The sequence below is a fragment of the Podarcis cretensis genome, assembly GCF_951804945.1.
Source record: "Podarcis cretensis genome assembly, chromosome: 17".
Lineage (NCBI taxonomy): Eukaryota > Metazoa > Chordata > Lepidosauria > Squamata > Lacertidae > Podarcis > Podarcis cretensis.
The window spans coordinates 31,886,968-32,028,558 of NC_137187.1; the positions used below are offsets into that span (position 1 = coordinate 31,886,968).

The 141,591-nt window shown below is 44.2% G+C and overlaps 6 protein-coding genes across 18 annotated transcripts in view; 2 read left to right on the plus strand and 4 right to left on the minus strand.

The window, feature by feature from the left end:
• Positions 1–985: 985 nt before the first annotated feature.
• On the minus strand, positions 986–3,951 carry TIMM29 (translocase of inner mitochondrial membrane 29). The gene is made up of 2 exons (XM_079959785.1): positions 3,797–3,951; positions 986–1,774 (listed from the first exon to the last, which is right to left on the minus strand). Exons 1-2 carry the CDS (start codon positions 3,858–3,860, stop codon positions 1,146–1,148), a joined length of 693 nt encoding a protein of 230 aa, XP_079815911.1. The 5' UTR covers positions 3,861–3,951; the 3' UTR covers positions 986–1,145.
• Positions 3,952–4,512: 561 nt separating this feature from the next.
• Positions 4,513–18,874, plus strand: YIPF2 (Yip1 domain family member 2). Of its 2 annotated transcripts, none has more exons than XM_079959739.1 (10): positions 4,513–4,609; positions 6,122–6,169; positions 8,106–8,251; positions 9,312–9,392; positions 10,126–10,213; positions 11,429–11,527; positions 12,238–12,404; positions 13,510–13,692; positions 17,953–18,073; positions 18,302–18,874. In XM_079959739.1, exons 2-9 carry the CDS (start codon positions 6,139–6,141, stop codon positions 18,061–18,063), a joined length of 906 nt encoding a protein of 301 aa, XP_079815865.1. In that variant the 5' UTR covers positions 4,513–4,609; positions 6,122–6,138; the 3' UTR covers positions 18,064–18,073; positions 18,302–18,874. The 2 variants fall into 2 exon arrangements, with proteins under 2 accessions (XP_079815865.1, XP_079815864.1); XM_079959738.1 differs by having other exon boundaries at positions 4,558–4,715.
• A 921-nt stretch (positions 18,875–19,795) lies between these two features.
• CARM1 (coactivator associated arginine methyltransferase 1) lies at positions 19,796–61,139 on the minus strand. 2 transcript variants are annotated; one of them, XM_079959497.1, is made up of 17 exons: positions 60,806–61,139; positions 45,298–45,423; positions 44,761–44,867; positions 43,961–44,065; positions 43,214–43,324; positions 39,283–39,460; positions 35,094–35,184; positions 34,687–34,768; positions 33,415–33,500; positions 31,199–31,288; positions 29,803–29,940; positions 27,998–28,087; positions 26,123–26,235; positions 24,283–24,360; positions 22,054–22,122; positions 21,286–21,353; positions 20,665–20,806 (listed from the first exon to the last, which is right to left on the minus strand). In XM_079959497.1, exons 1-16 carry the CDS (start codon positions 60,957–60,959, stop codon positions 21,295–21,297), a joined length of 1,677 nt encoding a protein of 558 aa, XP_079815623.1. In that variant the 5' UTR covers positions 60,960–61,139; the 3' UTR covers positions 20,665–20,806; positions 21,286–21,294. The 2 variants fall into 2 exon arrangements, with proteins under 2 accessions (XP_079815622.1, XP_079815623.1); XM_079959496.1 differs by lacking the exon at positions 21,286–21,353 and having other exon boundaries at positions 19,796–20,806; positions 60,806–61,004.
• A 2,212-nt stretch (positions 61,140–63,351) lies between these two features.
• LOC307206483 (protein HIDE1) lies at positions 63,352–78,734 on the minus strand. Of its 4 annotated transcripts, none has more exons than XM_079959803.1 (8): positions 78,099–78,733; positions 74,257–74,580; positions 72,232–72,285; positions 71,909–72,001; positions 69,322–69,346; positions 68,090–68,144; positions 66,779–66,816; positions 63,352–64,460 (listed from the first exon to the last, which is right to left on the minus strand). In XM_079959803.1, the coding sequence occupies exons 1-8, from the start codon at positions 78,145–78,147 to the stop codon at positions 64,454–64,456; spliced, it is 645 nt and encodes a 214-aa protein (XP_079815929.1). In that variant the 5' UTR covers positions 78,148–78,733; the 3' UTR covers positions 63,352–64,453. The 4 variants fall into 4 exon arrangements, with proteins under 4 accessions (XP_079815929.1, XP_079815928.1, XP_079815927.1 ...); XM_079959802.1 differs by having other exon boundaries at positions 68,101–68,144; positions 78,099–78,731; XM_079959801.1 differs by lacking the exon at positions 63,352–64,460 and adding an exon at positions 66,004–66,494 and having other exon boundaries at positions 68,101–68,144; positions 78,099–78,734.
• A 1,621-nt stretch (positions 78,735–80,355) lies between these two features.
• Positions 80,356–86,919, plus strand: TMED1 (transmembrane p24 trafficking protein 1). Its single transcript, XM_079958622.1, has 4 exons — positions 80,356–80,574; positions 82,673–82,770; positions 83,190–83,373; positions 85,055–86,919. The coding sequence occupies exons 1-4, from the start codon at positions 80,371–80,373 to the stop codon at positions 85,271–85,273; spliced, it is 705 nt and encodes a 234-aa protein (XP_079814748.1). The 5' UTR covers positions 80,356–80,370; the 3' UTR covers positions 85,274–86,919.
• A 3,106-nt stretch (positions 86,920–90,025) lies between these two features.
• DNM2 (dynamin 2) overlaps positions 90,026–141,591 on the minus strand; it is a 60,229-nt gene continuing 8,663 nt past the window's right edge. The window contains exons 2-21 of one of the 8 annotated variants that reach the window (XM_079959314.1): positions 133,942–134,015; positions 132,300–132,449; positions 131,707–131,910; positions 131,063–131,161; positions 129,714–129,874; positions 128,573–128,715; positions 127,302–127,437; positions 125,473–125,540; positions 124,173–124,311; positions 120,728–120,814; positions 120,339–120,409; positions 115,709–115,772; positions 108,898–109,011; positions 101,527–101,636; positions 99,435–99,546; positions 98,456–98,620; positions 97,284–97,519; positions 96,594–96,848; positions 93,961–94,031; positions 90,026–92,205 (exon numbers count right to left, since the gene is read on the minus strand). In XM_079959314.1, the coding sequence (XP_079815440.1) occupies positions 93,998–94,031; positions 96,594–96,848; positions 97,284–97,519; positions 98,456–98,620; positions 99,435–99,546; positions 101,527–101,636; positions 108,898–109,011; positions 115,709–115,772; positions 120,339–120,409; positions 120,728–120,814; positions 124,173–124,311; positions 125,473–125,540; positions 127,302–127,437; positions 128,573–128,715; positions 129,714–129,874; positions 131,063–131,161; positions 131,707–131,910; positions 132,300–132,449; positions 133,942–134,015 (2,422 nt within the window). In that variant the 3' untranslated portion in view covers positions 90,026–92,205; positions 93,961–93,997. Of the gene's footprint in view, positions 92,209–93,960; positions 94,032–96,593; positions 96,849–97,283; positions 97,520–98,455; positions 98,621–99,434; positions 99,547–101,526; positions 101,637–108,897; positions 109,012–115,043; positions 115,056–115,708; positions 115,773–120,338; positions 120,410–120,727; positions 120,815–121,731; positions 121,871–124,172; positions 124,312–125,472; positions 125,541–127,301; positions 127,438–128,572; positions 128,716–129,713; positions 129,875–131,062; positions 131,162–131,706; positions 131,911–132,299; positions 132,450–133,941; positions 134,016–141,591 lie in introns of all 8 variants that reach the window. The other 7 variants (XM_079959313.1, XM_079959308.1, XM_079959312.1 and 4 more) reach the window with 7 other exon arrangements.

The window sequence follows — 141,591 nt, forward strand, 5'->3', positions numbered from 1 at the left end:
ACTTAATAATGCAATTGCACCAGCTCTTTTGTTCTTTGCTGCTGTCAATGGACTGCCCCCTGCTTACAGGAGCTCATGAAAATGCAAAGATGAACACAAATTTAAAAAACCATCCTAACACATCTGACTAGTAGTGGAACACACTGGACATAAATTGGCATGTTCCAGGGCTGTGCTAGTGGCACCACTGTGGCTTGTGGAAAAAAAAACATTTCAAAGTCAGAGAAAGTAAAGGACAAGGTGACTGAGGGTTCTCCCATTCTGCTTCTGATGTTTTCCGTTTGACCCTCTGCCCCCAAAATCCCACAGCAAAATTGAAGACTGTAACCCTATACAAAGGTAAAGGTAAAGGGACCCCTGACATTAGGTCCAGTCGCAGACGACTCTGGGGTTGCGGCACTCGTCTCAGTGGGGCTTACTTCTGAACAGACACACATGGGAATATGCTATGAGCTATTTTTCACCTCAGATGGAAGATTTCCACGAGATATTAAACTAGGCAGCACTGTAATAACTCAAGATCTCCCAGCTTCTCACTAACAGTATTACAAAATACTTATTCAAGCACACATACTGTAGGAAAGGGGAGGCTTGGGGAAAAGTCAAGAGAATAACAAACCCTATACAGTGGTACCTTGGGTTACATACACTTCAGGTTACATATGCTTCAGGTTACACACTCCACTAAGCCAGAAACAGTGCTTCAGGTTAAGAACTTTGCTTCAGGATAAGAACAGAAATTGGGCTCTGGCGGCACGGCGGCAGCAGGAGGCCCCATTAGCTAAAGTGGTGCTTCAGGTTAAGAACAGTTTCAGGTTAAGAACGGACCTTCAGAACGGATTAAGTACTTAGCCTGAGGTACCACTTTACATCTTCAGAATAAGTTTTGGACAGAGCTCCTGTGGAGGTACAGCTCCTGAAAAATTAAATGTGAAGAACTGAAAGGGAGAGGGAATCAAATAAAATTTCATGACAAGGGGTGCTGCTTCTTTTTACTCATTTATTCACCATGCCTGGCTGAGTCTACATGAACAATACAGGGAAAATCAGGATCCTAGAAGAAAACAGACCATGTTCCTAACAGATCTTTTTCTTTGTTCCACCATCTCCAAAGGGAGATGATAAACTACAGCCACCAAGGTACATCAATGATGTCGATTTCCTTGACTCTCCCTTTCTGTTTGCTGGATCTGCTCCTCTGTCAGGACAACAGGCTTGTATTTCTCGTCAAAAAGTTTCTCGTTGGCTTCCGAATGGAGGTTATGGAAAGAAATTGTCCTGAGATGCTCTGGCAGGTGTTGAAACTCCTCCTCGTTAATGTCCGGATCCCGCATTTTGGAGTGCAGAACCCACCAGCGCCCCCAGAAGCCCACATCGAGGACTTGGCTGGGAACCTCCATCCAGCGTGGCTTCAGGTACTTGCAGTGCGCCTGGTAGAGATCTGCTCCCGCGTCAAAAGGAGCCTCGTAGACGAGAGAGAAGAAAAGCAGGCTCTGGAACCGCAACTGGCCCCGGTTCCGCAGCTTCGTCAGTCGCTGGACGTGCCCTTCCGAGCTGCTGCTGCGGGTCCAGGGCGAGAGCAGGAGGAGGGTGCCCGAGGCTTCCAGGAGGCTGGCCTCGAAGGAGGACTCACAGGGGCTGCGGAGGCTGCAGCCCACTGCTCCGGCCAGCAGTGAGAGGTAGAGCCCAGCTTTCCCCGGCCGCTGCTTGACACCCAGGGCAACCTCTTTGCAGGCTTCGGCATAGTCATGCAGGAGGCTCTTGCACCACAAAGCTGGGGGGGGGGGGTAGGCGGGAAAGAAGAAAATAGAGATGGTAAGAACAGAAGAAGAGCCTGCTGGATCAGGCCAATGGCTCAACTAGTCCTGCATCTGGTCTCACAGTGGCTAAACCAGGTGCCTCTTGTGGGAAACCAGTGACTAGGATTTGAGCACAAGAACAATTATCCCCATGCCAAGGTTTCCAGCTGTGGAGGTACAGCACAGCCATCATTGCTAGTACCTGGCCTATGCAGAGGGGTGCAATCAGGTGCACTTGCCTCGGGACTCGGTGGGCTAAGCTGGCCAGAGGAGCCCATCAGGGGCCTGCGGGTCTCATGCTCTCATGGCAAGAATGCCCCATGCCTCCCAGCCAACTGGGGGCTCCCACTCCAGGCCTCTGAAACACTCTGCATGGGCATGGCTAGTAGCCTTGGCTGATAGCCTTGTGGTTGTTTTATTTATGTATTTATTTCTTAAAGTTTATACACCTCTTGACTGTAAAAACCCTCACTTTGTGAAAAGACAAAACAGTAAAATTTAGACAAATTCACAACCCTACTTTAAAACATGCAAAAACGGAAGTACAGTGATACCTCGGTTACAGACACCTGTGGGGTAAGGCGATCTCACGGGTAAAGCAGCCCCAATTTGTTATGGATTTTATATGCTAATAGCAACACCTTGAACCCAGCCCGGCAGCCAATCAGCAACCAGCGCAAACCTCCTGAGCACTGATGCTCCTCCATGCCATGCAGGTCATATAGTAAACCGTGAACCAGGCCAAAATTTGGCACCGTTCAGGACTTTGAATTGGTACCTATATGAATATAGGTTTTATTATGATTACTCGATTATTGTGGTCTTTTTGTGTCCCCCTCGTCCAGGGATGGATTTAGGTTTGATGAGGCCCTAAGCTACTGAAGGTAATGGGTCCGTTATATGCCCAGTTGTCCTTTGTCAACAACAAATTATTGCTGTTTTTGTGTTACATATATGCTATATGGTAATTTATGGACATAATAGGTATCTAAAGCCATTTGCACATAACAAAATATGTATTTTATCAAAGTAATTGATATAGAAATGAGCAACCCAGTGATATTTTAGGGAGCAGGTGGGGCCCATGACTTACATCATAGGAGCCTACACAACACAAAACACTGTTGCTGTATGTAGGTTTTATTTTATTTGTATTTATCTTATATTTGTGGGACGCAGGTGGCGCTGTGGGTTAAAGCCTCAGCGCCTAGGGCTTGCCGATCGAAAGGTCGGCGGTTCGAATCCCTGCGGCGGGGTGCGCTCCCGCTGCTTGGTCCCAGCGCCTGCCAACCTAGCAGTTCGAAAGCACCTCCGGGTGCAAGTAGATAAATAGGGACCGCTTACCAGCGGGAAGGTAAACGGCGTTTCCGTGTGCGGCTCTGGCTCGCCAGAGCAGCGATGTCACGCTGGCCACGTGACCCGGAAGTGTCTCCGGACAGCGCTGGCCCCTGGCCTCTTAAGTGAGATGGGCGCACAACCCCAGAGTCTGTCAAGACTGGCCCGTACGGGCAGGGGTACCTTTACCTTTATCTTATATTTTGGAAATGTACATTCAGTTGTTGTTTTTCCTTTAATTTTTTTGGGGGGCCCCAAGAGAGTGGGGCCCTAAGCTAGAGCTTGTTTCGCTTAAACGTACTGCCCTCGTCTCAGCGCTCTGTGCGGGACAACAGTCCGCACCCCCTTTAATCCGGCGTTGCTCCTTGATTGTCTCTAATCCTTTTTGGGAGAGAGTTCCATAAACCTGACTCTGGTTAAGACTCTGTAACTGCGTGAGCTCCGCGCCGGGAGGAAGGAAAAGGCGACGGCCCCGGGCCGAGGGCAAAGCGCCCAGAAGGGCACCCACCACCTCCCGCTCCCAGGGAAGCAGGCAGGGAGGCGGCGGCGAACTTCTCCCTCCCTCCCCTCGGGGTAAGGTCTGAAGAAGCGGGCGGCGCTCAGGGGTCAAGCCCGGGCCTCCCCTCCAGCCCCCCTCTCGCCCGCCCGCCCGCCCGCCTCACCTATGCGGCCCGTGCGGAGCCGCCCCCAAAGGCGCCTCTTCTCCGGGCTCGGAGGATCCGACATCGCCGGCCTTTTCTGGGAGGACCGCGAAGCCGGACGCTCAAGCGCGACGGACCAGCTCAGCGGAGACCGGAAGAAGGAAGAGAAGCAGGAGCTCATAGAGATAGGAAAGGAGATCGGAAGGAGGAGGAGGGGAGGCGCAGGAGTTCATAGAGATAGGAAACCGTTAGACTAGCTTTTTTAAAGTATTGTTTTGTTCTCTGTGTAGTTTATACAGTAAACCGCCGTGTGATCCTAGGACAAAAGGGCGATATATATATATATATATTAAATTACTGATTTATTTCATAACATCTAGACACCGATTGGTTGTTGAAAAAAGCAAACAAAACACCTCGAAGCGGCTAATAAAAAAAGGGCGAGAATTAGTGAAAATTTCTGCATTGCAGAGGGTTGGGCTAGATGACCCTCGGGATCCCTTCCAACTCCCCAATTCTGGCATTCTTAGAACTTCAAAAGCCTGCCCTGCTTTCTTGCTTCTGCCTTGGGGCAGAAAAACACGCGCAGCTTTAAGTCCCGCCGGGTCGCTTTCCCTTCACGGGCTCCCTCCCTCGCAGCCCCGAAGCATCCGTATCCGTGTCCGTGTGGAAATCCCGTCACGTGACGCCCAGGGCCTCCAGTCTCGGCGGCGTTTCCGAGTCTATGAGCGCCAGGGGCACTCTTGACGCGCGCCGGAAGCCGGGAAGGGGCGGCGGCGGTGCCTGGCTGGAAGCTGCGCCCTCGTCGCCGTCCGAGGCTCCTCCGAGCTCCTGGTGAGGCTGGCCGAGCTTCTCCCCCACCCCCCCGCCGCTGAGGGACCCTCGTGGGGCGGGCTCTGCCTGCTAAGCCCCTCCGCTGGGTGACGAGAGCCTCGCCCGGGTAAGGGGCTTCTGGCTGCCAAGGGTGGGCTAAGGTTGCGGGGCGGGTGTCGCAAGCTACGCGTGGCAAGAGGCCGACCTGTGCTCTCTCTCAGGCCTGGAAAGCACGTCCGGTCTCTGAGCATGTGCAGAGTGCCTCTTCTCCCCCCCCCCCCCGCATTGGACAAGCAAGGGACTGTGATGCTCAGGGTCCAGGGCTGTTCCCTTCCGTGGCGCAGGCTTGTCATGGCAGAGGGAGGAGAGGGGCTTCCTGGAATATCCTAGAGTTGGATGGGGACACCCAGAGGGTCATCTAGCCCAACCCCCTGCGAGGCAGGATTCTCCCACCCCAAGCCAGACCCTGCTTAGCTTTGCAAAATGTTGCGGATGTTTTTATCTACACCACTAGAAGGCTTACTGAGGGCATTTGAGCAGCAGCAGCTGGGAACCGTTTCACGGCCAGTGCCAGTGCCAAATTTACATATAAACTAAACAAGCTGTAGCTTTAGGTCCCTACTCTCTTGGGGGGGGGGGCAAAAAAATTAAAGGGAAAAAAACCTGGATGTTCCAATATATAAGATAAAAAACAAATAAAATAAAACCTACATGTTGTGTAGGCTCACAATGGGCCCTGCCTGCTAGCCTGCTCCCTAAAATATCACTGGTTTGCTCATTTCTGTATCAATTACTTTGATAAAATACATATTTTGTTATGTGCAAATGGCTTTAGATACCTATTAGGTCCATAAATTACTATATAGCATATATGCAACACACAAAACAGCGACAATCTGTTGTTGACAAAGGACAGCTGGACATATAAAGGGCCCCATTACCTTCAGTAGCTGAGGGCCTCATCAAACCTAAATCCAGCCCTGGTTTCGCCCCAGCCATTTTTAAGTCAGAGGCCTAGCGGTGTCTCTGCCCCCCACCCCAGATGTTGTCATACTACAACTAGGAGCTGTTCAATGGTGAAAAGGACTCCCTCCTCCTTCCTTGGAGGATTTTAAGCAGTGGTTGGGTGGCCATCTGCTGTGGATGATCTAGTTCAGATTCCTGCATTGCAGCTCTCAGGATCCCTTCCAACTCTACAGTTCTATGATTCTAACTGCCAACGTCCCTGACTGTTGGTTGTGCTGACCCGGGTCTGATAAGCGTCCAGCAACAAACGGAAAGCCACAGGTTACCCCCACGTCTGTTTTGAAGCTGCCTTTAACTGCCTCCTGTCCATACATCCCAACCCAACCATCTAAATGTACACATCTGTATGTCTATAATATATGGACCTGCCAGTTTATGATTATGCTTCATGCATCTGAAGAAGTGGGCTGCGGTACATGAAGACTGATGCCATAATACAGTTTCAGCCTTTAAGGTGCTTCAAAGCTCTTTGATGTTTCTGCCAACGCAGTTTGTTATCTTTTCCAGGATAATCCAGTTGCATCATGGCTGCCCCAGATGAGCTCAAGTTTCATGGTGAGTATTTTAATTCTCCTGAGTGAGTTATGGATTGTGGCAAGCTTTGGGCACTATGCTGTTCAGTGTTCTTTCTCTACCCACCTCAAAACTTCCCTGTTCATACGTGCCCCACTTACAAGAGCATAACCTTTTGTTGGATTATCTACCTTTCCTATCTCATTAGTCTTCTATACCAGGAATAGTCAGTCTACAGCTCTTGGCAGTGTTAGAAACTGGGATAGAAAAGCTAGGAGCCAAATGGCTTCTGGGACTTGGGTTGTGGGCGCCAAAATCAGCTGTCTAGTTGCCACTGGGTGTGTGTGTGTGGTTTGACAATACTTTTTATTTATTATTTTGATAAGCATGAACTAAGTGATAAGCAATTCACATAAGTGACAGATTGTTAATGTCACATTTTTTTAGCAAAAATTGTTCATACGTGTTTCATTTGGTGTTTACAATAAAAATATTGCTACCGTACTTCGGTTTTCAGAACATTCTACTCTTTATTGTTAAACTCCTTAATATATTGTCTATCCTCAAGGCTTCAGAGCACATACATTTCAGTAATCCTCAGGTGTCAGCCAGGCGCAGAAAACAGCACCCAGACTTGCAGATGTGTTCGCAAATGCAGAAACTTTAGGTGCAAAATGTGCCTGGCGCCCTGCTAATTTCGAACTCTGGCTCTTGGAGAGTACCCACCTCATAAGATAACTTTTGTCCAGCTGCTGAGAACTTGCCTGCTGTTAAAAGAGGGTTGAAGGAGCAAGACTGAACCTTGTCATGGGAGCAGAATCCATTGAAGGCAACGGGTTTTACAGTGGAAGCCTATGCATGTCTGTTCAGTAGTAATCCTAAACACACAGTAGGAAGTAATCCCCATGGAACACAATGGGATTATTTCTGAGTAATCATGCATAGGAATAGCTGTGGTGGGACTTGAATTGGGGTTTTCCTGGCCCACAAACCATCATATACAACATCTCTCTCTTAGGTTCAGGAGAATATAATGAACAGTTTTTATACCTGTGGAGAATTTTTGCTTGGTGCAAAAAAAACACAACAACACGTGTTGTGAGCAGGCTGGGTTTGGGGGGGGGTATGTGTGTGCTGATTTTTCTTTGGTGTAGATTGCTCCGGCGGCCTCTGAAGGTAGGTAAGCCTACCTTGATTTCTTAAGGAAACACAAGTTCTTTGGAAGTATCTTAAGTTTTGTTTCTACCTTAAGCTAGGGTTGCCATATTTCAAAAAGTAAAAACCAGGACACCCTGAAAGTTGTTAAGCTTTTCTTGGGGAAAACCTCCCAAAAACACAGGTTGAAGCTAGGAGGGAGAAATGCAGAAGTTCTACTCGCCAAACAGTGGGGTCCTATACCTGTTCTTTCAGAATTTCAAACATTGCCTCTGGTACCACATACACATGAAATTGTACCTGAAACGCCAGTGTGGTGTGATGGTTAGAGTGCCAGCCTAGGACCTGGGAGACCAGGGTTCAAATCCCCACTTAGCCACAAAGCTCCCTGGCTCATCCTGGGCCAGTCGCTCACTCGCAGCCTGACTTACATCATAGGGTAGTTGTGAAAATAAAATGAGGGTGAGGGAGAACTGTGTACACTGGAATATAAATGTAATAAAGCCAAGCGAACAGCTAGAGGAACAAGCCGTCCAGGTTTTTCGCCTACTCTGTTGGTGGCATCCTGGGATTTTAAGCACCAGATGAGAAAATGGTGCAGAGACTGGCTTGGCTAACAATTTCTTCCAGACAACTAACTTGGCAGCTCTGCAATAGGCAGAGCAAAAATCTACTTCTGCTCACCTGCAAAACTGCTTTCATTGAGTGTCACTCTATGTAAGTGCTGTCCTAGCTTTGAGCTACAGGGGCTCTAGAGTGAAATCTGATTTGTGCTAGTATTTCTGTCCTGACTGCCTGACGTGTTTTATTTTATTTTTTGCAGAATTTGATGAAGCCATAGATTTGCTGGCTGAGAATGCGGATGCCACCACTCCTAGCATCAGTGAGCGGCAAAGCCACACAACCGTAAACATGTCTTCAGGTTACAATGAGGAGCCTGAGGCAGAAGAGGAGGATGATAAAACAGAGGTGCTGCTGTTTCAAATTCTGTCCTGCATGTTGATTTATAGCTAGCTGGAGAAGTAGCTGCTTTGCGGCAGGAAGGAAACATAGGCCTAGCCAAGGGGCTACTTCTATGGACCTGGAAGAGAGTGGGAAGGAGATAACAGGTCAAATGGGAGTTTTGATGTAAAGCACAGTGATTTACATAGATAAGGAGGATAGGAGGCATAGAATGCATATTACACCTGGTTTGTAGCAGTTGCACTGGTTCCCTCATAGCTTCCCAGCCCAATTTAAGGTGCTCTCTCACATTTGTGTTGAAAGCTTAGATAACGGGGCTCCAAACAGCTGAAAGAATGCCTCATTCCCTGTATATACTAGCTTGGGGCTTAAGATCAGCAGAGGAGGCCCTTCTAGTAGTTCTTCCACTCTTACAGGTTGGGGGGAGCTTGTGAGATTACCTTCTTGGTGGTAGCTCCAAGAATGTGGACCTCCCTTTCCACAGAGGTTTGTGTGGCTTCCATTGTTTGCTTTCAAAAGGGCATAATTTAGTTTTGTGTCCCGCCTGTAACGTGTTGTATGGAATTACTCTCTGTGTTTTTAATGTGCTTTAACCCACCCTGAATCCTTATTGTGAAGGGTGGGTAAGAAAGACAATAAATAACAACACAATGGAGCACTTTGCTGTGTCACCCTACCTAATTCAGCCAAAATTCCTATTGTTCCATGTGTGAAGAGTAACTGGAAGAATTTCCATAAAAATAATGTTCCCTAGTAATTATAGTCCCTCCCATAAGTTTCACGCCCCACCTCTTAACACACACAACTGCAGCCTATGGAGTTTCCTCAAAGCTTGCTGAAAGGAGTTCCTGGGAGGAGAAGCGTCCATGAAAGAAAGAGGTCTTCTTGGATCATTATTTGGAATGAAGCACTCTGCCTCTTTTTCTTTTCTTTTTTTAAGTAAGAATGCTTAGGGCACGAGATCAGGAGTTCTATCTTCACAAGAGGCCCAGGGGTTGGTTTGTCTCACCCAAAATATATTTCCTGGCCAAGGGCAAAGCAGTAACCTGCATTCTCATCCCTGCAGCTCTTGAGTTCCCAGAAGAAGCAATCCAGTTTCTGGACCTTTGAATATTACCAGGCTTTCTTCGATGTTGACACATACCAGGTAAGGGAATTCGTGTAGTTCTAGCTTCATAGGCGCAGCCAAGAATCAGCCACAGTTGACAAGATGAGGGAGTGTAGTAACTCAGCTTGCAAGTAACAAGCACAAGACCTGCCATACAGTTTGCAGTTGGCCCTCCAGCTGTTTTTTGGACTACAACTCCCATCATCCCTAGCTAACAGGACCAGTGGTCAGGGATGATGGGAATTGTAGTCGCAAAACAGCTGGAGGGCCAAGTTTGGCCACTACTGGGCTAAACCACCCATAGGGTCCAGTTCTATTTCATGGATGGAGCCACAACCTCATGGCTGGCACATTTTTATTGTCCTTTGAGCCTAATTTGGCTCCAGGATTCTGCTGTGGCTGAATTACCACCATTATTTTGTTGGGTACAAGTTGAAGATCTTCCTGATCGACTGATATTTTCAGGAGCTGAAATTCACAGCGGTGATGTTCTGACTATGGGGATGGAGATTTCCTAACCATGAAGTTAGAATAACGAATTGAGTTCAATCTTCCTTCCACCACAAGCTTGCTTGCTTGGCTTTGGGCAACCATATTATCCGTCTTCTCTCCATACCCTGACAATGGGATCTAGTGCAAGGCATAGAAATGCCTGTACAATATTTCTAGTAGTTCCTGCACCTCCTGAGATGGGAAGCAAAAAGCCCTGCATCCTTGCACGTCCCCCATGGGGTCCATTTTGCTGAGGCAAGGCCTATTTCTTGTTTATCAGGTGTTGGACAGGATAAAGGGGTCGCTGTTTCCGCTGCCAGGGAAAAACTTTGTATGGCACCATCTACGGAATAACCCTGACCTGTATGGTGAGTACAGAGAAGCTCAGACTAATGCAGAGTACTGCCTCCTGCTTTGCAAAGTCTGGATTGAACTGTAAACTGTGATGTAGCATACTATGCCCAGGACAGAGAATGCAGCTTGCTCAGCATCCTGAGAAACAAGTCCTGATTAAGTGGGGAGGGGGGTGAAGCTTGCTAGTCATCTTCCAGAAGTGCAGTCTTCATTTCCTTGCTCTGTCATCCCTAAATACATACCTTGCAAGTGGAAGGTCCCAGCTCATCAGTCAATGGATGTCTGACACTGGGAAAAGCCATGGGGAATTAGGACTAGGTCAGACTTCCCCATCGTGGTGCCCTACAAATTCTGCTTCTTCTTCTTTGGCGATCACTCGTAGCTGAGTAAGATAGTATTCCATGAACACGGTTTTAACAGTGAATCCATAAGTGGAGGTCAGTTCTGGATCCACACGTGCTTCCACAGTAGGGACATAGATTTCCGGGCAGTTGATCACGGTGAGGGTTTGCCAAGCGTGCCTTCCTCCTAGCATGTTTCTCCCTTTCGTCTTGAGTTTGAGCGTCTTCAAAGGCCATGACACCTTTGGTAAAGGCTGTTCTCCAATTGGAGCGCTCGCAGGCCAGTGTTTCCCAGCTGTTGGTGTTTATAGTACATTTTTTTTTATTTGTCTTGAGAGAGCCTTTAAACCTTTTTTGTTGACCACCAGCGTTATGCTTTCCATTTTTAAGTTTGGAATAGAGTAGTTGCTTTGGGAGACGATAATTGGGCATCCGAACAACATGACCAGTCCAAACGAAGTTGATGTCGAAGAAGAATCTTCATTGATTCTGATTCTTTCTTACAGATTATTTGGACTATAGCTCCTATCACCCCTGACCCTTGGGCCAAGCTTGCTGGGATGATGGGAGTTAAGCCCCAAACATCTGGAGAACAGCAGGTTGGGGGGGAGGCTGCACTAGATCAACTGGTAGCCTAACAATGTGTTACACTTTTGTGTGTCCAAGGTTTGTGCTTGGGGAATGTAGATTTCCCTCTAAGGCCTGCTCTACCAGGTGGCCTCCAGTGTTGTGCTGAGACACCTCCCCTGAGCCCCGGCTCTTTAGTTGCTTCCTTGTTCCGTATTTGGTAAATGAGTTCACAGCCGGCTCCATTCTTTGCCCCGTGCCGTGACAAGAAGTCTGCCCGTCTTTTTTGGTCTTCTAATGTTGTATTTCTGCCTCTCACAGGACCATTCTGGATCTGTGCCACGTTAGTCTTCACGCTGGCTATCAGCGGCAACTTGTCCAGCTTCCAGGAGAAAAAGGGCAGCCCCCAGTTCCACAAAGGTGAGCAGTCGATGAGGGAGTGTCTCTTGCAATTTAAGCTTTATGCAATCATAACCCTTTTATATATTGGGTATTGTTGAAGGCACACAAAGAATGGGCAAAATAGAGATTTTGGGGGGGAAAGGTAAAAAATACAGTAACTTGCACGTCACCTGCAAAAGCTTTTGAGCAAGGTGGCGTGCGGCCTACAAAAAAAGCAGGAAGCAAGAGTTGTAGTAATGACTCCTTTCTTTCCTACTGGGGATGTGTGAGATGGGTAAATGGACAGTATTCAGAATGTCTAAATTTTGGCTCCCAGATATCCTTAACTTCTCGCAGAATCTCCTTAGCATAACTTAGTCATAAAATGAATGGAAACTTTAAAAGTAGTTCTCAGTTATGATAAGTAAACACAAGAGAAAGGGAAGGAAGGAAGTTTTGTGCATGTGTGTACACACACACACACACACACACACACACCCTTCCCTCCCTCCCTCCCTCCCTCTTGTGTTTACTAGCATAACTGAGAACTACTTTTAAATCTTCCATTCCTTTTATGACTAAGTTATGCTAAGGAGCTTCTGCTCTTCTTAGCACCTGCCGGAGAAGGGCAGGCAGAAGGCAAATATGTTGAGGATTGTTCCAGGTAGGGTAAGCCCTGGTTACTGGCCCTGCCAGTGCTTTTGCCTTGGAGCAAATGCTGCTCTTAATATCATTTTCCTTTTCCATAGTGTCCATTGCTGGAATAATTATCTACTGCTATGCCTGGCTAGTACCCCTTGCCCTGTGGGGCTATTTGCAGTGGCGAAAGGGGGTCCAGGTCCATGTGGACTCCTACACCTTCCTGGAGATGGTGTGCGTCTATGGTTATTCCCTATTTGTGTACATCCCCACTGCGGTGAGTAAGGAAAATGGGGTTGCAGGGAAAAGACTGATTCATATGTCGTTTCTTTTCAGTTTGTAGAGCATAACGTTCCAGTAGAAAGTACTCAAAAGTCCTGCACCGTTGTGCTTTCCATTATTATTCATTCATTCATTCATTCATTCCCTGCCCATCTGGCTGGGTTTCCCCAGCTACTCTGGGCGGCTCCCAACAGAATATTAAAAACACGATAAAACATCAAACATTAAAAACTTCCCTAAACAGGGTTGCCTTCAGATGTCTTCTAAAAGTCAGATAGTTGTTTATTTCCTTGACATCTGATGGGAGGGTGTTCCACAGGGCTGGTGCCACTACCGAGAAGGTCCTCTGCATGGTTGCCTGAAACCACACTTTTCACAGGCAACTGCCAGAAGATCCTTGGAGCTGGACCTCAGTGTCTGGGCTGAATGTTGGGGGTGGGGATGCTCCTTCAAGTATACTGGGCCGAGGCTGTTTAGGACTTTAAAAGTCAGCACAAACACTTTGAATTGTGCTCAGAAATATACTGGAAGCCAATGTAGGTCTTTCAGAACCGGTGTTAGGTGGTCTCGGCGGCCACTCCCAGTCACCAGTCTAGCTGCCACATTTTGGATTAATTGTAGTTTCCGGGTCACCTTCACTGCAGTAGTCCCAAGTGGGAGATAACTAGAGCATGCACCACTCTGGCGAGATAGTCTGCGGACAGGTAGGGTCTCAGCCCGTGTACCAGATGGAGCTGGTAGACAGCTGCCCTGGACACAAAATTGACCTGCGCCTCCATGGACAGCCGCGAGTCCTAAATGACTCCCAGGCTGCGCATCTGGTCTTTCAGGGGCACAGTTACCCCATTCAGGACCAGGGAGTCCCCCACACCCACCCTCCCTGTTCCCCCCAAAACTTTACTTCTGGCTTGTCAGGATTCAGCCTCAATCTGTTAGCCGCCATCCATTCTCCAGCCACCTCCAGACATTCACACATTCCTCAAGCACTGCTAGTTTTGTGCAGTGGGATTTCAGCAAAAAGGACCTGAATTAAAACTCAGAGCTGCCACTGGATGAGAGTGTATGAGATCTTACTCAACTTCCACTTCCTTCATTCACAGATGCTGTGGCTGATTCCTATATCCTGGCTGCAGTGGCTGCTGCTCATCTGTGCAGTGGGTCTCTCTGGCTCAGTTCTGGTTCTTACCTTCTGGCCAGTTATCCGCTCAGACACCAGGCTGGCAGCTTGCGCCCTGTTGGCTGTCATTGTTTCTCTCCATGTCCTTCTGGCTATTGGTTGCAAGGTATGTTTTCTTCTCTTCCCACTAAGCTAGGGCAAGGTTTGGAGAGCAAAATGCTACTTGTGCCGAAAGGGGAAGGAAAAGTAGAGGGAAATAAGCTGTGTACGATGCAGCCACTAGAAAGTCAGATATTTCATAGAATCATAGAATCATAGAGTTGGAAGAGACCACAAGGGCCATCGAGTCCAACCCCCTGCCAAGCACTCCCGACATACGGTTGTCAAGCCTCTGCTTAAAGACCTCCAAAGAAGGAGACTCCACCACACTCCTTGGCAGCAAATTCCACTGTCAAACAGCTCTTACTGTCAGGAAGTTCTTCCTAATGTTTAGGTGGAATCTTCTTTCTTGTAGTTTGGAACCATTGCTCCGTGTCCGCTTCTCATTTCAAATGAGTTTTTAGCCTCGGAAGTTGCAGAGATTTTACTGCAGCAAAAGTACTCAGGGCTGGAAACATGATGATGTCATTGCATGGTTTTACTATATAATTCTGGGTACCCTGTGGCAATTTAGTATTATGAACATCTCTAAACCAGCCTTTGCCTTCCTGGTCATGCAGGCAGGGAGTTGTCTGGAGGGCAACAGGTTGACAAAATCTGCTCTGAACTTACAGTATTTGAGGTAGCTTTATATTGGACCCCTGAAAATATTGTTAGTATATGATGTAAACATTGCATAGTGGAAGTACAATGGGAGTACCTTGGAAGTCAAACGAAATCCATTCTAGAAGTCTGTTCAACTTCCAAAACATTTGACTTCCAAGGCGCGGCTTCCAGTTGGCTGCAGGAGCATCCTGCAGTCATTCGGAAGCCGTACCGTACATTCAGCTTCCGAAAATCATTCAAAAACCAGAACAATCACTTCCGGTTTTTGATTGCTCGGGAGCAGAAAGGTTCGAGATTACAGGTGTTCGGCTTCTCAGGTTCCACTGCATAGATAAAGTAATGCTAATTATATTATAGTGCTCATTGTGCCCAAAATTATGAGGAACAGAACAGGCATTTGATTAAGTAAGAAATAACAGGCTGTGATTTACCGTTGAAACCTTTCTAGTAACTGTTCCAGTACTGTTAAGGCCCAACAAAATGTTGGTCGGGAGCAAGACTTTGAGCTCATGAGAACTTTTCTTCAGACTGGTTGGACCACCAGGGGTGGGGGAAATGCTGCCAGATACAATGGGAAGGACATTTCTGGTGCAACAGACCTCCACTTGTGACGACATCCTGGGGTGAATGGAGGAGTAACGATTGCTCTCGCTTTGAAGATAGCAGCCATTTGGTTTTTCCGCTGGTGTACCTGCAAACCAGAGCTGGGGGGCGACTGGGCTTTCTCTGTATGAAGGCTGCATGCTGGTAGTGGGTGCAACTTGCCATAGCACAACATAAATCAGATTTATGCAACACATCTCTATCCAGGCAGGCTAGAAGCATCAACCCAGTTAAATCCAGACAGGAATATGCACGGAGATTATGCAGCAAGATTGGTGAGGGTCGTGATCCGGGGAGGGAAATGGTCAAGGAAGGAGGCAGCAAGAAGCCTGGAAGGTCCCTGAACCCTGGGGTGTAAGCTACACCTTTGATGTGGATTTTAATGTAATTAATGCATATATTCCACCGGGACGCAGGTGGCGCTGTGGGTTAAAGCCTCAGCGCCTAGGGCTTGCCGATCGAAAGGTCGGCGGTTCGAATCCCTGCGGCGGGGTGCGCTCCCGCTGCTCGGTCCCAGCGCCTGCCAACCTAGCAGTTCGAAAGCACCTCCGGGTGCAAGTAGATAAATAGGGACCGCTTACTAGTGGGAAGGTAAACGGCGTTTCCATGTGCGGCTCTGGCTCTGGCTCTGGCTCTGGCCAGAGCAGCGATGTCACGCTGGCCACGTGACCCGGAAGTGTCTCCGGACAGCGCTGGCCCCTGGCCTCTTAAGTGAGATGGGCGCACAACCCCAGAGTCTGTCAAGACTGGCCCGTACGGGCAGGGGTACCTTTACCTTTACCTTTAATGCATATATTGGCGCTGCTCGCAAATTTGCAGCACAGTGGGAAATGTATATGCTGTGTCAGCAGAAGCCGAATTTGTAAATGACGGAATATGGCTGGAACAGTGAAGTTGATGAAGTCTGTAAGATCCCAGAGTGTTACTTGTATACATCTAGACCAGACTGCTGCAATGCTGTTTATGTGGGGCTGCCTCTGAATAGGGTTCAGACCAGGGGTCGGCAAGGTTTACCTCGCCTGGGCCGGTTCACTCCAGCAGAGATCCCTTCGTGGGCCAGATCGCGCGCACAAGGTCGCGATTTCCGGTGCCTGTGCAGATGCGATTTTCAGCACCACGGAAGTGAGTCCCTGTGCCAGTTTAGCACGGCACAGAGGGACTTGACGAGCGGGCGGCTCAATTCGGGGGCAGCTCATGGGCCGGTTAAACAACCCCCATGGGCCATTTGTGGCCCATGGGCCTTAGGTTGCGTACCCCTGGCTCAGACCCTTGCCCTTGTGCAAAATGCAGCAGACTGGGTACCTGCAGGGGCTGGGCTCTTATATCAGAGTAATAGGTTCCATGAATTGCACTGGCTGCTTGTTGGCTTCCAAACCCAATTCAAAGTATGGATCATAACTTCTAAAGCCCGGAACAGTTTGGGACCAAGTTTGGGCCATTTTACCCGTATGGGACTGCCGGGCCTTGAAATCAGCTACAGAGCCTGTGCCTGCAGATTCACCACAAGGTAGTCAGGCTGGAAGGTGCAAAAGATGGTTTTCTTCAGCGACAGCCTTTCAACTATGGAACTCCCTTCCTCAAGAGATAGGTTTTGCTCCTTCCTCATCTTAAGCGGGCCCTAAAGATATTTTCAGTCCACCCGAGAAAACTGGGGGTAGTTTTTAATTGAATATTACACTCAGTGTAGTATTGGGATGTCTGTGATTTGTTTTTTGATAGTTTCATATTTTGTTTTAATTTGTAGGATTTTAATGGGTTTTTAAACATTTTATACTCCCTTGATTGTGAGCTGCTTTGAGAATACTTAGGGTTTCGAAGAGAGGCAAATGTTAATAGATATTAGTATTAATAGTCTAACATTCCTTAAAAGCTTGGTTTAGCCGCTTTTTGCTGTCTTTTCGTTTTATATTTTTAAACCTCAAAGCCTATTAAGTACAACGTAAGAAAAATAAATGAGCTGTTTTGCAGCTAGCCCCCCCATCCATTTTTTCCTTTGTTAAACTCCCTTCACTTTTGTCTTGTGTTTTCATATAGTTTTAGGCATGTTATAAAAAATACAGTTGGCGTTACAGTGTGGACCTTTCACATGCATGCATTTCAAGGTTCGGAAATGACACTGTAGGCTGAGACAGAGGAGTGCAATGTGCTCAGGATTAGTCACATTCTGCCCGCAACACTGAACTTAAATGAGAACTCTTAAGCAAACTCTTTGGCCCCACCTTGGTAGTGTCAATACAAACTCCACAGCCAAGATCCAACAAGGATGTGGATTATTGTTCTTACGCACATGCCTCAGGGCTGGCTTGGACATCCTGTACAAAGCTCTCGTCTAATAAACGGGGAAATAGTTATAGCTGGATATCCAGCCTAACATGGGATGGGGTGGATTAAATTACCCAGCTAAAGTGAATCCAGTTTTCCCACGTACATTTCAAGTATTAGTACGTGCCGATTGCAAATGTACAGATTTACGGTCTCACTATGCTACCCTAGGAAACTTCAGTTTCTTAAAGAAAACTTTGTGCTCTAGAAAATGGAGTATTATTTATACTTCTTCTGCCATCTGCCAAACTGGATTAGGATGGTAACAAGAAAAACAGTTACACAATGTTTCCAAACCCGATTCCCCCGGCCCCGGCATACTGAGAAATCTATGTATTTTTGGCACGTGCAGCTAAGCCTTGAGGAAACAGGTACTGAACAGTTTCTTTGTGAAATAGGAAATAAATGGTAATGCTTGCTCCCTCAGCAACTTGCAGGGACGCAGGCACATCCAGTGGGCTACTCTAGAGAATATAAGGCATCTCCAGCCCTTAATATAGGACCTTGTTTTACCGTTAACTTGGTAGCACAAAAGTAGCCCAAAAACAATTTGACATGGGTCATGTATTCAGTTTGAGACACGCAGGTTTTGCTTTTGCTTGTTTGCGTTCAGGTTTTGATTAAACCAGAGTATTCTTAAAAGTGCAGTCACTTTTCAAATTAACTTACTGATTCTAGGTGGAGGAAGGCAAGCCTGCTTGATTTCTACAACTGATTAATTTTCTTCTCTTTGAAGCTGTATTTCTTCCAGAATGCAACCGGCACACCTTCTCATCCCACGCCAGCTGCTCATTTCGGCAGAAGCACACCGCCTCACCCGGCCAACCACTCCAGTCCACATATGTGAAACGCAGCTGGTAAGAACTTCTGGCCATCCCGTATGGCATGAAACAGATGCTAAAAATGCCGCTGGGTGTCAAATATTCTTTGTCAAAGCGCCCACTGCTCCCCAATCCCCACCCCTACCAATGGAAGCATAGGAACTAATGTGCTTCTGGGAGAGGTAACAAGGGGTTGGCATCTCTCATCTTTCTCCCTTAGTGCATGCCCTGCTTACAAGACCTAAAATAAAATCTCTGTTGCAGACACTTTCATCATGAATGTCTGGCCTCAGGGAAAGCCCACAGGCGAAGGAAAGTGCGCACTTATTCAAGAGGCAAGGAGACACCTGAGCTGGAAAAGGGACCAAGCTGCATCACCTCACCATGTCAAGACTTTTGTTGTCCTACTTCAGCCAGCCATGTCACTAAGGCGCCCGATTTGCAAAGAACCCGACTTTTGGAAACAAATTTAAAGGCCTGGCTGTTAACATCACAAAGCGTTACTTGGGGTGGATGCAGCTGCCTTTTGCTCCTTCATCACAGGATGGGCCTGCAGTCCTGACAGGGCTGCAGAAAGCGACTGCATGGAGTGATTATTGTTCCCCTTCCAGTTAAATCTTTGGTAATGGAGGGATGTAGCAGAGTCAGCTGATGGCTGAGACTTTTTAGATCCTCGGTGAGTAAGGGTAGATGATCAGGAATAAAAGTAAGAGCTTCTTGGGAGGGAAGCTTGAATGATAGGGAGGTTGAGCACTTCAGATTACTTTGATTTAGTTTAGCTACTTGATTTTGTTTTCTATGGAAAGCTAATTTAAATAAAACTGCCTTTTAAGAGGAGTGTGGCTCTTTCCCAGCTTCTTTTCCAGCCAACACTGTCGTCCTCTGTGGCCACATTGTATAACACAGGATCAGCTAAAGTAGCCATGTAACATGCTGTCTTTGTCTGTGAAAGAGGGTGACCGAAAATCTGGTAGAAAGAAGCACCTAATGGCATGGGTGGAAAACTACTGGGTTTCCTCCTTGAGAATTTTGTACCCAAGTCTGAGGTACTAAAGGCAGCCATTGCACAGAGTGAGAGTCTCTTAACTGTATGTCAAAAATAGAGGCTTGTCTTTTGAAGATGTGAGTGAAAGGGAAATGAGGTTTGTGGAGTCACATCAAAACCTGAGGTGGGGGAAACCAGCCACTGTAAACAAGTCTTCAAAACCCTCCCAGTTTTATTCAATAGTCACAAAATCATTGATCAGCCAGACCTAACAATTGACTGTGTAGACCCCACAATTCAGCCACTATGGAGCTTCTGCACAAGACCCCTCCTCCCTCCCCCCCCCCAAATTCAGCCCACCAAGCCCCTGTTGGGAGCCAAAGGAAACTGCCTAAGTAAAACACACTCCCCCCCCCTCCATAAAACGGGTCCCTGCCAATTCCTTTCAAACATGCCAACTGGTGGCTCTGAAAGGAACAAAAGAAAGAAAATACCATAAATGGTTACAGGTTACACATACAAAGACTACAAAGGGGCTTCCATAACAGATGCCAGAACCATCTACTCTAAGAGTCCCTGGTGGCTACTGCAGGGAGCAGGCAAGTCTATATACTAAGCCACTTGGCACCCAGTCCCCACTGCCTGGCCAGCTGAAGAGAAAAATGGACTAGAGACAGCAGCTGCAACAGCCTAGAAAACAGGGTGGAAATGGAGCCAGAACTGGGCATAGCCGTCAAGATGAGCTGAGCAACAGGAAACCGATACACAAACTGTTCACTTTCAGCCAGCAACCTTTTTTTTCTTTTTGGTACATTCATGTTTTAAAATTTTTTAACCCTTTGATGCTACATCGAGATTCCCCCCCGAGACAGGCAATCATCAGACCGGCTGATAAGATACTCGTGGCACAACAGTCCATCTCATTTCAGATGTTCTTCCGGAAGCCCAAGATCTACAGCAGTAAGTTGCCAGAACTCCTCACAAAGCCAGCCAGGAGGGCTTGTCGGCCTTTTCTTTTCCCTCGCAGCAGGAAACACTTCCTCCTCCTAAGTCTTAGCAAAGCAATGAACCCAGAGGTTGGGTTGGGTGGAAGAAACCAACGCATAGATGGAAGGATGAGCAGCTGGATTTTCACCTGTGCCCACTCTACAGCCAGCTGCAGCCCCTTCGTTCAAAACACTGGGAGCAAGGATGAAGGCTCAGGTTACTAGCACTGCCGCTGGGCTGTCCACAGTACTGCTGAGAAGCCCTGTTGCAGCTTTGCTCTACAACCTGTGCCTAATGCTGATCAGTCATGGAAGATTTGAAGAATGATACCACTAGCGACATGATTGGTTGTAAGACACAGTGAGCGCAGGAACTCAGTCATGGTTGAGCAAGTTGAAGTTTCCAACATTTCATAAAAAAGTGTACAAGTCTGCTATCAAAGAACGAGTGGGGGGTGTCTTCTATTGTACAAGGGTCAGAACATCTCTGGCAAGCCTAATTTTTTTTTTTTTTTTTTGGGGGGGGAGGCAGGGGGTGGAAGAAATCCAGAGAAGCAATTGCCAAACTGAGGTGCAGAAGGCAGGTGGGCAGGGCGGAATTTTTTCTTCTTCATTTGGTTTCCTGGTGCTGTCAGTTCAGAGGATCAGGGGTGAGGGTCTCTTAGCTCCCATAATGCATTGTGTTGGTTGTGATGGACATGGGAGATGCCATGGAAATGGCCGGGCCTCCCATAGTGAACTGACTGTTGACAGGATAGTGAGCACTTGATGTTCCTCCACTCTGACCACTAGATGAACCTGCAGGAAAAAAAGAAAAAAGTTCAGAAGTCTCATATGTAAGGAATCAAGTCAGGTTTCTAACAGAAATAGAAATCCTGAGCACTAGACCACTAGCTTTATACAGTGGTACCTCTGGTTGCGAACAGGATCCGTTCCGGAGCCCCGTTCGCAACATGAACAGAACGCAACCCGTGTCTGCGCGTGTGCAGGTCGTGATTCGCTGCTTCTGCGCATGCGCATGCCATCATTTTGAGTGTATACACATGTGCGAGCAGCGAAACCCGGAAGTAACCCTTTCCGGTACTTCCGTGTCGTCACAGGACGCAACCCGAAAAGATTTAACCTGAAGCAAATGTTACAAGAGGTATGACTGTGTGTGTGTGTGTGCGCGCGCGCGCGTGCGCACACACACACACACACACACACACACAGAACCTCTGTGAGGGAGCTAAAGCAACTCTGAACTGACAGGTTTCAATATAAATTCAGATTCTTACTTTTGGGCGTTACATGGTCTGCATACATGGTTGAAAAATGAAATTCAACCAGCTTGGGCCACCACACCCTGCAGAAACAAGATGCAAAGTGATATGGCATGAAATTCTGTAGGCAATAGCTTGCTGAAGTTGATAGGAGACTGAAGCTGTCATGATATAGCCCACTAGCTCCTCGGTCCATGCATCTGAGACGGTGAATGCTTGTTTAGGGAAGCCTCTGTCACAATAAGCCAAGTCAATCTCTTCACCTACCCAATTCAGCTATTAATTCACCCATCACAAATAAAGTAATTTGATGCCAAAATGGGATGCTATCAATGTTCAGTGTTCACATTACTGGCATTTTGGGGATATCTAGTTTAAGCTTCAGGGGTGATATAGTACAGTCAAACCTCAGTTCTCTAACAGCTCTGTTCCCGAATGCCGAAAACCTGGAAGTAAATGCTCTGGTTTTCAAACATTTTTCAGAACCCAAACATCCAACATGGCTTCTGCTTGAGTGCAAGAAGCTCTTGCGACTGATGAGAAGCCGTGCCTCGGTTGTCAAATATTTTGGAAGTCGAACCATCTTCCTGAACAGATTACATTCGACAACTGAGGTTTGACTGCATTCTGCAATTAACATGGCAGCCTTTGACCTTTCTCGTTCCCAATGAAGTACCTGATCCCTTTGTGGCCATACAGCTCAAACCCCCAAAGAGGAGAAAGCTCAACGGAGGCACACACATCCTTTCCCCTCAACTCCAAGAAAGCCCAGACCAGGTTTACCTTGAACAATCCCTGTACTCATGATGGATCCCATCCGGGAATGGGTGTGATTGACAATCCCAGTGTTGGCTGCTCAGGAAGAAATAAAAGGAGGAGGAAAAACACAGACAGGTTCAATCTGCACTAGGCTACTTCACTTTACCTTAACCCCCACCTCCCAAGCTGTAAGCATGCACCACAGATGGACTATTCCCAACAGCATCTGAAAAACAGGCTGTACACATAGTGAATCCCACTCTCTGACTGCTTCTCCCACTCTGCCTCTGGCTTCTAATACTAAGCAGAGATAAAACACCTGGACCTCCAAACAAGTATGATCTCAAATTCAGAGGCATTTTGATTCGTGACGCCAGAACTACCCGAGCCTAAGATGCCTTGGACTCAATTTGAGCCACCCCAAACCATAACCAGTTCAAAATGAGTATCTCAGTTATTGAGGTCTGAGAGAAGTAGCTTAACTAGGTACAAAATAAATGCAGATGTGCCAATCCCAGAATCCTGCTTCCTGTCTCTCTCGGCCAACTTCTCTAGGGCTCAAGTGGTGAAAAAACCTATAATTCACCCACTTCAGGTCTAGAAAAGTAGGCCAAGAGAGACAGGAAGGGAGATTCTAAGATTGGTTGTTCTGCATTTACTTTGACCCCAAACCACTTCTCTCAGAGCAAAGAAACAGCAAATTTAAATAAAGTGTGCATGGCTAAATTTCTAAAGTTTCATATTCCAATGATGAACCGGCTGTGACTGACATTTATTCTCATTCATTCTCCCCCTTCCATCAGCATTTAGTGTGTGAGCTTCCTGGGGCAGGTACATGCCTATTGCTTAAGTATAATGCCAGCACTTGTTTAGCTAAGCCAGCTCACATCTTCTCATAACTTCCTTAGTTCCTTCATATTCAGGGTGACCAAAAAACAAGCCAGGATGGGGTTACAGATGGGGCATGACACAAGGGGCATGGAGTAGTTTTTATCTGTCCAGAATATGCCAATTGGTGTGTTTGCCCTTAAAGGTAATCGTTTGCCATTCATTCCCATAAGAAAACAAAGCACAATACTCGGAGCCAAGACTGCAGGGAGGGTAAAGCCTACTATCTACTGATAATGGGTCTCCTGATGTTCAAAAGCAAGGGATCCCACAGAGGACTACATCATGACCATCCCATCAATGACCCCAGGAGTCAACTGTGGCAAGGCTGTTCTGCATTCTGTTTTTATAAGAACATTGACATCCACCTTCAGGGATGTCAGCTTGTCAGTTATGCATGTGTGAATGCACAGAGATCACACCTGGTGGTGCAGGTTGCTTAACTATAACAACTGCTATCAGTGCAGTCACACAATCTGCCTTCCTTCCCCATGGCAGGTGCCTTTTCTTTGTGATTTACACTTGACATCTATGTGGCAGTTCCCACCTCACCCTCTGCTGCACATCCCTTGTTAGCTTCTTTTCAAGGGGACAAGGAGCAGGCCCCAATCCTCAAGCTAGTTCTGTAACTTGTTCCTGAAACTGGCTCTGCACAGACCCCCAAACCCATGTGTATGCACGACAGCACAGACTAGGCCTAAAGAATATCAGGTATGGACCCTACTTAATCTCTCTTGTCGCTTCTGCTTTTGGAATCTGGCACAGTTCAAACTATTTGAGTATATAACCCAACACAGAGAGGCCACCTTTCTGTTCCATCAGGAATCAAACATGACTGATGAGCTCTGAGGGATAGCAGTGCAGGCAACAGTTTTAAGAACAAATAATAATGTTAAATGTCAAGCGTACTCTTCAAAGGAATTACACTGTAAGCAAATGAGTTATGATAGTCTTATGAGTTCGATTTAAAACCATTTTGTAAAACTTAAGTGTTTGAACCAGAGAAATACAAATGAACTGGAACTGAACCCAAAATTCTAATTATTCAACCCAACTTCTTAGAACCTGCAGAGACACTCTTCTCTCGCAATTGGACTTAGTGCACATGGTAAACTCAAGGACAATGAGCAGGAAGATAATTCTGTGGCCAAATGCATGTATACCCTGTTGAACATTCACAAGCCCAGTACTTGGATGAAGTAGGGCAAAGGATCTCCTCACGACCTCTGAGCCAGGAGTAAAACCCCAAAGATCAGATGCTCAGGAGATCTGAGACCTGGGGCCTTCATCTCAGCCACTGACTCTCATGTTTCCTAGGATCCTCCCATTTAGATATAATCTGCTCCACATTGCAGATAAACTCACCTAGAGGAATAAGGTTGTTGTGGCCAACATTGGTGCCACCAGCAATCACGCTGCTGAGATCATAGGCTGTGGGCATCCCTGCAGCACGGGGTAGAAGGGAAGAGGGTGAGAAATGAGGAAGGCACTAACCAAGACACACACACCTAGACCTTCAAGCATCCTGCCCAGCACCGTTGTGGCAGGAGAGGCCATTACATGGTAAGTGTTACAGACGCATGAGCCTCTCCAAGCCACACACACTGCACCACCCCTCCTCCCATAAGCTGATTTTCAAAAGGGGGCAGGCTGTTCCAGGCAGGGATAGGGTTTTTCATGCAGAAGCTCTCCTGGGCAAACGCTGCAGTGAAGCTGGGCCGTAATCTGGTTCTTACAGAAAGATAAGAGAGGGGCTTCCTCACTCCACTCCACAGTACTTGGAAGTTCTCTCTTCCCTTCTATATGTCTGGCTGGGTTGCCTGAGAAAGAGATGCCTTGCCAAAATTGCCTTTGGAAGAGGAAGAAGTTGCTGCTTGAGAACTAGCTGAACAAAGGTGGATGGAATCTGGATTTTCTCTGTCGAGGAAGGCTGGCAGCCTTGTTGGAACCATCTCAGCAACTGATGGTGGCTACAGCATTTGCTGTGCCTGGGAGAGGGGACATAGGTGTTGGCCAACTCAACTCAGACAGGTACAAAGGGGGTGAACAGCAGTGGCCAGCGGAGAGAACCCAATAGGAGGATGGTCGAGGGAAAGGGAAATTTTCTCCCAACAGAAGCTGGGTAGACATCAAGCATACACCAGGCTGCTGTACCCCCGGGACAATAGGAGATTTATATTAATCACACTCCAAGTCCACTCTTCCTTGAAAAAAGCAGCTGACACAGGGCTCCCAGCAATCTCTCATCCACATCTGCTTAGCTTTACCAGTGCTAAAAGGTTACGACATTAGGTGCTCAGCAGAATGAGACACAACATTGAGCAAGCTGCTGAAGCTGTCTGCAGGTGACAGCAAGAAACACAAACAGAAAAATGTCGACAGCACCAGTGCAACAGGTACTCCTCAGTCTCAGTGTCCCAGTCAGCAAATGGGAATAGTAGTCAACATCAAAATGGTCAACTGGAGAAGGAAAATTCATGTCTGCTGTGTAAGTACGAGCATCTTCATGTGTGAGCTCGGGGCAAGGAAGCCAGCTTCTTTCTGCTCTGATATAATCTCCAACAGACTGAGGGTGTGCATGCCACACAATGATCTACTACATAACCACCAGCAGCGGCACGAAGGTTCTTGTAAGGATAGTGATTATATAGAAGTATGATATTCTGCATCACATATGTGCCAACTCTACAGAGAAAGAGAAAGGCAGTTGCCACATCCCAAGAATACTGTTTTAGTTGCAAATGATTTGCTTGATTAATGCTATGGACACAGTGTCAAGAAAGCTTGCCCTTGGAGGAGAAAATTTGCTCTTCATCACCCCATAGCTACTCAGCATCGAAACTCTGTGACATTGGCTAGAAAACCCTCCCACTTGTTATGCTTGCCTCTGCAGACTGCTCAATTTTGATTACATGGGTCTAAGATGTTCCTATGCTCCGCTGCAGAAAGGACTTTGAACCACCAGGATTGGATGAGATACGGCTGCAAACAAAACCAGATTGCGTGCCGCAGGCCCTCACGTTACTGTATGAGAAAGCTTTATGGCCAAAACCATTCAGTGAACCTTCAAATTGAAGGCAAAGCTCAAGCCCTGTGGCATCCAGCACTCCTGGCTGATGTCCTGACTGTCCAGACCCAAAATGACTGAGGAACATAGATGACCCATCAGCTTTGCCCAGGAGTGACAGTGAAGAAGGTACAGTACCAGCAACAGCCATCCCTGTGCTCATGTTGTAGGCGCCACCTGTGTTCCACATGTTCTCTGAAGGAGAGGTGTAGTGCGAGCCTGGCGGGGGTGAAGGAGTTGTACCTGTGTACCTGGAAGGCAGACACACACACCCTCACTCACACACACAAACACCAGCGCCAACGTCAATAGTCTGGAGATCAAACGCCCCAGTGGCTCATCATTCTAGACATAGTGGGCCATTTCCAACCATCATCCAGAGGAGCAGGAGAGTCTTGTGGCAACTTAAAAGCACAATAAATTTATTGCGGCATAAGCTTTTGTGGAATCCATGAAGTGGGTTACACAAACTGGCATAGAGAAGCTAATACTGTGGGGCCAAGAGACCACTGAATGAAAGTATAAGACATTTCCATATGCATTCAAATGCATTCTAGGATTTTATAAAAACATCCACCTTAGGTTTAAGAGAAGAACACACAACAAAGCAAAATTCTGCTTTTATCTTTAAAAAGAGGAGACAGGGGGATAGCTTACCTGAATGTTTATGCAGATAAAGAACTGATGTTTCAAGTAGTAAAATACAGAATATCTCTATCACTCACTCACACACTCACACAGATGTATGAGCACTGCCCAATAGATAGCCATGACAATCATGCCAAAATGTTCAGTTGCCTATTGCAGCAGTAACCCTCTCTACAATACTGTGTCTCCAAAAAGCTATTGTCAGTAAGAAGTTGGTGCCAGAATTCCTCTGCCACACTTTAATCCAAGGACAGCCCACAAAGTGCCATCCCATCACCCCAAAGCAGTGTGGGTCAGTGATCAGGGATTATAGGAGTTGTAGTTCGACATCACCTGGAAGGCCACAGCTTAGCCACCCTCTCAAACTAAACCAAGTATTCGAGAAGTGGTGGCGATGCATGTTGTACAACACAGAGACTTTGCCATCACATCCCACCAGTAGAAAGCAAGAGCAACTATTCTGCTTGCCACCGTTTTAAGGGTTCCTCTGTCCAAAACGCAAGATGCAGAGAGGCAACTATGCCACTGGATTTCTAGGGCTCCAGCAGTCACTGGCCAGGAGCAAATGTCTTTAAATATCTGCACACTAACCTTTCCTCACCCACTCAAGGTAGATCACAACATAAATTAGCAAGATGTTGTTGGAAATAAAAACAAGGACTAACTAGATGTGAATATTTTAAGGCAATAGAATCTGATTTACAACAAACCAGGACCCAAATGAGAAGATGTCTCCCTTCTTCTCATCAAAGAAATTGACTCATGCTTAGATTCCCGAAGTGTGAGCAATGAAGTAGCCTGGTTTGTGGAAGATGGCAAGTTATTCAAAATCTGGCTGGCCACTGAGGGAAACCCAGATACTGGGTGAGATGATTATGTGGGGTAATCCAGAGGGGCTTCTTATACTCTTAGCCTTGCTGAAAGGGCCCACATTCTAGTGGTTCACATTTATTGGGGGGCTCACCTCAGAAGATAAAGGAGGAATAGGAAGGAATATGCATCCTTCTGTCCCCTTGCTTTCCTCTCACCAGCAAAAAGCTATCTGACTATACTAGTAAGAAAGGAATGCATTTCTGCTCCTTTCCTACCCCCTTTGCCTGAAATCGCTGTGTGTCTTTCCAACCCAGCCCCCTATCCCTCCCAACACAGGTCATGAAAGCAAAACAATTCAGTCAGGAAGAGTTAGCTTGCTTCCCCTGCCAGTCTGCCCAGTGAAGACTTGCTTTTGAGTTACACAGAAGTAGTTCCCCGAAAAGCGGTTCCTCAAACACACTGCATCCTCACTCACACAAGCACACATTTAAAAAAGCAACAACTTTATTATAGAGGTGGGGGAAAACCCTTGTAAGATTCACCGTGACATACCTGAAAAATGGGTTTTTCAGGTCAAGGAGGTTGCTGGACTTGGAGCCTGTCTGATCAACTTGAGCAACAATACTGATGTCGTAACTTTGCCTGAAAGAGAAGGGGAAGAGATTCTGGTAAAGGACTCCCCAGTCCCTTCTGACAATTCGGCAGGGCCGTTTCTAATGGAGACCAGGACTTTGCAGGAGGGTGAGAGAATCTTGCTTATTGGGAAAGGAGATGGAGAAGTCCGGCAACATACACTTCCCAAGTGTTGCAGAAAGCTTCAAAGCTCAAACAAAGCCAGCTCCCCTTCTGTGCTACCAGTTCTACCTGGACGGGGGATATCTTAATTTATTGATCTTTAGCCTACTTTTCAACAGTTGTTCCTTAAGCGGGTTAGAGCTAAAGTATAACAGTGTAAATAAAATTAGAGTGACAATGATAAAACATTAAAAACATTAAAAACAACATCTTAGCAGCAGTTTGCCTGAAGAGAAATGTTTTAATAGCTCATTTAAGAGGGCCTGTTTCCTGGATATATCACACGGAAGTGATTTCAGAACTTGGGGGACCATCACAAAAAAGGATAATTTGGGGGCAGCCACCAGCATGATTGGATTCATAAGTCTCTTAATCTTAACTGCAGGCCTCCCTGATTCTATACTTTCAGAAGTCTTCGCAATGGCAATGAGCCGGCAGGCACAAAGGAGTGTAAGGCCTAAAACTCAGGCTCTTTCATAGCGTGAGTCACAGGAGAAGTTGGGGCAGATCCCAAAATGTCAGGAGTGCAATGGGCTTGCTCATACTGCTGGGTTCTACGAAGCAGAGTGAAACACCAAAATGACAGCTGTGACCAAAGCAAGCTGTGCAAAGGGAAGACAGGCAAATATTGCTCACAAGACCTTTCTGAGGTGCAAAAAAACTGCTAGCAGCCAAGAAGGCTAAGCTTGGATTCAAGTTACACAAGCCCAGAAGTAAGTTGCATCTTCCTGTTGGGAAAGTAACTAATATCCCTATTTATTGATGAAAAGTTAACAACCAGGGTGAATTTGATTTAAATCAAATCGATTTAAATAACTATTTAAATCACTAGTCAGTAAGACTTGATTTAAATCATTTTTTTACAGAAAGACTCATTCTTGATGGTAAATCTTAATATTTACAACCAGAAGAAGGTTTCATTTTTGGAATAAAAAATTTTCAGAGTAGTTCTTCCAAATTACTGATTTGGTTATACTAGTATAAATACATAGACAGATAATTATGAAATTATTGTGAGGTTTAATAAGTTAACTTTATATTTGGACACTTTTCTGCTGTACTTTATTGGAAGGAGAAAAATAATCATTTCCTTAATAACAATTTATTTAACTAAAACAGTAACATTATAGCATATGTATCCCTGTTTGTTAACTGATGTAGTTAAACAAAAAAAAATCGAGACTGAGTTTTAGCACACATGAAAAACTTAAAACAAATCCTTATTTCCTGATGAAGAGCCTTTGGACTATAATGTAACTTAAATAGAAAACTAGCTTTAGAAATATTTTCCCTCCAAAATCATTTTATTTTAAAAATCCGATTTAAATAACAAAATCCAATTTATATCCAAAAAAATCTGATTTTTAAAATTTATTTTTTAAATCATCAATTTTTCCCACCCTGGTAACAACTTAATCAGCCTGGCACATAGCTTTGAACTCATCTTTCTCTGGTTCAAGTCCAGCACACAACACCCTAGACGACACTGCCGCTGCAGAATCTGACCTGGCTGTAAGAGGGCTTGTTTTTCCATGTGGCTGAGCTGGCCCCTCTCAGCTTACCTCTTGTTTGCGATGAGCAGGCATGTCCCTGAGAGGGTGTCACCAGCCTTAGCAAAAAGTGGAGACTGAAAGAGGCACCGAACTTGGTACCAGTGGGTTAGAGGCTCTGTCGGAGCGGTTGAAAGCCAAACGGTCATTCTAGCGGAAGGAGAGAGGCAAGGGAGTCAGTCATGTTTAGACACAAGGACTTGAGTTGTCACAAATCCACATCCTACCCCTCTCAGATTGCTCTGTTTCCCAACTGTCAGCATATCCCTAGCTGCAAAGTAGCTGCACTCAGGTCTGGCTTGTCATATACCAATCTGTTTTCACTCTCCACAGAGAAACCAAGGCTCCCGTTTTTCCTCTTCAAGTCAGTCCCTCTTGAAAGTTCAGTTTGGTAGCAGGTGTGCATTTCGGAAGCACCTGTCAATACTTTCCTGCTTGATCTTGCTTTTAATGGTTAGTGTTACAGTACAGTCCTTTTAGTCAACTTTTATTAGTGCTTAATTCAATTTTAAATTGATTAAATTTTAACCAGCTGAAGCTTCACTTGATTAATGAGTGAGAGCCAACTTTAATTAGAAAGGCCACAATTAATAGTAGACTTGTTACTTTTTGAGGATATTTTGGTTCTGTTATGTTAGCAGTAACAGGAAACTGAAGATATGCTTTCCTTCTAATCATTATAGTCACTTTTGTGGACTAGTGGTTGTTGAAAACAACAATTCTCAAAACACTATTAAATTCAATCACAAAACACACAAAGTAAACACAGCTAAAATACTATAAAAACAGTGTAATAAGAGAGTATCTCCTCCAAAACACCCAACAAAACAGGGCCACCTTAGTCTGCTTGCAAAACAGTGACACAGCAAGACAAGCAGATATCCCAAGGGAGTTCTTTCTAGTGCTTTGAGACAATTACAGAAACAATTTAGCTATGTTTTGAAACTAATATGGCATCCATAAAAGGTAGTCGCTGCAATAGGACCTCATTAGATAATCTCAAAATCTCCCATGAGAGGCAGCATTCTCCCAAGATAGCCAGGGTTTTAAAAATTAAGAGCTTTAAAACCAACCAGTACCTTAATTGGACTTGGAATTAAATAAAGAAACAAAATGAGAATTGGCAAGCAAGCGTTCGCTCTATCAAACTGTGCAGCCAAGAGCAAATCTAGCGTTGTGAAGAAATGCAAGCTTCCATTTACTATCCCGAGGGCTGTTTTTTTCTAAGTATGTTTCCCTGCTGCCAAGTTAAACAAACATATTTACATTCATCTACCGAAGGACACAAGTCAAAAGATAATTTAATTTGAACTTGCCAGTTTACTGCAGTGTAGGAGTGATAATCAGTTATCTGTTTTATAAAATCCAAGTTCTGATGGGAGGAAAGAGCACTTTTGCCACCACTTACATTGAACCGATGAAGGCTACATCAAACCAGAAAGCCAACCCATGGACTAGACCTGAATGCAGCATGTGGAATTTGAACGGGATTTCTATCCTGGAAAACAAGAGGAGATGTCACATGAATTCACCCTCTCCCTCGCAGTCACATGGTTTCTTCTTAGTCAGCACAAAGTAAAAGGTAAAGGTAAAGGACCCCTGGGCAGTTAAGTCCAGTCAAAGGTGACTATGGAGTTGCAGTGCTCATCTTGCTTTTCAGGCAGAGGGAGCCGCCATTTGTCCACAGACAGCTTTCCAAGTCATGTGGTCAGCATGACTAAACTGCTTCTGATGCAACGGAACACTGTGACGGAAGCCAGAGCGCATGGAAACGCCATTTACCTTCCCACCACAGTGGTACCTATTTATCTACTTGCACTGGCGTGCTTTCGAACTGCTAGGTTGGCAGGAGTTGGGACACAGCAACAGGAGCTCACCCTGTCACAGGGATTCGAACTGCCGATCTTCTGATTGGCAAGCCCAAGAGGCTCAGTGGTTTAGACCACAGCGCCACCCACGTGCATGTATGTGCATGTATGTATGTAGCTGGAGATTTGAGACTGCCTCTGTCTCATATAGAGGCCATCTAAGATCTTCCTTTAAGTTGGGTCTTATCAGGCTGTGGCTCCCACTTTCTCCAGCTGCACTAATCCATAGTGTGTGGCTGCTTTCTTAAGGGTACTGGTTTTTTGCTTTTTTCATTCTAACCTGAATATAAATTTTGGACGTTCACATTTTCAGAAGGTCAAAAGATAAGAGCCACCTCGCTGATACAGACTTGAGACATGCAAGAACTATGCATAGTCATTCTACACTAGACGATTGTATCTTGTCATTGCTCAACAGCCTTCTTCTGGAAACAAGCCCAACCTGGATGTGGGTGGGAAATAGTTAAGACAAGACTCCATTGGCTTGAGGAAGGTTTTTTGACTTTGTATTTTTGTATAGGAAGTGGCAAAACAAGAGACTCCCCATGAGACAGTACCAGAATTAAGACCAGAGGCCCTGCTCTCCAACCAACTTGTAAGACTGGTTAGACTGTTGGAAACCAGAGACTGAGCGTTCTCCATGTTTGAAACTCCCAGAGAAATATGGCTTTGTCACTGCTGATTTTTAGGAAAACTCTGAAGAGATTTTTATTCTAATCTGTGTCTGATCTATTTACTATGCTAGAAGAATTTTAGCTGCTGGTGCTTTTAAATTAATGATTAAACTGTTGTTATTTTGATTTATTTTAAAACCTTACTTAACATTCCCTTCGCTGGACAGTGTGCCCTCAAAAACAGGTTGTAATTTTTTGAATGAACCATAAATAGCCTCAGCAGACATGGCCTGAAACCTCAACAAGCAGAGTGATGGATGGCAGAAAACACAAAGAACAGGAAGTCAACACGAACAATTCTTAAACATTGGCCCTCCGTAGTTTGGAACTCTCTTATACCAACTCAGCCCATTTTTGTTTATCCTGACCCCTGAGTCTGAGGTCTCCTGCAAGCCCCTAGACTGTTTCTAAAGGTAAAGGTAAAGGGACCTCTGACCATTAGGTCCAGTCGTGACCAACTCTGGGGTTGTGGCGCTCATCTCGCTTTATTGGCCGAGGGAGCCGGCGTTTGTCCGCAGACAGCTTCCGGGTCATGTGGCCAGCATGACTAAGCTGCTCCTGGCGAACCAGAGCAGCGCACGGAAACACCGTTTACCTTTCTGCCGGAGCAGTACCTATTTATCTACATGCACTTTAACGTGCTTTCGAACTGCTAGGTTGGCAGGAGCAGGGACCTAGCAACGGGAGCTCACCCCGTTGTGGGGATTCGAACCGCCGGCCTTCTGATCAGCAAGGCCTAGGCTCTGTGGTTTAACCCACAGTGCCACCCGTGTCCCTTAGACTGTTTCTAGCGAACCTTAATTGGTTAAAGGGTCAAGGGAAGAAGACTGGGCTCCTATGCAGAACCAAAATATGGTTCAGGAAAAACTGCCAGGCTACTTTCCTCTGGCTCTGCCACACAACAGTAACAATACAATCATGAAGACTCATACACTGGCATGTACTGCAGTGACAAATTCTTTTTTTCTTTTCTTTTTTAAGGACAGAAACAGTATAACTTTGGCTTCTCCCACCCCTGTGTAACAGACAGTTGGGAGCCAGACTGGATTATCTCTCTGTCTCCTATAAAGGGGATAACATACCTGTGCAAATCCGCTTCTTTGGCGTCTAAGAAGTTCACTGTGTATTTAACAGATTTGGCCATTAAAATCCTGATATCAAAGGTGTCCTTGGGAAGAGAAGCACATAAATGAAAACCTCTGGTTGGGTCAGGAAGTGGAAAACTACAAGTCTGAGCTGCTCTTCACCCACTTCCACTCCCAGACAAATGAAAGGAGACAGACAACAGACTACTAACCTACTCTGAGGGCCAGAAGATGCTTGTGAATATTATGCCATACAACAGAACAATGCCTTTCTTCCCTGCCACCCTAAGAGGGAAGCAGAGATGAGCATCATGGTTGCCAGCCTTGCTCTGTTCCATGCAAAACAGTGGCATGAACCAAGACACTCTACTCCCCCAGTGCTCAGTGCTTCCTTCAGATGGCAATACCTGTTCCCTGGTGTTTACTTGCTCCATTTGAAGAAGTCAGACCTGGGAGAAGTTACCGGCCACCCAATCTCACCTTTGTTTAAATGTGTCTAACAGCAAAGGCATAAAACTGATGGTTCTCTATATAAGAAAAATGCTCATGTCAAGTGCACTATGGTTTTCAAAATTAAAGTATAACAGGTGTTCAAGCCATCAAGAGGAGGCTGGAAGCTTGTGGGTTCTCATTACTTGTAAGAAAGTAACCAAGCTAGCCCATGGTATCAGACTCTAATGAACACACACAGGCTTCAGTGATTAGACTCCAAAAGCTGGAAAATCCACACACACCCCAAATTCTTCTGACAGAAGCTCCCTTAGGAAAGCTCCAAGGACTAGAGGCAGCTTTCAATCACATTTCATCCTTCCCCCTCACCATGCTCCCACCATCAGAAAGAATGTCAACTTTTGCCACAACATGTCGGTCCTGTATACCTGAAGGAGCGTCTCCACCCCCATCGTTCAGCCCAGACACTGAGATCCAGCACCAAGGGCCTTCTGGCGGTTCCCTCATTGTGAGAAGTGAGGTTACAGAGAACCAGACAGAGGGCCTTCTCAGTAGCGGCGCCTGCCCTGTGGAACGCCCTCCCGTCAGATGTGAAGGAAATAAGCAGCTATCTTATCTTTAAAAGAAATCTGAAGGCAGCCCTGTTTAGGGAAGTTTTTAATATTTAATGCTGTATTGTTTTTAACACTTGATTGGGAGCTGCCCAGAGTGGCTGGGGAAACTCAGCCAGATGGGCGGGATATTAATAATAATAATAATAACAATAACAACTACTACTACTATTATTATTATGATGTCAGCATTATAGGACAGACTTACCACAACAGGCTGCCTGAAATATTCATCTACTGCCGCACCCCGAAGTGCTGACAAGTCTACCCCATGGAAGGATGGCTGATACCTGCAAGACAAAACACAGCAGGCTAGGTGACATGGGAGGGTCCGGGTATCCAAGGAAGCACCAATGTGAGGTTTCAAATACCAGTCTCCTCCCAAAGAACCAATACTGGAAAGATAGCAGTTACACTGCAGAGGACCATGGAGGTTCTTCACTGCTATCTAGAAGACTAGGAAAGATGGGACTGCTAAGGTTTACCCAAACCTGAGTCTGTCTGGCACAGATCAACACTGCAGTTTGTTACATGAGCAGCTAGTTTTCTGTCAGGTAAACTGCAGCAGTTGTGGAACTGGGCTGAGAGCATTGCTTCCTAGGAAAAGTGGCTTACCAAAAGTTAGCTTTTGTGAATTGTTCCATGTAGAGCTGCTCATCTGTGAATGGTGCTAAGTGGACATCCCCAATGGTTGGAAACATATTTCCTGAAATTGAATGGAAGATGGACATAGTTTATTTATTTACAGAAATATACTTATGGTCCCCTTCCAATTCTAACAAAGAAAAACCCCAAGGTGGATAACTTCAGGATATGGAGTTGGGGGGGGGGGGGAGATCTGGGAAAAAAATTAATGAACAGGTTAAATAACAGACAGAATGGCAGCTAGGATTGATCAGGTTAAAAAGAAAAAGAAATTGGGAAAACAGTAAAATATAAACAAGTTAAAAGAGATAGGAGCAGCAGGTAAAGGTAGAGTGAGATTTACAAAACAAAACTGTCATTAATAATAAATCTGTTCTTGATTTATTTAAAGTGGCACCATGAATGCCTTCAAACCACTAATTTCCTTAACACTGCTGCACCTTGAGTCACTGCCACAAGCATTTGAAGGAAATCAACAGCACCTCAGCCAAAATCTCCCCACAGAATTGACTGAGTTCAATCCTGACCACGGGCCCACTGTATCACCTCACCAGGAGCCCACTGAAGAAGTGTCTGTTTCAAATGATGGCGGTTGTTCCTCGCGGTGCATTTATTATTCACTTTCCGCATAGCTTCTTCTCCTTAAAAACTGGTTTTTATTTGATCTACTGTTTTTATGGGGAATGCTTCCATTGTCAGCATCATCCTTCAGCCTCTACCAAGCTTCTGATGAACACCAGCAATGATGTCTTGCTAATTATAGAACCAATAGAGGGAGCGTCTCTATAAATCAAGGCGTGACCACTTTTAATTGTTCTACTATTATAAAGCATGACAATTTTGCAATTCCTTCCAGTAGCAAAATTGGCTGGTTGAGTGCAGATAAGTCTGGAAGCAAAATGGGGTCATCCTAGAAAATGGCAGTGGATACAATACACTTGAGTGACTTAATTTGTAAATTTAACAAAAAAATTTTTTTTTAAGTCAAAGTGCACAACAAGCACCTGTGAGCCTCTGGGACCAATGGCTTAGAGGTAAGAAAATAGTAACTCATTATCTGAAGAGTGAACTTCCAGATTTGCACTCCACAGCAATAAGACCTCCTGTCTTTGTTGCTTTTTAGGGAGCAGGGTGGAAGGACCATGACTATGTAAATAACCTGGATTTTACCATTTTGAACTAGAAATGGGGCAGGCTGAGTGCTTATCAATGCAGTCTATGACTGAGAGCAGTTATGGTGCCCACCACAAAAAAGAGAGGAGAAAATGGCTGGTGGATTGGAAACATCTGAAACACAGAATGTGAGGATGTCAGCTGAGGAAAATGGGAGGAAAATGGAAGGCAGAGGAAAGAGAGAGGAAACTGGCCTGCTGAGGAGCAGGCGGCACCTATTGATGCTATACGGTTAATGGAACTCCTCTCCCTGTCTATATGGGGACATTTCAGAAGGAAGGAATGGAGAAAGCCTTTTCCCTTTCACTCTCTCCAGAGCCACTGCCACCCCAGCTAATACAACTCAGATGCTCAGGTTTAGAACAGGAAGCTAGCCATGAACCTAACCCCTCTATAGTGCTACAGAGAACAATAGGAGGCTCCTACTTAAGGCTGGCTGGACCCTGAACTGCAGTGTTTGAGGGCAGGGGTGGGCAGAAGATCGCTGGGTGATTTGCAATAGATTAGCAAGCATTCCTGACTCCCAGCTGTTTTACCTTACCAGTGGCCAAAATGAAGAACACTAAACTGGAGTAACTTTTGTGCTAAATTACCGAGAGGTTGGTTTATTTCAGGTATTGGAGAGGGGGGGTGGTATTGTTTTTGTTTGTTACTAGGTTACGTACTTTTGTATTTTTATATTCTAAGCCTCCCTGTGATCCTCAGATGAAGGGTAGTATAGAAATTTAAATAATAATAACAATTAATAAAAATACTGAAAACGAATTCCCAGGATCTGAATGTGCTCACATGAATCTTGTTGTTCAATTCTAACAACATGTCTTTTGTATCTAGCTCGAATGGACAAACTTCAGGAATCAAGTGCCACAGACTCCCTGGGTGGGTTACACGGACCCCCTGGGATCCACAGCAAGGACCACCAATTGGGAACAACTGCTCTAGGGTACATATGGGAAATGAATGCAGCCTGCAGCCCAGAGGCTCCCTCTTCACTGCCCAGCAGTTGAATGGTGCCAAAGAGCACTTTGCTCAGCATGCTGCTTTGCTGCTTCGAGTGTAAGTCAGTGGGGGGGGGGGGCACATAGGAACGCTGAGATCGCCTTGCACACTGCACTCCTGCTCCACTGGCCAGCTGCTTGAGGAAGCACACCAAATGGAAAACTCCTCAAACAATGGGATCTCAAGATGCTGGGAGGAAAGGTTTAAACCTCTCTCCTCCCACCCTGATGCTCTGAGAATAGGGGGAGGGAAAGGGGAGAGAGAGTGCACAAGAGAAGGGAAAGTTGTGCCTGCTTTAGGGAAGATTGGATCCAAGCCCCACTTATCACTGGCTCCAGCCCCGCATTCCACATGGCCCTCAGGATCAAAAAAGGGAAGAGTAATAGACTGCAACACCTTCTTGCAAATCCCACGAGTTCCTTGTAGGATTGATTTATGATATGTCTTTTTTAGGGGGGAGGGGGTTCTTTTTTTAGCTCAGGTGTACAAGTTAGTTGAATGTTAAAAACACCAGATGTACCGTAAAAGGTTGAGTTTGAGCAGTTTAGGAATTTGGATACGAAGGCCCTTTGCTTCTGGCTACTTAGATGTTGTCATTTTTGGAAGTTGAAAGAATTCCCAAAATGCATGTTTATGTTGCTAGGGGGTGCCTTTGCTGGTTTCGAAAAATCCATTGTGTAGGATCAAACTTGCTAAGTTAAAACGTTTCCATTTTACTCAATGAAGAGAGAATTGTGGGCGACTTACCTAGTGAACGCTCCGTTGTGCTACTGAGGCCTGCTTGGAGAGGGAAGAGCTGCATCGGCATAGTGGAGCCTGCCGCTTGCTTCCCTTTAGTCTGGTGGGGCAAAGTGGAGGAAATTGGGCTTGGCGGATGTGTGCCGTTAGGCATCATCCAAACCAAATTCCTCTTCCTCAAGATGGATTGGGGTTGGGGTGGGGGGAACTCCCTCCCCCCACAAGCACACATTCCCTCCCATATACACACACACTGTAGAGAAGGAAGTTTCAGGTCTCAATGTGCACCTTGCTGTATTCCCTGCAGTCCACTAAAGCCAATCCACTACATTACAGGAAGGGTAGGGCTTCAACATCCCTCCACCCTGCAATGTATGGGACTGGATGCACACTATGATGTCGGAACTTTAAAAAGCTTAGAAATTACAACAAAGGATCAAGTTTTCGTAAGGTAAGCTTTGCAAGGGACCGGTTGTGAAAATGAAGGGATTTGAGGCTTTGCATGCAAATTTTATTTTTGCTGATTTCTGTCCTGCCCTTAAACAACTACGGTATGTATCTTATTAAATACTGACTTAACACCACTGACGCCAGATTCACCGCTGCCCCAGCCTGCAAAACAAGTGAATCAGGGCTGAAAGACTAACAGAAAAGACTTGAGTGCATGAAGCCTATGCTGCAAGTGAGCCCCACATGCAAGATGACAGAACATGTTTAGGGCTTACAAGCCGCAGAAATTGAGGCAGGTGCATTAACCTGCCAGTTTTCATGCTTTCTGCTGCATGGGTGAATTTGGAACAGCTTTCTCTTAAACCAAAGGCTTTTTGATCAGAGCCCCTACTATAAACACTGGCATACAGAAGCTTCGCATGGCTTCCTAATCCTTCACTCTTTGGCCCACCTCTACTTTATACTAGCGTCAAAAGGTGAGTGAACCCCTGTTTAAAACCATGAAAAGGAAACTAGGTCGTCCCCAACTCTTCCTTCACCAGCATCTAAGGCAGACAGAGGAGAGTCACATTGAGCAAAACAGAGTAGGGTCACCTCCTGCAGCCTGCAAGATTATTGCCGTATTAAAATGCACTCCCCTCATATTAAAACATTATTCTGCAGGTACTTGACACACCACTTATTTATTGAGTAACCCAGTGCCATTTTGGCTTAGTGCGCCAGAAGAAGCCTTGACAAAAGCTCTTCTGCCCACCCAAGCCCCATCACTGCACCACTGGCGCAAGAGGAAGTCACTTACCACTGGGTTTTAAATACTTCTTGGCATGCAGATAGCTCTCCAGCATACGTTCATTGAACAGCATGTACCCCATTGGCTCAGAGATAATGATGTCCACCTGTTCTGGAAGGGAGACCTCCTCTACCTTCCCAGGAATGACCACGATCCGGTCATTGAGGTTATTACTCTTTACTAAAACCTGTTCAGGAGGAAATCATGGGAGGAAATCAGAAAGAGACTAGTCACTCACAGAAATTCCCCACCTGTTTGGTCCTTAGTTATCTTTTGTGAGAAAGGGGTGGATACTTTTAAGGGCTTCTCTAACAGTACAGTCATACCTCAGGTTGCACGATTTCGGGTTGTGCATTGCGCTGAACCCGAAAATACCAAAACAGTTACTTCGGGGTTTCGGCGCATGCGCAGAAGCACTAAATCGCAACCCACACGTGCGCAGACACACGGGTCGCAGGTTGTGAAAGCTGTGGGTTCCGAACGTGCCTCCCCCACGGATCACGTTCGCAACCCAAGCGTCCGCTGTATACCAAAAACAATATTATCCCAGACAGGTAGATAAGATACTCAGGGTTGCTGCTTATGTCACTGTCAGGACTGGGGACATGGAAACAAGTTCAGCAGGTAGCTAAGCAGTTCATCTTGACCTTAAGCAATGAATTCCTCACACTGAGATGTCAGGCCAGAATCAGATGCTTTGTTGACTCTTTTTGTCATCTGCTCTCTGCTGGACTGGTAGCAGCTGCAGTACAATCTTTTGGACAAGCAGCGGAGGTGGTGCTGCAGTTCCAGACAGCTGCCACAGCGTGCAGTGTTAGAAACTGAGATATGAAAGCTAGGAGCTAAATGGCACCTAAAACCTAGGTTATGGGTGCAGCAACAGAATGTCTAGGCACACTTCTTAATAACAAGAATACAAAGCTGAAAATGAATGAACTGCAGCTAAAATATTATGTTCACTTTTCATATGCTCTAGTGCCCATCCCCCTAATATTCTTAAGAGGGTCTCTTCTCTAGTCTACAGGGAGTAGTTGGAAGTGGGGAGGCAGGAAAAGGTCCCCCTTTCCTTCCACTCTGCAGTTTTACTCTGAAATCTTTGGCAAGGTACTGCAACCAGAGCTCAGAAACTGCTCGCGCTAATGAAATTCCCTGTCGCAAAATGCGCCTAGAACAACCAGAGTTTAAAACAGTGACAGCATGTACAGGGCACCTGGGACCCCATGATAAGAGTCCCCAGTTTCAGACACCTGGTGTCTTACAGATATGTTTTATACTTGGGTAGAGATATCCCGATACAAAAAACATATAGTAACAACAACAACAACAACAACAACAACAACAACAACAACAATTTATTTATACCAAGCCCATCTGGCTGGGCTTCCCCAGCCACTCTGGGCGGCTTCCAAAAAAATATTAAAATACTATAATACATCAAACATTAAAAGCTTCCCTAAACAGGGCTGCCTTCAGATGTCTTCTAAAAGTCTGGTAGTTGTTGTTCTCTTTGACATCTGGTGGGAGGGCGTTCCACAGGGTGGGTGCCACTACCAAGAAGGCCCTCTGCCTGGTTCCCTGTAACTTGGCTTCTCGCAGTGAGGGAACCGCCAGAAGGCCCTCGGTGCTGGACTTCAGTAGAACGATGGGGGTGGAGACGCTCCTTCAGATATACCGGACCAAGGCCGTTTAGGGCTTTAAAGGTCAACACCAACACTTTGAATTGTGCTCGGAAACATACCAGGAGCCAATGTAGGTCTTTCAAGACTGGTGTTATGTGGTCTCTGCGGCCTCTCCCAGTCACCAGTCTAGCTGCCATGTTCTGGATTAGTTGTAGTTTCCAGGTCACCTTCAAAGGTAGCCCCATGTATGTAATATCTGTGGGCTCATCCACACTTTCTTTTGTCCAGGATTTAAAGCTCTGTATCCAAGCGTGTGCTCTTTGGTCCCAGTACTTTCCCTGGGAAAACCCATGTTTTACTGCTGCATCGGAGCAAATGGCAATCGGATTTTTCGTTTCAGACAAAATGCAGGCTTTCCTAGGGAAAGTGCCAGGACAAAAAAACAACAACACACCAATGCTCGGATATGGAGCTTTATAGCGCCACCCGTGCCTGGAGCAAAAGGAAGTTTGAATCAGCCCTCAGTTGAAGGATGCGCATATGAACAATTTGCCATTTTCTCCTTTAAATAAAAGCAAAAAGTAGAACCATATAACTGTAGATTTAAGGGACCCCGAGGGTCATTTATTCCAACCCCCTGTGATGCAGGAATCTTTTGCCCAACGTTGGGCTTCAATCTCGTGGGATTAAGAGCCTCATGCTCTACCAACTGAGCTATCCCTTCAGTGCATCAGAAGGGATGCAGGTTCCTGCCATGTGTGCAAAATACAAGGAGCATTCCTAAATGCTAAAATAGTTCAAAATAACTCTGTTGAACAGCCTAAAGGGATCCCGAGTATCTTCCTTGGAACAGAATGTAACATTTGCCACCCGCCCTGTGGAACGCCCTCCCACCAGGTGTCAAAGAGAAAAACAACTACCAGACTTTTAGAAGCGTCTCCACCCCCATCGTTCTGCCCAGACACTGAGGTTCAGTGCCGAGGGCCTTCTGGCGGTTCCCTCACTGCGAGAAGCCAAGTTACAGGGAACCAGGGCAGAGGGCCTTCTCGGTAGTGGCACCCGCCCTGTGGAACACACTCCCACCACATGTCAAAGAGAAAAACAACTACCAGACTTTAATTATTATTAATTATTATTATTATTATTATTATTATTATTATTATTATTATTATTACCCCGCCCATCTGGCTGGGTTTCCCCAGCCACTCTGGGCGGCTTCCACAGAAACCAAAAAACACTAAAATATCACACATTAAAAACTTCCCTGAACAGGGCTGCCTTAAGATGTCTTCTGAATGTCAGGTAGTTGTTTATCGCTTTGACATCTGATGGGAGGGCGTTCCACAGGGCGGGCGCCACTACCGAGAAGGCCCTCTGCCTGGTTTTAGAAGACATCTGAAGGCAGCCCTGTTTAGGGAAGCTTTTAATGTTTAATAGACTATTGTATTTTAATATTCTGTTGGAAGCCACCCAGAGTGTCTGGGGAAACCCAGCCAGATGGGCAGGGTATTATTATTATTATTATTATTATTATTATTTGCAAACTTGCAGCAAGGATTAAAATGGCTATGGGGAAGTAATGAATTAGAGGCCCACCAGCATTTTAGACATGTGCAGAATCAGCCTAATTTGGGTTTAGCCCCATTCTGATGAAACATCACTTCGAATGCTAAATCAGAAATAACAATCCCACCTTCACAAAATGGCTGTAGAGAAAATTTAGAAACGTGGAAAATTTGGAAATGCGTCCCCAAAACTCAGTACTATAAACACGGGACGTTCCCTACAATATATTCACAACCAGACTGTGAAGTAGGTTAGGCTGTTCCAAAGTGAATTTCATACGTGTGCTCAAAAACCTTCCTCTGGACTTCTCCCCATCTTGACCTTCGAGATAATCTGAGCCAGACCGTCATACAAAATGCACACAAGCCAGAGGAGCTAAGAGCATGGGAAGTCAAACAAAGATTTATGATTTGGCTTAATATGATTTGGCTTAATATTTGGACTGTTGGATTATTTTATAATTCAGAATGTTTTTAATGTGGCCATTATTGGATTGTTAATTTGGAAAACTTAATAAATATTATTTTTAAAAAATAAATAAAATGCACACAAGCAAACTGATTGTATGGGGGGAAAGTCACTGAAGCCTGGTTTCTTCTCAATGCCTAAATCAACACCACTTTCACTTTATAAGGATAGAGCAGCACAAGGAAGAGAAGGGAAACTGTCCTGTCAGCTGCAAAATGTCAGCGTTTGTGACCTAAGTATGGGTGGATCCCCAGAGGCTTTTCCATAAGCCTTGAAACATCACTGACCTCTGCGTGTTGAGCCATTGTACTGGCTTCCACTGCATAGATTTTTCTTGCTCCGGCCTGTGCTGCGAAAAACGACAGGATGCCAGAACCACAGCCAACATCTAATACAATCTGGTGGGGAAAGTGAATAGACAACACATATAGTCAAGTCACTAAGCATAAGCAAATTCTCCCTCCTCCCAAATGACTTTGTAAATTCATTAAATATTTGTATAACAGGAAGTTAGCATGTAACACAAATTCTAACCAAACCAACTGCAAAATTCTAAAGTGTGGAATATTTCCATCTTTGAAGGAGGCAATTCCAGTGCCCAGAGATTCTATGTCGCATATTAGAGAACAAGCCAGCCAGCTAGAAGCATTTAAGCATAAGATTTCACTCTGTGACCTGTCCTGACCTAGTCAACATTTCTTCACTGACCCTGGAATTCCACTGCCCAGCAGTGGTGTACAGACAGAATTTCTTAGGATTCAGTTTAGGACCCTTGCCATGGGCATCAGGCCACATCTATTTTTAAATTTAATGTTATAAACTGCTTTTCAAATGCTCACATGTTATACCACTTTTCAAATACGCGAAATAGATAACATTTATTTTGAACACAGAAGAAATGCAGCCTGGGTGTGAAACTTGCAGACATTTGGTCTTGCTTTTCACGAACTCTGGATTATTAGGAGGTGCCTGTACTGCTGGCATCACAAATACAGGATGCACTCAAAAAGTGCCAGTAGACTCCACCCCCTTACCTTGTCTTTAAAGTCACTGTGGTTCTGCAGGATTGCTCGCTGGTACGTGCCTGTTCTGACATAATCCTGCATCATATTTTGCTGCTGAGATAAGTATCCATAAAACTAAAGGGAAACAAAAAGCCTCTGCTAAACATTTAACTCGAAGAAAGAAGCACCTCACTCAATATAAGCATTCAGTATCCAAAATGACAGCAATGCTTACGAGTAATTGCTACCAGAAGAACTCACTTCTTGCACTCACTCTCTCTCCATGCGACAGTGCTGTGGAAGCCACTTGGAAATATTAAATGCACAGATATTGCCAGTGTACAAGCCCTGGTAATTTTAGTTTGCAGAACTACTCTTGACACTACACTGTCCCAGTTTCTGACAACGACCAGCACATGCATCCAGCAATCTGCACAGTTGCAATTAAGGCCCATGACCTCATGATTTTGAAGAAAGCTGTGCCCACAATTTGGCCAGTTCTTTGAATGCTTTACAGCACACCGAGAATCTATGGAGGATTCCAGTAGACAAAGTTCTGCTCATCCTCCTATCATTCAGCCCTTAACATACAACTTTTGCTTTGCTTCCCAGAATTCCAAGCCTCCTCCCCAAATCCCTACCTCAACAGCTGAAAAAGTTAATGAGTGAGTAGCAAACAAGCAGACACACTCAATTAGCAGAAGTCCCTTGTTTACCAATAAGAAGCTTTAAAAATCCAACTTGCAAGAGACATACATTTGGAAATGAACACAAGGAACTTATAGTGACACACCAGAAAAAAGCATCAGCTGTTGAACTCACCCACCTACCTGAAAGTACTGCACAGCAGAAGACTCTTCTGTACGCTCACTGAACACAGACTGCTCAATGTTGTGGCCCCGACAGTTTTTCAAGATATTATAAAATGAGCAGAAGTCTAAAAGAAAAGTCAAACACGGCCTGTTTAGCATTCAAATGTCACTGTTCAGACCCAACACAGAACTTGGAGAACTAACAGGCAATACACTTTCTGGGGGATAGAGACTAGGATGGCAGCAAAAGGAGAGGGGCAATCGTCTCATATGCTGTGTTGAACCTATGTGGGCTATTAACATAGCATCTAGCCCTCTGACTGTATAAAGCTTCACAGCCTCAGCAACGAGCAAGTCAGAGACCACATAGCACCCTACAGTCAAGGCACTAGCATTGCAGACCAGACGGCTGCCCATATAAAGTGTATCTGGTGCCATCTTGAACCCAGCAAGGTTATTTTCTTCTGAAGTTGTTTTTAAGGAAGCAATCTGGAGTTTCACAGCCCCTTGAGCAGCAGACGTACATAAATCAAACACAAATCTGGTGGTACGTACCACTTGGCGTTGCGAACTGTATAAGAACGCTATTACACCCCAGTGTAATAATGAAAGACTGCTTGCCCACTCGACTGCATTCCGTCTCCTTCGACACAGAACACTTGAACACGCAAACATCATCTTCTGTGGAGAGAAAGGAAGGAAAGAAGAAAATAGAATCAGTGACTCCATCAAATGCTGAAACATTTGTCTCCTAAAAGATGGGACACAAGGGCAAATATCCAAATACAGTGGTACCTCAGGTTACATACGCTTCAGGTTAAAGACTCCGCTAACCCAGAAATATTGCTTCAGGTTAAGAACTTTGCTTCAGGATGAGAACAGAAATGGGGCTCCGGCGGCGCAGCCGCAGGAGGAGGCCCCATTAGCTAAAGTGGTGCTTCAGGGTAAGAACAGTTTCAGGTTAAGTACAGACCTCCGGAACGAATTAAGTACTTAACCTGAGGTACCACTGTATCTCATTCCTCCACCACACACACCCTAAATCTGTTGCGGGGTTTCCTCTAGTCCTCTGGAGCAGATCTGTGACTTCCGCAGAACAGTGACTTCTGCAGAAGCAAGAACCTGAATTTCAAGAACTTCCTAATCTTCATTACAGCAAAGAAATCTCTCACTACCTGTAGCCATTCCCTACTGATATTCAGTAAGGTGAGTAGGCACCTGTTAGTTCACATCAACCATATTTCTAGTAGTTATTGCCCCACAGTCCCCTTTGGTGGGTCATTTTGAAGAAAGTTCATATGCAGTCAAGATTTTTTTGGTTTGGATTATAGGAAAGCTGAACCCTAACCAGTGACAGGCTTTTGCTTCATTTACTTTTCATGCACTCAGTGCCTAGCACGTGCAAGGTTTGCAATAGCGTTATTCGGTTTTCTTTGTTTTGCACATATGCTACAGTGAGGGAATTCCTCCAACCTATTCTTTTTCATCTCTTATGCTTGCATATGTCCATTCATGAGAAACTTTTCCCACATGGTAAATTATATTATCTCCCTAGCAGATGTATTGCTTAATTCTCAAGTTGTGGTTTGTCAGCAATCTTCTCTCATATTCAGCCCTCCTTAAGATGCCAGTTAGGCAGCTAGTTAGTATTTGTGAAAGCTGTTTGAATGGAAACTGAAAGTTTAAGGTATTTGTCACATTTAGTTTTCAAATGATAATGTATAAGGATGCTTGCAAAAGTATATGTTGTCCCAACTACCTATATTCATGATTTGCTTTTTTACATATGTTTAGCACAATGGATTCAAAGGTTATATACCCTATACAGCAACATCACAGTGGGCTCCTCTAAAAGTAGGTAGTTCTTACTCTTGCACTCTTAAAGGTAAACTTTTGAGGCTGTAAAATGTGTTCTCAATATTAATTCAGGGAAAAGATGTGCATCAGCTATGAGAAATTTTGGAGAACAGTGCCTAGCCCCCAATACTAATTAATCTTATATAAACAAGATAAAATAAATAACCCACTGTAGATTCCAAGTCAATCCAAACTCTTCCTAAGTAAGCATCTTAACAATCCATCCAGGGTGCACTGTGGGCTGAACAAGTTAATCACATGCTGGCAAAGGTTAACAAGCAGAATAATTTATTCTGTCAACAGTTTAAGTTTAACAGTTTTGGCAATACTCTGTTCAGACGCTAGTCCACTTAATCATGGCCTGAGGAAAAGCAGCCCTGAGCATCTTTTGAGTCAGGATGGCTTGTCAAAAGGAAAGGGGGAAAGGAAGGAAGAGGGTTCACCTCTGCCTTGCAGCATCTATTCAGCAGTGTTTGCATCTGCTGTGGATCATAATGTCTGAGTGTCTAAGAAATTATTTTGATGTCAAAGTGCCTTCTCCAGTAGGGCTCTCTCCAAACCCTTAAAACATATGGAGAACCTCTGTCCCAGGTAACTATCGGAAGGTTACGTCCATAACCACCAAGCATGTTGCAGAACCACAACTGAATTCACGAGGCAGCAGGAGAAAACTCAACTGTTTCAGCAAATGTTGATGTTGGTTTTAGCTAAATGTCCTGTTATTTTTATGACAGCACTCTTGTGGCAGAGCAAGCTGTCTTATATGCAGTATTCAAAGAAACCTGACTAAGATTTCATATATTTCAGGAACCAGTGAGAATAAATGCAATAGCTCAGCAATGTCATATAACACAAGCCCGGAATGCAGTTGAAAGCCAGTAGTCAAGGCCTACATGTCGTTTTGTGCTACTGAATCGTTGCCAATTTAGGTGCGCAACTGTGAAATTTCTATTTTGTTCTATATTCACACGTAAAACTTGAAAAGTATCAGAATTTTCCAGAAACAAGGGCTGGTAATTACTGGAAAGAACAATGTTTTTCCATGACCTGGAAAGTTCACTTGACAGGGTCTAAATATACGTTGAAACATATCATGATGCAATGCATCTTGCATTCCCTTCCTTTTGAAGACAGGTGCTTGGTTAATCTGGGGTTCACATTCAAAATGCTCAATAGTGTTCAGAACACTCCAGAATAAAAAGTGGCGTGCCTGAGTCATCAGAGACAGCACACGGCTTTCTGTCTCACATCTTTTGACAAGGAAATGGGTGCAGAGATCAAGATGGGTTCGTTCTTTTAAACTGGATCTAGAGCAATGTACCAAATCCCATTCTAATATTTCAAGGCTCATCTTGAATTCAAGAGCTCAACATACTACATCATAGAAGGCCCAGAATCCTACCCTGAGTGGTTCAGAAAAGAAGGCCCTCTCCTTTTAATATGAGGTTGAATATAGGTGGTTACTCAAGTGACAAGATCAAACATAGCACACTTTCCTTAAAGAACAAGATTCTGAATGCTGGGGCTTCTAAATAATATAATCCTGGGACCACATCAATCTCTGTTATTCCTATAGTACAAAAAAGAGTGCTTCCTGGAAATGAACATTCATTTCCTCTGTTGGAAAGGAACACCAGGCTGTGGACACCACACACATTCACCCTCACAACCTCAGATTGCCCCACAGGCAAGCATTCAGAATACAAGCACAGAATGTCACAGAATACAAACACAGCATCCTTTTGGTAACACCAGTGGGCACTCTTGTAATTTATTTTAGTTTATCCCGAGCATCAAACTGCCCTCTTGGCTCCCGTATAATAAATGAATGAAACAACCAGTGCAAAACTGTCTGAAATTGAAGTGTAAAGACATTGTGCAATTTTTATACTAAGAGTTCGGAGAGGGACCTGACAATTTTGAGGGGGTTTTTCCTTTTGTTTGTTTGTTTTTTATTCTAAAGCTCTGCTCATTCCCCTGGATAGATTATGGCATGTTGTCCTAGGACAAAAAACCGAGAGGACAGGATGGAGGTGAAGAGGAAAAAAATCAAGAGTTCCACCAAGCAATCTCCCTGCAACACCAAGAGCTGCCAATTCAATGACAGGTCAGAGACAAGGCCATGAGCTCAGTTGGAGTCATTTTACTGCACAATGTAGTAAAATTAACACAATGAGGCTTGGTCTCCCTGAAGACATAAGCAGCCAGGATAGGATATGAACAATGCCTCAGACTGAAATTGACTGGAAAGGCAAGGGTTAGCCCAAGACAGGGAGGGGATAAAAATCCCAGAGCAGTTGTGTGCCTTGCAAAGAACACAATTCAGATCCTAGAAAAGAGAGCCCTGCCTTTTCAAGATTCTGCTTTTGAAAGCTATTCAATGTAAATGTCTCTCATGCACATTAATTAAGCTGTCAAGCTGGGCCTCCAAGTTCTTTGTGAGTGATAAAAGGGGCACAGCAGATGTGCCCTGGGCTTCCATACACTGAGCACAAAAGGGCTGAATGCTTGGTGAATTCAAAAAGGCCGCCAGAGTTTGTCACATCAGAGTTGGATTCATGAGATGAGATGCTTGCCTTGCTTCCACTCCAGAGTCCAGCTTTCTTCTTCCAATAGCAGGCTTATTCCAAGGGTGCAGCTTGTGTCTCACGCACCTCCCAAGATTTTATCTATGCTAAGCTCCAATGCTAGTACTGCAAAGCCAGAAAAAGTTGCTGCATTGGAAGGCATTTCTCCTTAGGTACTTTCTCTGTGTACTCCCAGCAAGTGCCAGGCTTAAATACAGAAGAGGAAAAATCAAAGACTGTTTATGTGATGATGTGATTGTTGTTCACAAAACAGGAGAAGCATCTGGAATAAGCATAAGCAATCCAAATACGGCCAATTTAGATTTTACATTTCCCAACGTTTAGGCTCATCTCCCTTACTGCTGTGAAACGAAATAAAATACTTTCAACTTGTTTTACAATGGTAGTGGTATGCCTCAGACACATTATATTGTGGTATGCCTCAGGCACCATTTCCCCAAGCAATCCAGAGAGTTGCAAGCAGAATAGTCCATGAAACCAAAGGCTCATCCTCACCCGCTCTGTTACATCCCAATAATCCTTTCCCTAAATAAAGATTAGTGGCTAGGTGCCTCACTACACCAATTCCAGCAACCAGGAATGTGTGGATGTCACCGGAGAACCAACATGGTTGTACTTAGTTCAAAAACAATCTGTAATCATGTTCTGAATATGATTTAAGTAGGGCATATATGGAGCAAGCAAGAGAGTAAGCATGTCTCTTAAGGTGGCTACTTGTCCTGGGAAAGTGGGGGGGGGCCTCCTTTTTGTACGACCCACAGTTTGAGAAGCACCAAGGAATTTTAGTCCTCAAAAAAGCAGATGGTAACAGCAGTCACAAAATTAAAAGCTGCCTGCTTCTTAGGAGAAAAGCGATGACAAACCTAGACAGCATCTTAAAAAGCAGAGACATCACCTTGCCAACCAAGGTTTTCCCAGTAGTGATGTATGGAAGTGAGAGCTGGACCATAAAGAAGGCTGGTCGCCGAAGAATTGATGCTTTTGAATTACGGTGCTGGAGGAGACTCTTGAGAGTCCTATGGACTGCAATAAGATCGGACATCAATTCTTAAGAAAATCAGCCCTGAGTGCTCACTGGAAGGACAGATCCTGAAGTTGAGGCTCCAATACTTTGGCCACCACATGAGAAGAGAAGACTCCCTGGAAAAGACCCTGATGTTGGGAAAGAGGGCACAAGGAGAAGGGGACGACAGAGGACGTGATGGTTGGACAATGTTCTCAAAGCTACTAACATGAGTCTGCCCAAACTGCGGGAGGTAGTGGAAGACAGGAGTGCCTGGCGTGCTCTGGTCCATGGGGTCACAAAGAGTCGGAAACGACAAAACAACAACAACAATAAAATACAATAGCCCTTTTAGGTGCCACAAGGCTCTTTCTGGATCTTGCTGTAAAGGTACAAAGAATACTAAATAAGGAGAAAGGGTATGTTAGTGCACACAACACTACTCTAGCCAGTGCTTTTTACATAACCTATGACTTTTACTTAAAACACTTGCAGACAGTGTATTTATCCTAGATGTACAGAGGGCAGAGCCCAATCAAGGTTGTCTGTCACTAGCATATCCAACCCACCACAAATGTCAGTCACACATTCATCCCTTTCCCCATGTCATTACTCTGTACAAATGAAAAAAGGCTACGCAGAAACTTCAGCTAATATTTTGAGTGTATGCAAAATATGTAGATTTACACATGTAGAGACTTCAATCATGAAATCATTACTCTGCTACAAAACACCCATGACTTACACGCCAATGTACTGGGTTGATTCCAGTGCTGCTCGCTCTGCTCACACAACAGACTTCTGCTTGCACAACAGGACGTCTCCCTTGACCCATCTCCCTGGCAGCACCCCCTGCCCCACAGTGCACCGCCATAATGTGTTCCAGAGGGTTGGGGGACAGGCTGGAGCAGATGGTGGGGGTATCATACTGCACAAGCATGACGTCACTCACAGAGAATTGGATATAACACACTGCATTTAAAATGCTTTGTTTAAAAGTTAAAAGCATTAGTATTCAGTAGTTTCATTTCACAGAACAGAATTATGGGGATTTTCTACAAAGGATACTTTGCTAATGTTAATGAGTAATAGGATCAGTGCTGGGGTACTGGACAGCTGTGGTCAATTACTGCATGAAACCAAGAAAGCCCTTCTGCAGATTGGCAGGCTGCCTTTCTTTGCATCATGGTGTCGTCTGAATTTGAAAAAGCCAGAGAGGTAACTCCTTGCTCCCTAGCCATCTTAGATTATGGCTACACAGACCTTGTCTGAGCTCCCCCAGGGTTCTAAATAAATGCCAAGAACTATGCAATCCTTTGATCAATGACATACATTTGAACACTGTTAATAGCTTAGAATTTAATTTAATATGCATAAATCCAACAAAAAGTGAGGCATGCTTAAGACAACTAAAAGAAATGGAATTAAGCATACCTATTTCTCCACTGGATTTCGGTCACAACTTAACGGGTTTTGTAGTAATACAATTCTACTAAAATAATTAACTGCATTACCTAAAGACGTAAAAAAAAATCAACTGACCAAGTTTTTTATGGCCAACCATATTGCTTTCACTCTTGCTTATAGACCCTGAGACCACTACAATGAGTTAAATGGGTAGAATTCAATTATAACAGGGATTCTAACTATGAATGTATCACAACAAAAATTCCCTTACTGATAGCAGTTATGCAGTGATTACTCCACCTGACAGCATGGTGTAGTGGATCCATGTTGTATATGGATCAAAGAGATTCAGCTTCAATTTTCTACTAGGCCAAGTCATTATCTTTCAAGAGGAATAGCGAAGCAAATGTATGGTGAACTGAATACAAAGGAGATACCTTGAAAACTAGAAGGAAACAGAAAAGATTGATGCCTGTCTGAACATCTTCAGACATATGAGTTTAATGTGTTAGCCAAGTAAAGGAAGCAATATCCAGAGCCCAGATAGTAAGCCACAGAAGTTGGGACCAAAGTGAAATGAAATGACATGAACCACCTTAACTATTACATCTGTATCTCATTCGATAACTGAATAGTGGATAAGGTACTTGATTTCTTCCCAGGTTTGGCTCCACCACTACAGGCTGAGCTGGATTCTGGCTATTGCTCCATTTACTTGGCTAACAAATATAAACACATAATACTTCAGGTTTGTGGGCTCAGAGCAGGCATTGTTTTTTAGCCTTTAGGCCAAGACCCAATACCAAGCAGAGTGTGCTCAGGGTAGGCACCAATCTTTTCTGTTTCCCTCTAATATCCATGTATATCCTCCTCTTTAACAGAAACAACATCCTCACCAATACTTAGCATTTATATGATGCTTTGGAGGAGTCAAAGGATTTCACATGTTTTACCTTGCAACCCATGACGGAAACAAGATTTGCACAAGGTCTCCCATCTGGACTCTACACTACACTAGCTCTCTAGATCTTCCAGGTCTGCATTCTCCAACTTTGTATACTACAGCGACACATACACAAGTTCTACAACCCAGCTACATAAGATGCAAATGTGTAAGAGGTATACAGTCCCTAAAATTCCCTTCTCCTCTGAAGAACTGGTTAAGTCCTTAGTTGTGCTAGGCAACAGTGGGCCTTTATAATGCATAACATTACTTAAACAGTCCCAGTAAAGAACAACAGAATTTAGCTAAAATCTGCAGAAGCATTAAAATTGTACAGGAGTCATTACTGTAATTCTTAAATACTAAATAGTGCACGGGCGGAGAACACACATTAGTCTAATGTCTACCCAGTCATTTAGAGCTAAACTCCAAACCAATAACGTTCACAAGGAACAATCAAGCAACCTTATGTCCCTGTCTAGTTGAAGTTCATTAGCTACATATGTGGCAAGGTATTTGGAAGGGAGTACCTGCTGGATGTCTGCCAGGGTTTCTATTACACTTGCTTGCTGCTGTGCTGGATTTCTACGGGGGACTCGCTATCTTTACTTATCTTGTAAAACTGATACAATCTGTCTTCTCAGTGTAAAATTTACATAGAGTATCTCTTGGGTGAGGGATAGAAAAGTTCAAAATTTCAGAAAAATCAGGTGGAAAATGCATGTTTAAATCATGAAGGCAGAAATCCCCCTCCCTCTATATATCAGAAAACTAACAAATCTGAGTTCCAGTTTATGTTTGAAAGCAATCGTATGTGAAGTTCTCATCATCTTGCATGCATATTGTAATATTCAACTACCATATTGCTGAAAGAGAAATTCAGGGCTGCACCTTCATTTTTTGAAACTCTCTGGTAGATGAATGAAAAAATATCAATTTTTATCTGATTTCTGTACAATTTAAATAGCTTATTATTCACTAATAGAAAGCTCAGCTAACAGAATACTAAAAATATGGTCACACCTTAGTTATACAAACGCTCCCTCAGCTATATGAGCTATGGATACTAAGGATCTGAGTGCTGCTGGATTTCCAAGTAGCACTTAGCTTAAATAGTGAAGCAGGACTATCATCTGCATACGGTCGTAACGTATTTTGTTAGCAACTGGAAACTTTGCCTGATAACTGTCAGGCATTAGAAGAAACTTTCCAGTGATCAGACCATTTCTTCCTTTTCTGAAACTACCAGGAACATGTTAAACAGACCTCTAGCCAGCTCTCACATTCCTAACTTTGCCCCATCCAACCAGAAGGGATGTGTCAAATCAATCAGCTGTCACTTTCATTCAACCCCAAACAACCAAGGAAATATGGTTGACCGGACTGAGATTCCAAAGCAATTTTTTCAGACCTGGCTGGCCTTACCATATTTTAATCAAGGTATTGTAAGAAGCTGACCCAGTATTTTACTCATAAGGGAAATGTTTTCAAGGCATAAGAGGTGCCCCACACTTCACTATTATCACGAGCCCTGTTACTTGCCTGAATAAGGGTCACTTACTTACAAGTAAGAGCCTCTGTTTACATATTTTGGGTGGCAGTCAGGACAGTGAAATCTCTTTTAGATTTTGCATGCAGTTGTCATGGCTGTGATGGGTCGTAGGTGCCCAATCCCTGTCAAGCCCTTTCTACTAGGTGATGCCAACGTATTATGTTTGTGCTTAGCACATCTGTAAGGGGATCAGTTTGTGTATAAAATATATACTTCTAGTCCCTGAACTACTGTCAGCAGAGTGGCCCTGAGAAAAGAGACATTGGGAACCCCTGTTTTACAGCATTATTTTGGATAGAAGTCATAATTTAGTAGGAAATACCGTTTAAATAAGATCCAATAGTTCACCTGGGTTTTTCCTTTTGGTAATTAGAAAAAAGAAAAGTAAGTGGTAGAAGGAAAAGAAGAAACTTGTTAGGGCTTAGAAAGAAACCTGGAAAAAAAGAGCTGTCAATTTCCCTTCAAATCATCTACAGTGGTGCCTCGCAAGACGAAATTAATCCGTTCCGTGAGGCTCTTCGTATAGCGGTTTTTTCGTCTTGCGAAGCAAGCCCATTGACAGCTTAGCGGATTAGCGCTATTAGCGGTTTAGCGGCTTTTAGCGATCAGCTGTTAAGCGGCTTATCAGCGGATCAGCTGATAAGCGGCTTAGGAAAAGGGGGGGGAAAGGGGAAAAAACCCGCAGGAACTCGCAAGACATTTTCGTCTTGCGAAGCAAGCCCATAGGGAAATTCATTTTGCGAAGCGCCTCCAAAATGGAAAACCCTTTCGTCTAGCGGGTTTTCCGTCTTGTGGGGCACCACTGTACTGAGCATCCCTTGAAATCAAAGTCGCAAGAGAAAGCTTAGGACAACAACATAGCAAAAACTGTTGCTTGATAAACAAGCTATAGTATCCCTTTCTCAAGATGTGGGGTTAATAGTTTGCCCACTTGCCCACCAATACACTATGGACAGAGGTCTTTCTTGGCTTTTAACATGGTTTCCTTCACAACAGATTAAACCTGAGAAACTACAGGCCCAAGCATCAGGTCACTTACCCTAGAAGGGTGGTTCCCAATTAGTGGTCTGCAGACCCAACGGATCCAAATAACCCTAATGGGAACCACTGCTCTAGAAGAATGTTCTGAAAGCTGCTGCTTGAGAAGTGAAGTTTTGTCTCCTGGTAACCTGGAGCAGCAGCAAAGCTTAAAGAATTCACTTTTGTGACATAGTTCAAAGGTTTATATTCCATCCTTTTTCCAGTTTTTTATATTTTCTTGAGTTGTTGATGTAATTCAGATTTTTGTCATCTTTTATTCTTTTACATATTTTAATGTGTTTTTTTATATTTGACTGCAGCCATTCTGGAGATCTTCTTGTTGAGGAAAAGAAATAGCTTGTATCTATTCATTAAGTCACCAAAAGTCCAGTCTGAGGTTTGAAAGGTGTCTCTAAATGTCAGCTAGCAATTAACTTCTACAAGAGGTGAGATGGGGAAAGTATACAAGGTATACTTTCAAGAATGCTGGTAATGGGTCTGGAGGGATGATAATATGAAACTCTCTTCTTTTTTATGTGATACCAGAATTTGCTGGTGGACACCAAGCGCATGTTTGTTTTGGTTAATGCAAAATGACTGTTGCTGTTTGTTTTGCATTAGTTTGCATACTTCACAGAAAAAAAATCAGTAAAGCTGTATTATTAAAAAGAAAATACTGGTAATGGAGGTTGCAGATTGCACAGTGTGTTTCAGCATACTAAAGCCAAGCACTAGAGTATAGCGCATTATCTTATTTCTTTGTGCTCTCTCCTGTTAGAAGACAACACCAAATCTCAGAGTTATTTGAAGTAAAGTATTGTGAGGCTTGGGACGCGGGTGGCGCTGTGGGTAAAACTGCAGTGCCTAGGACTTGCCGATCGTATGGTTGGCGGTTCGAATCCCCGCGACGGGGTGAGCTCCCGTCCTTCGGTCCCAGCTCCTGCCCACCTAGCAGTTCGAAAGCACTCCTAAGTGCAAGTAGATAAATAGGTACCGCTTTATAGCGGGAAGGTAAACAGCGTTTCCGTGTGCTGGTGCTGGCTTGCCAGAGCAGCTTCATCACGCTGGCCACGTGACCCGGAAGTGTCTTTGGACAGCGCTGGCCCCCGGCCTCTTAAGTGAGATGGGCGCACAACCCTAGAGTCGGACACGACTGGCCCGTACGGGCAGGGGTACCTTTATTGTGAGGCTTGTGTCCAATACAATGTAGGCACTAAAAATGCCAAGTTAAGAGGTCAAAAACAGCGATCAAAACAGCGGCACTTGCAAGAGACAGCACCTCCCGTAGCAGAAATCACTCCTGTTTTAGGCTGAACCCCTTGAGCCAGCTGCTTCTAAAATGGCTGTCACACTGCTCAGTGCTGGTAGTAGATATACCAACCAGTATACAAATTTAATTAATAATAATAATAACAACAACAACCTTTTCTGGAGTTTTAGATTCCCTTCAAACTGTATTTTGAGAAGCTGAAAAGGTTTCAGAAGACAGCTGGAAAGACCTATGTGTAGCCTAAAGAGAGGATTAAGGAGGACCCATGTTGAGTTCTCAAATGTTTTAAACAAAAGCAACAAACAATTGCTCTGCAAATTCACATCTACCAAAGAGTTTGTTACACTAGTGCATGAAAGCAGATGTCAAAATATTTTCCTTATATTTAACCTAAACTAGCAACAATTCAGTAAAGCTGATGAACACCTCAACCACCACACTGGATTCTCAACCACCACACTGGATTTGTCAGAATTATACAATTCCTTCAAGATTATACAATTCCTTCAAGAGAGTAATCTACTGAAAAAGCAAATTTGTGTGTTTGGCTGATGGGTTTTATCAGTGGTGTAAGTTTTCAAGAGGGGGAAACCCTATTCAATCTAGGGTAACTTCCCTATGCCAATTTGGGTAAGTTGCAAAAGAAAGTTTTATGATACCCCTAGAGAGCAGCCTATTTATTGCAATTTATTTTACTTGCATTTAATAAATAAATCTAAAAACTGAAACGGCCATGCCTGCCTAATACTGTATTTGCAATTGCATCCATTTGTTGTTACTAATGAACTTATGACGAAATCATTTTTCTGCAGAGAAATAAAAGCACTAGAAAAATGCCCACCCATTGTTGGGTCTCGCAGACAGGCAGGCCCCATTCCCCTGGACAGTCTTGCAATGAGTGAATCTTCCATAGTCAAGCAAAAAAGAAACCAGGCCTTTGAAAGACAAAAACCTATTCACTTGGCAGCATTTGCACTCTTGAGTCCCACAACCTTCCCTAGAGAAACCTGTCTCGTATATTAGCTTGGTGGTTTCTTGCTGTTCCCTGCAACACAAGAAAAGTATGTGGCCAGCTTCATGGTGGCTTTTGTTTCAATTTCAACCAGTTAACAGGTCGATTGTCATGGAGGCCATAAACTCATAAGCCAGCACTAAAGAGTCATCATGTATGGTGAAGTTTACGAAAATTTCCACATCACTTGTCAGACCAACTAAGCCTGAACAGGGTGCCTGTTGGGCAACAGAGTGGTCAGTTCTACTGCAGCCCCAAACACCAAGAGCTCACTTGGTTTGCAAGCTAGAAAGGATTAGAAATCATGTATACAAAATAGTCTGAACCTGTCAAGTCCAGCGCTGAGTTGTAGTCACCCTACTGAGGAGTCATGATGCATTGTGTTGCAACACACACGATTGCAGTGCTTTCATTCTAATAAAGTCAGTGGCTTCTTTCCACAGCTTCAAGTCTTTCAAGTCTCCCTGCAGTTGTCTCCGTAAGAGGCATCATCATCAAGCAAGAATGACAGCTAAAAGCACACACAGTCCACTCTGTGAGGCACTTACTGGCTAAACCTAGTAAGTGACTATGTTCTCTGCAGGTCTAAATGCAGACACTTTACTAGGGCACCGAATTCAAGGCTGATTCTGTTGCAAATATATGCACACCCATTGGCTGCAGCCTGCTCCTTCCTTCATTGATGTGAGCACATTAAAAGCCCTTAGAATAACAGCATCTTTGGATAACTTCCATAGTAACAATTTGGTCCCCTCTTGAACCACATACTCCAGTTTCATTGCACTTTCCCATTTTCTTCCTTATACTAGGAATCCTTTCCACCAATCATTCAGAGAATGATGCACTTGATAAAAGTGTTTCTGTCCCAGAAGCTAAAAGCCGGTTGCACTACTCTGCTATGTATGACTGACTTGGGCTGCAATCTTAACTCCACTTACCTAGAAGCCCCACTGAATTGAATAGTACTTACTTCTGAGTAGACTTGGTTCAGCATTGCATTGTTACTTGGGAACCTGGAACTACAATCCTGTACATATTAGCAGGTCCCTTTGAAGGACCTAGCTAACTAAACATACACAAAGCACAGCATTAGGATGTTACAACTGCCGCGGAATTTGCCAGTGGTGTTGCAGAGTAGCTTATACTGGGAGCTGCGAACTAGGAAGATCCAATTCAGATCTTATGCAGACATAAGCTCATTAGGCAACCTTTGACAACCACAGCCTCAACCTGGGATGATAAAACTGGTCTATTTTACTGAACTGGATTACTAAGATAATGAACAGAAACTTTAAAGTACTATACAGTCACTAAGTATTGTTATTACAATGGTGTAGCCATTCCAGCAGTATATGAAAACACTCTTAAAATGCCATTTGTATCCAGGACAAATGAACCTCACAACATATGCTTCTATAGTTTGATGACTGATTTGACAGTTCTTTCTTCTGATACTCAAAACAACCTCTTAACCCAGTTTCAAAAAAACCTGTCAGATTTTGGACCTGTTTGGCTTCCAGGCCAAAAATAAACTTAAGGATCTTCTCTACATTAGCAGAATTTTAAAATGCCCTATTCCAGTTTTAATCTCGGTATGACCGAAAAAAATCTTTTAAAATCTTTACTTACCTGGCCTTTCAACCCATTTACTTTTTTGTCTTCTAGAATCACAACAGACATTTCACATTCAGCTTTAACCACTATGTGTCCCCCTCAAAAAAACTTTTTTGAAATCAGCTATTGATGTGATGCCTGCCAACCTAGCAGTTCGAAAGCACCTCCGGGTGCAAGTAGATAAATAGGGACCGCTTACCAGCGGGAAGGTAAACGGCGTTTCCGTGTGCGGCTCTGGCTCGCCACAGCAGCGATGTCACGCTGGCCACGTGACCCGGAAGTGTCTCCGGACAGCGCTGGCCCCTGGCCTCTTAAGTGAGATGGGCGCACAACCCCAGAGTCTGTCAAGACTGGCCCGTACGGGCAGGGGTACCTTTACCTTTACCTTTATTGATGTGATAATTTGAGAGATGGCTTGGGGGAGGGGGGAATCAACTTCTACTAGTTTAGTTAAGGTACTTCAGATGCTAGACCGACATCTGCATCTCTTTTTGAAGAACCAACTGGACTCCCTGCAAGTTTTCCATAAGACTATGAAAGCCTTTCAAGGCAACACAGAACTAGTCATCCAGCAGGTGAAGTATTCCAAGAAACCTGTCAGTTTGTGTTTAAGAGCAAGAAGCAGAGACAGCCACTCAGCACGGACCAGGCAGGAATCTGGATAGGCATGGGATAGCCTCCCACTCCACATGCTTGCAAAGGAGGAGTAAAGATTACCACTGTCCCCACTTGGCCACAAAATTCAATGGGTGACCTTGGGCCAGCCGCTGCCTCTCAACCTAACAGGGTTGTTGCAAGCAAAAAATGTGGAGGAGCAGAATTTCTGTATTCCGTCTTGAGCTCTCTGAAGGAAAGGCGGAATACAGATGCAATTGATGGCAAGAATAATGAGCAGTCACCCGGCCCCATTCCTTCGAAGGACGATACCTGCCTGCCCCATCTTACAAACTTAAGGATAACCCCTGATGTATTCGGACAATTCAAGCCTGTCTACCTGGCCCAGCACCAGTGCTTTTTTTCCCCCTAAAAAAATGTTTAGGGGTACAGTGGTACCTCGAGTTACATACGCTTCAGGTTACAGACTTCGCTAACCCAGAAATAATACCTCGGGTTGAGAACTTTGCTTCGGGCTGGGAACAGAAATCTTGCTCCAGCAGCGCAGCAGCAGCAGGAGGAGGCCCCATTAGCTAAAGTGATACCTCAGGTTAAGAACAGTTTCAGGTTAAGTACGGACCTCCGGAACGAATTAAGTACTTAACCCGAGGTACCACTGTACTCTCATTTTGACTCAAGGAAATCACCATTTTATAGTTCAAATCCTGCTAACTTAATATAGTAAATGGACAAAAGTACAAAGACTCACAAAACGTTTAGGGGTATGCATACCCCTGCGTCCCCCCAAGAAAAAAAGCACTACTGCCCGGCACCTCAGCAGATGCCCATCGTGGCACAAAACATGCAAACTATCCCTGGGATGCAGGGCCGGCTCACCCACGAGGCAAGGCGACTGCCTCGGGCGGCAGGATCCCCAGGTCGGCATTTCATCCCAACCCCGTTCCTGAGGCACCTCTTCCCTGACCGCCTTCCTCCTCGGTACGGGGAGAGTTGGAGGAAGGGGACCGAAGTGCCGGCCCCCGTCCCTGGAAGCGTGGCGGAGGTGCGGCACTCTCCACATGCCCAGAGGCACCGCCGCCGGCCCTTCCGCGCCCTAGCCATCCATTCATCCACCCGTCCCTCAGCCCGAGCAGGCCCCTTCCCCGCGCCCGGCCACCTGCCCCGTCTCTCGCCTCCACTCACGGCTATAGAGGGCGAGGCAGGCGGCGTCGGGCCCGGTGCGGGCCTCCAGGCGGAGCGCCTGCTGCTCCTGGTGCCGCTGGATCTCGCCGTTGGCGTCGCCGATGGTCAGGAGCCGCACGCCGGGGAAGACCGACACCGACGCCGCCGACGCCATCTTGGCATCCCAGGCCCGACCCGCGGCCGCCGCTGCTGCTGCTGCTGCTGCTGTGAGGGGCGCCGAGGAGGAGGCGCAGCAGCAGGAGGAGAGGCCGGAAGCCGCGCCTGCTGAGCGTTGCCGCTCAGTGAGCGGGACAGCGCCCCGTGCGGGCGGCGGTGGAAGGAGCTCGCCGCGAAGGAGCCAGTGGGTGGGCGGGGGAGCGACAAGGGCGGAGGAGGGCGACCCCTGCCGGCCGACAGCGGGGACAAGCGCCCGAGGGGAAAAAGCGGGCGAAGGGGAAAAAAGAGAGGTTAAAGGGCCGAAGCGATCGTGCGCCGCGTGTCCGGATCCCAAGCAAAATCCTGCATTGTACGGAGCAAGGATGCATTGCATTGCAATTCATGAGCAAACTAGTACTTATTACTTAATAATATTATTACTAGTATTAATTATCTATTATTATTATTATTATTATTATTATTATTATTATTATATCCTGCATCTGCGGCGCAAAAACAGAGTGGGTATGCATTGAAATGGCAAACTCTGTAATTGTTGTTGTTGATTTATTTATTCTTCCCCCCCCCCTTTTCCCTGACAGGGACTCAAGGCAGCTTGTAGATAAAATGGGAACAGCTAAAAACATAGAAAAGAAAACAACTATCATAAAAAACCTTTTAATCATTAATAAAATTAAAAACATATATAAATATAAAAAACTAAATAAAAAAACTAGTCAAGCAAGTAGGAGGTTTCTTTCCCTTGCAGTGTTTTTCAAATAAACTGCACTGCCATAAAGAAGTGGGGGCAGCAGCCGGGGAATAATAATAATAATAATAATAATAATTTATTTACATGCCGCACTTCTGGCTGGGTTGCCACAGCCACTCTAGGCGGCTCCCAACAGAATATTACAAATACAATGACACATTAAACATTAAAAACTTCCCTAAACAAGTTCTTTTGAGAAGCCTTGTCATCGACTATAATGGGACCTCCAGGTTCAGAGGCCATATAGGGCAGATGCGCAAGGGACCGCTTTGCGTTTTGGTTTTCTTAATCTTAATTATTCTCTGCACTCTATAATGATGATGATGATGATGTTCAACAAAAAAGGTAGACAAAGATGTTATTTATTTATTTATTTATGTGTTTATTTACTTGGGACGCAGGTGGCGCTGTGGGTTAAAGCCTCAGCGCCTAGGACTTGCCGATCGAAAGGTCGGCGGTTCGAATCCCTGCGGCGGGGTGCGCTCCCGCTGCTCGGTCCCAGCGCCTGCCAACCTAGCAGTTCGAAAGCACCTCCGGGTGCAAGTAGATAAATAGGGACCGCTTACCAGCGGGAAGGTAAACGGCGTTTCCGTGTGCGGCTCTGGCTCGCCAGAGCAGCAATGTCACGCTGGCCACGTGACCCGGAAGTGTCTCCGGACAGCGCTGGCCCCTGGCCTCTTAAGTGAGATGGGCGCACAACCCCAGAGTCTGTCAAGACTGGCCCGTACGGGCAGGGGTACCTTTACCTTTTACCTTTTATTTACTTACTGACTGACAAGGTTCACACTCCCCCCCCCCCCGAAGAAGCTTAACAGAACGCAGAGGCAACAGGGGAGCTTTTCCCTCTGGAAGGAGGGGTGGGACGATCAAAATTTAAAAACAGTGTTGCCAGGAAGCTAAAACCAACCCCTTCTGACATGCTGCTTTGCCTGTATGTAATGAGTCCCCCTCCTCCTTGTCCCTGCAAGGAAGAGCACACAAACATACAAATCCCCCACTGAAGTGGTACAGTCCCTGCGCAGCTTCATTCTGCAAGGTGGTTGACGTGGCCACCAAAGCTTCAAGGAGATGTTTGTAGCAGGACAAAGGAACCGAGTATGCTATGGTGTGAGCGGAAATAAAGTTGCACTGTGTGGAGGGGAGCAGTTCTGGAAATAGCAGCAGAGAACTGAGAGCGGCAGCTGTTCTGAGACCAGGGAGGTTGACGTCTGAATTGCCCAGTGTTGAGAAATATTGGTCATTCTCCATTTCACTCACTTCCTGTTGCATCATAGTTTGCAGCGCCAGAGCGGGGAAGTCTGTAGTGGTTTTGAATGTGAGACATGGACTCATGGTTCAAATCCCAACTGCAATAAAACTCCCAGGGCAACCCTGACCAAGTCAGTTATCTCTCGGCCTAAGCTGCCTCACATGGCTGTTGTGAGAGGGAAAACAGTATGCGTGCCACTCTGAGTTCCTTGGAGGAAGGGCAGGGTAAAAATAAAGGAAATAACAAGTAAAAGGGGATTGAGCCCATTCACCTGTGCAAATTAACTGACCAGCATCATTATTGGTATCTGTCTCCATTCGTGGACCTCGCTTAGGCTGAATTTCAAGATAATTCCTCCTTGCAACATGAGACCTGAAAGCCAACTTATAGGTAAAAGGTAAAGGTATGGTAAAGGACCCCTGGATGGTTAAGTCCAGTCAAAGGCGACTATGGAGTTGCGGCACTCATCTCGCCTTCAGGCCGAGGTAGCCAGGATTTGTCCACAGACAGCTTTCCGGGTCATGTGGCCAGCATGACTGAACTGCTTCTGGTGCAACGGGACATCGTGACGGAAACCAGCACAGAAACGCCGTTTACCTTCCCACCAAAGTGGTACCTATTTATCTACTTGCACTGGCGTGCTTTCAAACTACTAGGTTGGCAGGAGCTGGGACAGAGCAATGGGAGCTCACCCCGTCACAGGGATTTGAACCGCCGACCTTCCAATCAGCAAGCCCAAGAGGCTCAGTGGTTTAGACCACAGCGCCACCCACATCCTGAAATACCAACTTATAACACCATAAAAAGGTAAAGGGACCCCTGACAGTTAAGTCCAGTTGCGAACGACTCTGGGGTTGCGGCGTTTGTCCGCTCCGCAGACAGTTTTTCTGGGTCATGTGGCCAGCATGACTAAGCCGCTTCTGGCAAAACCAGAGCAGCGCACAGAAACACCGTTTACCTTCCCGCCGGAGCAGTATCTATTTATCTACTTGCACTTTTTGGCATGCTTTCGAACTCCTAGGTTGGCAGGAGCTGGGACAGAGCTCACCCCGTTGCGGGGATTTGAACCTTTTGATCAGCAAGCCCTAGGCTTAGTGGTTTAGACCATAGTCACTCCTTAATGAGCTGGTACATTCCTTGGCAGTGGTCAGTAGACTTTCCTCAAACATAGCTGCTTAAATAGAAATGCTCAGTGTGACACACAGATGAGCTCCACTTTCTTTTTGGGGTGTTTGTGTGCGTTAGAATATGCTTCTCATTTTCACTGAGACAGAAAACAGCTTCAAGAGATTATGCTGAAGCCAAATACATCTGCCAAGCTGCTTGGTCCATCTTCTGCCCCCATACAGGTTGAAAAAGTAGGTTTTACGCTGGAAAGGGAATCTAAGATGCAGAGGAAGGAGAAGCACAGCTGAAGAACGCAGAGTCACCACTGCTGTTGTCACCAGAGCTCAGAGCCCCCCTTCTTGGCATCAGATGTCCTAGACCTCGCTCACTTCCTAGCAAGGCAAACAAACAGAAGTTTAAATCCAGAAACACTCCAAAAGAATGGCACCTTCTATCTGGATTCAAAACTGGATGCTGCAGACTGCAAACTGGGAAAGAGAGGAATCTCCACGGTCCCTGCAGCCCAGATTTTGTGGAGCCCAGATTTTGCTTTAGGATGCTGCAATGTTGCGCTGCATCCTGAATTTTTTTTGCAGTTAGGTGTGTATGCCTCTCCATGTGACTCTCTCAAGAAGTGCATGCTGTCTGAGAACATTTGCATTTATTTATTTAATATCCCACCCTTCCTCCCAGAGGGGCCCTGGGCAGTATATAAGAGGCCAGCTGAATTAAGCCAAAGGCCCATCTAGCCCAGAACTCTTTTCACAGTGGCCAACCAGGTGCATACAGGAATCCTGCAAGCCAAATCTGCTCACAAGAGTACTCTCTCCAACTACAATTGCCAGCAACTGGCATTCAGAGGTGGGCTGCCTCCGATAGTGGAAGTAGAACACTGCAGTGGCAGCTGGTGAAAGGTAAAAAGGTAAAGGACCCCTGGACGGTTAAGTCCAGTCAAAGGCGACTATGGGTTTTGCGGTGCTCATCTCGCTTTCAGGCCGAGGAAGCCGGCGTTTGTCCACAGACAGCTTTCCGGGTCATGTGGCCAGCAGGACTAAACCGCTTCTGGCGCAGTGGGACACCGTGACGGAAACCAGAGCACATGGAAACGCCGTTTACCTTCCCACCACAGCAGTACCTGTTTATCTACTTGCACTGGCGTGCTTTCGAGCTGCTAGGTTGGCAGGAGCAATTGATAGCCACACCTTCCACAAATTTGTCCCCAGAGTTCCTTAGCCACTGCTGGCATTTCCTGTGCGCAGGGTGTAGCAGGGCGGCCTTGGGTCCCCAGGGACTGCTGGACTACAACTCCCATCATCCCTAGCTACCAGGACTAGGGAGGATGGGAGTTGTAGTCCAACAACGTCTGGGGACCCAAGATTGAAAAAGGCTGCAACAGAGTATGGCAGCAGATTGGCAGCAGGGGGAAGCATACCCTGCAATGTTTTCTCACCCAAATCCAGAGCATACCCCGCCCTGCCGTCACCCCACCCGCTGCAGTCACCCCACCCCACAGCGTTGTTCATGTTGTTGCCTGTTGAGTGAAGGCAACTGACTAATTTACATGTATGCAAGTGAAGGATCAGTAGTAACCATCTTAGCTGGACCAAAAGAGCAGCCTGCCTGATGGACCAGTTTGCCTGGCAAAGGAACAGTTGGAAAATATTATGCAAGCCACTGCAGATACCAGTTTCTTCTCAGTAAGAGCTTATGCCACAACAGATATGTTCATTAGTCTTTAATGTGCCCCAGAATGCACTATTGCTTTTGATCCAGGAAAGTTATTCTGAATTTCCCAGTGTTTTTGGAAGGTAGGCTTTGGTTGCAGGCACTTAAGGAAAGATTGAGGATATGCGATCTAAATGCTGCTGTTTTTAGCAGAATAAAAACAAAAACTGTTCTTTTTGTCTCAAACATGCAAATGTGCAGGCAATTGCATTATTTTTGAAGGTTAAGTCACCCAGTTTTTATTCATCTCCTTCCAGTCTTGCCACAGTCCCAGAGCTGAAGAACTCTCAAAGTTCATCCTTATTGTTCCTACTTTTCCCAAATCAGGAATTCCAGAAATGGATGGAATCGGCAACATCTTCCCCACCTCCACATGACTCAAGTTCCGAATGTGTGATTGGCAGTGGAAGAGAAAGGTGAAGATGGAACTTTGTGATGGCAGGGACCAGGAGACTCTGGCCAAAAACGGTCGATGAACTCTGTTTCTGTTGATGATCTGAGAGGAACAACTTGCAGGGTATTGATGTCAGGGAGGAAGATTATCAGAGAGATCCTGAGCCGTGTGATCAAGTGAAAGGTCATTCTGATCCTCTAAAAGTACAAAAATCTGGCTTTTCCACAGAGCAGCGGGATGAAAGTCTTGTACTTGTAGCTGACGAGATCCAAGCACCGTTGTTCTCTATAGTTTCCTGGTCCGTTTTCTTGCGAGATAAAAATGCCAAGATGGAGATAAATTAAGGAGACAAAAAATACTAGAATGGGGAGAGCTAAACCATGGGGATGAGCTCCACATAACAGCCAAATCACCATTAAATTTCTCTCTCTCGTGATACGTTGGATGCCTTAACATATATCCTTGCTACCCAGCTCTTTTTGTGACTGCCTTAGGGTTATTCCTTGCTTTATAATAGCCCACAGAACTCTCTGATCTCAGTTCCTAAAAGCAACTAGATTCCAAGTTCTGGCTCCCATGTTAACAACTTACCATTGTAATAGTGTACATGGAGTTATCAAAGGATGTCTCTGCGGAAGAAGCAGCGTGAACAAGGTTACTTGATAACTGAATAAACTTTAGTTACACAAATGTCTTAACATCTAAAAGCAACCAAACAGCACTTGTAATATCTTCTTTTCATTGATCATGTGGGATCACACAGAATCAAGGAAGTTATGACATGTAGTGGTAAGATTATCAACACCAGCTCTAATTCCTTTTCAGTGAACTGATGGGTGTAATCTTTGTTCTTTCAGTGAAAAAAAGGAAAGGGGGTGGAAAGCATTCAGTACAAATGAATTAAAAAGTTATTCTGCTACTTTACTTTCTGTCCCTCCCTTCCCTCTGGAACTTTCCACTGTCAGCACAGCAACATAACATAGGAACAAGGTTTCTCTTACAGTAGTCTAAAGGTAAAGGGACCCCTGACCATTAGGTCCAGTCATGGCCGATTCTGGGGCTGCGGCGCTCATCTCACTTTATTGGCCGAGGGAGCCGGCGTACAGCTTCCGGGTCATGTGGCCAGCACGACTAAGCCGCTTCTGGCGAACCAGAGCAGCGCACGGAAATGCTGTTTACCTTCCCGCCGGAGCGGTACCTATTTATCTACTTGCACTTTGACGTGCTTTCGAACTGCTAGGTTGGCAGGAGCTGGGACCGAGCAACGGGAGCTCTCCCCGTCGCGGGGATTTGAACCGCCAACCTTCTGATCGGCAAGTCCTAGGCTCTGCGGTTTAACCCACAGCGCCACCCGCGTCCCTACAGTAGTCTAGAGATGCCAATAATAGGAATGGAACACGGTATGTAATATGCCTGCATCTCCCCCTGTTTGTAGAGTATGGCTTTGGCCTGGAGAGAACTTGTTTTGCTAAGGCAAAGCTTTCTTTTTTCTGGGCATTGGGCCACCAACATGAGCAGTAGTCCTTTCCTCCGCTGTTCCTGGCTTTGTCTGCTTTTAACTGGGCCAGACTCATTTTTCACCTGTATTTCTTAAATTCCTGATGTAAATAATACGTTGCCAATGATAAGCAAACCATCACTTGCAAAATCTGGGTTGTGATGCGAAGTGAATGGGCTCCTCTCTTTTGCGTGCCAATGAATACAAAGCTGCATAGCCCTGCTCAGGAATAAGAGCACAACCGATATCCTTGACCCCATTGCTGGGTCTTGTCCCAAGCTCAGCATTCAGGTGGTATTTGTGACCACTGATCTCTCTAGGCTGATGCTTCACCTGCCTCTGATACACAAATGCAAACAGAAGCAGCCACGGAAAATGTGCAGTCACCCGTCCTTGGCACTTACATTTAACATACCTGTGGTGGGGTAGCCTGTTTCTGTCCAGCAGGAGTCCAGTACCCTAAGCAAATAAAAATATATATAACTAACGGGAATATTCTGCAATTCTGCAGTACTTGTTAGCTCTCCCAAAGAAAGCTGCTGAGAGTTACTGCCTACATTAGTTTCCCACCTGGCTAATTTATCCTAATTTATCAGGTTTGATTTATCCTTTCAGGCACAAAGACAAGACTCTGTTTCCTGGGTCTGTTGTATAGACAAGTGGATTTCAACTGGAGCAAGCTCTGCCCTCTACTGCATGGAGTGTGGTGATCGCTATAAGCAAGGTTGCTTGTTCGCCCTTCACACTTTGTAGGACAATATACTGTATTTTTAGCCCTATAGGACGCACTTTTTCCGCTCCAAAAATGAAGGGGAAATGTGTGTGCATCCTATGGGGCGAATGCAGGCTTTCGCTGAAGCCTGGAGAGCGAGAGGCATCGGTGCACACCGACCCCTCTCGCTCACCAGGTTTCAGGAAGCTATCCGCAAGCCTCCCACGCGAGGCTTGGGGCGGCAGCCTGCATCCCGAAGCACGGGGTGCCCTCCGGAGGACGCCCCGTGCTTCGGGAAGGTGTCCGCAAGCCTCCCGCACCTGGTGGGAGTTCCCGCCGGGCTCCCAAGGCTTGCAGGCAGCAGCCTGTTCTGGGGGCTGGGATCGGGGGAAGCTCGGGCTTCCCCCGCGCCAGCCCCGTGCCTGGGGGGGGAAAATATTTTTTTTTCTTTATTTCCCCCCCAAAAAAATAGGTGCGTCTTATGGGGCGGTGCGTCCTATGGGGCGAAAAATACGGTAACCCCTTTGTGTTCCATGTTGCTTTTCTATTGTGCCAGGATAGGTCAGTTGGTTAGAACGTGGTCTGATAATGCCAAGGTTGCAGGTTCAATCCCTGGACAGCTGCATATTCCTGCATTGCAGGGGGCTGGACTAGATGATCCTCAGGGTCCCTTCCAACTCTACAATTCTTTGATACTCACCCCTTAGCTGGGGAAAACTTTCTTCAAGCAAGCCCCTCAGGAGAAACATCCACAAGGGGAAAAGCTACTCTCTGCCTCTGCCCCAGTAATTCCATACTCTAGCCAGGCACAGGTCTGCCCCACTGCACACACACACACACACACCCAATTTTCAGGACACATCGGAAATATTTCACCTCGACCAGTTTTTTGAAACTGCATAAGTGGGGGTGAGCTCCTCTCACCTTTGCTTCTTTCTTCTCTCTTTAACTAGTAAAATGGGAAGAAACAAGAGGGAAGTATCAGAATAGGAAATGCAGTCCTGTCATTATTAGGCACTCTGAAGGTACAAAGTCCCTACTGCTCGTGTCCAGTTGAGGGCTGCAATTTTAACAACAACAACAACAACAATTTTATATGCCCCCCCCCCATCTGACTGGGTTGTCCCAGCCACTTTGGGCAGCTCCAAACAGAAAATAATAAAAGCACAATACAACATCACACACTAAAAAATTCCCTGAACAGGGCTGCCTTCAGATGACTTAAAAATCACCTAGCAGTTTATCTGTTTGACATCTGCTGAGAGGGCATTCCACAGGGTGGGTGCCACTACCAAGAAGGCCCTCTGCCTGGTTCCCTGTAACTCTGCTTCTTGCAATGAGGGAACGGTCAGAAGGCCCTCGACGCTGGACCTCAGTGTCCAGGCTGGACGGTGGGGGTGGAGATGCATGCCATACTTACGGCATACATCACCCAGCTTGTGACCCTAAATTTCCTGCCTTTTACCCCCATGCATAACAATGGCTTCTCTTACCACTCTGCAGATACCTGGGCACACATTGCTCTGTCCTCGCGGTCCCCTTCATTGCCAGCTCTAGGCCTTATTCCCAACAGAGATCCGGGAGTTTCCAGAGCATGCACCCAACGAGAGGGGTTGTTGATGTGTGCAGCAGCCATGCTTCCCTGCCATCTGCACACGCTTTGGCAATTCACTTCACACACTGGCCAGATGTGGAAATGGCAAGGTGTGGGGATGGGGGCATTTTTACCTTGACAAGGATTAACTAACTGAATACATAGCTGTCAACATTTCCCTTTCCTTGCGAGGAATCCTATTCGGAATAAGGAGATTTCCCTTAAAAAAAGGAAAATGTTGACAGCTATGAACCGGAACTGTGTCAGCAATATGAATACTAAGGTGAAACTACTCAGACGTGGCGTGTGGTGAAATTTTTCATAGGAGAACAGGCACCACCTTGCAAGGGCAAGGGGGGAGGCGGGAGAAATGTCACACACGTGAGCATCTTTCTGGGCTTTGGGAAGGAGGAGCCAAACCTCTGACAGGATGTTGAAGACCTCCTGCCTCCTTCCCAAAATCAGTCATGCTGTGGGAAGGTGGCAGGAGGGCTCTTGGACCCTGTCTGAAGCATCATGCCTTCCTCCCTAAGCAAGGTAGAAGCTTCCCAGGCTTCGGGAAGGAGGCACCAGACTTTAAGACATAAAATACTCTAATTTACCAGGAACATTTGTGGGACTGGCCTAGTCAGCCACGTTCACCGACTGTACACCACCGCTAGTAAGAAACTGTACCTAATGCTTCCTGCTACACTATAGGACCCTTTAGCATTTCTAAGGCATTACTTTCCATAATCGGCTGGAAGTGGATTTAAAATGGTGTTTCTACATGGCAATTAGAACTCTATTATCTAGTAATGCTCAGGAGGCCCATGGCCAGAACACTGCTATAATATTTACTCAGAAGTAAGTCCCATTCAGCAAAGGTCCTCTTCAGTTTTCCCTTTAACTAGAAGCTTCCTCTTTGCGTCTTCTGTCCCTATAATAGCCCCGTTCAGCTAAATTGTTCCTTAATTAGTCAGTTCCTGTTCACTGCTGGAGTGGGGGCTAATTACTAGTCTCATCTCTGCAGCTAAAGTTTTTTTTAATTGAAATTTGTTTTTGATTGAAACAAATATGGGGGAAATACACAATAAAGACAAAAAAGATGCAAAAATAAGTATTCGCATATTCTACACACATACACAGACAAGGTAGCAGTGTTGGTCCATAAGAAAAAAACCTCAGAAATCTATCGTTGGATGATATCTTTATTAGGACCAACCAAAATGTCACAATCTGGTGGCAAGCTTTTAATCAGAAGAGATGTTACAGGAAGCAAGGGATGAGGAGGATGATACTAATATTCATTTTCTTTTTAAACACACAGTTGTAATTAGATGAAATAGTGTTTTTTTTAAAAATGAGATATTTCTTTGGCTGCAAAGAGGAAACCAGTAATTAAAATATTCTGCCTCTCTGCATAAAAACAGTACGGTAACTGATTAATTCAAGGCCAATCTCACAGTGAATGGGAAGGAACTAACTACAGAGGTTACAAGGAGGAAACTTCTAATTAAAGACACAGTAGCCCTAGAAAGCCATAATAGTGCTGTTCCTGCTCATATTGTATATTACTAAAGAAAAACATTGGTCTGCAATGGGCTGATAATGATGTCAACTGGATTTTCCATTTAAGAAAGTAATTACTTTTCAGAGCAGAGAGAATATAAATCTTTCAGATATTTTACAGCTAAAGTTTGTCAGCAGTCTAACCCCTCATCCAGTTTTCCATCACTGTTGCGTATCGTGCACTCATGGTTCGGGACTGTTTTGGCAAAATCTTTTGTCGTCAAGTAATATACCAAAAGGCCACAAAGTGAAACAGGGTCTGTAAGAAAGTCCTAGAGGTTTCCAACCTAGGCTAGGCATCATCCTTATTGGCCAGTGCCCTTAAACAGGAAGATTAGACATATTCATTTTCTGAATTCCACATACAGCGTCTCAATGCAACTGCGGCCACCAGCAGGATCACAGCCAGGAGCAATACTCCAACTACACTCAGGACAACGGGGAGAACCCAGAATGGACCTGGAAATGGAGGCAGCAAGAGAACAAAGCAAGAAAATATAAATCTACTTTTCTGGAGTGTGGATCAGTGTGTGTGTGTATTTGTGCTCTTTCTCTCCCCTATCCTGCCCCAGGTAAGCTCCAAAAGGCCTTTCGGCTGCACTTCCATGCATCTTTCCCCAAACATTTCCCTAGCAGCCCTCTGACACGTTTCCCAAACACTCACTGCTTATCTTCCCTTTAGCGCCTACCTTTTGAATCAGATCTCGGCTGAGCTGTTGGAGGGAAAGTGGTCAAGCTGGATGCTGAAACAAAAAAGAAAAAGAAGAGATGACCGGGCAGTTTTTCCTTTTTGAGAGGAATGTATAAATGTAAAAGAAAAAGTGGTTTGCTAAAGTCAGTCATCTCCCCACCCCTACAAGAGCCAAACATGGTCTCCAGGAACAGAAAAATGGGTGCTTCGAGATAATTAAAAGATCCAGTTTTTCTGTGGGCACATTTGGTACATCAGCTTCTACATATTCTGGCTTTTTTTCAGACATGGATTGCAATGATCTCAGGCAGGCAAGCAAGCCCTGATAAGAAGTAATGAGTCTCCGGCAGTTTTATGTATGTTTATTTACAAAAAACACACATCCAGAGCATGGCTTCTCACCTGCTCACATTGACGATAGTTGGTCAGTCTGAATCTTTGCCCCTCCCACAGCAGGAAGCAAGCCAAACTCCCGCCCTTCCCCTCTTGCCCTTCTGTTGTCTTCTGATCTTATTTTTCACTTGATACATTCAGTCCTCTGCTTATCTGCTGATTGCCTAGCAACACTCTGGCTGCCTCCTAACTCTCCCACTTCTTGAGAGCTAACAGTGTCTTCTTCTGGAAGCGGGAGTCAAACTGCCCCTTCTCGGCTCTGTCAGCCAGCTCTCATCTGCAGTCTGTCTCTCTCTCACTTAGCTCAATTTCTGAGCCTGACTCTTCCCCTGCGCTCTGGTAAGCCACGTTCCTGACATGGGTATTGATTGCTATTGCACTGCTCGTGAGTCACACCAGTGGGCAGAGCTTAACAGAATGTCTCCAGGTTGTGTTTTCCTGCCCATCCCCAAAGTCACTCCACCATGGACCTGCACTACCAATTAAAATTTATACAAAACTTATACATACACTGTTGTGGTGCAACGGTTAAAGTGTTGATCTAGGACCCATTCAGCCACAAAGCTCACTGGGTTTCATAGATCAATTTAATCTTTCTTTACGGCTTGTTTGTGTTTCCTTTCTGTCCCATCACCTTCCAGGGAGAGAAATCATGATCCTCTGCATACTGTCTAAACTGCCCAGCACTTCTAAGAATACCAGGCCAGGGTTTGTTTGTTTTTAAGAGGAGGGCTTAAGAAATGAATCAGTGGTGGTCCCTTTTAGGGCTCCAACAGGTTTCCAAGTTTGTCAGGTGCTAATTGCAGGCCCTGACCAATATTGTGAAAACCCTGCCAGAGCAAGGGATATCCCTACCAAGGTATAGCACAGTTGGTAGAGCATGAGACTCTTAATCTCTGGGTCATGGTTTTGAGACCATGAGTGAAAGATTCCTGCATTGGTTCAATTCGGCCTATCCTAAAAAACCTCAACAATTTCAATCAAAAAAAAAAAAAAAAGCTCAACAGCTTTGGGATAAAATCATAAAAAGGTCAACAACTTCAATCCTAAAAGCACAACTTTGGCCGGCCCTCACAGCCCTTCACTTCATCAAATTTGGCCCTCTTTGAAAAAAGTTTGGACACCACTGGAACATATTTTTAATTATTTTAGTTGTGTTCTATGTTATAAATCAAGCATTGCTAGAAATTGTGTGCCCCCCCCCGGTGTATTTCATTCATATAGATATTTGTTGTGGCGTGAGCACATTTTTATTTTGGAAGTGCGACCCAGAGGGGGGGAAGTTTGGGAACCTCTGGCCTAGAATTCAAAAGTCAAGATTCTCACCATACTATGTAGACCAGGGCTTTCCAACCTTTTCATGCCGATGACACATTTTAGACATGCATCATTCAGTTTTCCTAGCAAACCGGAGGTTAAACTAACCCCTTTTCCAGCCCCAGGATGAGCACAGGTAGTGTTCACACAACATACCTAAACACTGCAGCTGACACACTAACGTGTCACGACACACAGTTTGGAAAGCTCTGGTGTAGCCTCTACAATGGGGTATGATGTGGGTCATGCTTGCAAGCGGTGCGGGTGCGACCAATCCCCCAAAAGGAGCTCATCAAGCTTTGGTAGCACTCACCTTCCACTGTAATCTCAAGGGGGTTGCTAAACCCAGACGGTTTCAATGCACTTCCATTGTAGACGCCAAACTGGCACTTGTACTGCCCTCCATCACTGCGAGTGATGTTCTCCAGAAGGAAAATAACTTGGTGCTGTGCTTCTGCGGCATGCACAACCTGCAGCGGCTCCCCGTGGCTCACCTTGAACAAATAAAACAAGGCATCCTTGTACTGCCTGGGTGCCAAACAAACAATCTTAATGGAGTCTCCTTCGTTGAGTATGTCAGAAAGCACATCCAGAAAAATAAGTGGAGAGGGAAGAAGGCTGGAAGCCACCAAAGAGCCTGAAACAGCACAATGGAAAGAGTGAGGTTTCAATAATAATAATAATAATAATAATAATAATAATAATAATAATGCAGTTTCATCAGTAACGAGGTGGTACTTTCAAAAGGCACAGCCAAGTGATTGTACGAGTAGGAATCTGCTGAAGCAATGCTAGTCTTTCCTACAGCAGATGTGGTATAGATGTCCACCTTGTCTTGATCAGTTTTTGTGAGCTCTCAAATCATGAAAAAAAACAAAACAAAAAACAGGCATAAGTATTATGGTCAAATTTTCAGAAAATTCAGAGCTGGTGTTCTTAGACTGGGTGGGTGGGGTGGGGTGTTCTTTGGGTGCTTTCAGACTGGCTGTCTAGTTAAGGCTGTTTCCACCTTGGGCATTTACTGTGGAATAACCAGCCTTTTAAGAGGACATAACATAATGATCAAAACACCCTGCCCCAATATTTTTCCTGTCAAGCTTCTGTTGTCACCCTGCTTCCAAGCTCAGAAAACCCAACATTCATGTATCGATACAAACCTCTTTCTTTTCCCTTCTTGTTCAAATTCTTTCACTTTATCTGTCCACTGGAATTTTTCAATAAAATATAAATGTTTGGAGTTGCCTGCCACTCAAGCCTTTTTCCTGCCCTTTGCTCTGAATGCTGTAACTTCCCCTTTCCAACAATTACTACATCAGAGGGGCCTGTTCTTGCCCTCCTTTTCTGCTCAGGTCTTCAAGTTAGAGAAGCAGTACAGCAAACCAATAGACCCCACCTGGAGTCCTGCGTCCAGTTCTGGCCACCACAATTTAAGCAGGATATTGTCCTGCTGTGGAATGTGTGCAGAGGAGGGCAACCAAGATGATGAAGGGCCTGGAAACCAAGCCTTATGAGAAACGGTTGAGGGAGTGGGTATGTTTAGCCTGGATAAGAGAAGACTGAGAGAAAAGAGGACAGCCATCTTCAAGGGCTGTCACGTGGAGGATGGAGCTAGCTTGTTTTCTCCTACTCCAGATGGTAAGACTGGAACCAATGGCTTCAAGTCACAAGAAAGGAGATTCTGATCAAACATCAGGAAGAACTTTCTGGCGGTAAGAGCTGTTCGACAGGTGGTGGGCTCTCCTTCATTGGAGGTTTTTAAGGACAAGTTGGATGGCCATCTATCAGGGATGCTTTAGCTGAGATTCCTGCATTACAGGGGGTTGGAATAGATGACCCACAGAGCCTAGGACTTGCCGATCAGAAGGTTGGCGGTTCTAATCCCACGATGGGGTGAGCTCCCGTTGCTCGGTCCCTGCTCCTGCCAACCTAGTACAGTGGTACCTCAGGTTACATACACTTCAGGTTACATACTGTCAGGGACTCAGCGGGAGCGCAGGGAGGAGAGGAGATGGAAAGCGAGGGGGAGCAATCCGAGGGCAGCGTAGGAGAAGATGACAGCAGCCCGATAGATTCCATGAGCCTCTCCAGCGAATCGGAAGATTCACAGAAGGGGGCGCCGATGGGCAGGGCAAGGGGCGACCCAAGGGGGACACCCCAGAAGCAAGGGGCCAGCGGGGACTCCCAGAGCAGCAGTTGCAAATCAGGACCAGCTTCCCCACCAGAGCGTAGTGGGGGGGAGGAGTCCCAGGTGTCAGAGCCCACATATGCACCACCAGCGAGAGAAGATGAGTCAGGGTGGACCACGCCTCCATCGGAGAGCAAGTTAACGGTTAAGAGGAAAGTTGCAGGCTGGGCGCGCGCGCCAAGTTCAAAGGTACAGGCGAGCGGCACAGAAGGTAGCCCGGATAGGGAACCAGGTCCTAAAGCCCGCCGGAAGGAGGGGCAAGAATCGTCAGGGTCAGCGTCAGAGGAGTCCAGGAAGGATGAGACCCTAGCGGGCAGGAGGGCCCAGAGGAGAAAGGAATTTAGGAAGAGGTGGAGCAAAGCGAGAGTCTTAAACTGGTGTGGAGGGGGAGGAGACTCAGACAGGACTTCGCCGGTCTAAGGTCGGGACGTAGAGCTGCACGCTGCGGCTTTGAAATGGAGACTGAATCTCAATAAAGACTTTTGTACATAACTACAGCCTAGCGTTGGTCCTCTGTGAGCTGGGACCTGGAGGCAGCTCTGACACATACGCTTCAGGTTACAGACTCCGCTAACCCAGAAATATTACCTTGGGTTAAGAACTTTGCTTCAGGGTGAGAACAGAAATCGTGCTCCAGCGGCGCAGCAGCAACAGGAGGCCCCCATTAGATAAAGTGGTGCTTCAGGTTAAGAACAGTTTCAGGTTAAGAATAGACCTCCGGAACCAGTTAAGTACTTAACCCGAGGTACCACTGTAGTTCGAAAGCATGTGAAAGTGCAAGTAGATAAATAGGTACCACTCTGGCAAGAAGGTAAACTGAGTTTCCGTGTGCTGCTCTGGTTCGCCAGAAGAGGCTTAGTCATGCTGGCCACATGACCCGGAAGCTGTACGCCGGCTCCCTCGGCCAATAAAGCGAGATGAGCGCCGCAACCCCAGAGTCGTTTGCGACTGGACCTAACAGTCAGGGGTACCTTTACCTTTAGGGTCCCTTCCAATTCTACAATTATATGATTCTAACCATTCTATAATGTAACTGCACAGCAGAATCCGTTTAGCTCCGCCACAAAATTGGCTACATATGATGTTGTTGGGCCCCTGGAGGCCAATTCATATTTCTTCCCCTTACGTTGCGAATGCCGCAGAGCAAAATTCACACTATGCTTGCAAGCTTCTCAGCTTCTGAAATGAGCAGTGAACCTACTTTGCCCTTCTTGTGCTTCTAACGTCGTGTTAAGAACCTATCCAAATTTTGGCCTTAGGGAAAAGCTTTCCCTAAGGCTTTTTAATATTTATAAAATGCTTTAGTTATTTAGAAAGCTTTTTAACAATAAAAGAAAAAGTACTGATGTTTTGCATTAATGCTTGGGCAAAACATCATCAAAATTATCATCAAAATTATATAAACAGGAATCAGCTGTAATATATAAACAAGAATCATATGAAACATGATAGAGATGGTGATGTTTGGTTTTGTGCTCTTGCACACACACCTTACAAAATTCCCTGAAAGTGTGCAACAGGGCACTATCCCAAACTGAATATTATAGAACACTATCAAAAATTCCAGCCTGCTTTGTTTACTTATGACCTCTTTCCTTGTCAGATATGAATTTGTTATTTAGGCCACAATTGTGACTACCCGTGTTTTTGCGTAGCCTCATTCCCTCTTCTAATCTTTTTTTTTTATTTTTAATTGAGCATTGCAGGCTGTTTAACAACAAATAATATTTCCTCACCTTCAGCCCTCCTCTTTGTAACAGGTCTTCTTAGAATCCCATCCAATGGTTTAGTAAGGCCAAAGCCTACTCGAAAAGTCAACATCTCAGTGTAACATTAACAGTAAGTTGCCTACCGTACAAGCTAACACCTGGTTAGTTTTCCCTCCCTTCATTTTTTCCCCTCTCCCTTTTGGGTAGCCGTCAGAAAGTCCTTGCACAAAAGAAGGCGTTAAAAAATAGCAGAAAACATACCAGCTAGCAGAAGAAAGAGAATTTTCAGATCCATGGTTTTGTGGAGCATTTTGTATCTTTTGTAAACAGAGATGGAAAAAGCCAACTGTTCATTGCAAATTCCTTGCAAGATGTGAAAGAACAAAAAAAAGAGAAGACAATTTGCTTAATGTGGAGTTTCGCCACCTAAGGAGGAAATTGCAATCTGTCCAAAGTTACAAGACCTTTCAACTTCCTGTTGCGAATATGACTTTATTGTTTCCCTCTCAAATCCATTGCCATAACAAATGCACAATCACTGGTTGCTTTGTAACTACTGTAAGAGCTTCCCTATTGTAAAGAGTGTCCTGTCTAGCCCTGCAGAACCCAGAGTGCTCCCTATGACAATGAAACAGGGTGCCATGGGCAGAGATCCAGCACTGTTTAGAATACGCAACCATACCTCCCATGTGGCATTAATGACAGGATTTGTAAGCGAGAAGACAATGGGAAAGCTTTCCCCATTTGCCTCCCTTACAGCAGAGGAATATTTCAGGTCATTGGGAGAGTCAAAATTACTTCAGGATTGCTCTCCTGTACTATTTCAGACATATGGGTTATATATTTAGATATTTGTGCATTTATGAATATTTGTGTGGGTTAAACCACAGAGCCTAGGACTTCCCGATCAGAAGGTTGGCGGTTCGAATCCCCGTGACAGGGTGAGCTGCCATTGTTCAGTCCCAGCTCCTGCCAACCTAGCAGTTCAAAAGCACGCCAGTTCAAGTAGATAAATAGGTACCGCTCTGGCAGGAAGGTAAATGGCGTTTCCGTGCACTGCTCTGGTTTGGCAGAAGCGGCTTAGTCATGTGGCCACATGACCCGGCAGCTGTACGCTGGCTCCCTTGGACAGTAAAGCGAGATGAGCGCTGCAACCCCAGAGTCGTCCACGACTGGACCTAACGGTCATGGGTACCTTTACCTTTATTCTGTATTGGAGACCTCTGAATTCTTCTAACACCTGGAACCAAGGAGATAAGTAACTACAGTATCTGAAGGCAGCCCTGTATAGGGAAGTTGTTTTAATGTTTTATTATGTCTTTATATATGTTGGAAGCCACTCATAGAATGGCTGGAGCAGGCCAGTCAGATGGTTGGGTTATAACAACAATGTATAGAATAAGAGAACAAGGAGAACACACATTTTAAAAAGATTGGAAAATGTTTATTGAATATATGGGTGAAAATTGTGCACATTTAAAAACGCTGGCATCATTCAAGATAAATTCAACAGTGTAGATAAGTTTTGATGGATGTAAGAATGGAATACTGAATGGTTTAGTTTATGTAAAATATGCAGGGATTTATGGTATGTAAACTGAACCACGGAAAGAGAAGAAGGGAAGTCATTGATTTAAGGTTGTTTATATGAATATTCTGGACGCGGGTGGCGCTGTGGGTAAAAGCCTCAGAGCCTAGGGCTTGCCGATCGAAAGGTCGGCGGTTCGAATCCCTGCGGCGGGGTGCGCTCCCGCTGCTCGGTCCCAGCGCCTGCCAACCTAGCAGTTCGAAAGCACCTCCGGGTGCAAGTAGATAAATAGGGACCGCTTACCAGCGGGAAGGTAAACGGCGTTTCCGTGTGCGGCTCTGGCTTGCCAGAGCAGCGATGTCACACTGGCCACGTGACCTGGAAGTGTCTCCGGACAGCGCTGGCCCCCGGCCTCTTGAGTGAGATGGGCGCACAACCCCAGAGTCTGGCAAGACTGGCCCGTACGGGCAGGGGTACCTTTACCTTTTTTATATGAATATTCTAAAATGTAAAACAGAAAAAAAATTAATAAAAATTTAGCAGAGAAAGAAAGGAAGAAAAGAACGTCCCTATTCAATGTTGGAGGATATGCCTGAGGACAAGACCCCTTGTCGGGTCTCTTGCGCCCATGCCCAGTCAGGGGAACCAATTCTGCAATGGGCCAAGGACCCCGGAAATATTTTTGTAAGAGGATGGGCTCCATGCAGCGGATAGCACGAGCCACGCTGCCTCCTTTACGCGCGGCTTCCTGCCCGCCGAGTTTGTCTGGTCAGCCGCTTCGGCTTGCCCCGAGAAGGACAAAGCGATGGACAAATCGAATAACGAATAAGTAGAAGGGAGAGAGAAAGAACAATGCGGCCCGGGGCTCCGTCGGCCCGCGCGAGACTGCAGCTGCTCTGTGCGCGCCCTCCGGCGCCGGCGTCCCGCCCGAGCGCGGCCGCCTCTTCCTCTCCAAGGAGGCGGCCCGGCCCCGCTCTCCTTCCGGCGCCAGGAAGGACCCCGACGATGGCGGCGGCCGCGGCCCTTGCGCTCGGGCTGCCGCTGCTGCTCCTGGCGGCGCCCCGAGGGGTCCCCGGCCAGGCCCACCCGCCGCCGCCGCCGCCGCCCGCCCCGCAGGATGCCGAGTTCACCTTCCTGCTGCCGGCCGGGCGCCGGGAGTGCTTCTACCAGGGCGCGCCGGGCAACGGCTCCATGGAGCTGGAGTACCAGGTGAGGCTGGCAAGGGGTCCGCAATCCGGCCCCCCAAACCAGGCGCATGGGGATTGGACGGGGGGGGGCAACCGGCCCTCTTCTTCCTGCTCGGCCCCTGGTGGTGGTGGCGGCGGCAGAGGGGAGCGGGGTGGGGTAGACTGCCCCCGAAGGTGGAGTTCCCCCTTGGCTACCGCGACGCAGGCTGTGCGCGCACAGCGCTGCCCTTTGCTCCGCATCCAGGAGGACGTTAGTCGCGATCCGTACCACTTTCTTAGGAAACGCTGCTTTTTTATGCACTTCCCCTACACGCCCCACGCCCCCCCCCCCGCGCCACCACCAAACCAGCTTTGATCCGAATTGGGTGGGAATGAATGACCTGGCTGCGTTTGAAGCCAGCAGAACCATGGAGCCTTTAAGTATTGCGTTCTGTGTGGATTTATCAGCAGCCAGATGACTCGCATGTTTTTTCTTCAGAGGGGAAATGGTACTTAGTAAAACAAAACCCTGTAACTTTTCGAGACAGTTTGAGCGGCCAATGTATCTGACAGATCCCTCTTAAAAGCCGTTTGCCATTGCCTTGCCAATTTTTAACTTTCCTTAACTTAACTTTTATTTAAGTTAAGTGATGAATTAATATGTTTAATTTCATAATGTGAAGATCTAAGGATGTTAATGTTTAAGTTAAATTTTATAAGAACTGTGATTTGGAAAACCGTTAAAAGGACCTGCAATGAAATTCTTTTTTTTTATTATTATTAATTTTTTAGAAAAATTTTCTTTTACAAATTTAAATAACACATTCACATACACTATAATGCCAAATTCTTTTGGACTTCCCCCCGCTCCCTCCACAATCCTCATAATTTTATATTTATTTCACATTTCCTTTATAATTGTATTGCCAGTTAATAAATCTTTACAACTCTTAACCCTCTCGCAATACCCTTTCTCATCACAAAGCCTCTTTAAATCCAACTAGCGTTGTCTGTTCATCACAAATATTTTCCAGATAAATCGTAAACTTTCTCCAGTCCTGTGTGAACTTGTGATCTTTCTGGTATCTAATTTTCCCTGTCAGTTTATCTAGTTCAGCAAAGTCCATCAATTTCCGTCTCCATTCTTCCAATGTTGGTAATTCTTCTTGTTTCCATTTTTGAGCCATTAAAATTCTTGCCGCAGTCACCGCATATTGAAAAAGTTTATAATCACTTCTATTAATTTCTCTTCCTGTAATTCCTGACAAAAAAGCTTCTGGTTTCTTCACAAACGTGTATTTAAACATCCTTTTCAACTCATTATATATCATTTCCCAGAAGCCTTTTACTTTCTTACACTCCCACCACATATGGTAAAATGTCCCTTCCCTCTCTTTACACTTCCAACATTTGTTACATGTCTTATACATTTTTGCTAATTTTACGGGAGTGATATACCATCTGTATACCATTTTCATAATATTTTCCTTTATCGTCATGCCTGCAGTGAATTTCATATTTTCCTTCCACACCTTCTCCCAATCTGCTAACTGTATATTATAACCAAAATCCCTGGCCCAATGTATCATAACTGATTTAACTTCTTCGTCCTTTGTTTGCCATTCCAATAACATTTTGTACATTTTTGACAATACCTTATAATCATTATTAATTATTTCTTTCTGGAATCTAGACTCTCCTTCAATATATTTCCTCTCTTTACAATCCTTCTTAAACATCTCATTTGTTTGGAAGTAGTGCAACCAATCATATACAGGACCTGCAATGAAATTCAACCAAGGGGAAGCGAGGAAGTCACTTAACAATGTTAATAAGTGTAATTTTTAATAAGGCTATGATTTATGTTTGTTTGTCTTATGTGTTTGTTTGTTTATAATGTTGTGAAAACTAATTTTAAAAAATTCGAAGTTTTTATTGTTTCCTTCCTAGTTGCCCAGCATAGTTACCCTCAGAACAGTCTTGCAAAGCGGGCTGGGTTTTTAAAAAGTTGCTCAGCCCCAGCAGGTTGCCTGATATTCAAATAAAGATTTGTAGCCATTTGCCACTTCTCTTGTATCATTGGTGGCTTTTCTGGGCATTGTGGTTCTTTCCATCACCCAACTCTTGCTGTTGCCATTTAGGTTATTGGTGGAGCAGGGCTGGACGTTGACTTCTCCTTGGAAAGTCCTTCAGGCACATTGCTGGTTGATGAATACCGGAGATCGGATGGGGTTCACACGTGAGTCATGCTGCTTTTATGCTTTGGAGTGAAGGATAATTCAGTGGCACTGAGTGGGGAGGGCCAGAGGGACAGTGGCTCTGGGTGAATTTTTTGGGGGGTGCATTTTGCTCCTCGCCTCCCTGCCAGCCCTGTGCCACTGCTTGGCTCTGGTGGGCAGTGGGGGTCACTCCAGCATCATCGGCAGCGAGGGCTGGAAGTGGGCTCCATTCACCCTCCACGCCCTCCCCCCCCCAGACGCGCATACCCGCTGGGATACTCATGAGAAAGCCATTGCTTGCCCATGGTCCAGGTGCTTTTACAAGTAGCAAAAGTATGAAGAATTTGTGTATCTGATTATTATTGTTTAATGCACTTTGGCTAGTCCAGCTTTGCAGGATATATCTGTCTTCATTACCCTCTTTGTTGGTATCTTTCAGCATTGAGCCTACGGAGGGAGGGGATTACAAGCTGTGCTTCGACAACTCCTTCAGCACTATATCGGAGAAGTTGGTGTTCTTTGAACTGATCTTTGACAGCGCCCAGGAAGATGAGGACTTGAACAATTGGGCAGAAGTGGCCGAACCAGAAGAGATGCTCGACATAAAGATAGAAGACATTAAGGTGGGCAAAGAGGCTGCAGGAGAAATGCCTAGTGCTGAGATGTGGTGGAGTTAGGCAGAATAACAGTGGCATTCGATGGGAAAGAGACCAGGATAGCTCCACTCTTCTGCAACTGTGCACAGAGTAACATTGCCAGACAAAGCAGATGGGGTCAGCTGCTGCCTGGGCTTCCAGGTATTTAGCTCATGCAGGAGGAATGCTCCACAATGGGAGCCTAACAATTAGTTCCTTTCCTGGATCTTCACTCCCCTTTTCCAAATGCCCCATGCCTGATGGGGATGGGTGGGAAAGAGCACCTGCATTTCTGGAGCGCTGGCCAAAGCCCTGCAAATCAACCCAAGTCCTATGTGTGGAATGGATCTTCCCATCATTACTGTCAATATGTGGCTAGTGGCTTAATAAATTAGGATGTTCACATTTGTGGCTTTGCCCCTAAGAGACCTACCATTTAGGCTTTGCTGAAGAGGTGAACATGGTAATTGACACACTTGTGTGAATTAGTGTCTGTTTGTGTGTGTAACTTTGTATTAATGTAGCATTTTTATATGTAACACTGTAGTTTCGCGATCGTTTTTTAAAAAAATATCTGTTGTGCCTTCAGTTTTTTGTACACCACATAGATACATTTTTGATATATTAAGCAGTATAGAAATTAAATAATCCATCTACATAGGTACATAAATTTGAAATAGACTTATGAGTAATTTTGGGTTAATACTAGAGGTAGTTGTTAATCAAAGCCCTTCCACTGTGTTCCAGAAATTGTGTTCAGAAAGCAGCTCCCTGTTGTTTCAAGACCCATTTATTTTATTTTACAACATTACCTATATGACAGAAATCTTTTCAGCTCCCCGAGATAAAAACCAGAGGGTGACTTGGTTCAAGGAAGGCTCCTGATTAATATTAACAGTGAAAGTTGGTCAACTAGCCAATTTCAACTCATAAGGTTACAAAGCTGACTTGTTTAACTGAGTAGTATTTGTTTTAAACCAGGAATCTTGGTTTTTGTTGTTTTTTTAAAAAGGTGTATCTAACAAAATTCCTCCTCAGCTGCACATCAGGGGAAAATACTGTGTCCAACTCATGGTGCGCAGGGTGTGGTCCGAAGGCGCATGATGTGCAGTCACCCTGCTGAAGCTAAGCAGCTCTGGGTCTCATTGTTGGTAGCGGCAGTACTTGCCAGGCACTTTGGTACACGTGGACTTTGAGACCAGAAATGCAGACAGCAGGTGTCTTCTTGTTACCGCCTTTGTGGCTTAGTACTCCGGTTAAAGAAGAAAATGAAACTAGCTGTTACTCTTAATAGGTTTTGGCAATCATTGCAAACCTGCATTTTCACTGCTTTGAAACAGTGCAAAGGCAACAGAAGGAGTAATTTTTTAATCCAGCCAGGAAAGGTTTTTCAATATCTTAAAATTATTTGGGTCAGCATAAAGGGAAGGTACAGATCTGTCAGGAATATCTCTGGGGCCTTTTAATGGATGTTGAAATACTTGTGCTTGAGTTCAGATGGTCACGATAAAAAATTTTTTGGTTAACAATAATAGACATGGTGCCTGATCATTTGTTGGGTGAAGAATCTGACTCCATGTGATTTGAATTTGGCTACAATGGTTTCCTTTGCCCCCAAACACATCTTTGCTCCAAACACATCTATTCTCCTTTGTTCTCACCATTGTAGGAATCTATTGAAACGATGAAGAGCCGCTTGGAGAGAAGCATTCAGATGCAGGCCCTGCTGCGAGCCTTTGAAGCTCGAGACCGCAATTTACAGGAAAACAACCTGAGCCGAGTCAACTTCTGGTCAGCTGTCAATCTCACTGTGCTCCTGGTGGTGTCATTTCTCCAGGTGTACATGTTGAAAAGCCTCTTTGAGGACAAGAGGAGAGTCTGGACGTAGCAGGAGGAGAAATGGCACCCCCTTTTTACCTATACGGGGCAGGTGTCCAGAAGAATGCCAGCACCCATATTGCCAAAGCTCAGTACTGTCCCAAGTGTAGCTGCCATTTCTGTCATGAGTCTCTTTACAGAAGGGGTTAAAATATCACAGCCAAGGTAAGGGAGGGATTTGGAGTGGGGACTGAACACCCCCACATCTTGTGCGATGGTGGCAACCTGTCGAAATTGAGAGCAGGATGAGGGAGTGCAAGAATTGGAGTTGTTAGGCAGTACACAACAAGCAAAAACAGCTGTTCTTCATACATTTCAATAGCTCCTCTGTTTACAATGAAGGGCCGGTGCTTCTCAATGTACTACAGCTTGCAGCGGAGTTTGCCTCTTGGCCTTAAAACTTTGATATTCTGCATCAGATGTCATCAACATGTGCCTTAGCAAAAGTCGCTGGTCTGGCTGGAAGCAGCTACGCCCCGGCCACTTTTGCTGTTGAGAGGCTCCTAGCCTCTGCTTTTTCCATGAAATCTCCCTGCCCTAAGAAGCCCCACAATACTTAAGGGCATTAAGAAAACTCTCCTAGTGGAATTGGTAATCTTTACCACCCAGGCTTCTGGGTTTGATTTTCCTCAGGCATGACGACATGAGGAGTATCGTCACTGCTAAAGACTCCCATGGTTAGCAATCTGCAAAGGGTGAAAAGGCCTGGTTTTGCACTCATTTGGTGCTAGCGTGTCCCCGATCTAGCATTCCAATTTTCAGCAGAAAGCAAGCAGAATGTGGCAAATTTTATTCCCTTGGGGGGAAATTATTGCCTTTCCAAGACCCAGCTCTTCAAGTATCTTTAAATGTTAGGAACTGTGAACAAGTAAATTCCTGATTATAGAAGGCTGACCTGCAGAGCACATGAGCTCTTGAATACATCTGGTGGAATTCTTCTCTGTTTCTCTTCTGGATTTAGGATATGAGAAATTTCACAAGTATAACTTGGGCCTAAATTACAAAATGGTGGCAGATTAGTGTTGTGTTACATGCTGTGATTGAAGCACATTTGCATTTAAAGTGGGCGTGGGTGGTGCATCTTCTCTTCTTCCTGCCACAGGTACGCCAGCAGACTGCTCAGTAGTGAGACAGGCTGGGAGAGGGCTGTGCAGAACAAGTGGGCAAAGGAAGAATTTAGCACTGCCATGGCAGTTTACAGTACTTTGTGCCCTCACTATAGACATTATTGAGGGACTTCTGAAATACACTCCTGGTACTTTCACTGGAGATTAAAGTTGAACGTTCAAGAGTAATTGATACCCCCAACCCCAAATAGCCTTTCAGATGGGCTGCTGCATTTCACTTCACATTCTTAGTACGTTAAAATTTCCCTGGACGTGGCAGTGCATTAGCCCGAGCTAACTGTTCAACGCTATTCCACTGGCTGCTCTTCAGGGCAGGATGCTGCCAGCTCCCATAGCTGCATCCCAGATCAGCTGGATTCTGGCGGCAAGAAACAGCTGTGTGTACACTCACACTATAAAAAGACTTACTTTGGGCTTCCTGATGTCAGAGAATGCCTGGCATAACAATGGGAGGCTGCCAGTGTTCACCCCTTTTCTAAGATTGTGTAGGCCATTGTTTTGTGGTTCAATAAATGGTCTTTGAATTGGAGCTTGTCCTCTCCTGAATCTGTCATTGGTCTTGGGTTGCAAGAAGATTGGTAACATACTTTTCCTTTTGAGAGTGCTTCTTGTCTAGAGGTAGTAAGCCCAGGAAGATGGGCCTGAACCATAGCTGTCAACTTTTCTCTTTTCTTTCGAGGAATCCTATTCAGAATAAGGGAATTTCCCTTAAAAAAAGGGAAGCGTTGACAGCTGTGCCCTGAACATTTCCCACTTTTCATTTCATTTAAATTGTGATGCCAAACCACTCAGCCCATTTTATTCTCCTGCCCCAAGCATCTCCGATTCCAAAGCATTTTGATGTCTTGCAGCACACCTTCTGGTGGGAACGTCACTACAGGAGCGAATGTTATCATTTTTCTCTCATTCTTCAGGTTGCAATACAAAATCCATAGAATGAAATTTGAACCCTCATGTCACTTAGTGATACAAAAACCTTCTCTGAGCAGCACCAGCAGGATTGTGAAAGGTGCTTAAAGAGAGCCCCTGTCTCCAACTCTTTAAATACGAACGGCTAAGGGAGCTGGGCATGTTTAGCCTGGAGAAGAGGAGGTTAAGGGGTGATATGATAGCCATGTTCAAATATATAAAAGGATGTCACATAGAGGAGGGAGAAAGGTTGTTTTCTGCTGCTCCAGAGAAGCGGACACGGAGCAATGGTTCCAAACTACAAGAAAGAAGATTCCACCTAAACATTAGGAAGAACTTCCTGACAGTAAGAGCTGTTTGACAGTGGGATTTGCTGCCAAGGAGTGTGGTGGAGTCTCCTTCTTTGGAGGTCTTTAAGCAGAGGCTTGACAACCATATGTCAGGAGTGCTCTGATAGTGTTTCCTGCTTGGCAGGGGGTTGGACTCGATGGCCCTTGTGGTCTCTTCCAACTCTATGATTCTAATATATGCCACCAATTATTGATGTAACCCGCAGAGAGGCATGAGCAAGGTCACAAGATGATCCCTCTAGCAAGAGAGTTGGGCCCAGATACTTCGCAAGTCAAAACAAGACAAGGAGGAGGGACTGCTGGTCCCAGGCACCCCCCCCCAAAAAAAAATGTCTTGATTTGGAGCTGAAGGACCAAGGAAAAATGTGGAGGCATGGATGGAAAGTTGCAAGCAAGCACAATTTGTGACCCTTTCCTGACTTCAGGGTATACCTGTTATCAAGTCTCCACTTCTGATATTTGAACTTTGTGGAGCATGAGCCAGTATGAGAGCCTTAACTCTCATCTTAAATCAGGTTTTTTAAAATCATCAAATTTACAATTAGCTGACTAAACTATTTTTATAACCAAAAAATTGAATTGTCTCTAAATGGACTTGTATAGTAATAGAATGCTGTGCTGTGATTTACAGCCAAATTAGTGATGCTAGCAAGACAGATGCACACAAAACAATCCATAAAAAGTGTAAATAACTTTTTTAAGAGACGGAATTGAAAAACACATTTGTTGTAAAACAAAAATATGCTACGTAAGAGCTTCTGGGTCCTGCATGCTACACTCACAGTGGCCAACCAGATGCTTATGGGAAGTCTGAGACATGCTGCCTGCAACAGTGAAGGTTGAACATAACTTTGTAGCTAGCAGGTAGCTTTGAAATTCATTCTTGAGGTGGACTGATGGTTGTTCATCCTTCGTTATTCTGCTCTTCATGTTTGCGAGAGATAACTCCAGAATTATAATAAACTGCAAGCTTTAAATTTTTTAAAGAAGTATAGTGGAAAATGTGAACATACTTGTAGTTATTCACCATTGCTATATAATGTAATCCTGGACACTGAGATCCAGTGCCGAGGGCCTTCTGGCGGTTCCCTCCCTGCGAGAAGCGAAGTTACAGGGAACCAGGCAGAGGACCTTCTCAGTAGTGGCGCCCGCCCTGTGGAACACCCTCCCATCAGATTTCAAGGAAATAAACCACTATCTGACTTTTAGAAGACATCTGAAGGCAGCCTTGTTTTGGGAAGCTTTTAATATTGGATGAATCATTGTATTTTAATATTTTGCTGGAAGCTGCCCAGAGTGCCTGGGGTAATAATAATAATAATTACTACTATATAATGAAAGTATTGTGCATTTTGGTCAAATCTTATAGGTCATGCTAATTAGGTGCTTTATAAAGTATGGCATATGTACCTTTCCTCAAGAACTGAAGTTGTCACAAGACTGACAGCATGATCTCCTTGCAAGTATTTCAGTATGAACGCATTCTTCATTGCTAGTCAACAAGATCTTCTAACTGGTACACTGTTTGTATTGAGACTCCCCAGGTAGGTGCAATTGCTGAGCATGTAACAGCCCTTCTGAGTGCTTGATCACCGCTGTCCACAAGATACATTTTTCTATAGGGACTGGCCATGATGAAACTACTATAGCAGGCAGCAGCTGCAAAAAGATGTCCCAATGTGCCCTGCAAAGGCTGTCTGCAAAAGCTTGCTCATTTGTATTTGGTTATTCCATGATCACTTGTTTTAATTTGAGAGGGAGGAGAGCTATAGGGGTACCTGTCCTCTGGGTGAGGAGGCACTTAAAAACAACTGGGTTAATCCTTTTCTGTGAATGCTGTTCAATTGGTATGTGATCCCTCATGGTCTAGGGCACCCTGTGTGACCAGTAATAGAACGCATTGCCCCTACTGTAAACAGACTTCATTTGCCCTTAGTGATACCAGCACACAGCCAAATCTGCCTGAGTATGAAGCACTGTGATGTTATCACATTGAGCATGATCACTTGAGAAAGGGGCAGGAAACAGCACTTAAACAGCACCTATATGTAAGGAATCAGTGGCTGTGGGTAGTCATAAACATATAAGATTAATATATTAGCCATAGCTAAATGTCCTTAAGCCTTATTAATTGGGGTTACGTTTAGCTTGTTTTATTGAGATATTGTACAACTGCCTCCCATCCAAAAGTCAAACTGAACAGGGCCAAACAATCAACCATTTGGGTTGGAGGCTGGTGCATAGAAGTGCCTCAAGGAAACTCAATTTGAGCTTTAGTTTCTTCTGCTCACTACCTCCTGGGTGTAGAAATTTTGAGAACCAATGAAAGACAACACACTCACACACAGAGACCCCAACACCACTGGCTGCCAGAGATTTTCCACCAGCAAAATTTCCCTTTATTTTAGTTTATTAATAGGATACATAATGGAGGCACTTATCTCAAACTGTTGGGATCTTTTTTTTCCATCTAAAGAAGAGGGAGAGAAGGTCCCACAGCCCCTTCACACATGGTAACAGGAAGAGTCAAGAGGAAGCAAATATGAACACAATGAATTAAAAGTAGAGGTCCATGCTACCAAGCATATGCTAGCTTTCGGAGAAGTGACCAGTGGGCAGTAGGTGGCACGAGGTTATGAAATGCACTGCAAGAGAGGGTCAAAAGTCCATGATAGTGACGTTGGAAGTAGAGGGACATTTATAGGAAGGCAACACTGGTTATTAGGGCAGTCAGCATGTAATTCAAGCAGTAAAGGCACGAAATTAGCACCGTCTATGGAAGTGTCATATCCTTCAGGACACGAAGCAAGGAACTACTGCTGCAGGTAGGCAGAAAGGGAAAAAAACATTTAAGGCAGGTGGTGTATGTGTGGCTGTTCCTTTTATCTTATCTCAGGAAGGGCTGAGGTATCCCTGATAGCCTTGTATAATGAGGGCTGGGCTTAACTGATGATTTCTCTTTTTAAAAAATCTAGAATTTATACAAGTATTAATACAGTCTGTCTTTCATAAGAAATATATACAACCACAGCCCAGGGAGGGCAGAGTGCTTTACTACTGCTGTTGAGAAGGCTCCAGTGTTACTCCGAACTCCAAGGCTCTACAGATGGAGCAGCCAACCCAAACACACAAAACACCCCACTCCGAAAGACCACAGATGCTAACAAGAGCTTCTGTGGGACCTTGTGGCACAAGTGTCGTAAGATCTATTATGGACACAGTTTGCCATGAAGAAACTGCCTTAGCCTAGAGGCACAGAGGTAAGCTGCAGTACAGCTGATCTCAAGCACAGGGCATTTCTTTCACGGGACAAAGTCACTCTTCTGATTAGGGAGGGGAAGGCTTTCCAACAGACACCACAATCCGTGCAGAGGATCACAATCCTGATAAAACACTTCGAAACCCTGGTACACACACACACACGCACTTCTCCATATGGACTGGGCAGGTGACAAATGGTCATAGCCAATCAGGGAACAGCCAGTTGGTATTACAGCTCCAAGTGACTAAGACATCCGCCATCTGGATGCCTCCCTGGTATAAATTAGGAGGGACCAACAGTCATGCTTATCTAGGTTACAGCTGAGCTGCCTCTGTTTAAGCATGAACGCTGGTTGTGCAGAGAGTGGCATGGCATTCAAATCAACTCTATACCTGAGGCTTAAAAGCAACCCAGTGCCACCTTCTTTCCAATTATTCTGCTTGGCAAAATCTTGCTCTAGTTCAGTGAACTGAATTTATAAGAAATTTGCTATCAGCAGTCCCATCATTTTGTTTTGGTTTTTACCCCTTCAAAGTTATAAAATGGAAATAAACTGATCAAATCTTGCATTGAAATTTATAGGGAGAAAGGAAAGGCAATCAAAGTGGGGAGGGGGGAGATTATATATATATATATTATAATACAAATAAATCCATAGCTGGGTGGGGAGGTTGAGGAGTTGGACAAACCCAATTAATGTGAATGGCGAAGGGAGATTCTACGTGTTGAATGCACAAGTGTTGGTGGAAATGCAAACTCGCCACTTTCACACATTCACAGGCAATCCCTTGCCAATCCCTCAACTAGGGGATCCTTTCTGTATTTTCAACAAAGTGCAAAACAACTCCACAAAACAGAATACTCCATGTTCCCATGTGGAATGGGTCTGGTGTGGCCACCAAGAGGAGGGTGAAGAAACTACCCCTCCCCTGCAATTTTCCAGAGAAGATTCAGGTCACCAAATCCCTCCCCAGCCAAGACCCAAGGACAGGGAGGGAACTACTACAAGGAATGCTTGGCCTCTCAGAGCTATTTACAAGTAATCAACCCACAGCACCCATCCCATGGTGGCTGCTACTGGAGGGAAGGAGACAGGAAGGAAGCGGGAAACGGGCCTTGGCTACAGTTGATCACAATTGCAAAGAGCTCTTTTACACAAGAGATTAGGCATGAGTTCTCTTCACAATATAGTTAACAAGCAACAGCTCTCCCTGGTAGTGGTTGTAGTTAATCTAATAAGGAGGGCTCAGCAGGCCTGATAATCGTGGGCCGGTTCGGTGCTGCAGGGGGTCTTCTGCTGTAGAGAGAACAAAACAGATGGAGAGAAATGAATACCGGAAAAGGGAGAACTGGACAGACGTCACTGTGAAATATTGTTAAGTGAAGCTAATGCCCACAACTCTCATGCCCACTCCACTATCCCACGTAAGCTGGGAAATTCTATGCCCAGAATAGTACATTTTGTGGCACATTTAGCCAACAAATAGAAGTGGTAGAAGCCATCATTTATCACTATTCTTTAGACAGCTTAGAACCACTCAACCTCCCAATATTTCACCTGTCTGGAAAAAAAAGTCTGCCTTTGGTATGACTAGTAGGGGTGACTTGGATAGACACCCAAATCCAATTTGCTTGACTCTGAAGGTGTGGTTCTGGGTGAACATTATGCAGGGTATGCGAGAGCCTGGATTGTACAGCTCCTTCAGAGAACAAGCCAGCTCAATAACACAATGACTAGTACCAGGGCACTGTATTCTGTCTGTCCCTGCACCCCGCAAACACCATATGATGTTGAGACTGCCCAATATACAGATAGAATAAAATATTCAGGGTGTAATCTATTTCTATATTAAAAAATTCTGTGTGGCGATAAACCAAATTCTGCAAAAAGATACACTAACTTCTGCAAAGTGTGTAGATTACTGTGTAGATTAGTTTATTCTGCTTCTGCTAACTTTGTGGAGGTGGCTGGCTACACAGGTGGCTACAAGGCTTTCCTCCTTTTTTCCCCTCTTTATTTTTTACACACACACACACACACACACACACACACACATCTCTGAAGTCGTAAGAGCTAGCAGTTTCAAGATGAAACTTGAAATTCTCAAGGAGCTAAATTCTGCTTCTTTTCTGTTGTTTTGAGAAATAAACACAGCACTGGCTAAAGAAACCAGTCTGCTTGCTAGCACTGCTGTCTTAGATGAGTCTCTAATTCAAAACTAGACATATTCCCATAATACACTCCACTAAAATCTCATACGAGCTTCAAAATGGAGAATGCTTCCTCCTCTGCAAAGCCTGCAACAGTGAAAGAAAAGAAATTCCACACAAGGAAGAATATGCAGTTTCAAGAAACATGACGACTCTTGAGCACCAAAGGAGAGGAAAAAAAGGCGTAAGATTTATATGATCTGAGGTGAAACCAGAGAATATTAAAATGCTCCAGACACAATTTTCAATGATTATTAACCAAGAGATTGAATGAAAAATTAAAATATTAAAACATAGAAACTTTGAATTTGCAAATAAACCTGGCAAACTCTTAGCTTGGCAGTTAAAAACAACCAGAATGGCAGGATAACAAATAAAATTAAAATTGAAGAAAAGATAACTGACGACCCAAAGGAAATTAATAGAAGCTTTGTAATTTTTTATGGAGAACTATACAGGGAAGGAACAGAAAATCATGATAAAATCGAAGAATACTTAGGGCAGAACAATTTATCAAAGATCTCAAAGGATAGACTCAGTCTCTTACATTCTCCTATTTCTGCACTGGAAGTTCAACAGGCAATCAATAAAGCAAAATCAGGGAAGGCCCCGGACCTGGATGGCCTATCCGCAAATTATTATAAAAAGCTAGAAGAGCCGCTATTCGAACCACTGAAGGACACAATGAATGACATAGTAAAGACTGGGAAACTACAGTAATCATGGACAGAAAGCTTTAGAACCTTAATTCCCAAGCAGGGAACTGATTTAACAATTGTTTCAAATTATCGGCCAATATCCCTTTTAAATAATGATTAAAAATTATTTGCCGACATACTTTCAAAAAGATTAAAGATGATTCTTAAAGACATCATTCACGAAGACCAGGCCGGCTTTCTCCCTGGACGCCTAGTGCAAAATAACATCAGAAATATCATTAACGTGTTGGAATATTTAGAAATCAGAAGTGACAAACCAGCAGTACTAATGCTGGTGGATGCAGAGAAAGCCTTTGACAACATCTCATGGAGATTTATGAAAAGAATGATGCAACAAATGGAGTCCGGTGAACAGTTTTGTAAAGGAATAGAGGCTATATACTCTGATCAACGGGCCAAGATCATCATCAATGGCAACATTACAGAAGACTGTATAATAAGAAAAGGAACAAGGCAAGGATGTCTGCTATCCCTGCTAATATTAGTTTTGGTAATGGAAGTGTTGAATAAAAAAATAAAGGAAGACAAAAACATAAAAGAAATAACACTAGGAGAGAAAGCTTATAAACGAAAGGCGTTTGCCGATGATCTTATTATTATGACAGAGAATACAAAAGGAAGTTTATTAAAGGTATTAGAAATAAATAAGAACTTTGGGCAGGTAGTGGGATTCAAATTAAACCGTTCCAAAACAAAGCTCTTGGTCAATAATATGGATTACGCCGAAAAACATCAATTTATTCTTATGCTAAAACTTGGATTGAAATTAAAGGAAATTTAAAAATATGGGGCAGATTAAATTTATCTTTTGGGGGGAGAATATCCACCATTAAAATGAATGTCTTACCAAAAATGCTTTTCCTATTTCAGACAATCCCTGGGATTGGAGTGACAGGCTGCCTCAAAAACTTGCAACGAGACATCTCTACATATTTGGCAGGGGGGAAAGCCCAGGATTACACATAAACTGTTAATTGATATCAAAGAAAGAGGGGGATTTTCCCTGCCAGATTTGACATTATATTACAAGGCAGCCTGTCTCTGCTGGATCAGGGAATGGTGTATACTACAGCACACAGGCCTTCTAGACCTGGAAGAACATGACAACTGGTATGGCTGGCATGTCTACTTAGGTTATGATAAAGTTAAGATCCCAAAAAAAATTAAATCAAATTATAAGGAAATTTCTCTACGTGGTTTGGGCAAAATACAAAGATCTGGGCAAAGGTTTGGGCAAAATACAAAGATCGAACTCCATGGTGGATATCTCCCTTTGAAGCATTAGTAGTGAAGAAAAAAATATGAAAGGGAATTGGCCAATATACAAAGTATTATTAAAAGGGGAAGAAAACCAGCTGAAACTAAAAAACTTCAAATTAGAACAAAGAAATGGCTTTGCAACAGAACCCTCCAGATTAGAAAAAGAACTGATTAACTCTAAAGTGAAAACTCTCTCCTCATGGAGGAGGAGGTAAAATCTGTAATGGTCAAGTGGCCCCAAGATTTTGGCTATAGCATCCCAATGAGTGCCTGGGAAAATCTATGGAAGGTTAACATGAAACCACCACATGCTATACCTTGAAAGATAATTTTATGAAGATGCAATTCCACTGGTTTTTGACACCACTAAAACTATCTAAAATGTACAAGGACATGTCAAGTAAATGCTGGAGATGTGGGGAAGTGGAAGGCTCAATGTTACCTATGTGATGGACATGTAAGAGAATAAAGGAATTTGGGGAGGTAATTTATAATGAGCTCAAAAGAATGATTAAGGTACCCTTCATAAAAAAAACCCGGAGGCTTTCCTCCTGGGGATACTAGGCCCAGACATCCCTAAAAATGCGAGAGAAATATTCTTGTATATCATGGTAGCTGCAAGAATATTAATCGCTATGAATTGGAAAGGACAGAAAATTCCATCAAAGCTGGAGTGGCAAAGTAAACTGTTGGAATACGCCAAGCTGGCAAAAATGACAGAAAAACTGAGAGGTCATACTGATCAAACATTTACTAGGAAATGGGACATGTATAAAAATATATATCAAGGATTACTGTAATAACATGACGCCAGTGGCAGGTATAGAATGACTTCTGTAGTATGATGGATAATTATAAGAGAATATTATATTGATGAAAATTAACAAAAGGAAACAAAAATAAACAGTGTGCTAGATAGAGTAAGTGGTAGCTACATAATGGGGTGATGGGAAGTTGCTAGAAACTCAGGAAGAATGTAAGGTGATGTGATGTAACAAATGTTACCATTTTTATTTCTCTTTTCTGGATAAACTTCTGTTTCTTACTTCTTTTTAAACTCAATAAAGCATATAATAAAAAAAGGTGAGAGAAAAATGCAGAAGCAGCTCTTTGGCCCTGAAGGGAAAGGTTACACCTGATCCTGCTTTCACATATTTCCTCTGTTCTAAGGCAGTTGTTTTAAGGCACTTGTACCACGCTAACATATTGCACGGTCCATGTTCCAGTTTTCAGGTCTGAATTCTCCCATTCCATTTTGATAATAGAGAAATTGTTATACAGGGTTAAAGAAATTAAGACTCATAAGTTCTAGAGTCCAGATGCTGCTGCACTCCGGTTCCCATCAGTCCCTGCCATCATGGCAAATGATCAGGGATGATGGGATCTACAGCCCAACAACTGGGCAGCAACAGGTTCATCATCCCAGCTCTAGAGCTGCTGCTATAGTATCTGCTCTAGCAGCAAAGAGAGGAGAACCTGAAGGATGCCTTACCTGGGCACACCTGGAGGGATGCCGGGTGGAACACGTGCTGGTCGTGAAGGAATCAGAGGAGGAGCTGAGAAAGGGTCATTATTAGCAACAAATGCACCTTGCGGTCCAGGGCGTGACGGAATGGGTGGTGCCACAAAAGAGGAAGGGCCTGCGGCTGGCATTGGGATCAAGGGGGGGCCTGGCATAGGGCCCCTCACTGCTGGCGGTCTCCCTGGTGGCAACACAGTCGAAGCAGGCCTGCGCTGTGGTGTCGGGCTGCCAAAGAGAGAAAAAGAAACCACCAGGACGGGGAAGGTAAGTTAGTGTCGTACAATACGGCAAAATGAAGCCAATGCAATCAGGTTCAACCCCAAACCCCATACGCTAAAGTATGAACTGTCTGCTTCACATTCTGTACAAGAGCTATTTTGTACAACTAGCCCCAGAACCAAACAATGTTATTTGAAGACCCTACAGAATGACAACCGAAGATTTAAGGCTACCAACAAGCATAGATCAAGGTTCAAGTTTGTCGTTAAGTATTGAAATCACATTGTCGGTGGGCCAAATACAGGTGCCTGGGCTCTTCCTGGAGTTCTGGCAGTAGGTCACTTGAAACTTCTGGCCTTGCTGGTTTCTATGCTTCCATCCCATGTGCCTAACAAAAAAATAAAGCACACCAGAAGCAGATAAGCCACCACCCCAACTCACCTATGCCCACTACTCCCTGACTGCAGCCATGTGTCATCCACAGGGGGAGGAACCGGTGTGGAAATGGTGCTGGTACTAATGTCTCCAATTATGTTCAAGGCCTCCTTCAGGGCGTGGTACATTCGCAGCATGTCGTCCCTGCGCTGCGCCTGGTCTGCAGACTCCTCCATCAAGCTGTTTTGGTCTGCGGAGGAGTACAGGTAGGCCAGCAGCTCCGAGTGGATGAAATCCTTGGTCTGTGAGGATGGGGGAAGGAAAGCACAAAAAAGAGGTGACGCTGTCCAAATGCGAAGGGGCTGGAAATGGTATATTCAAGCTGGAGTAACACCGTGAGCCAGACTAGTTTCTTAACCCTGGTCATGAGTTTTACCTGCAGTGGGGCGGCAGGGGGCTGGGGAGACACCCTTGCCTCTGCCACTGCTGTACTGGACTCCACAATGTTTTTATGGGAAGGCATTGTCTAATATTGGCAGATGTTGGAGGTATACTGCCGAAAACAACTTTTAAAGTGTTATAGCATGGGGATTAACACAGCAGGGCAAGTGGACTTTGAAAGCCCTAATGCAGGCATAGGCAAACTCCAGCCCTCCAGATGTTTGGGACTACAATTCCCATCATCCCTGACCACTGGTCCTGTTAGCTAGGGATGATGGGAATTGTAGTCCCAAACATCTGGAGGACCAGAGTTTGCCTATGCCTGCTCTAATGTTTGCTAAGAGACTTAGACTCAGCCTGGAAGGATAAATCTCCACCATTTATTACACAATGGTCTGAGGACCTCACAACTCTATAGGTATCCACATAAAATTGACATCTATATGAAGATATTTCATATAGATGTCAATTTTATGTGGCCTCCTATTTTGGACATTTAGAGAGCTTATTTTAAGTTGTAAGTTTAACTTAAGATGCATGCACTGCTGGCAAATTTATCCATTATGTGACCCGATTGTGTTTTTCTGTTACTATCAGTATTATTTTTACTTTATATTTATTATTTTATTTTTTAAACAATTCTTCTCCCCCAATCTTCCTTCCCCTTACATTCTTTGTTAAGTTTGCAAAATAAAATAAAATTAAAATTAAAATAATAATGGTGCATCAGCGGAGTGGTGGAACAATGTCTGCTTAGCCCCTGACAATAAACAAATAAATATCCAACTATGACTCACATTGTTTATCATTAGGTGCATTATTGTCTTTGGCATAAGATCCCGGATCGACTTGTTGATGATCCCAACATATGAATCAACAAGATTGCGGATAGTTTCCACTTGGCGCTCTAGCTGAGGATCCATGGAAAAGGTGTTTTCCTGGGATCCCTCTTCATTCTCCACCTGCACAGAAGAAAATTGGACAGCATTAGGTGACCTATGGAAGAATCAGCACAGGGAGAGTACCAGTTCAGGCCCTCAAGTCATTATTGGATCTCTGCATTCCCAAATATCCCAGTAATCATAGCATGGGTTTAGTTTGGACTAACCCAGATCTGCAGTGCTTATTAGCTGGCTGACATTTTAATGAGAATTCTAAGTGTTCTCTCCCTACCCTCCGCTGGCAATGAACAATTATTTCCTTATTATTGGGTTTAATTCTTGCACTGTATGGTTTGCTCTTGCTGATACAGCTAAAATCACAGCAGCCTCTTGCGCACCTGACCCAGAACCTCAAAATTTGTGCTCTGAATCAGCTTTCTCTTCCCTAGGCTGAGCATGCCCAGCTACCCTCACAAGTCTTTGGAGATGACTGTTTCCTGTATAGCTTTGGGAGAAGCACAAAGGGATTCCTGCTTTGCTCATTGGGCTTTGGGCTCATCCTCTTGAATCCTTCACAGCTCTTACACAGATACTACCTTCCACATCTAGAATGGCACTGCCTTATCCACACAACTTCAGGAGGTGGGTATGGGCGGAAGACAGCAGAAGTTTCTACCAACTTTCTCTCTTTCTAAGAAAACCCTACCAAGATTTTGGACAGCAAACTACCGCCAATCAAAGGTACGGTGCCCAACTTGATGGAACCTCTAACTGGCGAGAGTAGCTCCTAGCCAGAGGCAACAGCAGCTGCTAGGAGATCCTTGGTACAACAGTACCACTACTGGGCCTTCAGCACAAACCCCCCCCCTTCCTGCTGAAGGAAAAAAATGTTTACTTGGTCTTTCTCAGGGTAAACACCAGCACGGAGGAAGGAGGCCTTCCAGCTGTCCACGTCTTCCTGGGAGTCACACGCAAGCTCAATCTGACGCAGGTCTTTGTACACATTCCTAGTTTAGGGGTGCAGGAGAAAAGAGAGGAGTGGAAGAAGGACAAATGTCATTGGGTTAGTGAAAGAAAGTCCACATCAGGCAACAGGAATCCTGTAATAGGAAAGTTATATATATATTCCTTTATTTTCTAAGTACCTTGAAGTTCTAATCTCTATTGCCACAATAGAATGTGAGACTGTAGGAACACCCAACAAATGGAATAGAGTGCTACTCTACTTAGCCAAATGGTGCCCATAATAGTTGCATGTACAGAGTGAAGTATGGTCTCCATTGGCTTTTTGCTTCCACTTAAATGTCTTGCCATACACTCCAAAGCAGACATGGGGAACCACTTTGGCTAGCAGGCCAGATGCAATTGTGGCCAATCCTTTGCTAGTGACATTTGACAGTTGCAGTTCTGAGCCCTGGCCAAAACTGTGGGCAGCACTAAGTTTCAGCAGCACCACATGCATGCTGTGCTTGAAAACAGAACACTCAAGAGGGCACTCTAAGACTGCCTATTCCTTTGCAAGCATGACTTTACTATCCCACACGTGACACCAGGTGAGTGGCAGGTGGGTGTGCCTAGGAAGAAACAGCCTTGCCGGTCAAATTAGGAGGCCCAACAGGCCTATTGTTGTCTGTGGGCCCAGGATTCCCTAACCGTGCTCAAGACCTTCATCACTTTGCTACTCCTCACCTCCCTTGGTTTACCTTTCTGCTGGACCTAGTAAGAGATGCCTGCCATATTTTTCTTAAGGAGATTTTTTGACAAATCACATACTGAGCCAAGACAAGGAACATACTTTACAATATCGTCTTTTAAAGAGCCAAGTCTTTCCGCCGCGATCCAGTCCCTTGAAAAATCCTAGCTCAGGCAGCTCCAACCCCATCACATAATGTGAACAGGAGAGTAAAGTCAAACTCTTTAAGCTTAAATACTTAGCAGGCAATGAGCAAAGACGTTAAAGATAACTGACAACAGTGCAGAAAGTGTCAGTCAATACTTTCTGTGTCAAGATCAAGTCTTTCTGAATAGGACGTGTGCAACAAGCAATTCACCCAAGTGTACATGTGACCTCAGGACTTGCTAAGCCTGGACAGAACACGCAGCACACTTCTCATGTGTGTCAGAGAGAGCGAGAGAGCGAGAGCAAGAACGAGAGAGAGAGAGAGAGAGAGAGAGAGAGAGAGAGAGAGAGAGAGTTTTATGAAACATACAAAGTCTCTCTCCTTCTGTATGATCATGTCATGAATTGGCAGGATGATGGGGAGCAGAAAGAGGATCTCAGTGATGGGTGTAGCCAGGACTGCGACACACCAGGGCAAGCAGGTGATGGGGAAGAAAGTACTCATAGAGTGATGAAGGATGGCAAGGGGATGGGGGTCCGTGCACAGAAACCAGAGCAGCAGGACCCATCACCAGAGCCAGAGGGACCCCTGTTTCCCTGAACACGACAGGTTCTGAGGCATAGGGAGCAGTAGGAGGGGCACTCTAGGAGGCTGAGGCAGCCAAGGGCTCACAGCCCAGCTCACTAGCTGGCAAGGTGAGGCTCGCAAGCTCTGGGAGGTGTGTCATTCCTCAGCTGGAGTAGGCTTAGAACAGGTGAGGATCACATGCCTCATCAAGCTGCAATCAACATGCAAAGAACAAAAGGGAAGCAGAGCTGAGGTGCTGTGTCTGCCCAACTGCCTATGTTGGTAGACCTTGGCTTGGATGCTCCTGAATCGAGCTTTGGGTTTGACCCTGGACAGTATCTTGACTGCTGGACTTCAGACTTGGGCTACTTGGATTGACCCTGGACTGCGTTTCTTAACCTTTGGACCTCGGACTTTACTTTCTTGGATTGAACTTCAGACTTGACATACTGACTTGTGGCCAGGCAGGCTAGGGGTTTAGGACAGATCAGCACAGCAATTTTACTAGATCTGAATTCAGCCTAAGGTCCTGAAATGGCTTCTCATGAATCAGAAAGCACTGAGACATACTTCTCTTACCTTTGTTCTGTGTTAAAGATACCAAAGACGTGCTTGTTGGACATGAAGCCTTTTTCCACATCTCTAATTTTTAGGTTGTCCAGAGGGAGCATGTATTTCTTCTCCTTTTCCTATGAGGATAAAGAAGGGTGAAAAGCCCAAAACATCATACATGTTGGTTTGTTCTGGCATTCAATAGTCCAGTAAGAAAATCTGATCTTACAATATTTGCTGACATCCAAAATGATGATTACCGGTAAATGTAAACTGTTTTAGATTTGGCATGCCCACACCAGGCTTCAAGCTTCTAATTGAGGCCTAAAGAGTCTGGTTCAAAGTTCACACACTGTGCTCATATAAACCCTTAATAAGGGATTCCATCCACAAGTACGTTAACCCAGCATGCTTCATTCCATCATTAAATAACATTAGAAATGTTATTTTAAAGTCAGAGCTAGTCTCTTTTTTATAAGGCTCTTGCTACTGCCACTTACTGAAATCAGTTCTTGCTTGTTTCGAGTGTATAAATGTTAGAGTTCTGTCGTTGAAACATTTACTAGAAAAAGGACAGGGCTTTGCCAGTGGAAATCTATTGCAACCCCACATCCACCATACAGGACTTTGGGAAGGAAGAGGTAGCATAGAATAGACTTGAAAAAGCAAAAAGTAGGCTCCCTCAATCTTTTTGCTGTAGAACCCTGCTTTCTTTAACAAGTTGCAGGCTAGCAGTGGTGAGGGGCCCCCATATGAGTCACACAGAGCAGCCTCTCTGCAAAAACCCCACATCTGGAATTGTTTATAGCTCCAGATGCTGCCTGCCTGCCTGCCTGCCTGCCTGCCTCCCTCCCTCCATGCACACGCAGAATCCCAAAAGTGACGTTTTCCTTTATACAGAGGCCACAAACCTCACACCCGCCCCCCCTCTATGATTTCCTGAACAGCCCCAACCATTTTCCAGACTGGATTCAGCCGCAGACTTTGCCACGTCAGAGGAGACAAAGTAGGTTTTTTCCCCTGGAACTGCTCTACTTAACAAACCCTACAAAAGGAGAACAGAACTGGATTACATGGAAGAGAAGCTTCTGGATTCCAGCCCCGCCTGCCCAGTGTTCAGACTACCTGTTCAGGAAGCTATAAAGGTGTACAGTAGTCTGCACATTGGTTAGACTGGGTTTGGATAAGCATCACTTCAGGGGTGTTGGCTGTTCAGGTAAGCTTCTGCTTTGGGGAAGCAACTTTATTCTGAGTTTTGCTGCTACTGAGATTCCAGATCTATAAAGAAGCTGGCTAATTGTGCATAAAGGGTTTATGCCCTCCTTCGACAGTCACAAGACAGGATGACTTGAGAGTCGGGCTTTAAATGCAGCTTGCGCTGATAACTAAACAAACTTCTTAATCCCCTGCTTATTTCAGGAATGTGTGCTTTAAAGATGAATTTTCTAGGGAAGTGGACAGATATAAATTCAACGAGCAGTTTAGCTTCCCAGGCTTTGTCTCTGCTGGAGAGCTTTGTTCATGCTGGGCCTGCCGGTTGTCACCTTCCAGACAAGAACTCTCCCAGAGAGGCTTCTCACCCAGTAAATGGTTTGCCAGTGATTTGGAACAGGTTTTTTAAAATTTTATTATTATTATTGTTTGCTCAACCTATTTTACTTTTTATTTTAGGGAAACAGCCTCTGCTTGTGCAGCACCCCTGTTGAAGGTAATATCTGCCTGCAGTCTTGCTTGGAAGTTAAATGAGATATGGGTCTGGCTAGCTTTGAGGCGTGGGTGGCTGTGGACTGTGAGCACAAAAGAATATCTTGGCAGGGGAACAAAACGGCTCAAGAAATACATGTCTGTTTTGTACTGCAGTAGTTCAACTGAGCCTGCTGCCACCAGGTATTCAAAAGCACCAAGTTCTACCAGGCAAGCGTCTTTAAAACTTGAAATATTCTCCCCAAGGGTAGGATGCAATAGCAGAAAAGAACAAAATTGCAGGGGTGGAAGTACTGACTTGCTTCCAAACGAGAATCCATTTCTAAAGACTGCGTGTACACTAGTTGCAGTTAAACAAAAGCTAAGTATGGGCACCAAAACAAAGACCGCCACACTTCTCCCTGTAATGTCTGCCTTAAGATGCAGCCAGCTCTGCACAAACTCATGAGGTTTATTGTTCTCAAGGAAAGATTGGGGGGGGGAGGGTTTAATCCAAACACACCAACTTTTGCTGAGATTTGCTGAATGTAGCTGAACTCATGGTTGGCTGCTTTAAATATATAGCTTGCCTGTCAGTGATCAGTGCTCACATTGGCATTCTTTAAGATCACTGACAAAAGAGAGCCAAAGCAAACCTTGTATTTAAAAAGTGTATTAAAAATGCTTTATAGTTAAAATGTGTAAATGAATTCTTTCATATTTTTAAGTGGCAATACCACAATAGGTTCCACTGATCAATCTTCATTCTAGATGACGCACCGCTGAATATTATCGATGTCACACCTAAGCAGTCAGACAATTAATTTTCCAGGATTGAGAAACCTCTGGTTTGAAAAGAAAAGTTGAGATGTTTACAAATTCACTCATGCATCAAAACACACAGAAATTCTAAGTTAAGGTGTCCACCTTAACTTCTGCGCCACGTAAGCTGTAAATATGTCCCACTCTCACACTTATTGTGCTAGCTCATGACTTATCTTCCATGCACCCCACACTTTCCTTTGGTTTTTCAGCCCCAGTCTTTTCCTCTGCAGCTCAAGGGAACACCAAAGCTCATGATACCATGGGGGCCATGGCCACTAAACTGCACAAAACCGCCTGCATTCCCTATAAGTATTCATTTCAGTTTCAGGAAATTGTCTATGTTAGTTGTGATGGGCTGCATGTCACAGAATGGGGTGGGGTGGATGTGACACAAGACACCAGGATGACAGAAGAGTCTCCTAACAAATCACTGGTCAGTCCCCAGGGCAATCTGCAGGCAAAGAAGTGCCCACCTGGCAGACTAAGGCTTCTCTTCCCAGAAAGAGAAGCATAGCCATATCTCAGGATCCAATGGGATGATGGGGCAGGAGGCTCTAGAGGCAATCAGAGAAAGGAGAATGTGGGTTGCTGCCAACCTGAGTGGAGCGACAGCCACAAGAGAGACCCAGAGTGGGGAAAATAAGTATGGGTCAGCAAAATAAGTCTAACATACACATATCATGCCAGAGATCCCAATTAGTTCACATGCCTATTCCTGACACGGCATGCCACAATGCAAGGGAAGCAGCCCGTGCCCTTGTTTCTCGCAGAACAACAGCTTATGCCCTGTTGCAGAGCACACCACCAGAGTTCTGGGCCACTGAATGGTGAAAAGGGGGAAGATTGGTACATGTTAGCAGTGGATGGCTGCAAATGGGAGGGGTGGGGTCACAAGGGAGATGAAGAACACATGGAGGGGGACCTAAAATTGGGTGAAGTAGGCTATTGGGACAAATATCTGTATCACGAGAAGGCACACAAGCCAGCAAGCAAAAGGGGAAGGTTAAGCTCCACTTGTTGCTTTTACTTTTGGTTAAACATGCATAAGATTTGCAAATATTTCCTTAAGCTTTAGAGCACAGAGGCTGGCAGTCAGAATTAAAAGTTTAGCGCTTCCAAACACGGACATACCACTGAGCCCATCTCCACTGCTGCCCCAATCTGCAGAAGAAGAAGAAAAGGATTGGGGCTGAAAGACCAAAGGGAAGTGGGTGAAAGCACAACACTGTATGTGAGACTGTAGAATATGTTCGCTATTTACACGGCACAGAAGATAAGGCGAGTGCTCTAACTTCGAATTTCCAAGCAATGACACAGAAGGTCTAAGAAAACCCCCGCACAACAAATAAACAAATACATTTTCAGGCAAGCTCCTTCCGTCTTAATAAGGGGGTAGTTATCTGTTTCTTTCATGCCTCCAGAGTCTGCATTTCTCCAGCTAGGTACTCAGAAGGGCAGCTATGTTGGATATTGTAGTACATTTGCTGATAGTTGAAGCTGACATGAAGTTTGAAAAAATTACAGAATGATACTTTGGGCTTCTATGTCCCCAGCTGAAGCAAGCAATCTAGCAGGGAATTTCCAAACTACAAAGGCTCATGTATGCACCAAGAGCAGGACGTGAACCGTTTAAAAGCAAATCAGAGAGTTCAGTAGTTAGGAAAAGGAAAACAAACCACCAAGGCAGATAGACTGGGTGAGGGGGGGGGGGGGACTCCTGCTTAACCAAATTGCCAAAGGCAATAAAATTTTAAAGCTGCCACATCAGTGGTAATCTACAGAAGAAAAAGCAAAAACGTAGCTACCTAGCAATTTTTAAAAATATCAGCCTTTGTTTAACTGCACTACTCTGTTCTAGAGGATTTGGAGAGAGGTAGCCATGTCTATTGTAGCAAGAAGAAAGAACAAAGTGCTCTTTGTCCATTTCTTCTCAGGTAGAGGCTAAGTCGCTGCCTGTATTTTTCTACATTTCATTTCCATCTCACCTCCCTGTATAGAATTCCCCTAAATCATATATGTATATACACCTGTAACTCAATATAACACTTCAAGCATCTGATGAAGTGAACTGTAGCTCACAAAAGCATATACCATAAATGTTTTACGCTTTAGAGTGCAACAAGATACTTCTTCTTCATCTCAGGCCACAGAAGGTGGAAAGAGGGTCCAGCAAGATGCTGCCAGAGAGTTGTTTACAAAGGTGATATAATTGCAGTCCAAGATTCCTTGAACTCAAACAACATGCCTCCCATGGTATATAGATCCCACAATCCCAATACAGTCGTACTGCAGAAGTCGAATAGAATCAGTTCCGGAAGTCCGTTTGACTTCCAAAAACGTGGCTTCTGATTGGCTACAGGAAGCTCCTGCAGCCAATCAGAAGCCACAGAAGCCCCGCCGGACGTTCGGCTTCCAAAAGAAAGTTTGAAAACCAGAACACTCACTTCCGGTTTTTGATCGTTCAGGAGCTGGAACATTCCACTCCCAAGGTGTTTGGGAGCTGAGGTACGACTGTATTTGCATCAACCTGGCCTACTAAATTGACTTCCACCAGAGCCTGCAATGTCACTTACCTGACTCTGGGTCCAACTGCACACAAGAAGTACCTAACAGTGCCCTAATTATGGGATGCTCTCTCCCTACAAGCTTGCCTGGTGCACTCATTGTTTATATTAAGTAAAATGGAAGGTCTGTCATCAAGATATGCAAGGCATATGTAGATGTAGAGTTTCAATATTGAAAAGACCTGGCATGGAGATGGAGTGCACATGATTATCCCTGCCAGCAAAGACCAGCCCACCCAGTGTTAGGGATGGAAGGCAGGCTTTACTGAGGCTTCCAAGATTTCCCAAATTGCAACTATTTTGCTTTCTGTAATATGACACTAGGGAAAGGTAAGAGATGCACTCGGGGATATCTTTGGAATATGGGATGGCCCCTACTCTCTACTCGAGTCATCTCCCATTCATAAAGCATAATTCCAATTTGCAACACCCAGTGTTGAGTTTTGTTTCCAAGAAACCAAACTGTGAGGCACACACAACTGAGGGGGGGGGGCAAGGATGGGGGAGCAGTGCATCTCAACGTGCATACATATGTATCTGAAACAGGAAGTGGTGTGGGCTTTTCTGAGTGAAGTGACTCCCTTCCCTCTTTTGCTTCTTTAATGACAAATGAACAGCCTCCATTCTGAACTGAGTGTTTCTTCCTGTTTGTGCCCGCTTCCATGGCTCAAATGGGTAGGGCACCTTGTTTTTATTTGCAAAAGCACCCTGCATGTTTAGCAACTCAAATAATTTACTAGCGGAGGTGGTTTTGTGACTGACATATGGGCCGTACAACCAGCAGCGTGCAAATCCATCTTCTGCTGAAAACAGGGAAGTTTTCCCCAAGCTTGAATGCATCCCTTCTTCCTTACTTGGGATCTAGCATTGGTAGAAAGAAACAGAAAGGAAAGCATTCCCAGAATCTGAGTCTGAAGGATGGTAGATGGAAAAGCAACAAAAAAATATACTGCCTCCCACTGCTCCCAAAGCTAAGAAAGATGAAGTTAGGCTTGCCATACGTCAGGAATTTTGGGGTCTTCCTAAGAAAAATTCAACAACTTTGCGAGTGTCAGGAATTTTACTTTTTGAAATATGGCAACCCTAGATGAAGGAAATAGTCATGAAATGCACAACCTCTTTCCCTGCACCAAAACTAAGCAGGGACAAAGGGAGGCAAAGCATTCCTTCCTGTAGTCTGTGGCACTCCAGTCTGGGTAGGGAATTCCAGAGAAAGCGTATCCAGTTGCCACTTCTTACAAAACAAGGCTCTTCAGCCACTAAAGAGCTATGTGGGAGGACAAACTGGCAGTAGAACCACGAGAAAAAAGGATAACTTGCTAGAGATTCTCCCTTCTGCACATGTCATAACACAGAAGCCAGTCCTATATGGAATCTGGTTGTGATAAACTTGGAGCCAAGACTCCTGGAACTTATTGCCAGCATCAAGGAAGACACTTCCATGTTTCAAAATTGGTTCTCCTAACGGATAGGAAACAAATGTTGTAATGTGGATCACTCCTCTTTAAGAGTTCTAGCCAGCCAGTCATATCCTCTTTCACAATGCTGTACTACATTTCAACCACCCACATTCCCCAGTCAATTGGTATTCGCTGGCCACTGAACATGCTAAATCCTCATTAGGCTGGGGAACCCCCACCCCCGGTTTCTTCCTGAATACTTTTATATATATATATGCTTCTAACTTTGGAATTTCCCCAAGCCTGCCAATACCTTCCCACTGAGTGCCCTTTCGGCAATGTAACTCACATACACCAGATAATGATAATGTAATGATCATCAGTTTAATTAATTTAATAATCATCAGTTAATGATAACTTCATTTTCATCAGTCTCCCCCTATTCGGCCAACCTTTGCCCTGAGCTCAGTGGAGAAGGTAAAAGGAGGTGAAAGGAAAGTTAGCAGAGAGTTGGGAAGGGGAAGAGGGCAGAGGAGGCAAATGGACAGGTGGGAAGGAAGGGACAGGAGCGGAAAGGGAAGGACAAAATATTTTCCTCCTCACCACCATTACAATGCATTGCAGCTTCTCCTTTGTCTCTGTGATCACACCCTCGATATATTATTGTGGTCCACACAAACCCTTGCCCACAGTAGCTCATGCCATAAACATGGACTGCTGCAAGGCACTTTGCTGTCAGGTTGTTAACAGAACAAGGCTTGTGCACGTGGGGAGTCGTGGCATCCTTGCTGGTAAGTGGGCAGTTTTAGAGGTGTAGACAATACCCCATATTTCCATGTGTGTGATTTCAAGGACTCAATCTGAGTATCTACAACACCACCCAGGTGACTTCTCACTGCGACAATATCGCATGCATAATTACCCACCTCTTCATCCTTGTACCAAGACAAACTTTCCGCCGTCAGGACGAACCAATACTCCTTGGAGCCACCTTTCATGATGCTAATGTTGTTGATAGTCAGCCAGCCTCGCCGGATGACCTGGAGGAAATCAAGGAGTAGGTGAGGAAGGAAGAACAGGTTACAGGCTATCTTGGGGAACGTAAGATGGATGGGATTGCTTTATGTTCAAGAGATTTGGTGCAATGGCTTAAGATTCTAGCCCTCATGGCAATCACCAGGGGAGAAAAGGCCTGCTTCCAAAGTTAGCAGCTTGGAGGGCCCAGTGGAGGATGATGGGGTCTGAAGATTCCCACCTACAGCATTACTGTTACACGTGGACTTTGATTGCCTCTGAAATAGCAGCCTGGCTCATGATTGCAAAATTCCACCGTGTGATCAATGTTAAGCAATGAACCATTCTCACCAATATGCAACCCTAAAGCACCCATTGACACTTAGTGTACCCAAAATTAAATCTAGAGAATGCTAGATACAAGTGATAAACCTGTAAAGCAGAATTTTAAACATGCCATGACTAGCGCTCTGCAGCAGCAGGTAAAATCAGGAAAGGAACTCTGTGTAGCAGTCCAATACTCACTGACAGATGAACGGGTATCGCCAGAAATAAAAACAGGACAGGAGCTCCTTCTCTTTACAGCAAAAACATTGCTTATAGATGTCTATGAGGTCCCTCATAAATATATAATGCTATAGTACATGGCAGTGAAACCCATCAGCTTATAGCTGCTTATAGCATTCACAAGAACCCCCTGAAAAGATGCAGGCAGGAGCCAGAGTACGTTGGTGGCAACCCTCAGGTATCCATGTTTGCAACTTACAAAGCAGCCACAGATCTAGTGAAACTTAATAGGATGAAAAAGGAGTCTCCTGAACAAAGCTACACTGATTTGTGCAGGCCACAACTCTGCTTGCAGCTAGTTGTTTCCAACCACCTTTACTCCTATTTGCAAACAACCACTCAGTTACTCACTTCGTCTTGCATTTCACACTAATGACACACTCTCAGTTTGCCTGAAGGGGCAGCTCCCCACCTGATGAAGTCACACCAGTCTCACAGGTGACTCCACGAGAGCTACAAGCAAAATGTTTTGGAGCCAGTTCTTTGCTAGAGCCTGGCTAACCAAAAAGTCACAAAATGAAAATGTAAATGAGGTTAAGGGTTGAAATGGCAGTACTGATGCTCGTCTGCCTCTTGGTGGGATAATTTGTCCTCAAGACATTTGGCTCTAGGATGACGACATTCCTTTATCCTGAAGGAAGCTCCAAGGCTTGGCTTTTCCAATTGGACAACAACAAAAAATGTTTATGTTATTTAGTTACATTTGCATCCTATCCTCTCTCTAAAGTAGTGGTTTTCTTTTAGTGTTGCAGGGAGTTCTGGAGTTTTTCAGAAGCTTTCCCTGATGAAAAGTGATGAACAGTGGTAGACAAACTACTTTGAAAGGCAGCTTGCCCATCACTTCCAGTCTTTCCTGCAATGGACAGCCAGACAAAGCATGCTTCAATAGCAACAAGGAAACCTAATAGGCCTATGATCTCTGTGCAAACACATAGCTAGGTGTCTACTAGTAGATCTGAACCATTTACGGTACATCAGCAGTTTTCTGATTTCCAGTAGTTTTCACTATAATAAACAACAAACTTTTAGAAGACATCTGAAGGCAGCCATGTATAGGAAAGTTTTTAATGTTTGATGACTTACTGTGTTTTCATTTGTTGGAAACCACCCAGCATTTTAATATAATCATCATCATCAACAACAACAATTATAGTAAGCAAAACTGCAAGTAAAAGTATCATTGGCATGGCTGGAAATCTCTCTCAGCCTCTGTGTTCTTTTACCTAGAGCTGTTTTAACTGGCTTTAATACTATATTTTTACATTGCTGTGATCTGCACTGGGACCTTAAAGGGAAGGGGATGTAAGAAATCAAATAAATAATAATACAACATACATGTATTAACTGGTTGCTTTTAAATAAGTCTTTGTGCAGCTCTGCTAGGACAGTATTAGTGTGTCAGAACCCCTGATCTGTTGTAACTCAGAGGCAGACAATGCAAGCTGTCCCAGTGAATGACTCACAGGGTGTAGTAGACAATTTGCTTCACCCACTGAGTCACTATTATGTATCAAACTCCAACAGCTCACTAGCTGCTACTCTGAATCTGAGCTCTGATTGGCAGACTACTGGGTTTCAGTAAAAAAATAAGAGTAGATCCCACAAGCCCACCCTTGCCTAGTATGTACCCTAGAATCTTCCATAGCACACTGGATCTCCTCAGACAAATGATGTAGAAAGGATGCCCTGGAGAAAGGAAGTCTGAAAACCACTGCTCTGAAGAGCTCAGAATAAAAGTATCTTGCAAACTGATTAAGTCAATACTTGCCCAAAGAGTACCATATTTTAAACAGTTGTGTTAACTTGAGTGAGTACTTCCACATTGGAATGTACTAGTCTAGCCACCATGCCACGCTAGGAATTCTAATTGCCTGGCACAAGCCAAAAGCAACACCCAGCGTTGCCTGTGAGGCATCCCAAAATCTGCCCAACAATCAAATCCCCAATGCTGGAAGGATTTTAGCCCTTCCACTGAATATGTTGGTGCCAAGTCATTGAGCTCATTATAAATTTACTGGAATAAAAGCCAGCAAAGCAATTGGCGAGCCAGTCCTAGGTCCGGGATCTAGCCCCCTGTTCAGCCCTAAGTTTCTACACCTCTGTTCACTAAGAATGGCCAGGATCAATTCACTTCATAGGGCTTGCAAAGTATTAAGGATGAACCACTTGCCCTCAGAACTATGCTTTGAACATCTGAGTAGCTGTGTACATTTAAGCAAAGAATGATCATTTACAGCCAAGTAACTGGACAGAACCGCTCTTAACTTTTTATGTAGATTTTTTATGGTGGTTGATGGGCTGCTGAGAATATCCTGCAAGACTCACCAAGCCTGCAATAACCTTGAGCACGGTAGATAGTCCAACAAACTGCTTTAATTTAAACCCAACACAAATGAGTTTTACTTTTTCTCTCTGCTAGGATGAAAAGTATCTCTTTAGGATACCTGATCAACACCCCACCTCCTGTGTGGGCCTTTGGAGGAAAGACACAGCAACAAATACACTCTGCTCTGTCATTTATTCGTTTTTATGTCTGAACTATACTTTTCCTTTCAGAAGGAAAGGAAAACAGCAAAACATGTAAAACGTTTTCTACCCAAGTTAGTACCACCATAAATATTAGTAATGAGCAGATAGGAAAGGAAGTAGTCTATATGTTAAATCATTTAAATATAGCCAGGCTAAAGTATACTTTGGAGAAAGAGAGCAAACCTAATGGTGATGATTCAACTGTTAGATACGAAAGCTACAGATGTTAGAGGCAGGATTGCTGAGCAGCTCTGGAAAGGGACAGAGAATTTGGCTTGGCCTGTGCTTAAGCTTTCAAAACCAGCACTGAAAAAGCATGAGGGCAAAGAAATACATATCAACCAGGCATCCTCATCTTTTCAGACCTGCTCAGCTTCTTGCTAACATAAATACCAAGGTGGCAGACACACAGAAGGAGCGGAGCACTGGTGGGCATGGGCTGTTGCAAACTATATTTTAATTCAAATTAACTTGGCAGAGGAATGGAAGGTGTTGTCAAATCCAGACATAGGAAAGGGAGTCAGGTCAGATTTCCTCTCTGTGAAGCATTTCTCTTAATTAAAAAGATTCAGGATCAGAAGTCAGTCACATTTTAAATACAATTAGCTTTTAAAAGAATGGAGGCAAAGAATGGCCAGAAGGCAGAAGAGAAGGAGACCTTGAGACAGATGTGGAAGAAGAAAACAAAGAGCCCGAAAAAGACACACAGGGCTGTAACTGAGTTTGAGGAGCCCAGTCACGGGGCATCAGCCCAAGGGAAGCCAATTCTGCTGCGAACTTAAGAAAAGAGACTTGTCTAAATTGGTGTTTTTAAAGAGCTATGTTGAGTTAGAGGATAAGTTGGGGGCAAAAAGTGTGCAGCAGGGCAAGTTTTGGGCAGTATGGACCAAAAAAAATATTCCTGGAATCAATCTCCTTATTCTTTAGCCTGCTATTTTACCACCACCACCCAGACAGGCCTGCAAGAAGCTGAGGAAAGAAGAACATAATGTTCATTTAAAGCTCCAAACTGCCTCTCAAACACAGGAGGATGAGTTCGATCCAAAGTGTTGCCTGAAAAGTAAGTTTCACCTACTACTTTTAGTAAAATCAAACACAGCCCAGCCAGTCAGATCTCCACCTTCCTCTTACTGAAGCACAAACCACATTTTCAAAGCCAAGGATTGAAGATTGGGAATTGAAGACGAGGGATTGCATTGGAATTGGAGACATGGCAAATATGCAGACCCTCAGGGGGTATTATGGCAGTGTTTCTCAAACTCTTGCTAGGTTTGCCAAATTAAAATTTGGAGTGTAAGAGTAAGAATTAACTGCCTTCAAAGGAGCCCATCTAGAATGAGTTACTGTTCACAGGTTGCTTCCTGGTCAGAAACTGTAGCTCATGCAATCACATGGGCAGCATTCTCCATGGAAGGTTGATTTGAGTTCATATGAACCTCTAATTACTTTCAGCAAACTATTTGAGAATACTGCTCTGAGGTCTGCAGTTATCCTTAGGATATCATGAAAATGGATGCGTCAGCACTTTCAGACTCTTTGAAACACAGGATATAATGATGAGAACTGACAGGATGCCTGGGATTCCAGGGGAATGCTATGCCACTGATTTTAAACTCTCTCAGCATTCTACTCCACTGGATCAGAATATGGAATTGAGAGGAGATTCCTTGCCCAGTAGAAATAGCACTTGAATAGGAACCTCCCACACCTCCAATCTGAGCAAAGTTAACACATATGCATCAAAGCTAGCATATGTGTCACATATGTACAATAGTATATAGTGCAATATTCTTGTACCAAGTACATGTGAAAATTATTTCCAGGACAGAATGAGAGGAGGAGCACCTCTGCATCTGTTTTATTAAGAATTGTTCTTCTCACTTACATCCAAAAGTTTCTGGCGATTCCATTTTCTTGTAGAGTAAGCAATGTAACCATTTGATTTCCAACTCCAAGATTCCCATCCACAACACATCCTTCAGGGACTATGAGTTCAAAGGGCTGTATCAGTTCGTTTAATCATGGAGCAACCGATCCACCCACATTTCTTAGAATCTAGTGCACTTAAAGGAAAAGCATAGAGCAACACTGGTCTCACCAGACAAGGGAAAGGGCCACGTAGTAATGATAGGGCAAACAAATCTCTCTGTGCCTCAATAATCATAGAGAAGGCAGCAGCAGCTGAGATTTTAGATGGAGATATGAACACATCAAGATGAAAACTAACATGGAATACGTTTGTGACAATTGCCGACCAAGATGAGTGTATGGATGTAGAACATGGTACAATAAATGATGCTGGCCACTTGAGTCTCACCAGGTAGGAAGAACACAAGGTCTCAAGGGAGAAAATAACCAGGAATGCTAGCAGACAGAGCAGAAGCTCAGAATGCTGCAGTTACCAGTCAAGGTTCACTGGCACCTTTATCCTTCCATTGCGCTCTGTTGGTATGGTGGGTGTCATACCCAAGTCTGGCAGCCTCAAGCTTACTTTTATAGCTAAGACTCACAAGTCTCAGTTGCTTGAGTGTCACTGGACTCCAGCTTAGTGGATCTCCCTTCATCTGTATATGTCAGCTTGAAGAAAAGGCATGAAGATGGGATATTAAATAAGGACGATGTCTCACCTAATTTCTGATCCAAGGAGGGTTGGAACTAAAATCAAACCCCCTCAGGCTAAAATGAAGGGTTCAGAAAGCTACCTTTTCTACTTACAGTTTCATTCATTGCCCACTTGGTAAGTCCAAGAATTCAACAGTAGCAACTAAATTTAGAAAGATGGTTCCCATGCCTGGATCTCCTGGAATGCCATTTGAAGTTGCTTGCTTTTCTGTACAATTAAGTGCACTTTGTTTGAGGCAAAGAGGTTACACAACTTGGGGACCTTTACTTTTGCTGGGCAAGGAAGTCTCCATCACCAAATTTTACATATCAGTCACTAGCACATTATACAGGTACTTACCAGTATCTCACCCTTTACAGGTTGGCAAAATTAGTGGTGCAGGTAAAATAAGGAAAAGCAGGATGAGGGGACAGAACAGTGAAGAAAATCAAATAATGAGAGTAGAAGGGGAAGGGAGAAGCAGGAAGCACAAAAATGGTTGGAAAAAGGGGAAAGCAGAAAAAAACAGTAAAAGAAAAAAGTTACATGCAATTAATTATAATTGTTCAGTGTTAATGTTCCATTACAGTCTTTCCAAACAAGAATTAACATACGCAGATACATTATATAGAGACTAACTTTATGCACCAATTTTGTTTCCAGTCCTTTGCTCAAGTCTTGCTGCTCAGAAACAAAAGGGACTCAAGACTGAAAATGTTCCTTTATCGTTTCATTCTTCTGCCTTGAAGTTTCTCTCTTCTACTTGTGTTCATATTGGCATAGATTTGTGGTCACAACTGAAGGATAAATGATTTATTTTGGTGGAGGCACTGTACTTTCTGCACCTTGTGACCAGCTCCAAGTCATTTTCTGTCTTCAAATGACATAAGGCAAGGGTGGCACTTCTTCTTATAAAACTATGCCATGTTCACAAGCCTGTTCAACTCTGCGCAACTACACAGTGTGCCCAACAGGCTGGACTTAGTATGCTGACACTATGTTCTACTTGCCTAAAGGAAGGAGACATGCATCAGTACCTGATTTGGGATTGCTCTTTTCTTATTTGCTTGGGTGCTCCTTTGCTGTGCACTGCAAGAAAAGAGATGGTTTTACATTAAACATGCCTACTGGGTGTGGGAAAAAAGGTAAACTTGCATGTTAGATACACAGAATCACCAACACATTCATTCCTGTTCAAGTCAAGCAAAATTAGAGATGCAGATAAGGAAATGCCAACCCTCAAAGGAGAAAGTTCACCAGCAATGGAGCTGAAGTGATACATGCCATACGACAGATTTTTCCACCATAAAGACACTCTATACATTCACAGCGGTTCTGAAACATCCCACTTCAGATCTAAACCCAAGGGAGACAGGGGCTTGAACCTGTGACTACACACTACAGAGGCAAAAGACTTTAGGGAGGAAGCGGAAGACACTGCCTACTACAGGCCCCAGTGAATCTTTTCTTGAAAGAACCTGCCTTGTAGCATATGGAGAGAACACCCTAGTGTTTCAATCAATGGGATGTTAGACTGTCTTGCAGGATTGTCAATTTTCACAACTAATTAGTGGAATAATTCTGAGGTCCTCTGCTGGCTGGATGCAGCTTGCCTCCTACCAGTTACATGCACATGTACACAGAACATGCACATTTACTATGTGTCCCAAGGCTAGCCACTCATGTTGATATATCTTACTAGCCAACCATTACTATGCTTACCACTATGCCTCTCTCTCCTCCCTAGTTGACTCAGACATGCAAAAGGCTTAGGAAAGGGAAAGGCTATTTCTGGATTGTGCCACCCAGAAAAAGGAAATAATCTCTTCCACTCTTTTGAATTTCTTCTCAAAAGAAATTCCTGCTGTTGCTTACTTTGTCTAATCTGCAGCACAAATGAAATTTCAAGTGAGAGGACCTACACACTACCGGCCACTCTGCTTGCCAGAGGGTGAGGGGCACTTGCCATTGGAGAGCAGATTTATGGGAACACGTCTCCACTGACCACAGTCTTCATAAAGCCCCTTCAACAAGTTCTCCAAAGGGTTAGGCAAGCTACACTCTAGACCTAGTAAGGATAAACTCTCACAGGCAGATACGCACCCAGCCACCATGCGCTGCTCAGTGTAACAGCTGGGGAGATTTGGGAGAGGTTTGAGGCATCCAGAGGGAAGAGCAAAGTGAGTCAAAGAGAGAGAGAAACATGAGATGAAGGAAAAAGAAGGAACTGTAAATTAAGTGTGAAAGGATACATAAACAGACTACACACAAATTACACGAGAGGGAGAGAGAGAGAGATGGGGAATGGAAGGAGTATGTGAACAGGACACTATGCCTGAGTTGCTTGCTGGGCTGATGCCAAACAGCATTTCTTAAAATGCATTTAGGGTGTTTCTAAGTCATCCAATAACAAAAGTTCTAGGAACAGCATTACAAAATAAAAGGGAAATAAGTGGTAAGGGTTCAGGGACCTCCTACTGGGATCATTTGGTCTTGATGTCCTGAAAATTCTGCTTACAGGCCCCTACAAAAAAAAATCAGGGGTACTTCATATATTACATTTATAAAATGAACTTATCAAAGGTTTTATGCGAAAAGAGAAAAAGTAGTATTTTATCTTACACTCATATTAATGTTACAAATGTGTTTAATACACCTGCTTGAAAGCTGGCAAGTGAGTACAGGTTGTCCTAATTTTTGCACTAAGCATCATATATAGAAGTGTCCATTCTGTGCAGAGGCTGTGGGTGTGCACACCAAAATAAGCTTCTGAATCTTAAAAACAAGCAGGTTTTTTAGCAGCTAGAACTACAGTGGTGAGCTTGAGGAACAGGAAAAGACTGACAAAGGCACCTAGTGGAGATTTCTAGGGATACAGGGGGAAAGGTCTCAATCCCATGATGGCTGTTCCTGTAATGGTGTAGGAAATTATAACCCTAAGGCACAAGGACACCACACTGAAGAAATTAAATGCCATCCCACATAAATGTAGCCATAATTTGTGTAACCCTAGGATATTTCTTGGGAGTCACTCATGGAAGATCTGATCATTTACAAGTACTTCATTAAAGGTATAAATAATTTGTGAACGGTATGTGCTATTTTGTTATGAAGGCTGTGAATAGAAAGATGTATAGACAGACCACTATAAAGAAATCAGGAGTCAGCTAGAAGAATGGCACTGGGAAACAGTCAAAGGATACTGGATCCTAGGATTTAGGTAAGCAGTAAGTTCATGACCACCAAAATAGCTTTTTAAGAAACATTGCCACCTCCAAGACAAGTAGAACTATAGGGAGAGACTACTAATCACCTGCAGGTGATATAATCTGCAGGAACATTTTGGTCATTTCCCTAGTTGGTGAGGCTCATTTGACAACAAAATGGTTGTAAAGTAATGTTCACAATGGTTACTGGCATTTTGATTTGGGATGATTCATTTATTAGACGTAATGCTATCAACACACTTACGTTCTCAACTAGTGGGAAAGTTATGAATGAGAATTTAAAAGAATAAAATGTATCACTAGGAAGGTCCGATTCTTTGGGAAGCTGGAGTTTATAATTGCTTTAAACAGGATCAATCCAAACATCCCATATGTTAGAAAGCACATAAACCTGTCAAAACTAGATGCCAACATGTCTAAAGAGTCAAGGAGGCTAGAAAAAGCAAGACACTTCCTTTAAAAACTGGAAGTGTCTGTCCAATCACAGAGGAAAAGGAGGCACAGACTCAGGGAACCAAATGTAAATGTACAATGAGGCAAGCCATGAAGAAACAAGTAAGATCTAATGGAAAAAAGCAGAAGCAGAAAGCTAACTAGAAAGGGTGTGCAACAGCTGGATAAAAATAGTACCGGGGAAAGTCAGGGTAACTGCAGACAATTGATATATACTGTCATCAGTGTTGAAGGGTACCCACCCTTGAGTCCTTTATCTAAAGACCTGTATGCATCAGAGGTGACAAGATGAAATTTTTTAAAAAGTAATCACCAGAACCCAAGGGGCGTCTGAATTGGCTGCTGCATGTTGAAGTTCAGATTGTACTTCTAAGTCAAGCATGCTTTCCACATGGGGAAAAAATATGCATTCCCTTTTGCCATATTTAGATTCTGTAACCATTATTTTTGAATTTGAAAGCCTAAGATAAGATTACTGTAACGTGCTATACCAAGGGACTGCAATTGCTTACTTCAAACTTCATCACAGCAGTGATGGCAGGCACCCTGAAAACAATACATCAGTCCTCCATCATCTTCCATAACTCCCTATGTCCCTCAGAGCACCATGCAAAGTGTTTTTATCCTACAAAGCCCTGGAGCCCTACATGCCTACAAGCAATTCTCCTTTCCTATGTCCCAACACAATTTACAATAGCTCACATGAGGTTACCCTTAATATTATTAGTGCAGAACGTCAGGCTACTCAATACACAGAGGCATCCCCATAGGCTGCATTGCGCACTTTCCTGGGAGACTTGCCAAATAGTATTTCTGAAGTGGCGTAAGACCTTCCTATTTTGGCTGGCTTTTGCTAGTTAGAAATGTATTTGTGATAGGGCAGGTTAAAGTCATTGTAAGTGATAAAGATCTAATAATTGTTTTCATTTAACTGGCTTTTTTTTTAAAAAAAGCACCCAAGTTGCTTGCTCCGAAAATAGGATAGGTCACAAAGGAAAGCCAAAAATAAGTTTTGTCCCTCTCTCTCACACACATATCTCACTCATTGTTACCTTTACATCAAGCATTTGAGATTAAAGTTCATGACTAGTTTCAGCTTCTAGTTATTTGATTTCGGTTAACCCAAGTCATGAAATCTGTACTACCAGGCAGTCATCCAATCACAAGATGCTCTCTTCTGCTTGGCCAAAAAAAATTCTCCTCATTTCCTACGTCAGCAGTACTATTTGGGCCATATAATGTTTCTCAGTGGCCTGATTCACATGCAGTGTTAAACCACAATTAATACAGGAGTGCCCCCCCCCCAACAACAGATTTACATGCAACTACACCGGAAAATAAATAATTTAATTCAAACCCTGGCGGGAGCTGGAGAATCCTCTTGGCTCATGAGGAGACCGTCCCTGGAGCCCAAAGTCAGTGAGAGCAGAGGAAGCCCCAAAGAGATTGGAGGCACAGCAGGACTTTGTTTACGCTGCTCAGCTTCCCTGCCTAACAGCTGGTGCGAGTGGTAGCACAGAAGCAGGCAATTCCCCGCACATCCTCCAGCCAGGCCCACAGCTTCAATTCTAGTTGTGGATGTTTTGGGATATAGTAATTTTCATAAGGATAGGAGAGAGAGCAGCAGAGAGGGAGCCTGAAGGGTGTTTAGAGGGTGCTCCCCAGTTACACGATTTTCTCTTACGCACGTGGGGACTCAGAACAGAACCCCTGCTTAAGGGGTGGGGGCAACTCTAGTTAACTATGAATTTCAATGAATGAGCAGTGTACTAACGCATGCTGCTTTGCTTCTTCTCGACTCAATGCTAGGAACAAACTACAAGCATTGGCTTGCTATTCATTGAGCGGCGACTTAGAATAGTATGTAACTCCACACTGCCCATTCACATTAGACCATAGTTAAACATTTAACTGCAGTTTACTGTGACATGCGAGCCAAGCATCTCTGGGTGTTTATTTGGTAGCAGATACTCACTTGGCAAATCCAATGAAGTCTTCGTGGTTAGTGTTGATGTAGGACAGCTCTATGTCAATCAGCAGGAGAATCTGGAGAGAAGACAAAACCAGCTCAGCTGCATGACAACATCATGAGAAAGAGCCCATTTAGTCTACTCTTCTGCACACTGAAGCCTGTGAAAAGGACCTTGCCTTGATTATCTTCTTATGCATAGCCACACAAGAGCTCAGTACTTTCTGCACTGCTATAACAAGCAATTCTAGCTCAATGGAAACCCTGAGAAAGCTGAGCAAAGAAGGGGTTCACTTTGCTGTGATTGTCAGTTGAGAAAGTCATTGTAGATTCTGATTCTGCTATTCTCAGTCAGCCCAGAGGTTATTTGGTGAGTAAACAAAAAACCTGCTCACCTGGTCCTTAGTTTTCCCTTCTCGTTCTCTGATGTATGTCGTAACAATTCTCTCTGTTTCTTCTCGAAGCCTAGGGTAAGAACCAAGCTGAGGACAAGCGGAGAAGATATCAGATCACTGCAGTCTTAAGCATCAATTATAGACACACATATAGAGAGCAGAAGAGAAGAGGCTGGGCTATTTCTCAATTTTACCACTGGGACAGGTCTAAAGCACAAGAGGGATTTGGGGTGGGTTTTCTTTTGCCAGTTCAATAAGGATACAAAACGTTTTTCTGGGTGTTTGATGTGCACCCTATGCTCCCCATGGCTTTTGTCTGGGAAACAGCCCAAGACCTCTGTGGAGTTTAGCAGAAGGAACACATGAGACTGGCTTCTTAGTGCCACAGGAAAAAGAATGAGAGCTGCTTTCTTTTTGATTAAATGATAGGCCTACCCACAAGTCACTGTGGAAGGTGGTGATTACATATTACCAATATATTCTTAGAACAGATAAATGCCAGAGCTCTTTTCATGCTTCAGCGCTGAAACAAGCTTCTTTTGGCACAGAGCAGCTGAAAATCGTAGCCTTGTATTACAGGAAGTGCTCCTGAGATTTAGCCACTTTTCAAAGCATGTTCGACTACAGCTGCTACGGTCCAAGCAACACCAGTGCAATGTCTCTGTAGGGCCCTGCTGTGAAGCCAAACTGGACAATTCAACAGTCTGATGGACATTCCTCATATAGGATGCAGCTGCCCCCCCCCAATTATTAATATTTTTTATATTTTTATACAATTAAGTGATTTCTACTGAGATGTAAACTGCTTTGAGATTTCTTGAAACATAAAAGCAGTATTCAAATAAAGAAAAAAGAATGGCAGCTGCTGTGGCTCTGGCTCTGTTCAGGCACAGACTGCCTTCACTGAAAGCATTCAAACTTCCTTTTAGCTGGGCACCGCAAGTAGCCATATTCCAGGTGACAGGGAGATGGGGAGGGGAAATAAAAGAGTAGAGACTCATTACCTTCTCTGCACACTTTTTAATGACCATGGCCAGCTCTGAGACCACCAGATCAACACACTTCAAACTGGGCTCTTTGAGCTTTATAATCTGTTTTTTCACTATAGCTTCAAAAGCCATGTCAGGTGTGAAGAGCCCCGTCCTGCACCATGCAGAAAGCGCGAACAGAAAGGAGAGATTCCGAAGAAAAGCAGGAAAATAAAAAAAGTGACAGAGAGGGGAGAAAGAGATTCAAAAGGTTAGTAATGTGCAAAGGAAAAAGCAGCAGCACTTCCTCAGGAAGATCCTTCTTGCATTGCCAAACTCTTGACAAGGAACTACTCCCTTCCAGGAGCTGAGCTGCTCAGCAGGCTTCAAATTAGCTTCAAGTATTTCTGCAAAGGGACTATGTCCTGCCTGCCCCTTGCAGTACGAGTGTGCTTGGCAAAGTGGATAAAAACCTGTTTTTTTAAACGGCTCCCCAAAACTGAAAAAACAGGTCATGCTTGCTTCTTACTGTGCCCCGTTTGATTCTAGAGTATGAATGGCTAATCTATGGCAAGGATGCCGCAAGTAATTTGTTGCACTCCTAAAGTGAGGCAGAAAGGCCTCAGGGTCAGGCTGTGTCAAGTCAGGTATGCCCTGCCCACCTCTAGTGCTACTCTGCAGCCTGCTCGCCACCATGTTTGACTACAATCAAAATTCTCTCAGGCATGGGTTTGGGGGGCTACAGAACGACAGAACACAACTGGAGTGATCCCATTTGTGGCAAACTTGGCAAAAAGGTTGACTACCATTGCACTAGAGTCTTCCATGTTCCAAAACAGTACTTGGCAGGCATCTGTTAGCAGATGGAAGGAGGGAGAAGAGCTGTATACTTACAGTATTTGGTGATAACAAAATAAAAAAATTCCTTCCAGTAGCACCTTAAAGACCAACTAAGTTAGTTCTTGGTATGAGCTTTCGTGTGCATGCACACTTCTTCCACACTGTGACTGTTGTAGTCAACTTGTGCCTGGAATGGGAATACTAGGAATGGGGCTCACATGAATCAATGTTCCTCCATACATAAAAACAGTATCTCTACTAATGTGTCAGGAAAACTGAAAGCCTAGCACCCTTCTCTCTAACATGCTACTTCTCTATAAGGGGAAAATGTTCTGTAATAAGGAGCATTCCATCATCTGAAGTGGTACAGTCAACAAAGACTGGTCATATCCATAAGAATGAGGCCTGCCCCAGCAATCAGCATTTAACCTTTCATTTCTGATTCACTGGCTCATTTCACCTGCAAGGAATGGTATTTCCCCTGGCAAGTGACCCTCAGGTCTTGAAAAACCTGGATTTAGAGTCAATCCTCTCATGATGGTGTCCAAAATTGCTCCATTTCACAGTTCTGCCACTTCCCTGCCCCCAGCTTCATCAGTTGCTGTTCAGACTAGGAGCACTTCTTTGGGGAATGACTCCTGTACAAAATCCTTTGGAATCTGAATTCAAGAAAGCTGCCCAAACTCTACTCAGATACCTTGTGGGCCAGAAGACAGATGCAGATTCTGCTGCATCAGGATAGTCGGGATTTGAAGGACCTTGGAGAGCAAGTGCTGGCTTCTTCACATAACAACAAAAGCACACAACTCCTTTGTCAGAAATGGACCCGGAGTCCTACAGCATACACCACTGTAACAAGCAAGCAATGTAAACCGCTCTTAAGAGCAGCACTTTCGCTACTCTGCTGAAGATCAAAGTTCTTGTCCAGAGGGCACACAATTAGGCAGCATGATCCTGGAGCCTCAGTTTGTACACCCTGCTGTCGATTTCAGCAAATTAAGCAGGGGAGAAGCTAGCTCTTTGACAGGTCAGTTTTTCAATATGCATGTAGATGGGACAACCACACTGAAACAGTGAAATGAATTCCCAAGAGATGGCCTTTAGACTGGAAATGGTTCATTATGCCAATCAGTTCATTTGAAGCTAATTTGCCCAAACAGCAGCATGACCTTCTAACAGCCATGACTTTGCAAAAAACCTGAGGGAGCGGTTTAAATGGCAGATCAAGAAGCCATGCACTTAGAGAAGGGCCAAGATCCAAGAAGAATCTACCCACAGACCTAGCCAACCTCCAGAGAGCTAACAGCAGCTTCTATTTGCAGGCAGAGGATAAAAGCAGGAGAAGCTTAAAGCACAGACCAATCCTGCTTGCAGTGAGCCACAATTTCAAGACTGCAATCTGGACCATGTTGTAAGACAGTTTAACATTTCTGTAAAAGCCTATGAAACTTGATAGTCTCCCCTGCAGAGTAAACCCCAATCCCATCTTAACACCAGCCAATTAGGATTTTAGAAGATGCTTGTAGCTCTTCCTGGAGGTTGTGTTAGGCAAGTTGAGCAGATTAGAACAGTGCAGTTTTGGCAGGTTTTCCCAGCCCACTCAGTAAGGGCTAGGCTGCCTCCAGCTAGTTCAATACCTTACTGGTACACTGTCTAAATGTATTGATTAACTCCTGAATAACCAGGTCGACACATTTCAGACAAGGCTCTTTCAGCTTCACCAACTGTTTTTTCACAATGGCCTCAAATGCCAAGTCTGGTGTGAACAGCCCCGTCCTAGTCATCCACACGCAGGAGAAAGGAAGGCAAGACATGGCAGAGAAGAAAAACAAGGAGGGGGAAGAGAACATGTTTAAAGACTGTCAACATTCTAGAACACAATTCCCTCCCGCAACTATTAAAACCTTCCACTGCATCCAGCCCTCTCCCATTTAAATAATAAAGTTCAAAAGGTAGAATAAGGGCATCAGAAAATGAAAAAAATGTTGATAAGACAAAAGAGGGGAATGAACTCTAGTCTTTGCTACAGAAAGACAGTTTTGCAAACTGAATTCTAAACTGTACGTGTTTACAGAGGGTTTCTTCTTTCTAAGAAGCTTTGTATTCTAGATAAAATATGAGACAGGAGGCAGATAGGCAAGAAAGGAAATCGTGAGGATATGGGTTTTAGGGAAAATAACACACACACCCCAGATAATAATTAAGAAACCAAGGGCCTTGACAAGAAAAAGGATAGAATAAAAGCTGGCCAGGGCAAAGACATTACAGATAAAGGATAGTGGGAGGGGGAAGGAGAAGGAGATAAACAGAAGTTGATTACACTTGAAGCAATGGATCTTGAGTGCTATTGCCCCAAAAGGATAGTGTCTAAATGGAACTGTTCATTCCTCAACAGAACTACAGAAACTCCTGGCCTATACATCCTATCCTGAGCCCATTTCATATGGGCATTAAAAGCCTTTGGTCCTAACAAGAGTTCAAGTTTGTCTCCCATTGCTGCATTTATAAACAAAATGAAACAAAGGGTGCTGAAACTGGAGGAGAGGGGAAGAAAAAGCCACCAATCAGAAATGCTGTGCTGTTTTGTCTGACAGATGAGCTGTGCTAGAAGTATTTGCAAATGGATGTATAGCCCTGGACTTTCTCTTTCATTGCCTCTCACTCAAATTCCTCCAAGCAGAGGAAGGGTCCTCCCTTTAGGCTTGGTAAAGTACCAGGCACAGTGACAGGGTGGTCATCATTCTGTTTCCTTTCATCTTCTCGGTGACATTCTTCGTTTTGACTTGGGCAGAACGGGAACCACCATCAGTAGAAGGCATCTCAGACCAAATACCAGCTTGCCTTAGCATCCCAGATAGTTATCATTACATACAGTTTATCAGTGGAGAACAAGATAACACTGTGCTGCATTGAATCAGCTACTGTTCCTATACTTGCCTTACACCATGGATGTTTTTGATTGCATAGCTGATTTCTCGTCTCAAATCCTTCTCATCAAACTCCATCTAGAAGACAAAAAGCCCCCAATGCTAAAGCTGGTAGAAACGGGTGAAACAAAATTGCTGGTTGATCACAAAGAGGGGCCTCCTTTCTTCTTCAGATGCTTGCTCCTTAGAGAAGCCATACTTACCAAACACCTTAGAGAGAACTTATGCAAAGATCCAGGATACAAATTATATAGTAGCCAAGAACAGCACACTTGCCAAAGACCATTCTCCTCAATACAAGGAGTGCATTCTGGATCATGCATCCCCTGTGATTCAACCCCAAGGGCAAGCTCTGTCTTGGTCTAGTGCAAGTAGAGCCCCTGAATTTCACCCTGGGACAAAACTGACATCTGTGTGAACTGTCAATTGACTACTCACTGGTAAACAGAACACTCTGCCGACTGATGGGGTGGGTGGGCAGGGTACTTAACTTTCCCAGGAACTTAACTGTTTTTTAACCTTAAGATTGCTATTCCTGCTAGTGTCTCTTGCTACATTTTTCCTACTACAGGGAGTAGTCAACTGTTCTCCAAACCTCAAACCTACAGGCAAGACAAGGCCATTTAACACACAACAATATTGACGGCCAGCACCACAGCAGCTAAGCAACAGTTCTTGAAACCCTCTCCTGTTTGTAATGGCAGTTTTCACTGTGAAACTTGAACTGTATTTTGTGCTGTTTTATTTTGTTGTTCACATTGTATTGCTTTGAAAGTTTTGGATGCCGACTAAGATGCCAACTAAAGCATCAGGTTTTCAGCAGAAATGTGCTGACATCAGAGCTGGTAATAGAGCTGTAACACACTACAACAGCCTTCAGGCTGGTACGCTCCAGGTGTTGTGGGCACCAGCCCACAAATACACAAAGCAACATAATATAATAACAAAAATCAACACATCATAGCAGATACTCAACAATATAAAGTAATAGCTGAAATCTTCCCTTTTTTCTGTTGGATGTGCTTTGGAAATAACACTCTGGCCAGGAGCAGGTCAACAGGCTATGTAAGTAAAACTAAACTTGCCTCTTGTTATCTTTTAAAACATTGAGAATGGAGAAGAGGGCATTTGTTTGCCTTAGTACACCTCAAGGTCAGTACCAAGTGGTCAGCTAACAAATTTGAGTGCAAAGTTAAGAGATTTTAACCTTAAGGACTGCCTTTTGCCATAAAGACATGTTCAGTAAGCCCCATTATGTGTCCTACACTTGAATGAAATTAGGTCTGCAGGTGCATGATGCATGGCCTTCTTCCATATTGTTCTTGAAGGATAAAACTACTTCTATGGGATGGGACCCCAATTGTGCCTCTTTAACTTTGGGTGATTAGATAAGATCTTCCAAAGGGGTCTGGATCATCAGCCCAAAGCAGACACTTGTGACTTTGCTCTTTCCTAGCAAGCAACAGAACACTGCTAAGAGGGGGAAATGTGTCTTACTGATTGTCAACAGTGGGTTGAAAATACAGAAGTACTCTCATATGCACAGCTATAGCCTGCATAAACACCATACTTAATCACCAAACTCACAAACTGGCACAAAGTAAACATTAAAAAGGCTATAGATGAGAATACTTTTTTCAGAGAAAAGAAAGGTCCAACTGTCACCAAGAGCAATCAGTCAGTCTCAAGAGAGGGGATGACTCTTCCCCCAGGAGAGGTGGCAGAAGGCTTAAGAGGAACCTGACTGATCCTTCCAGTAGGGGGCATTGTCCCTATCAGGAATGTCCTCCAACAGCAGCTCGCAAATCACCCCAGGACATAAAATCCCATGTCTTTTACCTTGACAAGTTCGAAAGGGAACCTTTCGTGGAAGATGCGGTTTATTCGGGCTCCGCCTGATAGTTCTAATGTGTCTACTTGGTCCCCAGAGCCTTCAATCCGCTTCTCAAAGTCCACAGCAAACTGCTGTACCATCCTATGCAGATATAAATTAAAACCAAATTTATATATAAGTTTATATAATGCCACAGTCTGTTGAGTGAGCAGAAGCCATTATCAGCCAATCAGGAATGTAGAGTGAAAGGTAACACTTTTTACTAGATCAACTTCTTTTGGCATGAACGTATGAAATCTAATTCTTTGCCAGGAAGCTTTCAAAAAACACATACTGTGGTATCTCTGGGTGCGAACGGGATTCTTTCCGGAGCCGCGTTCGCATCCTGAAGAGAACGCAACCAAGTCTGCGTGTGTGCGGGTCGTGATTCGCCGCTTCTGCGCATGACGTCATTTTGAGCGTCTGCACTTGCGCAGCGAAACTCAGAAGTAACGCGTTGTCACGGAGCGCAACCTGAAAACACTCAACCTGAAGCAACTTTAACCCGAGGTATGACTGTAGTAGGAGATGACTTTATTTGGTACACTACTTCGGCACACACTACGCTATCATTATCACAACAATAAAACTTTTTACGCTGACATCTGAAAACTGCTTAGAAAAATCAAAACATGCAATTAGGCTGAAAAACAATAGATTTGATCATAATATAATCCATTATAAAAATGTAAGATGTTAAAAATACTCAAACTTTAGCCACCAATCTTGTCAAGGTGATCAAGTTCAAACTATGGACAATGTTTCGAAAAGGATTTGCTGTTCTACAACCATGCTACACAAAAATACCGCTCCACATGCACTTTACAACCAAATGTGGAATGTAAAAGAATGCAGAAGTCACATGTAATTTGTGCATCCTATACATCCAAAAGGATGCTCTCTTGTATGCATACTTTTTTCCTTATGCAACATTGAAAACTGCAACTTACACATAAATGATGCCGCACAAGTAAAAAATGAGCAGAGGAAGCACACTGGATGTTTGCCACAACACAGATATTCAACCAAGTTTTAACCAGGGTAAACTCACTGAAATTAATAAGCATGACTAGTTAGGTCAATTAATTTCAACAGGTCTGCTCTGAGTAAAACTTAGTTGGATACCACCCTACGTTTTCATGCTTCTCAAGATGAAAGCTAGCCTCTGAAAGCACAACACAACAAAGGAAGGAAACTCCCCATGTGAGAGGCACAGCTCAATGTAAATTTGACCTACTGAAGCAAGGCTTTCGTTTTCCGCGTAGGGTCATCAGGGCGGAAGTTCTTGTATTCCTCCACTTCTTTTTCAAGGGACAAAAGCTGGCTCTGGAGTTTGCTACGCAGTGATGGCAGAGTCTCCCGGATATGGTTTGTCAATTGCTATGGAGAAAAGAGAGCAATCATTTTATATCAACATCATTATAAGTAGTGTTGCTTAGTGCTGAATAAAAGCAGCTTTCCCTTTCAAGTCAGCTAGGTCGAGGGCTGTCCCTTTAGCTCTTGGATCAGAGGTGAGTTGTGGTGTGATGGAACTGTTGTTGTTTTTTGCCAATTATTTTTATTGATTTTCCAAATCATTGCCAAATTAATTCAATTTAAAACAATTTTCCAAAACCGGCTTCCCATTCTCCATATATGATATGTCCAAGATGAATCCCTATTGCTTTTTGTTCTCTCTAGTTAACATCCTCCAGTATTTACCAAAATTCTTATCCATCAGCTGCCCCTTTGTGGTGTGATGGAACTCTAAACTGGAGTAGGCTGTGATTCTTTGGTATATGACCCAAGAATGCCTAAATCCCCATCTCAGCCTAACAAAGCTGCAAGCCCACCATCTAGGTGAACACCTTATCCTTCTTTCTAGCACCAAAATCCTTTCCTTGTTGCCCTTGCTGAGGATGAACAAAGTTAAAAGAAAACTTGGCTGCTCCCAGCATAGCCCTTTCAACACTTCCAAAACAGGCACTGGCTTAGGGAAACCATCTACAGGTCTTTTCCTGCTACAACAAGTTTAATCCATATTCATTTGGAATAATTCCACGGAGAAAACTGTGTATGATGGGAGATTAGCAGGACTACATACTTATTTCATGTCAGCAACAAGCTGATACCTGAAAAATAAGCTAAAAACCAAAGACCCTTATTTTTGCTCTCCCTTGTTTCTTTCAAATGTTTAAACCAGCTATAAAATGATGAATAGCAGATTATTATTTTTTCGGTAAGAAAAAGTGAGGGGGGAGAATCACATTTGGGGTGAGAGGTACCAGCCACCTTCCTCCATACTATAACATCTCCACAAGGTTTAAGGGGAAACAGTGATGTTCAGCCAACTTTAAAGAGCCAGGCAAAAGAGCCAGGATGCCAGAGGAACAGCCTACCTGGTTGAGCAGCTTCTGCAAGTGGGGGGTTCCCATGCGGTCTGCCATGTGTCTGTAAGCAGGATGGGAAAGGAAGAACTTGCGCTCAGCTGCCAATGCTGCTCTGATGTCCTTCTTACCATCAATATCCTTCTGGCTCCGGTTCACAACTCCAATGTAGCCTATGAGTGGACAGCTCCATATATTAGTTTTTGCCTTATAGTTTTGCACAGGACCCCAGTACAAATGCAGGGAAAGCAGATAGGACACAACAGGGCAACCCTTGCAGAAAGCCACATAGTTGCAACGGTACAAAAGAAGTGGGGAATCCTAGCTTCTACAACAATCCACACTTAAAATTAAGAAGGGCCTATTGCTCCTATTTTAATTAAAAAGACAAGAAGCCATGAAGTGGGACATTCCACAGCCACTGGCTGGAATTTTTACACTCGGCATAGTTCTTTCCCATGGAACTTGGCCTCACACCCTGATGTCACAAGTTGTCTTCCTTAGTACATGAAAGCACTGTGACTCAGAAATTTACAGAAATCCAAGTGGTACAGCCCAAATAAAAAGGATGAAAATGTGCCTATTTTGCACTGTTTATTTCAAATGCCGAACTGTGATATTGAGCGGTATAGCAAGCATATTTATTGAAGGGGTAATCAAGAACCCACTCTTGTCAGACTCTGAGCTCATACTGGTGAGATGAGTCATCTCCTATTATACAGTATACAGACCTATACAGAGATCAAATCTGAACAAAGCTAATCAAGTTAAAAGCTACACAAGAGCCAGAGTAATTCATTAGGATCACAAATTGGCTCTAAATGCACAACACTCAGCTAGGATCATCACTAAGGTCCCTTCTACTGTGCAAATTGGAAGTTTCCAACAGGTATATGAAAATATATGGCGCCAACCACTGACTGCTTCCTGCCAAAAGAGTGGGTGGAAGAAAGAATCTGATAACTTCATGTCAAATATATTGGGCTTTGTCATGAAGCTTGGTCGCAGATCACGTCCCATATGCATCCTGCTGACATTTTGCACCCAAAGATGCTAGGAAGAAAAGAAAACTGATTGCCAGAAGCCCTGTACATCTGGGTGCTTTAGGAATGCTCTGGATGACAAAGGAACAAGATAAACAGCAAGCAGACTTCAAAACTAGCTACTTTCATTTGCTCCTTCATACCCAGAGTGCACATTAAATGCACATTGCATGATGGTTTGGAGCCCAGGTACTTCCTTCCCTCAAGCCTGATTAGCAAACACTCATTTTATTCAAGTCTATGAATCTGACCAATGCTATAGTACTTGAGTTCATTCACACAAATATCCATCAGTTATAAGTTGTAATAGCTTTCTACCTCTCCGCAAAGGTAAAAGTTTGTTCTCCAGAACATCTCTTGCATCAGTGCCTTCATCCATCAGGTCTAGTTTGGTTATTACCCCAATTGTCCGTAAGCCTGAGGGGGAAAAACAGAACGGCTGATCAACAGATGATCCAAATATTGAGGTGAGAGATTAAACAAGTTCTCAGGAACTATGATACATATTACAATAAATGATAAGCTTAGGACAGCAATTTTGCACATCAGTGTGATTAGGGCTTTCGTACAGCTCTTGATTTCTTTATTTTACTTCATAATGCACAGAACTGATTATTGCCACCAAGGGCATGAATTATTCCATCTTGTTCTGCCCTGCAATTTTAAGTTCCAGTTGTCCTAACCTTATGGTTTCTGCTACTATCATTCTGTTCCCAGGATCCTCTAGAAAATTCCTTTCAAAGACCAGCATTTTAGCAGAGAAAGGTATCTGGCACAGGACCATAGAAAAAGCACATTGGCACTGGACTATTATACCTAGAATGATTTGGGGCTTCCCAATTATTTTAGCTGAGAAGCTCAGAGTGAGATTTTGGAGACCCTACAGTATTCTGCCATGGAACTGTGTGGAATTTATCAGTGCAACAGGTGAAAGAGAAAAAAAAATCAGGATTTTTTTTTACCTTGTGGGTCAACTTCTTTGGCCATTTTGAGAGCATCTGAGTTGGCCAAATCCATGTTGGCTGGAGTCACAGCAAGAATCAGGCTACTCTCTCTGCTGATGAATTGCAAAATCATATCTTTTATCTGGTACTCAATGTCCTGGGGTTGGTCACCGACTGGCACCTTAGTGATACCCGGAAGGTCAATCAAAGTCAGATTCAATACTGAAAAGAAAAGTGAGCACAATGTTAAGAACTTCCTTTTGAGAAGGTCATCAAGTTTTGCTTTGTGACCTCAAGGAACTTTGCCAAAGTCTTTTCATACAAGGATGGAGAGAAGCCATTAGGGAGATCTAGCTAGTTATTCTCACGACAATAAGACCCTAAAGCCTTTTTTAACCATGATAATGCATCTAATGCCTTCACATCCTCCTACAGCTTCATATATATACAGACTTTTACTCCCTAAGTACCAAAGAAAGATATAGCTTTCCATTTTACTGAATATTTCCAGTCCAGGGTACTTGAGTAGTCCAGTAGCACTCAAATATATGTATTCAGTTCAGTAATATGTGCTTTTAAAATGTTCATCCAGAGCACAAAACCATACCTACCATGTGGTGAATACACCCTCAGGTTAATGGGAACAGGAGAGATGCCTTTATTTGTTCCTGTAACCCTGTCTGTTTCCGCTTCAATCTCCTGTCGGACTTCATCAAAATCTGTAAACTTCTTAGATTTGCAGTGCAAAAATTCTGCATATTCTGAAAGAGAAATCACTTTGTCAGATTGGAATTCACACCTCTGGAAAAGCTTTTGAGGGCTCAATCAGGAGCTGTCACCGAAAACCACTTTTAACTATACCAAATGTTTTATACTGCATGCCTGATTTAGTAGGGCTGCACAGCATGCTCAGCAGTTTCATTTTGTGAGATGAAAATATGAGGGGAGGGGGAGACACACTGTATTTCCTAAATTATGCAAATATCCATTGTCCATTTACTGTGTTGTGTTATGTTACCAAAGTGCTGCTGCTTTGGTCCCAAGGGATGTGCCCAGAGAGGTCTTCCACGGTGCCCACATGGTCCCTTCCCCTTATCCTTTCCCTGCTGAAACTGGGCTTGAAAGAAGCATTATACTGAAGCCCGTACAATAGGCTGCGGAGTGTGCTTGCTTGTGGGATGTGCAAGATGCCCACAACAATTTGCCCAGTTTGCAAATGTGTGCCCAAAAGCCCCAAATGGTTGGCAACTCCCGGATGGTTGGTCAGCTGCTAAGAATCATACTCTCAGGAGAGCCTATCACCACCCCATGACACATGATGTTCTGCTATCCAATGTGTCTGCCTGCCATAACCATAAGAAAGCTCTTTAAAAACCCGACAGAAAGCCTTCAATAGACCGCCACAGTTGCTCCTGTGCACCTCCACCAAACTAGGCAGTCAGTGCACAGTGCACAAGAAAGGGGAGGCTGCTACAGCTGTGCTGCAAGTTGTTTTTTGCTTAGCACACTGGCTCAGGTAGATGGTGCCAAGGTGTTGAGTGCAGTTCCTGTGAATGATGAACTGAGCAGCCAACCCTGGGCAGCGTGAGGAGAGATGCTATCATAGTCGTGCTATGCACTGTTTGTTGGGCACAGTGACCAACAAACTGTTGTTGCTGTTTGTCTTAGGTCAATCCCTTAGAACAGGGTGGCCCAGGCAGCAAGCTTAGTCTTGACTGCTGCATGACATCCCCAGGTTACTTCGTCACCCCACTGCCCCCTAATATTCATTCAGAGGAAGTGCAATCCCATCTAGAATAGGCAAAGTTCCTAATTCTTAGACCTCACTCACAATTTCTGTCTTAGGAGGATTCAATTTCAGCTTATTGGCCCACAAGTGCAGCAGGGCCTTGGTTCAACTTGTACACAGTCTCCCCTCACTCAGATTTAAGAATATAATTCTAATACTCTACAAAACTGATTGATTCATTATCCCTATTTGTTTTACAAGTCAAGTCAACGTATTCAGAAAAAGCATGTCCATGTTTTTTACCAAAGCATAGTAAATTACTTAATAAAGACACTGGCTTGGAAACATGTTAAGAACATTGAAATATAGTCCCACAAAGACATAAACAATGCTAGTTAACCAGAACAAATAAAGATTTCTGCATTCTAGAGTAGTCACAGTCAAAGAAGAAACTGCACACAGACATATCAGCATTCACACAAGGACTTGGGTCACTCTTCAAATACAATGAAAAAACCACATACCTGTTTTAGAAAAGATAAGCTGAAGAATGAGAGGACGTCTGGTAACAATTCCAGATCCACGGGGCAGGAAATCTCTGCAGAGTATTTTTACAAGATAATGTTACTTCAATGGAATAAAAAAAGATACTGCAATTATGAGGACTGACAAACAATACTTTAAAAATCCTATTCTGGAACAGCGCACTGTTCCAAAATTATGTCCATAGGATCTAATGGCCACCTTAATGAGAAAGCTGGCACATTTTGTAATAGCATACAAAGGAAGACAATGACAGTTTTATGAAGTAGTCAATGTGGTGTCCTCCATATGTTGGTGAACTACAAGTCCCATAACCCTTGACTATCAATCATGCTGGCTGGGGTTGATCAGATGTGGAGTCCAAAAGTATCTCAAGAACATCAATATGGCCACCCTGATGTATGGGAATGATAATGTTAAATACTGTACAGTTCAACATGTTGTTCATGGTTTCCACTGTTAATGACAGATTGTGCTTAGATTTATATTTTAAATTAGCAAATATTAAGAGTTGGTGCAATTACTGCTGCTTCCTTAACTATATAGCTAGTACATGGAGGCTCAGAAGCATAAAGAGCTTTCTTGGACGAAGCAAGTGGATCTGGAAGGTCTAAGTAAGACCTTGAGATATCTGATAGACATGGAAAGACTTTCAGAAGTCTCTGGTAGCAACTGAGAATTCCTAGCAACTTTACCAAATTAGATACATACAGATTTCTAAATGGATGCTGGTACAGAATTTTGGACAAGTCTTCAATCGTTTGTAAACATACAAAAAAGGCAGTAGTGTACAAACATCAGGCTTTCTATTTCCTGCCTTCCTTTTGTGGTATGCAAACTCAATTTTCTCCTGCCACCTCAGCCAACTGGTGTCCCTATATACAGGAGTCAGAGAAATACTTCCCAAACACCTGTGATACTATTAAAACATCATAAATCCATCTTTTTTTCCTACACTGGAATTAAGCTCTTAGGTGGCGCTGTGGGTTAAAGCCTCAGCGCCTAGGACTTGCCGATCGAAAGGTCGGCGGTTCGAATCCCTGCGGCGGGGTGCGCTCCCGCTGCTCGGTCCCAGCGCCTGCCAACCTAGCAGTTCGAAAGCACCTCCGGGTGCAAGTAGATAAATAGGGACCGCTTACTAGCGGGAAGGTAAACAGCGTTTCCGTGTGCGGCTCTGGCTCTGGCTCTGGCCAGAGCAGCGATGTCACGCTGGCCATGTGACCCGGAAGTGTCTCCGGACAGTGCTGGCCCCTGGCCTCTTAAGTGAGATGGGCGCACAACCCCAGAGTCTGTCAAGACTGGCCCGTACGGGCAGGGGTACCTTTACCTTTACCTTTATGTTAATAAAATAGATTTCATACTCTTGGAGTGGGGGGAGAGACTAAGAATCCATGTGGTTATCAAGAAGTACATGCCCCAAAGTTCTGGAAATGTTTGTCTTCCTAGCTAGCAGAACGCTACTTTTGCAATGCTTTGAAAAGAATTCCCCAGTCTTAAAACCTCTTGCTTTTTGGGTAACTACAGCTCAGTTGAAGCCTCCCAAAATCCACACAAACTCAAAACCAGAAGAGGTTTTTAAAAATTCAGGATAAAGAGATAAAAAACATTTGATTTTAGTCATTATTCCCTGCTGGTCTTTCGTTCCTAATAAAGCAGTGTTTTTAAATTATGTTGCATCTATTAGCCACCCTGCACTTAAGACTGCAGAAAACATAGGCTATAATAGCCCTGTACAAATAAATGAATGCTGAATGGACCACTGCAGTTTCCTTGTTGTTGAATTCAGAACACAGAACTGGGTAAGGCCCCATGAAAGCATATTTTGCTCTAAACCCCAAAGTGTTTTGAGACATTTCCCCAAGAGAATAGAATCTCCAATTACAAAAACAAGAACAAAGCACTTGGCAACTTGCCTTGAGAGTCACTCCCAATCCTCTCCCACTGAGTGCATGGTGTCCTATGCAGATCCATTGTGTGAGACTTAGTTACCTAGAAAGACATGTTCCTGTTGCTTTCTAGTCATGCTGACGAGACTACCGTATTCATAGGAAACAGGAACCAAGACTGAAAAGGTTCTATGATGTATTATCTTCATTTGACCATGAGCATTGGATCCTAGTTAAATGCATGATTTCCTAAAATTACTTGGCAGCAATGAATGGATATAAATGGATATAAATTTGCTCAGTCTGCACATCAAAGTAAGTGTAAAATAAATGCACAAAGCACTCCCACTTAGATCCTCTCCTAGCATGAGCAGGAGCAAAAACCATGAGCATTGGGCTTAGCATTACTTCTGAACTAAGGATCATGGTTTGTTTCATTTCAAACAAAACACAATTGGAAACCCAAGAACAATCATGGTTTGTTTGTAGCAAAACAAACTGCGATTCGCAGATGAAGTCATGGGTTGTGTTTTTTTGCTCTATTTACATATTCATGGTAATTAAAGTTTACTGAGACATGAAAGCACAGCCACCATCAAACTGGTGAACTAGAATGGACACAATAATAACAGTTTAAATCAAGGCTGTAATTAATTTCTCAGATGGCTATCCCCAGGAAGCTGATTTTTTTATGTGCATAGCAATTCAGGCATCCTAAAATTTTATTTAAATCTAAAGGTAAAGGAAGTAAGATGCTACAGAGTTGTCATTTCTCCAAATATTTTCAAGGAATCCAATAAAAAATTCTAAGTAATGCTATATGTTTGAATATAACATTTAAATCACACTAAGTACACCTTACTAATTTCCCCCTTAATATATTTTAGGTTTCTTTACTAACTGTTTTATTTTAGTATTTTAACATTTGTATGTTTAAGTATGGCTGTGAATTTTTCTCAGTTTTACTATTTTATCGTTTCTAAGCTGCTTTGAGGTTGCTGTTTTTTCAATCAAGCAGTGTATAAAATTTACACTAATCAAAATAAATCTTTAAACATTTACAAGTAAACAGTAATTCAATAAACTTGATAAATCAGATCTCAATTAATTTGCAGCTACAGAAAAGTTTCCAATTCTTTTCTTCTTCTTCTAGAAATCCAACATAACCAAGTTGGTGATGGCTGTGGTAAGTAATCTTCTTGGAAAAACAAACAAACCACAAGCACTGGTTTATAATGTTAAGCTGGCATTCCAGTTCGTTTTCTCCCTGCTTGGGGGGGGGGGAAGGAACAGGGTGGGCACAATATTAGCATTTGTGTTTGTTCATGATAAACCATAGCCTGGCTTGCCACAAGGTGCAAACCACAATACTATTATACTGACTGGGCAATGTTCCTTTGTCAGTAAATCCCAAGTAATCCAAACTTAAATTAGGTTTTTGTGGAATGTTCTGATAATTCTTGGTTTCATTCAAGTTAAAAGAAAAATGCTTATTGATGGCCAGGAATGTCTGGCAATGTTTTATTTAATGGTGACAAATGGCTGGGAAATATACAGAGATCTCTCTGGGATGTCTGGAAGAAGAAACCCATCAAAGATTGGAAAAGATGGTACACCTCTGCTACCTAAAGGGAGGGGGCTGATGGTGTGTGTAGGTAAGAAATGGAAATTTTGCAACAGAGACCAAGAAACATAAAAACAGAGATGGCTGACAGCTAGTTGTAAAAGAAGGTGGCTTGTAGGTACAAATATGTTTCTCTGTGATCGGATGTGGATTAGCAAATCTGGTTCTTTGTAGGAATGCATCAGTTGTGTTGGGTTTCAAGAGGCAACCAAATACACATCTGTGTAGACAGATTATGCCGCTTGGTTTCTGGCTATTATTAATAATAATAAACAAATAGTATTTTGTTTATTATATTTACTTTATTATATTACTTTAAATTTTTTATGTTATCCTCATCCCATTTAACCTTCAAAGTTGTTAGCTTAGTAAGGTAAAGGACCCCTGGATGGTTAAATCCAGTTGAATTCAACTATGGGGTGCGGCGTTCATCTCCACTTTCAGGCTGAGGGAGCCAGCATTTGTCCACAGATAGCTTTCCAGGTTATGTGGCCAGCATAACTAAACTGCTTCTGGCACAACAAGACACCATGACGGAAGCCAGAGCTCACAGATCTGCAGTCTGAAGAACTAGTACCAAGCAGACCCTCCAACGAGCCACCCCGTTATCAAGATATAAAACTTTAGAGCAGCTTTATACAAGCCTTCTCTATGAGAACGACTACATACTTAACTGCAGTCTGCACAGAAATCAATTATTTCAACATTATGTACAGGGAAAAACATCTTAGTTGCTTCAGTCACAACAGTGGTCTTCTTCAGTCACTTGGAAACTCTCAACCAAGGCTCTCATTTAGGTAGATTGGGAAAGCTGCATGGGGGGATGAAAAAAGGAAGACTGTCATCCCTTGCATTCATCTATTTTAGCAGAAGGCAGTACCTTGGTTTTATTTCTTATTTCCACCAAGTGAACCAGCAGAGACTCCCAAAAAGCATAGGGGAAGTTTTTAATGTTTGATGTTTTACTGTTTTTTAATATTTGTTCGGAGCCACAGAGTGACTAGGGCAACCTAGTCAGATGAGTTTCATATAAATAATACTATTATTATTATTATTATTATTATTATTATTATTATTATTATTATCATCATCATCATTACCATCATCATCATTGCCCCTGAGAAAAGGAGACTGGCCAAGTGTGCTTCCAAACTATAATCAATGAGCCACTGTCTCAACGAGATGTTTCTCTGGGCAACCACAGTGGAGGCCATGGACCAGGTGCCATACTGAAAAGCATCCAACAGAGCATCTGCCACAACAGCAGAAGCAGTTCTTTTTAAAGCCATCTCTGACAGCCTAGGACACATACATCCCTTGTACCAAGCTCCTCTGAAAAAACCCCTAAGTAGTTGTTGCTGTCCTAAAAACATGATTTCCACAACAGTTCACAGTCCTTCTGGTAAAAAACTACATCCATTTAAAACAAGAGCAGGCTCAGCACGACTCTCTTAGTCTCAGGGTTGTGGGTTTGAGCCCCACGCTGGGCCAAAAGATTCCTTCATTACAGGGGGTTGGACTAGGCACTGTGGAAGGTGGGGCCAGGACAAGCATCTCCCTTCCACCCTACACACTTAAACAAATACATACTCCATTCATACTCACAAACACCTGTTCTTCCTTCCCCTATCAACTTTAACTGATTGATCTGCTAATTAAAACTTGAAGTCCTACTGGAAACCATTTGATAAAAAGAGACAAGCTTTTAGCAAGTGGACACCAAAGGACATACATTACAAGACAGGAAGTATAACCACAGTGAGTCAGAGGAAGAGGCCCAGAGTCCTCTGTTGCATAATGCCAAAACAATTGAGCCTTACAACATTACTGACAGACAACTTCAATAGAGGTCAAAGGGAAACTTGGTTTGGTCATGAAGGAGAATGCTGAAATACATATGTATTAAACAAAGCTTCAAAGCACATTATGCAGTGGCTTTAACAAATGGCTATTTCATGGAGATAGAAGGAAGCACTCTGCAAATAAGAAATAAACAAAGCTGTATGTAGCACTGAAGCCAGGCTGTCCCTACACTAAACACAAATGGCAGCGTTGACAAGCCAAGGGCGTTTCTACCATTGCTTCAGTCCAGGCACTCATATCTCACTCAGAGCACCAAACAGGAGTGTTATCCTATAACAAACTCATTCTCTGAGCTTGGCACCCTACATAGCCAAAAATGTCACCATCCATGCAGATAAGGAAGGTTTCAATACACTTAACTGGCTTAAGAAACCCCAAGACACTCAAAAGCATAAAAGAAACTTGGGGGAGAAAAACAAAAGTACCGTATTTTTCGCCCTATAAGGCGCACTGGCCCATAGGACGCACCTCCTTTTTTTTGGGGGGGGGGGGAATGAATAAAAAAAATTATTCCCCCCCCCCAGCCGTGGGGCTGGGGCGGGGGAAGCCCAAGCTTCCCCCGATCCCAGCCCATAGAAAAGGCTTGCGGACATCTGCCTGAAGCACGGAAGCCTTGCGAGCCTGCAGGAACTCCCACCGGGCTCGCAAGGCTTGCGGAGAGCTTCCTGAAGCGTGGATAGCGAGAGGGGTCAATGCGCACCGATGCCTCTCGCTGTCCAGGCTTCAGCGAAAGCCTGCATTCGCCCCATAGGACGCACACACATTTCCCCTTCATTTTTGGAGGGGAAAAAGTGCGTCCTATAAGGCGAAAAATACGGTAATGATGGGGGAGAAAAACAAAAGTAGGCCCAACAAGGATGTAATATACTCAGTGGGCACAGAATGCTTACTGACTGGTGATGGGGGCGTACTGGGGGGAGAGAAATGAAAAACATAAGAGGTACAATGGAAGAGGGCATAGTTGGCTGGCCTCCTAAAAGTGTTTGCAATTTGTTGCAGGTTCCACTTATCCCTAGAAAACTCCAGTTGCGCAAACTTGTCAAAAGGTCATTTCCTCACCCAAAGTTCCACTACTGAAATGGCTCCATGAGGCAAGCACATACAAAGCAACTTAATATTTGCAGCGGCACATTTCAAAATAATTAGTACCACCAGCTAATCTAGCTGTTGTTGCCAAGGATTCATTCACATGCTCTCCATAACTGGCCCTAGCCATAAGCCTTTCTGCAGCTGCAGTTTCCAAATACAAAGGCAAGCCCCACATAATCTGTGCTGCAGTGATCCAAAAGAGATGAACCCACGGTGTACGTGCCATGATCTGATACCTCCAAGAACCAACGTAGTTGGCATCCCAGCCTCAACCCAGCAAAGTATCTTTAGTCACTACCAAAACCTGGGTACAAATGTCTGAGAGATTCTAGATGTATCACACACACACCCCAAATCATAAAATTGGAAGGGATCCCAGGGGTCATCAAGTCCAATGCAGGCATGATTTGTAGACTCTTGGGAATTCACTATTACAGGGATCCTTGGTGGGGATTTGTACCCTTCCTAGACAAGAAGACAGACCAGGGAAGCAGTAACCTTCTGTGTGACCATGTGTAAGTTAATACCACTATCTGCAGTTTGGTTGAAAAATTACAGCTGATCCCGAGGCACTGGGTGTTGTGATGCAAGCAGAACTTGGGCCTAGGTGTCAGACCTGGCTCCAGGAAACAGTGGCAAAGACAGCCTGTAGCCAGCAAGACCTGGTCTCCTAGCTATTCTTTTCTTCAGCCAGAGCTAGATGGTGGCACACAGGTTAAATACCTGCCCAGCATTTCTCATATCACTATCCTGACATCAAGCATACTAGGTACAACAGGGCCGAGCTCCACCATACAATGTGATAAAGAAGGGAATGCAGGGGTCAGCAAGCTTTTTCAGCAGGGCGGCAGTCCACTGTCCCTCAGACCTTGTGGGGGGCCAGACTATATTTTGGGGGGAAATGAACAAATTCCTATGCCCCACAAACAACCCAGAGATGCATTTTAAATAAAATGACACAGTCTACTCAAATAAAAACATGCTGATTCCCGGACCATCCGCAGGCCGGATTTAGAAGGCGATTGGGCTGGATACAGCCCCCAGGCCTTAGTTTGCCTACCCGTGGAATAAAGTAATACAAAAGAGCCAAATTGACTGAAATTGAAACTTAGGTTATCCCTACTTACATTGACCTAGGTAAGCTTCTTCAAAAGTTAGCCAAAGCTCTG

Bases quoted from the DNA above. Each gene is read 5' to 3' on its own strand.
- TIMM29 (XM_079959785.1), bottom strand. From the start codon at position 3,860: ATGTCGGATCCTCCGAGCCCGGAGAAGAGGCGCCTTTGGGGGCGGCTC. The intron at 1,775-3,796 runs GTGAGGCGGGCG...CCCCCCCCCCAG, and splicing joins GCTCCGCACGGGCCGCATAG to CTTTGTGGTGCAAGAGCCTC.
- YIPF2 (XM_079959739.1), top strand. From the start codon at position 6,139: ATGGCTGCCCCAGATGAGCTCAAGTTTCATG. The intron at 9,393-10,125 runs GTAAGGGAATTC...CTTGTTTATCAG, and splicing joins TCGATGTTGACACATACCAG to GTGTTGGACAGGATAAAGGG. The intron at 12,405-13,509 runs GTGAGTAAGGAA...CTTCATTCACAG, and splicing joins TTGTGTACATCCCCACTGCG to ATGCTGTGGCTGATTCCTAT.
- CARM1 (XM_079959496.1), bottom strand. From the start codon at position 60,959: ATGGCGTCGGCGGCGTCGGTGTCGGTCTTCCCCGGCGTGCGGCTCCTG. The intron at 34,769-35,093 runs GTAAGCCACTTT...TTTGTCTTGCAG, and splicing joins TTCACAAAAGCTAACTTTTG to GTATCAGCCATCCTTCCATG. The intron at 24,361-26,122 runs GTACTGTACCTT...CCCGTGCTGCAG, and splicing joins CACAGGGATGGCTGTTGCTG to GGATGCCCACAGCCTATGAT.
- LOC307206483 (XM_079959801.1), bottom strand. From the start codon at position 78,147: ATGCTCCACAAAACCATGGATCTGAAAATTCTCTTTCTTCTGCTAGCT. The intron at 69,347-71,908 runs GTATGTGGAATT...CCATTTTACTAG, and splicing joins CGCAGTTGCATTGAGACGCT to TTAAAGAGAGAAGAAAGAAG. The intron at 66,495-66,778 runs GTAAGTTGTTAA...TTATCTCGCAAG, and splicing joins CCATGTACACTATTACAATG to AAAACGGACCAGGAAACTAT.
- TMED1 (XM_079958622.1), top strand. From the start codon at position 80,371: ATGGCGGCGGCCGCGGCCCTTGCGCTCGGGCTGCCGCTGCTGCTCCTG. The intron at 80,575-82,672 runs GTGAGGCTGGCA...GTTGCCATTTAG, and splicing joins CCATGGAGCTGGAGTACCAG to GTTATTGGTGGAGCAGGGCT. The intron at 83,374-85,054 runs GTGGGCAAAGAG...TCACCATTGTAG, and splicing joins TAAAGATAGAAGACATTAAG to GAATCTATTGAAACGATGAA.